We start from the raw sequence: 121896 nt of genomic DNA, 5'->3' as shown, positions 1-121896 counted from the left end.
AGCCCCTCACATCCCTATAATTGTATCCAAGTTATAAAAGCCAAGGGTAATGTTAAGCTTGATCATTAACAACAGACAACATCAGTTATTCCTCACTAAAATATTGTGTTTTTAAAAGAACCATTACATGACTGTTATTTAAGACTATAATAATGCAATATTTATAATTACTATTGATGTAAAGGGCTGTTCTTGATAATACAACACAAACAATATGCTCCTTTCACATTATTTTTAATTTGCTTATTGCTAATGGCTAGGAATTGTGTTTTACATAAATGCCCAAAGGAAGAAAATATTTCCAAACACAAGTCCATAGTGTAGAATGTCTACTCGTAAAATTCCAAACAATGTTCCTTCTGATCCAATCCCAGCACCCGACAGTATATAGGTCAAGGCCGCCAGAATTCCATACAGATTTGAATAACACACTGATAATATAAAAACAGTTAATAAGCCAAGTCCACTGCTTGCCTCACTAAACAGTTTCTTGTTTTCTGCGTTCATAAATTGGGCTGTCAACGTCACCATTCCAGCAAATGAAAGGATAAGATGGCTTGTTGTTGATGCATCATACTTTAAGCAGAACTGATAGGAAATAAGTCCACTTCCTGCTGCTGTTGCGAGCCAGGAGAAAAATTTATGGGCTCTGAAAACTGGCCCCATTTCCGACCTAAGCATTGAAAATCTCACAACGCCTACAGTAGCTGCAAATCCTTGAAGAAATAATCCTACAGCAGCATAATAGGCCTGTATTTGGAAAAGCTGGAACACTACATAGAATACTATGCAGGCAAGGACAAAATCAGAAAGGGATGTTGAAAGCTGTCGAGCCATGGTTTTCAGCAACAGATGTTGATGGCTGAAATGGAGAAATTTTGGTATAAGTTGAAGAAAAAATATAACATTAAAATAATATGTAAATTCTGCTGATTTGAATATTTTATATTTCCACTATATTAAATCTGCATAAAATATTGAACACACAGTAGGATGACTTTTCCCTTCTAACAACACTTTCAGAATAATTCTTACATAAGGTTGTAATGTATTCTCAGAGAATAATTGAATTAATTTTAAATCCCCAAAAATTGAAAGTTCCAGCACTGGTGAAATTCCATCCATAAGAATCTTCTTTAAGTTCTTTATTCTATAACAAATCCTTATTAATGGATTCAAATAATATCATAGAAGGAAAATATAGTTTATTTTATTAAATCTATGTCACCTAACAATGAAACTTGACAAACAATGAAATTCTGGATTAAAAATACAAGTTCATGTAACAACAAATTGTTCAAATTATTCAAGTAAAACTTAGATGATATCTGACGAAAACTTCTGGAGTTACAGCGAGGACAGCAGGCATACATACAGTTTGGGTAAGTTAAGCAATTCAAGAGCCATAACTCTGAAATGACTGAGAAAACATGGCTGGTTATAGAACTTTGCCGAGTTATTCTGCCTATATAAATATTGTCCAAATTTGATGATGATCAGAAAAGCTCATTGAGTAACAGCATCGACAACACACAAGTTGGTGTAATAAATCAGTGCTCCAGCTAGCCCGTTTTTCAATGGCGCAGCGCCCGTGCCCCTTTTCTTACCGCCCTGCCCTTTTTATGAGTAGTGCCCTTTTCACAATACTCTATTAGTGCCCTTTTTACTATTGAAATCATTATGAAAGAGCAGCAGCCCTTAATCCGCTGTCATAATTTAGACAAATTACGTAATACTTATGATAATAGTGATCCCGCTAGGTGTCACCATGCCCCCATTGTCTGCTTAAAATATGCCGTACTGCCCTTTCATCTCCCATGTGCCTTGTCCAAGTCATATGACAGCTAAGTGTGTATTTGTGTACTGAGCAGACAACCTGTGTATTCATAATTGGTCATCTTCTAATCCAATAATTAGGAAGAGCCAAATACGGAAACATCGGCAGGAGGCGTGGCTATTTAATGTCAGCCAATCAGAATATACATTGAGAACTCGTTCATTCAATCATGAAAGTTCATAAAATGCGATAGAAAATGTGAAGGGATGGTGAAAAGAGTTGTCAAGCATAAATCTTTAAAAATAATTATATTGTACTGATGATACTCGCCATTTTAATTAAAAATTGTTGATTTGAAGCAGACGGTCACTGCCGATTTGTAAACATAAAAAAGGTGGCGCTGACACAATCAAATACATCACCTTTTCAGTAAAAGTTTTGAAAGTTAATTTCTAAAATATTCATGATGAAAATTTCTTTGTTACCCACAAAAATATGTTGATGTTTTATGTAGCATTTATTTACCATGTCCACGATCTTGTCAAAATTCGCCGAAACCGCCATTTTGTCAGAACATTTTTCTGAGTTATTTTTATCAATGCTCTGTTTTATAAGTGATTTTTTAAACCAGGGAAGTGATTTTTATTGTCATTTTATTCTAAAACATCTGCATATTAAACATTATTTTACCAAAGACAATTAAATAACAGCCAGGCTGAATGTAACATTCGTACCCAATCGCGATCGTACCAAACTAAGATTCGTCCCCAACATATATCTTTTTTTTATTTATTTATTTGATTGCTTCAAATGTTTAACTGTGTTTGTTTTTTTCTTCATTTAACATGATTTTTTTGAAAAAATATGTGACATTGCACTAAAGAAGATGCCAAACAAGTACAATCATACTACCACAGACAAAACGACAAATTTTAATTTTGATATTAAAACACACCCTTCTAATTTTAGAGAAAAAACAACAACACCATTTTGTATAAGTCTGAAAATCATGAAAAATGATTTAAATTGAGTATGTAAACAAAACAAATTCTAGGGGCATACCCCCCCCCCCAAAAAAAAACAACAACAACAAAAACAACCTTGTGACAGGGATTGACCCCTCCCACCACCACCCCCAATCGCCTCTACACGACTCATGTAGCTTGCCCTTTTCAAAACTCCACCCTGCCCTTTTCAAATCCTGGCTGGAGCACTGTAATAAAAGCAATTGAAGGGCAGTAACTCTGTGGTGAATGGCTTGTTATCAACTGATCAGCTCAGCTTAAATAATATGCCCATACTTATATAATCAGATAAAAATAGCATGTTCAACCTTTAGTCCAAATAATTGTACTTTGACGTAATCCATATTTATTTTTTAATATTCATGTCTTAAAGGCCGGGGTAATAGTATAAAAGGCAGACAGTCAGAAAAATGGCCACTTCACTTGACCTCACAGAGCTGTCTGCTAGTATAGACTGCCAGTACATTTTTTTCAAATAATTAACGAACAAAAAAAGCTAAAATTTGCAAGATGGTTCATTAAATGTATCAAAAAAATATTTTGTGAATTTCAAGTCTCTCAAGCAGTTATAAATACTACTTTCAAGTATTTTTTTTATAACTGTCAAACAAATTCAAATTTCCCAGCAATGTTGATTGACAGATCTTGAAAGTTCATGACCCTCTAACAGCCAACTGAATTTCACTACCAATTCCTGTTTACTACAGGTTTACTATCATAGTATGAGGTTGTAACTGCCATAGGGTGGGAAACATCCATTATCTGGGTTGATCTGGGTTGATATATATACTATCAAATGGCTTATTATAACACAATTCGTAGAAGTATTGGTCATGGTATACGAAACTTTATTTATTTAATCTCAAATGAGAAACCAAAGAAAGAATTCTTATGTACAACTCTGTGTATGTATTTCTTTAGACCTTGCGGTCAAGGATAACCCGTGAAAGTGCAAGCACTTATTTCCAACCGGGTCCTTTGTTTTTGCTGAAGGGACAGCACGCTGAAGAGACAGTGGTGGGATACAAGGAAGTCCGGATGCGATACCCTAGCTCTTTTTCGAAGAGACCCCTTGGTTCTTTTACGTGCTTGGTGTAAAGCACCGATACACGGGGTACAACTTTCCTGGGTTTAACCAGTACTGAGTACACCACTTTTCCAAGCACTACCCTTTAAATGCCGAGTGCCAGCCAAGGGAGCTACTTGTACCAATTTTTAACGTCTTTTAGTATGACGCGGCGTACCTTAAATTGGTGTCTGAACCCACAACCTCCCGCTCCGTAGGCAGACGCTTAACCACTAGGCCACGGAGACGGTGATATAACACCACAAGCCATGTAAATGGTTACAATCAAAACTGCTGACCAGAGCAGACCTCATAAACCTGATTAACCATGCCTCCTCTGCCAAATAGGATTAATTGCTGTCCGGTAGGATATTTGGGGTCAGGCACCCTGGCCTTTAAGACGGGCTTATAAAAGTTTGAACTAAATAGGCTTAAAAACATCATCATTTTAAAGGAGAATGAAGGAGTACAAATCCCTACTTGATTATCACTGCAGTATCCGATATTACATACACGCACAGAAGCTTCTGTAATTCGACGTGATTATAAATTTTTCATACACACATAAATATATATCATAAACCAACTCTCATTACCTGTTTTCAAGGGATGAGAATAATTACAGCAAGTTCCAGTACAATAAGAAATCTATAACAAATACGTAGCAGTTAATTGTTTTGACCGGTAAGACACCCACTTAAGATAATCAAACTTCATGCAGCATTACTTCCCCTTTCCTTGGTCCATCAGATTCTAGCAGGGAGATAAAATATCTTATTCCTCCCAGATACTAGCAAATGCCAATTGTGTATAAATAGTATACAGTACAGTAAGTGTTTTTTTAAACTTAGATACTATACTTTACATTTAAACTATGCTATTATGAGCACTACTGGTTGGCGGTGCAACCCCGAACAGGAGACATCAATCCCAGTCATCTAAGATAACAGCTTACACATCTCAGCAATTAGAAATCACCTCAAAGCAAAAACAGATAGCGGATAATTGTTTGTTTTAGTGAAAATTCAAAAACTTTTTTTTCTTGAAATCAACATTTTACTGGTGGCACTGCCACGAGTGATATATTTATTTTTGGTTTTCACGAGTTGAACTATATTGCGATCTTACACGGAAACAAACATTTTTTTCCTTTTTATTTTATGCTTTAACGGATTTTAAAAGAGAGTTTATTGTAGTTTTTTTCAGAAAAGCGCGACAAATTGTATACGAACGCAACGTGGACATGGAAACGTAACTAAGGGCAATAACACTGTTAATTATTAGTGAAAACAGCGATATGGTTCTCATACAGCGATCTTCCTTTCAGTGTTCTCTACCAATGTATGAAGTCTTGTTTACTTCCATCCTGTTATTTTGAAGTACATGCCCCGGATGAGAAAAACTTACAAAGGGCTTTATTAATATAACTCTGTATTTAGCTATTTAAATAGAGTTGTATTTCTTATACACTGCACTTAACACTGCACAACATGTCAGTATGCATTAACAATTAAATGCAGTTTCAGTAAATTTCATCGAGTAGGTTGCAAGTAATTGTCCGGACAAAAGTTTGACAGCAAAAAGCAGGGCATTAACTCTATAATTTGCTGAAACAAACTCTTATCTTCCTTCTTACAATGGGTACCGCTTACAATGGCATAAGGTTTAATTCAATTCCACCAAATAATTTTCAAGTTATGCTCCGGACAGGGAAAATGGCAACATACCGTTGATACATTATAAATAGTGCCATACCATTATATGTCCTAAAGAACGGTCTACATGTTCAACCATTTTAAAGCTGCACTCTCACAGATTGACAGTTTTGACTTTCTTTTAATTTAAGCCATTTACAACAAGTTTACTAAGAACCATGGCCCACAGAAATCCTAATAACTTGGAAATCTCTGGTAGGCTGGGTTTATTTTGTTTGGATAATTAAACAGAATGCGTTCCGAATGACCACGCAATTTTGAAAAACAAGGGAGAAAACCACTGCTGAGTGAGCGAAGGGACAACCCTCCCCCCCCCCCAGAAAAAACACTTGCCTGTTACTTACAGTAATGCACACATCATTTTAACAAATATTTACTCAAATTAAAAATAACATATATTCAGCATTTAAGCCGTTGATAAAATAAATAGCTTAAAGTGTATTTTGTATTTATGCTATTTTAAATAAACATTTTTAATATAATTTTATGAGCATCACTTAGGTTTGTAAACAGGGTCAAGGTCACAATTACAGCGCATCAGTTTGGAAATTAGAACACACGGACGACAATCTTCAAAGTGAGGACAATGGAAAACTTCAAACCGTATGACCATTTTGCTACAGATGCCCTTCATGCTGGCCAGGAACCAGAGAAATGGAAATCCATGGCTGTCGTTCCTCCAATTTCCATGTCGACCACGTTCAAACAATTTGGACCCGGAGATCATACGGTAAGAACTGATGTAAAATTGCATCATTCTCACCACGCTATCGCCGACTTAAGTTTTAGTTAGCGTGATGTTTTGAATATTTTAATGAAAATTTGAAAGAGATGTTCATAACAGTTTATCGAGATACACAGGAAAATGACCCCATGCTGTGAGGAATTACGGACCATGGACATTACGGACCAGACATTACGGACCAGATTTAGGGACACTACGGACCAGATTTAGGGACATTACGGATCATCTTCGGAATCTTACGGACCATGATTTAAACATATTTTTTTTTTTAAAATATTCACTCATTAGTTTTTAATTTTTTAATAAATACTTGAATATGAGTGCTCAGTATGACGTTATATCTTCCATAAAACTGTGAAAAATCCCGTGAAGTTCGAATAGAGCATTGATTCAATATAAAACCTTGTGAAATTCCAATAGGTGCAAATTTAAGACCAATGAGTGAATGAATTAAAAAAAAACAACAAATGTTTAAAAACATTATAAATGATGGTCCGTAAGTTTCTGAAAATGGTCAGAAGTATTCCTCATTTAGATCGATATATGTAAGACTCTTTCTCATTGGCTATAGGCAATCGGCACAGTTTGAAAACTCACAGCCAATCAATAAATGCATCAAATTATAGCTCTGGTGTACGAAAATGATTTTTTTATTGAATAGTCACTTGCTTTTATTTTATGAAAGTTATGTGGTATACAACCATATAATTATTTTATTTTTTCATTTATATTTTAGGGGTATGAGTATTCAAGGAGTGGAAACCCGACCAGAAATTGCCTTGAAGAATGCTTAGCCAAACTGGAAAATGCCAAACATGGTAAACTCTCCTTTAGCTGAAGGGACTTCCTCACGTTATATATACATATGGTGACATGTCAGACATTGAAAATATCCGACTGATAAATATTGACCAATTTACAAATATTTTGGCTAACTTTACTTATACCAAATCAAAATTAAACAGTTTTATACAATTTGTGCCTGATGGCTACTTGTTTTTTTCACATAACAGAATTGTGAAAGAAGCAGGTAGTCGTCAATTGTTTCATTCAAAAAGCTGACAACGTTTAGAGTTTATGTATATAACTTAGGGAACATATGTCAGAAAAAATGCTTTTGTTTGCTGAAAGGATTCAGTTATGCGATTGAATATTGAATGGTTTTTAAGCTTAAAAAGAGAAGGAAAATATAGCAGCATGAAATCTGTGAGCCTGTCCTTTAGGTGCTACTTGAGGATCTGTATTCTAGAGTCAGCTAAACCTGGCGCTGGCAATAATTTGTAATAATCCAATCTTAAAAACAGTGCTTTACATATGGACTTGGACTTGATGTGTTGGTCAAGATTGATTGTGAGATGAATTGCATCAGAAACACCAGAGTTATGTCCCTTTTACATTAAAAATAGGTTTACCTATATCTTGTGCATAAAGTAACTTAACATTAATTATCCTATTCTGATGCAACTTGGCTATATCTCTGAGCATATTTTTTTGGTCAAGTTTAATTGTGTGGTAAATCACCTTAGTAACACCAGAGTTATGCCCCTTTTACATTGAAAAATAGCAGGTTTATATTTTGTGCAGACATAAACTGAAGTTATATCCGATCATCTTTAATCTTGCTGACAATGTTTTAGGGCATTGTATACAGGCTAAGTTTGAGTGTAAGATGAATAGCTACTTACAAACACCAGAGTTCTGCCATTTTTACATTAAAACACTGTTGTTGTTTTTTTTTTGTTTTTTTTTGTATGCTACCTTTTATTTTCCCCCGTACATTTATGGTATGCGTGGTTCGGGGTACATTAAAACATTGTTTTATTTGCTTTTGCAGACAATTACTTATTGTAATAATAAGTACTTATCATCCAGTAGTATATTGTAATAATAAGTACTTATCATCCAGTAGTATATTGTAATAATAAGTACTTATCATCCAGTAGTATATTGTAATAATAAGTACATATCATCCAGTAGTATATTGTAATAATAAGTACTTATCATCCAGTAGTATATTGTAATAATAAGTACTTATCATCCAATACCACTGAAACTCAAGTGACAGTGCTTGTGGTCACAGTGTCGAGGTCAAGTTTGATTTGCGATGAATTGTCCCAGTAACACAAAAGTTGTGCATCTTTTACACTGAAATATAGTTGGCTTATTTCATGTTTCGGACAAAGTTTTGCTCCTTTTACAATAGATTGATATTATAATTGGTTTGAGAATGATAGCTGTTCTTGACCAGTGACACATCTAGGTCCATGGAATTTAAGTTTTCTCAATTTCAATTTTTGCGTTCTGGTCCGTGGGATCATTGTTATTTTGACCTTATAGGAATGATAATGACACTAACGGTAACCCGTTGACCGGGGACACCCAATTTTATGACAGGATTACCAAAGCCAATTTGCTAGGGGAACCCATTGGGTCACCAGATAAAAACACTGCCACTGTGGTAATATCATATATATTTTAATTTTTTTGTGCAATGAAAAACAAAAATACAAAAAATATGCTTTATTGATAAATAAACAATCTCTTTATGTATGTATGTATCCTGCCTGGTGCGAAGTCATTGAATGTATTCCGCCTTGGCATTCTCATTACAAGTACATACAGAGAAGCCAGTCTCCTTTAAAAAGAACGTCTTTATCTGATATTTAAGATAACTGTCGGCCCTTAATTTTATGAATGATCGATGAATAATGACATTATTTTAAATAAAGTCGGAACAAAATAACAGACTGGTTCCATTTGTCAAATTTTAGTATGACCGAGATTTCTGCAACACACTTTTGCGATGTGAATTATGTCATTGACCATTGTGATGTAGCGATTTGAAAGCGTTGCTCCAAAGCCATTTCCCACATAGAAATAAAAGCTTGATGAGGAAATGCTTGAAAAGACTATAGATTAATTCTTAGTTTATTTTAAAACAATATATTGTTTAAAAAAAAATTTGCGAGGTTTTGCAGGGCACCCTGTTTTTTTTTTTGGAGGAGGTTATCCTGCGGGTCACCTGAAGATAAAATTAGTGTCCTGTCCTGCTTGATGGTATTGATCATTTTATTTAAAAGACTTTAACTTTTCAAACTTATCTTTTTTTTCAAGATATAGAGATATATATCGTAAGGTCATAGAAATGTCATCTGATCCAGCTGCATTCTTTAGAAATATGGGAGTAAAGAGTTGGTATTAAAAAAAGTAAAATCTAGAATGTTTTTAAATGCCAGTTTCTGAGATGGAAGCTTATTTCAATATTGCTTATTTGTGTATGTAATTGGACGCAGTGCTCTTGACAAAGGCCTTGAGGAGAACCTAGAGAAGTAAGTTACAACCTGACCTCCAGCTGACACTTACTTGTATATTTCAAGTGTATCATTATGACCTGCTAGGGTTTCCTATAGAATGTTTGTATGCATACTTTTCAACATTCAATATCAACTATTTGTTTAATTTATGGCAGAATATCACATAGGCCACATTCTTGCCTCTAGTTTCCAATGATTGTAGTTCATTGTAAAATATTATTTTGAAAACAAATTAGATTGATTGAAATAACATAACCTAGTTTGGTTACAGACATGTCTGTAAAGTATATCACATTTTCTTTGGTAAAATAAATGTCACTTTTAACAGGAACATTTGAATCCTTGAACTGATACCTTGGCTGCTGGTTAAATAAAACCTTTTTGTAACCTTCATTATAAAATGTGATAATGTGTCCATAGGTTAACTTAAGGTTAGTTTGTGTTTGAATGATGAGCTAGGTTCAAATAGTAATTATTGGATAAATATTGGCCAATTAATAAACATTTTGGCTAACTTGACAGGGCTTTTTCTATAGTACCCACGGGTCCAACTATCGGACCCATTCCCAAAGCAAATAAGATATTTTTCCCAAAGTTTTTTTTTTTGTTTTTTTTAGAAATTCTTTTAACCTGTACTTGTTCATTTTCAACATCCTAATAAATTATGTTATGTGAAGTTTTTTTGGTAATTGAACTCAGAAATCTTTGATTTTCATCACTTTTAGAGATCTGAAATCTATTATCTGTCATAGTTTATTTTTCCTTCAAAAGACCCACGATGGCTGAAATATCAATCCTTGGGGGGTAAATATATATTGCAGTTTATTTTCTCTTCAAAAGACCCACAATGGCTGAAATATCAATCCTTGGGGGGTAAATATATATTGCAATAAATCAATATTAAATCATTTCCTAATTCGCAGGAGACTAGACAGCTTTTTCTTTTAACTGTAAAATTTCCCAATTTCGGCATTTTCACGACGCAAAATTTCCCAAAATGTCTTGGGTCTTTTTCCCAAAATGGGCAGAAAAAGCCCTGCTTGACCAAACCAAAGATTTCACCAGTTTTATTGACTGCAGAGGATGCAAAAAATTTTGCCGAATCATATTGTTAATTTGAATACCTTTGTTTCTAAAAAATCTCAAATGATAAGCCATGCTCATTAGCTTCATCTTGGGCCTCAGTCTGTAGTGAAAGCTTGTCCTTGGTAAAAACTAGGTCACTAGGTGAAACTCAGACCAGCAATATATGGCCATCTCTACCCTTATCTCACTCGCCTGTGTTAATAACAGCACCAACAACACCATGTTATTGGTCCCAGATACGATTTGTTTATTTAAAAAAAAAAACATTATGATTGATGATGGCACAGTCTTTACTTAAGCTCAACATGAATTCAGATGCCATTCCATAACCCATGATTTGTTCACCATGTTTTTGTTTTGTTGTCAGGTATGGTGTTTGCGTCAGGCCTGGCTGCCACGAATACGATGACATTCCTTCTGAAGCATGGAGACCACATTATCGGCATGGACGACCTGTATGGAGGTGGGTAACTTGATAGAGCAAGTAATACAGTTGTATCTCATTATACTGATACAGGTAGTAACGTCAGTTGTGGGCTGTGTAATGTCCTGTAAGGTATGTGGAAACTGCAGCTGTAGTATATATATTTATACCAGAACTGCTTGTCTATGGACAATGCATTCAGCCTGGCACATGAACAGTTCTGTTAAATACCCATGCATTGTATGTTAAAGGACTTATGACAAAAAAGTCATCAAGCTTAAGGCTTTTTGGATGTACAAGCCTGAATCCTTGTACTAATGATTGCCAACAACAAATTTCAACAAGCCCTGCTATATAAAATTCATAATTTGGAGCAAGACCGTAAAGCAATATACCAGTGTGGGATTTTTTGAGCTTGTGCTTTTCAACCACTGTAAAATCTTTGAAGATATTCATTTAAAAAGTAAAACATATGTCTTTAAATTCGAACTATATGCAGATGTGTTACTGTGGCTGTTTGATAAAGTATCACTTTGAGGAATTAAACTCTTAGAAGAGATATTGAACAGTTGAACTGCAGTGTTGAAACATATTTTGAGAGCTGTCAAAATAAGACTCTAAGGTAAAAATCTATGAATCTCATTATTTGTTATTTTTTACTAGGCTTATGAAAATGTAACAAGCACCCTTATATACAATTAAAATCTTTTCTTCAAGTATTTAGTATTTTACCAGTGCTTGGCTTGCAGGCATGTGCTGTTAACATTTTACTTATTGTAATAGACTAAAATGCATAAAAATGAAAACAGTTCTCAAGCATTGAAATACCATTATTATGAAATGAATATCACTCTTGAAAATACCTGTGGTTTCAGGGACAAACCGTATGTTCCGTCAGTGCACATCTCGGATGGGTATTGACATCTCAATGGTGGATTGTACCAATCTGTCCAATGTTGAGGCTGCCATCAAACCAAACACCAAGGTAAAACATATTGCCATTTAAAATAATGACATAGTTTTCATTTCGTGTATCATTTTGCATTTTATTTTATTGAACTGACTGGCCTGTTTCCATGTGAACAGTCTAACCTGGTTACATGTGAAGAATCTAACTGTCTGACCTAACAACATGTGAACAGTCTGACCTGGCTACATGTGAACAGACTTACTGTATGACCAGAGTTCTTATGAACTGTGTGACTGGAGAACATGTGAACTTTCTGACCTGATTCCATGTGAACTTTCTGACCTGGTTCCATGTGAACTGTCTGACCTGTTTCCATTTGAACTGTCTGACCTGGTTTCATGTGAACTGTCTGACCTTGTTCCATGTGAACTGTCTGACCTGCTGATTCCATGTGAACTGTCTGACCTGGTTCCATGTGAACTGTCGGACCTGGTTCCATGTGAACTGTCTGACCTGGTTCCATGTGAATGTCTGACCTGGTTCCATGTGAACTGTCTGACCTGGTTCCATGTGAACTGTCTGACCTGAGAAAAATGTGAACTGTCTGACCTGGTTCCATGTGAACTGTCTGACCTGGTTCCATTTGAACTGTCTAGCCTGGTTCCATGTGAACTGTCTGACCTGGTTCCATGTGAACTGTCTGACCTGCTGATTCCATGTGAACTGTCTGACCTGGTTCCATGTGAACTGTCTGACCTGGTTTCATGTGAATGTCTGATCTGGTTCCATGTGAACTGTCTGACCTGGTTGCATGTGAACTGTCTGACCTGAGAAGAATGTGAACTGTCGGACCTGGTTCCATGTGAACTGTCTGACCTGAGAAGAATGTGAACTGTCGGATCTGGTTCCATGTGAACTGTCTGACCTGAGAAGAATGTGAACTGTCTGACCTGAGAAGAATGTGAACTGTCAGACCTGGTTCCATGTGAACTGTCTGACCTGAGATAAATGTGAACTGTCTGACCTGAGAAGAATGCGAACTGTCTGACCTGAGAAGAATGTGAACTGTCTGACCTGAGAAGAATGCGAACTGTCTGACCTGAGAAGAATGTGAACTGTCGGACCTGGTTCCATGTGAACTGTCTGACCTGAGAAGAATGTGAACTGTCTGACCTGAGAAGAATGTGAACTGTCTGACCTGAGAAGAATGTGAACTGTCTGAAATGAAAAGAATGTGAACTGTTTGACATGAGTACAATGTGTACTGTTTGACATGAGTACAATGTGTACTGTCTGACCTGAGAAGAATGTGAACTGTCTGACATGAAAAGAATGTGAACTGTCTGACATGAGTACAATGTGTACTGTCTGACATGAGAACTTGTGCACTGTCTGACCTGAGAAATTGTGTACTGTTTGACCTGAGAAATTGTGTACTGTTTGACCAGAGTACTTGTGAAATGTCTGACCTAAATACATGTGTACTGTTTGACCTGAGAACTTGTGAACTGTCTGACTAGACCTGAGAACTTGTTAACTGTCTGTCCTGAGAACTTGTGAACTGTCTGACCTAAGTACTTGTGAACTGTCTGTCCTGAGAACTTGTGAACTGTCTGACCTGAGCACATGTGAACTGTCTAGGTGAACTGTCTGAGCTGAGTACTTGTGAACTGTCTGACATGAGCACATGTGTACTGTCTGAGCTGAGTACTTGTTAACTGTCTTAGCTTGTTGAATGTGAACTGTCTGACCTGAGGACTTGTTAACTGTCTTGGTGAACTGTCTGAGCTGAGTACTTGTGGACTGTCTGACATGAGCACATGTTTACTGTCTGAGCCGAGTACTTGTTAACTGTCTTAGCTTGTTGAATGTGAACTGTCTGACCTGAGGACTTGTTAACTGTTTGACCTGAGTACTTGTGATTTGTCTGAGCTTGAGAACTCTTTTGCAAGTGAAATGTCTGACCAGTTTGATATAATTACTAAAGAAACAAACTCACAACAGTTCTAGTGTTGAAAAACATGCAACACAATATTATCTCTCACTTGCTATTAAGTAAGTGCTACTGAACATGATTTTTTTATGAAAACCCTTTTTTAAGTTCCATTCCATTCCATTTAAATTGTAGTGGTTATATATGATTCTAGTTGACTAAAAGTGAGTGAATGAACCTTTTTTACAGATGGTGTGGATCGAGACGCCCACCAACCCGACCATGAGAATTGTTGACATCGCTGGGGTCGTGGAAATAGTAAGGAAAAAGGCTACCAAAGACTGCTTCGTTGTAGTGGACAACACATTCATGTCTTCATATTTTCAGGTATATAAAAAAAAATGTTGAAAGATGGAAGGACTAAGCTTGCATGTATTTCCATTGAATTTTGTGTTTTCCATAGTGGCATAAATGTGACATTTATTTCGTGGCCATGACTTACCTTCTTGTTCCTATGACTTACTTATCTTGAGGTTACTACTAATTAATGTGGTGGCCATGACTTAATAACTTGATCCCAGGATTTAAAATGTTGTGGCCACCTCATACTTATTTGTAAGAATGAGTTAGAAAGTTGTGGCCAAGAAATGCAAAAAAAACACTCCTGCCACCATAGTTTTTACCATTCCAATAATTTCCTACATAACTGTATTGCTCTTCTTTACACATTTCTTTCTGACTTGTTCTGATTATACACAAGCTGCATATTTCTTTTAACAAGATTTTAACTACTTCCTCGATTATTTATTGTATTTGAGTCAATATTTGTTCTAGTTTAGTTATATCTGGAATCTTTGTGGTTTCAGAGGCCATTAGACTTGGGAGCAGACATTGTGTTCCACTCATTGACAAAGTACATGAATGGTAAGTTAGCCACTGTTTTCATTGGTAGATAGTTCTGTAAGTCAGCAATTTGATGATTTGTATGCATAATTATTGAAACTTGGAGTTATTTCATCTCTTTTTGACTGAAAACACTGTTAACAAGCTCTATTCAGAACAACAACAACATCAATTAGAACTTAAACTTCATTAGTCTTGTGAATTAAATATCATGTGCTTTTCCTTACTTACCTTAAGTTAACCTTACCACAGGTTACACCAAAAATTGAGTTTTGCTTAGAAAGTTGTGATTTTTACCCCTTATGATCTTTATTGTAACAGGGCCCTGACTATACTGTTATAAGTATTCAATGCATGAGAAGATCATATCTATGAAGGTTTTATATTTGTGCCAATATTGAATTACCTCCCTGACATTGTGTCTTTAATAAGAAAAATTCATATCGATCGATATACAATGCATATGAAAGGAAAAATCATTAATACTTTTAATGAATTGTGTCATTTTAATGAATTGTGTCAGCATTCTTGATTGGTATACATGCCATTTTTAGAGATTTTGAAATAACATTTGCCTGTAATAAAATGTAAACATTCTTTCTCTCAATAATCATGCAATATATATTCAAAATAAATTAAGTGTTGACGCTTGAATGCATTTACTGTATGAAATGTATACATCAACTAGTTTTCAACTACTGGTATGTAAACTATTTGTGAGTTTTTCGTTCAGCCTTAATTTCCTTTCAATGTTTTGCATGTTGTTGACATTTGGTTGACATAGTTTCAGTGCAGAAAGGAGGACATTTCTGTGATAAATGATAAACTTCAACATTTTCATTCAACTTTTCTACTTGTATGACTAAACAATATTTCATGAAACATTTTGCATAAATTACAATCATCAACATGAAATAATACTTAAAATATATCATTTAAAAAGTTAAAAACAAAAAAGGATAGTAAAGTTTAGCTTATTTCAACAAGATTTTATAAAGATAACTTTGACCTTGAAAGATGTAAATGTACAAGTATGACGCGATTCTCTCTGATAGCGAGTACAAGGTATCTCCAAAATAATGAGTTCATGAATAAATTGTCCTCTTATCATCTTCAATGCAGCAATGACTAGTTGGTACTGCATTTAATCTTTAAGTACTGCCATAACTTTATTTGTGTCAAGGTAAACATTTTCAGTCTGTAAGTGTTCCAGATTTTTATCTCAGAGGTGCTCTGCAATCTGGCCACTTGCAAAAACAAATGTCGGTCACAAGACAAAACTGTTCACAATATTCACATGAAACCTCTGACAATAGATAGATAGATACGTTTTATTCCTCCAGTAACGGAGAGCATAACATATTTACAAGTATAATATAAAACATAGATATACAATTATTATGTACATAATAAACGTTAATTTTCAAAAGTCATAACGTGCATACATGTAGCATGGTAACAAGTTGCACAAAAACGCCATGGATCACATAAGCCTAAAACATGTAAGCATAGCTCAAGCTTTCCTAGCTACAAGTAAGTTAATCAACGCCTTTGCAATTGGCTGAAACATAAAACAATTATGAGAATTTGTTGTTGCAAATTGAAACACCTTTGCGCACTGGCCTTTATGAGGTTTAAGAATTATACACTTAAAAGCATCCACGCCACAGCAGTGAATTATGCTATCCCACAAGGCCCTAAGCTCTTCTTCTTTTTTGTGGCAAAAGCATATTAAATGTTCAGTATGACCTTCGACCATCAGATTACACGCTTTACACTCAGTCTGGAATGACCTTGACACAAACATACCCGTTAAGTTCATAAGCGTCGTACATGTTTTCTGGAGACGAGGGCTACTTCTAACCACAAACCATAGCGGCGAACATTTGTACTGCGTAATGATGTTTTGCAGGGCCCTTGTCACTAGAAGATTTCGTCATGTTATCATACATTATTGCTTTCACGGGCATCATAACATTTCTCTGAAGGATCCTTTTCCAGGATACCTTATTTGGGAAATCACCAGAACTAATATATACGTTTAGATACTCAACGAGACTGTATTTTTGGAGTAACTTATATATGTCCGGTAGAAATCCAGTCTTCTGTTTATCACCATTCATGAAAAGTAGAAGTCTGTGTACGAATATTTGTTTCGCCAGATAATGGCATGGTAACAAGCACAGTTGGCCTAGAAATTGGAGTTTTCGATACTCAATTATTATTTCAACTGGTGTCATGTCTAGCGTACAAAGCGCTAAGTTCGTAGACATATATTTTTGAAAATGTTGCATATGTTTGACACAAAAGCGATGGGCAAGTTCTAGTTTATGAATATCGTCCTTAGAATAAACACTCCACATTTCACAGCCGTATAAGGCTTTTGGTAGGATAACGGATATATAAATAGTTCTCAGCGTTACCGCACTCATCATGTCCGGATGTATCCCACTGTTAATAATACTAAAATATATCCCACGGAGTTTCACACTTGCACTGTTGGAATGTTGGAAATGCTCTCTTTATATGCCCTTTCATAAAAGCTAAAGGGCAAGTGGCATCCATTATGTTGTCTCATCAATAACTTAAGAAGCCTGTCTCCAATCATCACCAAATTTATTCAGAATGTGTATGGCATTATTTCTTGGACAAGTTTGATAACCAGTCACTCAGGAGTTATTGCCCTTGAATTATACATTTACCTAAAATCAAATCAATAATTTAAGAAGCTTTTATCCAATGATTACCAAATTTGGTTAGAATGTGTGTTGAAAGAACATCTCTGTCAGGTTCAATAACAAGCCATGTAGCCCCAATCTCTTCACAGTTATGACTCATTAATTGGCTACAACTGTATTTACAGGTTACTATACATGTATAACAGGGCTTCTAAAATTTTGGAACCTCAATTAGAGTCCGGACCGGCGACAACCCCCCCCCCCAAAAAAAAAAGAAAGACCTGTTCAAAAGTCCGATTATTTAAAAATGTCACACATTTTCGCGACGTCTTTTCTGACAATATTTTTTCGTGGCCATTCGTAAGAGGGCTCTAGAGTGGCATAGCCAATTCAGATAGTCATTGATACAAGCTTAATTCAAATGAGATTTTCATCGAGTTCTGCGGTGTTTCTAATAAGAAAGACTGCGATCGTAATTAACTGTGGCTGTCAGGAAGCGGTCAGACGACAAAAAGTGAAACAGTATTATGATTTATTTGCTTAATGCATCTACAGTGGGTCATCATTCAACTGAATAATAATATATATCTAGATTTATAATTGGGGCTTCAAGCTATAAGTGTAATATCGACAACGAGTTTTTCATTACTGCAAATTAAAATGACGCAAGCGGCGCACCCAGCTTCCAGACTATGTAGTTAATCAAGGGTGTCGCTGTTGATATCCTATATATATATATATATATATATATATATATATATATATATATATATATATATATATATATATATATATCTAAATATATATATATATATATGACTAGGTTAATTTATTTGGATTTTTAATGCTTTCATGGATTAACAATGACATCTGCATTTATCTTTAAAACCGTTTTTAACCAGCAATGGTTCTTTGTTACTATTTAAATTTAACAGTTTGGTAATCAACAAACGGATATAGCATGTAATGATCGACGACGATATAGCATAATTATTCATATTGCCATGTGAAAATATGGACCAATTCAAACACTTAAGTAGGAAAGCTGCAAGCACACATTTAACATAGTTTGTTTAATTGTGTCTTCTGTAACCTACCAATACACATGATTAGACCGATTGCATGTGTCTGCTAATAATCGGATATGCTATAGAGTGATCAGCGTAGCGGAAAAAGCAGCTGGTCGCATTAGTCTTATGGTAACTAAGACACATTTATGATCTATTGGGGGTAGTTTTGAATGTGCGAATGACCCATGAATATTTGAGTATTACACTATTCAAAGGTGACCTTGAAAGCAAAGTTGACAATTCCTGGACCTATGGTCATCAAACTTGACATGAAGGTTGGGCCTGACCAGTAGATGACCCCTCTTGACTTAGGGGGTCATCGGGCCAAGGTCAAGGTCACAGTAACCTTTATAAAAAAACTTTAACAAATCTTCTCCCAGTGATATCTCAACAATGCTTGAACCTATGATCATCAAACTTGACATGGAAGTTGGGCCTGACCAGTAGATGACCCTTATTGATTTAAGGAGTCATCGGGTCAAAGGTCAAGTTCACAGTGACCTTGAATGCGTAAATGTTTCAAGTGATAACTCGACAATGCCTAGACATATAGACATCAAACTTGATATGGAAGTTGGGCCTGACCAGTAGATAACCCCTATTGTTTTTTGGGGTGATCGGGCCAAAGGTCAAGGTCACTGTGACATTGAATGGTAAAAGGTTGTCGGAGTGATAACTCGACAATTCCTGCACCCATGGCCCTCATACTTGACTTGGAGGTTGGGCCTGACCATTAGATGACTTTTATTGATTTTAGGAGTCATCGGGTCAAAGGTCAAGTTCACAGTGACCTTGAATGCGAAAATGTTTCGAGTGATAACTCGACAATGCCTGCACCCATGGCCCTCAAACTTGATTTGGAGTTGTGTCTGACCTGTAGATGACCCCTTATGATTTTAGGGGTCATCTGGCCAAAGGTCAAGGTCACAGTTACCTTGAACGAAAAAAGCTTGTCTGTGTGATAATTTGTCAATGCCTGCACCCATGGCCCTTAAACTTTTGGTTTTTGGTGAACAGCATGTATTTTTAGGTCATAGTCAAAGGTCATGGTCATAACACATTCAATCCACACACTTTGAATGGTCATAATCTTAAAACTCCCTCAACGGCATCTCATGTCAATTACAAATCAGCTGTCAATTTGGTCCATGCATATTTCATTCAATTGTCCGTCAGGGGGGGCATAATGTTTGACAAACATTTCTTGTTTTTACACTTTTTGAAACTGAAATTGGTCTGGCTTGGTCGAAATTGGTCCAGACTGGCAAATTGCCGGTTTTTAGAAGCCCTGATGTATTACCAGCCCAACTGCATTCATACCCCGATAATGACATCAATCACCGATTCATTTCTTAAATGGCAAACTGTCTGTCAAGGCCTTGTGGGGGCAATTGTCACATACCTTTGACAGTTCTTGTTGAAAAGGTTTTTGTTTTATAACTGAATACCGTTAGTCATGATAACACTCAAAGTAGTGTTTGAAAATCGGACTCCATTGCTATCAATAATCGAATCGGACCAGGCAGTTCGATTTACTATTGGAAAATAATCGAAAGTTCATAACATCAGTAAGAAATACATTCTTTATACATAGTATCATTATTATCATTTAACTTGGAATCAGTACCTGTGATGCTATAGTCATGTTTTTTTGTAATAGTAAGTAAATTTCCATAACCTTTTTCTGTCTTTAATGACTAAACGTAAAAACAACATAACAACACAACACATACTTAATAATTGCACACCAATTGCAAAATAATGCACACCGCATCAAGTGAATTATCTTAGCATTTTATCAATGTAAAAGCATATTCAGTATTTGTGAACCAGCTTAACATTTATTAACCTCTTATATTGAATATTTCATTAGAATATCTTAATTTCATAAAACTTTCACGAAAATGTAAATTAGTAAGATAGAGATGATACCAAAAAAGGTTTCAAAAACAGAATGCATCGAGCCGGGATTCCCGGTATTTGCAGGTAAGACCGGACTCACTACACCATAAAAACATGTTATTGAAGAATGTTTTATGAAAAATATATCAACAATTAAAAACAAAAGCAAAAGTGTTTACATTCACCGCATTTGTGTCGACTTTTACTACTACAAAACAAAATAAAATGTAGTTACCTAAAGTAACATTAACGACATCGATTTTGGACAACCACTATCGATTGTCGCCGACATAGCATTGTCAGCGACGATTAATCGATTGTACTCGATAATCGTTTCATCACTTACTCAAAGTTTGGTAGCTACGGTATCAAAGTCTTGGGTGTTTACAAATCTAGCTGTATGTCCAATATTTTTGTGTGTCGTATTGCAGGTCACTCTGACACGGTGATGGGCTGTGCCTGCACAAACAGTGATGATCTACATGAGAAGCTCCGCTTCCTACAGAATGGTAAACATACACTAGCTTTATAAATGTTTTGTTGCCATTTGTAGCCTGACATGGTGGTGTGACATGGTGGTGTTTCTGTTACTTGTTGTTTTTAACTCATCTTTTTTTCAAAGAAATAAAAGTCAAAGTATTTTCATAGCCTTGGTGTCAATGTCTGCATCGTTATTGTCATAGCCTTGGTGTCATTGTCTGCATCGTTATTGTCATAGCCTTGGTGTCATTGTCTGCATCGTTATTGTCAAAGCCTTGGTGTCATTGTCTGCATTGTTTTTGTCCTAGCCTTGGTGTCATTGTCTGCATCGTTATTGTCATAGCCTTGGTGTCATTGTCTGCTTCGTTATTGTCATAGCCTTGGTGTCATTGTCTGCTTCGTTATTGTCATAGCCTTGGTGTCATTGTCTGCATCGTTTTTGTCCTAGCCTTGGTGTCATTGTCTGCATCATTATTGTGCTAGACATTGTGTCATTGTCTGCTTCGTTATTGTCATAGCCTTGGTGTCATTGTCTGCAACGTTATTGTCATAGCCTTGGTGTCATTGTCTGCATCGTTATTGTTCTAGCCTTGGTGTCATTGTCTGCTTTGTTATTGTCATAGCCTTGGTGTCATTGTCTGCTTTGTTATTGTCATAGCCTTGGTGTTATTGTCTGCATCGTTATTGTCATAGCCTTGGTGTCATTGTCTGCATCGTTATTGTTCTAGCCTTGGTGTCATTGTCTGCTTCGTTATTGTCAAAGCCTTGGTGTCATTGTCTGCTTCGTTATTGTCATAGCCTTGGTGTCATTGTCTGCTTCGTTATTGTCATAGCCTTGGTGTCATTGTCTGCATTGTTATTGTCATAGCCTTGGTGTCATTGTCTGCATCGTTATTGTTCTAGCCTTGGTGTCATTGTCTGCATCGTTATTGTCATAGCCTTGGTGTCATTTTCTGCATCGTTATTGTTCTAGCCTTGGTGTCATTGTCTGCATCATTATTGTTCTAGCCTTGGTGTCATTGTCTGCTTCGTTATTGTCCTAGCCTTGGTGTCATTGTCTGCATCGTTATTGTTCTAGCCTTGGTGTCATTGTCTGCATTGTTATTATCATAGCCTTGGTGTCATTGTCTGCATCGTTATTGTTCTAGCCTTGGTGTCATTGTCTGCAACGTTATTGTCATAGCCTTGGTGTCATTGTCTGCATCGTTATTGTTCTAGCCTTGGTTTCATTGTCTGCTTCGTTATTGTCATAGCCTTGGTGTCATTGTCTGCATTGTTATTGTTCTTGCCTTGGTGTCATTGTGTGCATCGTTTTTGTCCTAGCCTTGGTGTGATTGTCTGCATCGTTTTTGTCCTAGCCTTGGTGTCATTGTCTGCATTGTTTTTGTCCTAGCCTTGGTGTCATTGTCTGCATTGTTATTGTTCTAGCCTTGGTGTCATTGTCTGCATCTTTATTTTCCTAGCTGCCTACCCTTTTTGTGTCGCCTGAAAAGACGACATATAGGGGTTACTTTTGTCGGCGGCGGCGGCGGCGGCGTCCGCGTCCCATTTTCACTTGTCCGGGGTATATCTCCTAAACTATTAGTGGTATCAACTTGAAACTTCATATGTACATAGATCTAATTGAGGGCAAGTGCAGTGCACAAGAACTGTTACTCTTGCTTCCATATTTTTAGAGTTTTGCCCTTTGTTATTTTTCATGCTTAAAATTTTGTCCGGGGCATATCTTGTAGAATATAAGAGTTATCAACTTGAAACTTCATATGTAGATAGATCTCATGGAGGGCAAGTGCAGTGCACAATAACAGTAACTCTTGCTTTCTTAGTTTTAAAATTATTGCCCTTTGTTAATTTTCATGCTTAAAGTTTTGTCCGGGGCATATCTTGAAGAATATAAGAGGTATCAACTTGACACTTCATAGCTAGACAGATCTCATTGAGGGCAAGTGCAGTGCACAATAACAGTAACTCTTGCTTTCTTAGTTTTAAAGTTATTGCCCTTTGTTAATTTTCATGCTTAAAGTTTTGTCCGGGGCATATCTTGAAGAATATAAGTGGTATCAACTTGAAACTTCATAGCTAGATATATCTCATTGAGGGCAAGTGCAGTGCACAATAACAGTAACTCTTGCTTTCTTAGTTTTAAAATTATTGCCCTTTTTTAATTTTCATGCTTAAAGTTTTGTCCGGGGCATATCTTGAAGAATATAAGAGGTATCAACTTGAAACTTCATAGCTAGATAGATCTCATTGAGGGCAAGTGCAGTGCACAAGAACTGTTACTCTTGCTTCCATATTTTTAGAGTTTTGCCCTTTGTTATTTTTCATGCTTAAAGTTTTGTCCGGGGCATATCTTGTAGAATATAAGAGTTATCAATTTGAAACTTCATATGTAGATAGATCTCATGGAGGGCAAGTGCAGTGCACAATAACAGTAACTCTTGCTTTCTTAGTTTTAAAATTATTGCCCTTTGTTAATTTTTATGCTTAAAGTTTTGTCCGGGGCATATCTTGAAGAATATAAGAGGTATCAACTTGAAACTTCATAGCTAGACAGATCTCATTGAGGGCAAGTGCAGTGCTCAATAACAGTAACTCTTGCTTTCTTAGTTTTAAAGTTATTGCCCTTTGTTAATTTTCATGCTTAAAGTTTTGTCCGGGGCATATCTTGAAGAATATAAGAGGTATCAACTTGAAACTTCATAGCTAGATATATCTCATTGAGGGCAAGTGCAGTGCACAATAACAGTAACTCTTGCTTTCTTAGTTTTTAAGTTATTGCCCTTTGTTAATTTTCATGCTTAAAGTTTTGTCTGGGGCATATCTTGAAGAATATAAGAGGTATCAACTTGAAGCTTCATAGCTAGATAGATCTCATTGAGGGCAAGTGCAGTGCACAAGAACCGTTACTCTTGCTGCCATATTTTTTAGAGTTTTGCCGTTTGTTATTTTTCATGCTAAAAGTTTTGTCCGGGGCATATCTTGTAGAATATAAGAGTTATCAACTTGAAACTTCATATGTAGATAGATCTCATGGAGGGCAAGTGCAGTGCACAATAACAGTAACTCTTGTTTTCTTAGTTTTAAAATTATTGCCCTTTGTTAATTTTCATGCTTAAAGTTTTGTCTGGGGCATATCTTGAAGAATATAAGAGGTATCAACTTGACACTTCATAGCTAGACAGATCTCATTGAGGGCAAGTGCAGTGCACAATAACAGTAACTCTTGCTTTCTTAGTTTTAAAGTTATTGCCCTTTTTTAATTTTCATGCTTAAAGTTTTGTCCGGGGCATATCTTGAAGAATATAAGAGGTATCAACTTGAAACTTCATATATAGATATATCTCATTGAGGGCAAGTGCAGTGCACAATAACAGTAACTCTTGCTTTCTTAGTTTTAAAGTTATTGCCCTTTGTTAATTTTCATGCTTAAAGTTTTGTCCGGGGCATATCTTGAAGAATATAAGAGGTATCAACTTGAAACTTCATAGCTAGATAGATCTCATTGAGGGCAAGTGCAGTGCACAAGAACTGTTACTCTTGCTGCCATATTTTTAGAGTTATTGCCCTTTGTTAATTTTCTTGCTTAGGTTTTGTCCGTGGCATATCTCGTAAACTATAGGAGGTTTCAACCTGAAACTTATTCCGTAGGTATATCTGATTGAGGGTTCAAATGCCACCTACACTTGAAAGTTAAATGGCATCATCATTGTCTATAAATGAATAAAATGCCAATCTAACTGCTATAATGTCGACAGTAAATAATTCGTCAGGCGACACATCCGACTTGCGGAGTTCTAGTTTTGACTGAAGATTTACATCAAAGATGAGCTTTGGAGTGCGCTCCAAGGCACTCTTGTCGATTACCATTTTCAAATCAGCTCTCTGTGTGTTTTTGTGTTTAATTAGTTTAAGAAAAGATAATGTAACATTTTGCATTTCTTGTGATTATTATGCCCCCTTTTGAAAAAAGTGGGGTATATTGTTTTGCACATGTCGGTCGGTCGGTCGGTCGGTCGGTCGGTCTGTCTGTCTGTCGGTCGGTCGGTCGGAATACCAAATGGTTTCCGATCAATAACTTGAGAACGCTTTGACCGAGGGACCTCATACTTGGTATGTGTATTGGTCATCACCAGCAGATGAACCCTATTGATTTTGAGGTCAGTGGGTCAAAGGTCAAGGTCAGTGTGACCTTTACATGAAAAACGGTTTCCGATCAATAACTTGAGAACGCTTTGACCCAGGGAACCTCATACTTGGTAGGTGTATTGGTCATGACCAGCAGATGAACCCTATTGATTTTGAGGTCAGTGGGTCAAAGGTCAAGGTCAGTGTGACCTTAACATGAAAAACGGTTTCCGATCAATAACTTGAGAACGCTTTGACCCAGGGACCTCATACTAGGTAGGCTTATTGGTCATGACCAGCAGATGAACCCTATTGATTTTGAGGTCAGTGGGTCAAAGGTCAAGGTCAGTGTGACTGTAAGCTGAAAAAAGGTTTTCTGATTGTCCATATTTTTTTAATGCATGCACAGATGATTGGGATTGATGTATAAATGTTTGTATAGAAATGATTTTCTTTTATGTTACTATTTTAGTTGGGCATTTATTTGCCTTCTTAAGTTATCATAAGTAAAGTGCATCTTATGCAATTTTGGAGAAAATTTGCCTCAAGCTCCTCTATCCACTAAGTGCCATGTTTGTTTCAAACTAAGATAGATGATCATCAAGGATATATTTTCTTCAGTAAAGTTTTAAAGTAAGAGTATTGTTCTGATATTTGTCTTATATAGTAGACAGTAGAAATTTATATGTCACTAAATGCATGAGTTGAAGTATCAGTTTTCAGTGAACATCTAGTTTAATTATGCCCCCCTTCGAAGCAGAGGGGTTATATAATTGCTTTGCACATGTCGGTCGGTCTGTTGGAAGACCAAAGCTTGTCCGAGTGATAACTCAACAATTCCCGGACCTATGGTCATCAAACTTGACATGAAGATTAGGTATGACCAGTAGATGACCTGCCTCATATGCATCCAATGACAAATCAGCTGTCATTTCAGTCCATGCATATTTCATTCAATTGTCCAAATATTTCTGGCAACTTGGCGCTCAGGGGGCATAATGTTTGACAAACATCTCTTGTTTTTATTAATAGTTTCTAATTTTTTTAACAATTTAACACAATTTGCAATTTTTAATGAACAAATATTACTATCCGAAGTGTATCAATAGTCTTGTTTTTTTTCTTCAGCTATTGGCCCCGTTCCATCTCCGTTTGACAGTTTCCTGGTGAACCGAGGCCTCAAGACATTGCACATCCGCATGAAGGAACACATGAAAAACGGCCTTGCGGTCGCCAACTTTCTTGAGGCAGACCCACGTGTTGAGAAAGTCATTCACCCTGGTTTGTACAAGAATCTTAAACGGATTGTTTTAGGCTTAATTTTCATCTTGCTTTTACTTCATCTTGTTGTAGTTGTAAATCCATGAATCACTATAGATTTGATGGTGCAAGAATTTATGTCTCTTATTTTACGCTACTAAAAATACTAAGGAATAAAATAACAATGATATCAGCGTAGTACATTTGCTGGTATACATAGTTTTTCTTCTTTTCTGTCAAAGCAACTAAAAAAACATGATAGGAGAAGTAGAATTAATAATGAAGAAGTTTAACATATTTCACCTTTTTAGCTCGACTATTCGAAGAATAGGTGGGCTATACTACTCACCCCAGCGTCGTCGTCCGGTTAAAGTTTTAGGGCAAGTTGGGATTTTCGCCAATACCCTACATTCAATTGACTTAATACTTCACACAGTTGTTCAGGGCCATCACATGATGAGGTTAGATAACTCCATATTATTCTTTACATAGATTATGGCCCCTGATTGACTATTGAACTTGGGTTACAGTTTTAGGGCAAGTTGGAATATTTATTAATAACTTCTATATCCTTTGTTTAATTGACTTAATACTTCAAACAGTTGTTCAGGACCATCACACAATGAGGTTACATAACTCCATATTATCCTAAATTACAAATTATGGCCCCTGATTGACTTAGGTTAAAGTTTTAGGGCAGGTTAAAGTTTTAGGGCAAGTTGGGATTTTCACTTAAAACTCTAATACCATTCATTCAGTTGACTTAATACTTCACACAGATGTTCAGAGCCATCACATTATGAGGTTAGATAACTCCATATTATCTTTTATACAAATTATGGCCCCTGATTGACTATGGAATTTAGGTTAAAGTTTTAGGGCAGGTTGGGATATTGTTTAATAACTTATATACCCTTCATTCAATTGACTTAATACTTCACACAATTGTTCAGGACCATCACCCAATGAGGTTACATGACTCCATATCCTTAATACAAGTTACGGCCCCTGATTGACTTAGGTTAAAGTTTTAGGCAACTAAAAGTTAAGGGCAAGTTGGGATTTTAAAAAAACCCTTCTATACCATTCATTAAATGCACTTAATAAAATTCAAAATTATTTATGACCATCTTACAACAAGAAACATAACTCCGTTTTAAGCCTAAATACAAAATATGGCCCTTGATTTTTTTTGATTTTTTAATTATTTTTTTTACTTTCCTTTGAAAGGCATATTTGTATATTCTTAACCACATTTTCATAAGGGGAAATCAAGTTATTTGAATGACTTGTGTCATTGTTTGGGCAGGCTGGTGGGAGGGCAGGATCAAAGTCACCTTATGCATCGAATAATTTTAGTTAGGTTTGACATAAAGAGACCAAACTTGGTATTATTACATCGTTATTGTATTCTAAGTCAAAGCAGCGTAGTCGAGCGCGCTGTCTTACGACGGCTCTTGTTTTTAATTAGACTGGTATTTAATGGTATTTAGGTCAGTTGCATTGGTAAAAGAATTCACTTAATCTAAAAGGAGTGAAACAGACTTTCAAACTGTTAAACGTTTTTACTTATATAAGACGAGGTTCAGCAGGGACTGGCAACAAAATACCAATAATCTTTCATATCACTCCTATGTGTATATTAGTTGGACGCATGTTAGATTTACAGTTTTCTTTTTTATACATAAGTTGTAAATAGATTCCATGAAATTAGTAAACATGTACAGATACTTGTACGCATTCTTTCTTGAACAGAAATGAAAACAATGAGAGCCATGCTGATATTTGTAAATAATACTGCTCTGTTCAGGCAATATTGAAGTTTTGAGTGTACATGGCTAATTTCATGACCATAACCTTGTCTCATAAAGAAAATGGTAAAAAAAGCAAGTAACCAGACAGACTTTTATCAAGATTACTTTTAAAAGAATTAAACCCATCCGCCATACCAGTATGCCGGTCTGTTACCCTTGTGCAAGCTTGTTACTGCTTGAACAAGTACCAGTGTGCCGGTCTGTTTTCTGTGTGCAAGCATGTGTATGCTTTAACAAATACCATTGTGACAGTCTGTTTTCCGTGTGCAAGCATGTTTAAGCTTTAACAAATACCAGTGTGACAGCCTGTGTTCCCTGTCCAAGCATGTTTAAGCTTTAACAAATACCATTGTGACGGTCTGTTTTCTGTGTGCAAGCATGTTTAAGCTTTAACAAATACCATTGTGATGGTCTGTTTTCTGTGTGCAAGCATGTTTAAGCTTTAACAAATACCATTGTGACGGTTTGTTTTCCCTGTGCAAGCTTGTTTAAGCTTTAACAAATACCATTGTGACGGTCTGTTTTCCGTGTGCAAGCATGTTTATGCTTTAACAAATACCAGTGTGACGGTCTGTTTTCTGTGTGCAAGCATCTTTATGCTTTTACAAATACCAGTGTGCTGGTCTGTTTTCTGTGTGCAAGCATGTTTATGCTTTAACAAATGCCAGTATGCTGGTCTGTTTTCTGTGTGCAAGCATGTTTATGCTTTAACAAATACCAGTGTGACAGCCTGTTTTCCGTGTGCAAGCATGTATATGCTTTAATAAATACCCTTGTGACAGCCTTTTTTCTGTGCGTCTTTTGCAAATATAACATACACATGTGTGACAGCCTGTTTTCTATGTGCAGGTTTGAAGTCTCACCCCCAGTATGAGCTGGCCAAGAAGCAGATGATCGGCTACAGTGGCATGGTCTCCTTCTATATCAAGGGAGGGCTGGACCAGGCCTCCACATTCCTCAAAAATCTCAAGGTACAGCACATAGGGAGGGATGATTGGTATTGGTAGATCAGTTGTGTTTTATATATGATTTTTCAGAAAGAAATGTATGATACATAAACAACTCTGTTTATTTGGGTCATAGGCATGACAAAGTATACATTTGTTTCTATCTGCTGTTAGTTGGACTTTAGTTTGTCTATCTGCTGTTAGTTGAATTTTAGTTTGAACTGCTGTAATCGTGCACGTTCATATTTCAGATATGACTTAATAAATGTTAAAATCTTGGCTATTGAGAATGATGATATTGAAATTAAATTTTTTTCATTTGTAGGTGTTCACCCTTGCTGAAAGTCTTGGTGGCTTTGAGAGTTTGGCTGAACTTCCGTAAGTGTATTGTTCTTATTAATATGTAAAAGAGTCGGACTTGTTCGGGTAAATAATTGGTCTCCTGAAATTTCAATGTGTTTTAAGGTACATATCTTGTATTTTGTATCAAAGAAATAGTTTGAATACGTTCTATCCTCTTAAAGAAATTTTAAGTTTTATGAACCAGAATTGTTTTTCGGGATGTCAACAAATATATCTTAATCTGTCAGCCAGTGTTAAAGTAGGATATTAATGGGGAAATTTGATGCAGTAGTTATACGCTTCAGAACTTTCGATAAACATGTATTGTTGATTAAATCAATTGTAATGACATCAATTAACACCCCACTGATAAGCTTGCACTTTAAAGTAAACCTCCGACCACCTTTAATTGTTGTGACATGCCTAATTGGGATAATACCAGCATGCTGCATGTCTTGACATTATGTTTGAATGGAAAGAGCATTTGAATATTAGTTCAGCAATTTAAGTGATGTCAGCAACCAAAATGGGTCTGGGGGGAAATACTGGTCTTAAAACTGTACAATATATAACAGTTAGATGGCAAATCTTGCTTAAATCCAAATCACAACATGTCAATATTTTTCTCACAGTTCCATCATGACCCACGCATCAGTGCCACCGGAAGACCGTGTCAAGCTTGGAATCTCTGACAACCTGATTCGACTCTCTGTAGGAATTGAGGATGAACAGGATCTGGTCAAAGACGTCGAACAGGCCCTCAAGGCTGCGGTATGTAGAAACATTCCTGCAGGGATGGGAAGATGGGAATGGGGGGGTGGGGGAGGGGAGGGCCTGGTCAATGACCAAAGGAAGCTTCTAAATTTGCTGAATCTTCTTTGATACTAATTTTACAATTCAAATGTCTTCATTCACAGTCATATGATGTTGTATTGTGATTAAAATTATTAGAGTTGAGGCAATATTAGTAACAAAGCAATAGTAAACACTGTAAGAAAAAATTAGTATAATTGAAATAACTTTTTTAGCTCTTGATCTTTGTTTTCAAATGTATATATAGATGTTGTTGAACTGGTTTAGCCTTTTTTCAAGGTGGGCCTGGTGGTTTATGTTGTTTTGACAGTTACCAACTGTCTAGGAGGTAGAATTACTCATAAAAACGTGTTACTCACGTTAGCCAGGTGTCTTACAGTACGAATAGCATGTGTATATAAAGTGCAAACACTGAAAACTATAGAAACAAAACAACAATATGTTGACCATAAAAGCTATGTTTAGATTTCTATAAATATGTTAAAGTAAACAACAAAATGAAAACCCAGAATACATGACTTGTTTTGTTTGTATATATCTGTCTAATCTACACAAATGTAGATGTAAACAAGATTCCGCATTGTTCAATCATTGTTACGGTAATAAATACATATCTTTACAGGTGCCGTAGTTGCTCCAAACACTCAAGACAACACAACCACTACGGACACCATCATTTCAAATAGAATCCAATCATTCAAGAAACTGCCAGCCTTCCTCATTCCAGGATGCCTATGTTATGTACTTTGTTCCTAAGACAGTAATGCAATTTACATTAATGTCAGTATTCACCTGCTCAATGTTTGTTATTTTCAGTCCTTTCATAGCTTGTCTGTTTTTCAGAATATCTTTTTAGGTATTGTTAAAGCTGTCTTTGTCCAACCTGGCCAAGCTGAAAAAACGTTTTAAGATATTTAAATGAAATTTGGTGCATATTTTGACAGAGACAAAGTGAACAGTACAGCAAGGCCCATAACTTTGGCTTCAATAGTGGTACAGTAATGTCCCTTGATCAAATTAAAAAAAATCAGACAAGCTCTAGAGTTCACTTTTAAAATGTAAAATGTACTTACGGTAATATAATGATTTTTACTGATATGTTTTATGTAACAATTATTCCTTGAACCTTTTACCTGCATTTTTTTTCTTTATCATGTTAATTACCTCCAAAATTTCAGTATTATTTGTAACATCTATATAAATACAAAATTGCAGTGCTACATAAGTGTAAATATTAAATACTTAATTGATTGGGTGAAATATTTAGTAATTGGTGGTTATGAGTGGTTTGCATCAGTTGTTAGCGTTGAAGTTAACGGTGGATTTGCCATTTCTTTCATGTTGAAAGATTTAAAATGCACGTACAGGAAGTGCTATGATGTAGAGGTTATATTATGATTATAAAAAATGTTGGTGTTCATCTTCATATCTACTGTACTCATTAATTTGGGGTGTTTCAAGGTTCTTTTTTGTATGCATATACTTGTTGATAGTTAACCACTCGTGTAATATAAATGAACTGTGCCAAGCAGAAATGCGTCTTTTAGTAAATATGACAATAGAAGCAAATATGAAGTTGAAGATTTCTGTAAGTAAAATCAAGATGGCGGAAACCACAGCATGCCATGTTTTGAAGGTCATGGATACTTTTTATGAAAAGCTCCTATTTCTGTAAAATTTCTTGTACAAGATACTTAAATCTGCTTATTTTGACTCGTACTATTTCTGCTTGTTGCAGTTCAGTTTCAGATACTCTTAATCTCCCATTTTGATTCTCCACATGTTATTAATAGTTTGCCTTCTATGCATGTAAGTGCTGAACACTCATGATTTGTGATCTGTTTGTTTACATATCTTTCATGAGTGGTTTCATATAGCTAATTGTATGTGAATTTAGTTGTTATGGTTATATAATTTAAGCTTGTCTGTTGTTTCAGTCAATGTCAGGAATCTTTAACCTTTAAGCTAAGCAATAACTCAAAAACTCCTCAGGATATTTAAATTAAACTTTATACTCCTGTTGCCAGAGACAATACCCACATATAAACAAGGCCCAGAACTCTGGCTTTTATAATTGTAGTTTTGTCCCTGTTTTGACATATGATAAAGAAGAGCGTTTGCGCTTACTCTGCACAATTCCTGTTGTAGTATCACATGCATGTGTACTTAGCTCCTCACAATTCCTGTTGTAGTATCACATGCATGTGTACTTAGCTCCTCACAATTCCTGTTGTAGTATCACATGCATGTGTACTTAGCTCCTCACAATTCCTGTTGTAGTATCACATGCATGTGTACTGAGCTCCTCACAATTCCTGTTGTAGTATCACATGCATGTGTACTTAGCTCCTCACAATTCCTGTTGTAGTATCACATACATGTGTACTTAGCTCCTCACAATTCCTGTTGTAGTATCACATACATTTGTAATTAAAATTACTGGTGTCAAGCAAAAGGTTAAGGAGATTATTAATCTTTTTTCATAATTTGATTTAACAACAATCTGATGTCTTTGTTTAGTGCATTGCTAAAAAAAATTGAGCATAATATCATTTTGTTAAACTGCATAAAATACTATATATACTTATCAATATATACTTTACTAAATGTTGTCTAGATTTCAATGTATTAGTCCTGTTGTGATAAAATTGCTCATTAAACAGCCAATACAAAAAAGTGTTGTCTTTCTCCCCAGGACATATAATGATCTATATAATTATATGAGTGAAAAAACAACAACATGGTAATGAAGATCGTCAGGAGGCAATTGGCTTTTACCATATAAATTTAAATATTTAAGTTTTAGATAGACAAGAAAAGTTTTATATATACAAGTATTCTTACTTCAGATGTGACAATTTTTCTGAATAAACCTTAATAAAAAAAAAAATCACATTTCTTAAGCTTTAATGGAAACTGTACTAGTTTTGCTTGCACGCTTACGCACACTTACTTTATTCCACTTATATCTTTGGGCATTCCTGACCTATAAGCATGACCTTGATGTTTTATTTGAAATTATGTCTCCTCCATTCATGGGGAGACATATTGTTTTTGCCCTGTCCGTCAGTGCTTATGTCACACTTCGTTTCCGCTCAATAACTATAAAACGCTTAGAAGGAATTTCATACTTGGTATGCTAGTTGGTCATGACTAGTAGATGACCCCCATCGATTTTGAGATCAGTAGGTCAAAGGTCAAGGTCGCCCTGACCTTGAGGTCAAGAAACGGTTTCTGCTCAATAACTAAAGATTCTTTGGGTTCAGGAACTTCATACTTGGTATGATAGTTGTTCATGACTAGTAGAATACCCCTATTGATTTTGAGATCAAAAGGTCAAGGTTAACTTCTGGTAAAAATCGATATGTTGGCGGTGACCTTAAGCTTAAAAATGGTTTCTCCTTAATGGCTAAAAAACGCTTGTACCCAGGAACTTTATACTTGGCATGCTAGTTGTTCATGACTCCTATTGATTTTGAGATCAGTAGGTCAACGGTCAAGGTCACCGTGACCTTGAGGTAAAGAAACGGTTTGCGCTCAATAACTTAAAAACGCTTGCACCCAGGAACTTCATACTTTGAATAGTTGGTCATGACTAGTAGATGAACCCTATTGATTTTAAGATCAAACGGTCAGTCGCCATGAGCTTGAGGTAAAGAAACGGTTACTGCTCAGTAACTAAAGAACGCTTGCACCCAGGAACTTCATACTTGGTATACAAGGTGGTCATGACTAGTTGTTGACCCCTATTGATTTTGTGATCAGTCAGTCCGTCAGTCTGTACGTCACACTTTGTTTCCGCTCAATAAATAGAGAATGCTTGCACCCAGGAACTTCTGTCATGACTAGTAGATGACCCCTATTGATTTTGAGATCAGTAGGTCAAAGGTCAAGGTCGCAGTAGATGTTCACTATTTTATACGGGTGAATAAACCGAACTTCACTGTTGGATTGTCTCCAGTCCAAAATTACAAATTTCATGTCCATTTATTTTTTCTCAGCTACGACCACACAATAGGGGAGACAAGCGCTTTTTCAAAAAAGCAATCTCTAGTTTTGTCTGATGCACGATATGAAAGTGTTTTAAAATTTTGTGAAGTTTGAATATAATTGCTACTAAGTGATATATCACACCAAGTTGTATGTAATCCATATTGCGCGTAGAGAACGCCTTGAATACATAACACACTTTCTCTGGTACACATGTGAATTTCTCATGATTACAAAGTTATGACTGAGGCACTAAATATTGCTATGGAATCTAAAAAAGGTACCACTGACCTACAAGTGTGACCTTGACATTTGTTATGAGATATATATATATATTGATCTGTGAAACATTTTCATGGTACTTGATAATTCTGTGAAGTTCAAAATCTGATTAAGAGCAACAAAGCTGAGGCATGAACTATTACTAAGAAATCTCTGGGCGCCTCCAACAACTAATAATAGTGACGTTGACATTTGAGGTGAGAGCACATACATTATGCGTGACACACCACATTTCATCTACAAGACGCGATGTTAACAGATTGACAGACCAATGGACAGCACACACAGTTTGACTACACTAACTAGGGCCATCACAGGAGTGATAAGGGCCCAAAACGATAGCATATTTGAAAGGGGGTGTACTTTGAAGGCATGTTATTAAATTATTGGTAACTTCTGTAGCAGGCATTTTAATAGTATGGCATGACATCCTTGACAAATATGTATTGCTTTCTATCTATTGACTTAATTTCTAAACTGTTTTTATGTAATGAACAACACCATAAAAATGTCATTATTATGCCTTCTTTCAGCTCAGCTTTAGCCATAGCCTTTGTCTCATTGTTTGGTTATATGTGTATTTATGGCAAGGCCCATAACTCTTGCTAAAATCTTTGCCAAACTATGGTACCGGTATGTTTTCATCAACTGAGGAAGTATTAGTATTATAATTTTTTGGGACCAATTTTCGTGAAAATTCACAGAAATGATCTTTGAATTAATCTCTACGGTAGTTGCTTACACCCCCCCCCCCCCCCACACACACACTGATGACACGAGATCAAAAATGATCTTTTGCAAGATCAATAAAAAAAATCATTGGTTTACAGGTTTGTTTTAGTATTCTTTAAACTTAGCTTAAAAATAAGGTTTGGTTCTACTACCTAAGTTGCTTAATGAATACGGCCCAAGCAGGAGATTGGCCAAGGACACTTGATTCACACACAGATATCAAATGAGTAATACAATATTGAAGGTGACACATTTCCTATCATTTATTTTCTATTATAATACAGACGACATCAAGTAAAGTCTGTGTATCCTGAAGGCTTGTGTTGCCAGTTCTTGAAGATACTTAGCAACTGTTGCCATGATAATTGGTAATCAGTAGCGGCCATCTTGTAGTCATGGTATGTGTGTAGAGTTTTATTTCTGGAATAAAGATATTTCATCATGTTTTCTGGAAAAAAACATAGTAACATTTCTACCTACTATGTGATTGTACAATTTCATTTTTTTAAACAGTGATTTCTCCCCCAATACCTTTTGCTGCAGCTTTTATGGTAACAATTAATGACTCCATGTATACTGATAATTTGGAATCTATTCATAAACTGTTCAAATTTAATGCACTGTTGTGATCCATGAATGCTCAACATCCTTCAACAGTACTCCTTTTATTTGTGTTACCTAATTGAGTCCGGCAGGTTTTCTGGAGGGATATCTGATACAAGACTCAGGAAAAGGTCAAACAGGGATTTGCTACACATTGCACTCCTGCAAACCAAAAATAGCAGTACATAATGAGATGCATAGCTGCAGGTAAGAATATGCATACTAAGGTATTTAAGAAGATAGTATTTAATTTTATAGATATGGTTCACTTTGATCCAACATATTTGTAAGAACATTGAGCACAGAATGGCATACACTCATGATTATATATAGAATGCTGCCAAACAGGAGCTCCAAACTGCATTAAATGTACACTGAACAGCTACCAAATGGGGGCCCCAAATTGCTTTAATGTACACAAACAGCATCCAAACAGGGAATCCAAAGTGCATTAAATGTACGTTAACAGCTACCAAACAGGAGCTCCAAATTGCAGTACAGGTACTTAAAACAGCTGCCAAACCAGATCTCTGAATTGCATTAAATGTACAATAACAGCTACAGAACAGGAGCTCCAAATTGCATTACCTGTACATGGACAGCTACTAGACATGGGCTCCAAACTGCATTACATGTACATGGACAGCTACTAGACATGGGCTCCAAACTGCATTACATGTACATGAACAGCTAGCAAACAGGAGCTTCAAATAGCATTACAAGTACATGGCCAGCTTCCAACCAGGAGCTCCAAACTGCATTACATGTACATGAACAGCTAGCAAACAGGAGCTTCAAATAGCATTACAAGTACATGGCCAGCTTCCAACCAGGAGCTCCAAATTGCATTACAAGTACATGAACAGATACCAGATAGGGGCTCAAAATTGCATTACATGTACACTGAACAGCTGCCAAACAGGGGCCCCAAGTTGCATTAAATGTACACTGAACAGCTACCAAACAGGGACCCCAAATTGCATTAAATGTACATCGAACAGCTACCAAAATGGAGCACCATATTGCATGAAATTTACATTAACAGCTACCAAACAGGAGCTCTAATTTGCATAACAAGTACATGAACAGATACCAGACAGGAGCTCCAAATTGCATTAAATGAACACTGAACAGCAACCAAAAAGGAGCCCCATATTGCATGAAATGTACATTTACAGCTACCAAACAGGAGCTCTAATTTGCATAACAAGTACATGAACAGATACCAGAAAGGAGCTCCAAATTGCATTACAACTCCAAATTGCATTACAAGTACATGAACAGCTACCAAACAGGACTTCCAAATTGCATTAAATGAAAACCAACAGCTACTTATCAGGGGCTCCAAATTGCATTACAAGTACATGAACAGCCTCCAAACAGGGGCTCCAATTTGCATTACACATACATGAACAGCTACCAAACAGGGTCTCCAAATTGCATAACAAGTATATGAACAAGTACCAAACAGGGGCTCCAAATTGCATTAAATGTACATGAACAGCTACCAAACAGGAGCCCCAAATTGCATTACACATACATGAACAGCTACCAAACAGGGGCTCCAAATTGCATTAAGTGTACACTGAACACCTACCAAACAGGGGCTTCCAAATTGCATTAAATGTACACTGAATACCTACCAAACAGGAGCCCCAAATCGCATTGAATGTACACTAAACAGCTACCAAACAGGGACCCCAAATTGCATTAAATGTACACTGAACAGCTACCAAACAGGGGCCTCAAATTGCATTGAATGTACATGAACAGGTACCAAACAGGGCCCCCTTATTGCATTAAATGTACATGAACAGCTATCAAACAGGGGCCCCAAATTGCATTAAATGTACATGAACAGGTATCAAACAGGGCCCCCTTATTGCATTAAATGTACATGAACAGCTATCAAACAGGGGTTCCAAATTGCATTAAATGATAACCTACAGCTACAAACAAGGGCTTCAAAATGCATAGCAAACAGCAGCTTAAACGGATTTAAATGCACACACTACAATAGGCCAAGTTTTGAAAATTAAACACTTGTCCTGAAGTGGCATAAGCAGATTCTTGACATGAATGTCAGGCACATAAATAGTTATGTCTTTCTTTCACACTATATCTTAAAAAACAATCCTCTGCAAACCTGGCTTTTTCTGTGTGCCTGTTTTTGGCAGTGACGCCCTGTTTCTTGCCGAGGACAGTAACGTCGGTCATCCCTCCATCTTCACCAAGGTGCCATCCCAAACCTGAAAGAACAAGCCATGATGTTTTGGCAGGTAAAAGGTGTATTGATAAAAACGTTAACATATTTTATCAGCATTGAGGAGCACTTGTATGATGAATGAAAACCTGCAATGACTTATACAAACTTTAAGGAAAGTTCCCAAATTCTGTTAACACACACAATCACAGAGTGAAGATTTTTACTGTGTATTTTTGTGACATCTTGTGTAAATCTCACAGTTCCATTTACATATCAGGGTCATACATTAAGGACAATTTTCACAAGAGCAATTTTAGAAGGATTTTAAAGAATGCAGTAGTATTGCTGAAATTCTCTTGAAATGGCTCCTTGGATTCTTCCCAAACAGTCCCATGGTGTATGAGTAAGATTCCTTCTATGACAGACATATATTCCTATACTTTAGATGTTAAAGTATATTAAATAAAAATTAACATGTGTTTGGAATTTTCTAGTTTTAACTGAGCCAAAGGTCATAACTATTTTGAGTGTAATTCAAAAATCGAACAATGGGTGCACAAATGAAAATGCAGTTGACACATTATTCTAGTCAAGGTCCATAACTCTGGTCTTGCTTGATATGTGTACAACTTTCAGTGCTGAACAATGATCCTTCTCTCAAGTGTAGATTAAATTGGTATTACAATGCAAAGCATATATACCCCACATAACAGTGCATTGCTATTGTAGTAGTTTATCGAAGTTTCACGTTGTGTACATGTGTCTGTGCGTACCTACAGAGCTGGGTACTAGACTGACCCCTGGGTTCTGCTCCTCCACCACCTGTCTGCTGTATGGGAATGTCAGGGGACTCTGAAGAAACACCGGTTGGTGGTGACAGTAGCCCCTGGGCAGGGCACCCTCCACACCCTCACTGCGGGACACCAGAGCTCGATACATGGAGTGCTTGTCATACGGGCAGCTGTAATGTGAAAAAGAGTGATAGAATACCACCCTGTCTGCACTGCAGAAACCCAGGATGTTCTGTCCCACAATCCTTGCACTTCATGACACAAGTACTTGATGCCCTGTGGTATCGAGAAAGAAAATCACATAGCGATTGCACTATGGGATTGTTTCACAATCCCTCAAGCTTCACCTGACTTTGACATGCAACTGTTGTCTGCACATGGAATTTAAAACTATTACTTTTGTTTGCATGCCCGATCATCATTAAATTTTCATGAAACATTTCAGAGTACAAAATATTATGTTTTTCTAGCATTAGTTACATCCACCTCACAGAATGTTAACTTAATGTATAACAGCAACTGCAATTTGAACTGAAATGTTCAATTTCAGTTCAAAGCATTTTCTGGCTTAATCAATAACTTGTGTCATTATGCTGAACATTTTCAAATAGACTGTGAGAGCCATTTCCATACCAGACCAACCAGGTATTTGTTAACATCTTGCTGTAATCTTCCATAGTAAGAAGAAATAAAAAGTTTCGTAATCATAAACCTAGCGTGCACACTTCTTGAGATATAATAGGACCCAGCTTTTCCAATAAAAGACATAAACACTAGTTGTGTTACCTATTTTTTTGCCAAGTTGTACCAAGTTTCATTTAAACATCTTAAACTTTTTTTAATTATGGCCAAGTTTAAGGTTTTTAAAAAAAATAAATATTCTTTTCCAAAGGGCTTAATTGGACAGTTATTAAAGTCAGTGTTATGGGCTTTGCACATTGTTTCCCACTACATGTGTAGTACCAAGTTTTCTTAAAATATCTTGAATAGTCTTTTAGCTGTTGGCAAAGGTTTTGCACCACGATGCTGCTATCGCCAGGCTATCACAATAGGACAACTTTTTATCTTTGACAAATAGGTAGGCAAACTAATCAAATCTTGTTGGAAATACCTCAGATCACCAGTATTCGCATGAAATTTCAGAGCAGAAAACAAAGAAATCCCTCTCAAACATGGTACAAGATTGACTCATAAAATTAATGTCTTCCTGGGAGTTCCATTAATTTTGTTGTAAATACTAAAGCTAAAAAGATATTTAGTTCTTTTATGCGCAACAACAACAACTCAGGAGCACCTTAACACATGAAAACACTTGCCAAATTGAACTTAATAGCTGCAGCAGGGATCGAATGTCTCAAATTATAGGCTTGGAAGTAATAGGTTTTTGACTGGGGATGCAAGTATTTGTCATTGGTTTCAGAGAGTGAACGGGAACAGGAACTCAGGGGAATGGCTGTGAGATGGTAATTACATGTTGCCTTCGAACGACAGTAAAAACAATTGGCATAAAATCTGATAAGCTTTCTAAATTAGAGAACAAAAATGACTAATCTTTGCTGTTAAATGTTAAATTAATCTATTTGCTTCTTTCAACTTTATTCCTCATAAGGCTAATTTTTTGTTCGTTTCCAATTTCACATTTAACTGTTTTTTGTGTGTGTTTTTAAGGTAAACATGTTTTTGAATATCATTTTCTTCCTTAAAAAAGTAATTGTCCTACTAGTGCAATAAACTATTGAAAAAATATATATTATAGCCAAAAGGAAAAAAAATACTTTATGCCAATAAATGGGTCTATTACAATTTTAAATTAAGGTAAGTCTGGACATCTCTAACAAACAATTTTTTTTTGTTACACTTAAGGCCACACCAAATCGATATTTCGTTCCGCGGATTTACCGCTCCTATTTTTTTGAAAATGTAAAAAAAATATTTATATTTTTTTTGTGCGCCCGCACCTCCATTTTGATCGCCAAGTACATTTTTTTCAGGTAATAATTTATTTAAAGGCTAAAAATAATCAAGTATAATTTTTCTACGCTAGTTTTCGTGTTTTGGAAAAGGGAAGTTACAGATGCGTAGTGTTTTTATACTGTAGATCGATCGGTTTAGCATGGGTTTCAATAAATTCAATCAAAATGGCGGCTTCCGGTATAAACTAAACCCGTCCCTGCATTTTTTATGAAAAACACTTTCGATTAGTCCCAAAAATACACCCAAAGCTAGCTCAATCTGATAGTCTGTGTCAGGTTTTCCAGTTTCACTGCCTATCACCCAAGTGCCTGTGCGTCTGTATTTTCTAAGGCGTTTTGGCCCAAAAAGCCATTCTTTGAGGTTTTTCAACTGAACCTTGACTCAAATGGCATTCTAAGCATCAAATGGGGCAGTTCTACACATCTTTGCACACATTTCAAGTTCTTGCAGTCAAATTTTCACCAAATTTGGACATTTTCAGTGCTCGTAAGATTGCAGACGACTCATTTTTAAAAAAAAAAATAGGCGAAAGTGGTGAAAACCAGACAATAGCATATTTTGATCAACCAGACAAGATAAATGCATTTAATTGTGAAAATTTGCCAGAAATAGTGAAATGCAATACATTTCTTACCAAAAATAACACTTTTTAAACAAAGCAGTTTGGTCCCTTTTAGGTTACACACCACCATTGTTATTCCCTATATAATTCAATGTAAAACTATAATTTTTAGACAACATTTAAAGGCATTTCGAGCGAATGCAGGCTATGATAACCACATATATTCTTAAAGTACAAGCTTTAAATTACCTTTTAAGCCAATAAAAAAAGGGGGGTCAAGTTATTCTTAAGAAAAATCACTCCACTTGAAAAACAAGCTCTAAAAATTGCACCGTCCGCCATGACAGATCTTTCAAAATGACCTTTCAACTATAGGGTAGCGGTTTATGCTTTAATCTCTACTCTAAATGATAAATCAAGCACGAATAGATACTTAAGGTATAAAAGTTTCAGGAATAATGATAGTTTTGATTTACAGTGTATTGAGCATGTGAAAACATGTATATCAATCATAAAAACATTTTTTTTTATTGAGAATTTTCCACACAACGGAAGTACATATGACGTAATGGTGACATCATTCCTATAAACAATGTGGCTCCAAGTTTGGAAATTAAATCTTATTTTTTACAATAAATATGTCTTAAGCATGCTTGAAGTCATTGTTGATCGTCTCATGCACTAAAGGATCATTATTTAAAGCAATCATTATGCAATAAAGCATGTGTATCTAAGACTGGTAGCGATTATATTGCGTAATTAGTGACTCGTTTTGAATGGAAATCGGACAGGTCAACTTAACTGGAACATGAGTCATTGTTTGGTCCAAATTGATGTATCAAGCTCATTTTTGATCAAATTCTGACAAAACAACAGTTATGAACAAACATCTTTTCACAAATAGCGATATAAACACTGGTCTGGATATACCTCAACATAAGTAAGCGGCTAAGTTTATCACCTTATATTTTGTTTTTATTTGCAGCATAATCCGGGATTGTAATATACTTGTCAATTGTAACCACTGCCCCGCCCACCCCTCGCCCTTGTTCCAGGGGTATACCGGGGACAGCAGAGGCAATGGGCTGTGTTTTTACCTTTCAGGTGGCCCTGCAGTGCCTAGTGAAAGTGGTTTTGTCTTCATATTGAAGATAGACAGGAGTGGGCCTCACATAGGTATTCGGGGTTGCGGGGCCATTTGGCAGGGATTTTACCAGCAGTGTGTCCCTGCAGTCGGGTATTTTACCCGGGTTTTGAGAGACCGGAAGTCAAAGTCCCCGCTATTCTGGACTTGGTGGGGGGGGGGGGGGCATATACAATTGGCTGGTGCATAAAAACATCTAAATAACCCAAAAAAGTACTCTGAAAAATACCCTTGTTCTTTTTGTTTTAATAAGCACATGTCATTGCATTTCCTGTGATAATAAAAACAAAATTTAGTCTATGTTATATGGAGTCTGATGTTTGATGATGCCTGTGTAAGTGATCATTTTTTACAAATCCCACATCAATCCTAAGTTATGTCTAAATACAGTTGCATATGATGTTAAACTGATTCAGGTAGATTTATATAAGTCGTTTCAAACTTTTTACTAAAAGCAGGGTTATTTATTATTATGAATGATCGTCATATTAAAGTACGTTTTAATTATATAAGACATAAGATTTATCGATATAATGTTTGTACTAAACACGGATGACTAAATAGTATGCATTCCGACATTTTCCCAATGTCCATTAAAGGTTCAGTTCAAGATGGCATTAAAATGGGTTTAAGGGCAATTATTTTGAACAATCTTTCATATTTATATTGAATATAAGGAAAAATATATTTTTCGCTCTTCGCTCGCTTCGGTTTTTATGAAAACTGACAAACTTTTATTTTTATTTTTTTTTCGCTCGCTCGCTCCAATTTTTTTGGGCAAAAATCCGAGGAACTAAACAATAATTTGGTGTGGCCTAAGTTTAAAGTTGGAAAAGTACTCATTTCACTAAATTCAGCTCAAGTAGTTAAACTTACCATACAGGTATATTCAAACCACTGTGAAATTGAATTTGTGATATAAGGTTTTCTCTTCACTATTAAATAACATCCCCACATACCTGCCGACCACAACTGACACAAGGTAGATAGGTGTGTCTAGGAAGTGTGCTAGCAGTGCCCCCTGTAGGCCTACCACACACCAGCGTGCCAGCTTGTCACTACAGCTCATACACAATGTCCTCTCCCCACGACCTGGCTTTGTCCTGGAAAAAGACAAGAATCAGTCTAGGGTTGGTCATTCTATTTGTTTAATTTGAATATATATGTTAGCCCAAACTTTGTCCAAAAGAAACAAACTTACCATAAGTTGATGAACAATATTTAATTTGATCATTTATGTAACGCAGTAACGATTTAAAAGTTAACAACGATGACGTTAACATGACGTTAACACATTGAAGACCACAACTTTCATTAGCGTTTATAATGTGATTGAAAATTAATTACGGCTGTGGTGTTGCGTGATTGGTTGATTGACATTATTATGTGATGTTATCAATGTATCCTTCACAGGTCAACATATCCACTTCTTTTGTTAAAGTCCCAGTGGCAGTGTGGACCAGCCAGCTGTTTTCTTATGTTTTCTTGACTTTACCGTTGTGAGTTTGAACCTCACTAAAACCAAAAAACCTTTTTTATGCTATACTGTATTTTTAACTGCAATTTTGATATCAAAGAGTAAAATAATGATACAATAAGTGTCAGATGCATTACAGGGAAAACTAATTTTTGTTCCAAAAACATGAGCGAGTCCCTTTAATGAAACCTGTCTGACCAAACGACAATGTCTGGTTTTCTTTAAGAGGGTCTAGTAACTTATTTGTCAAATAACCTATAAATAATGGAAAAAAATGATTTTTGGTCTGGAAAAAGCTGTCTCACTATGTCTGGATCTGATGGATTCAACAAGGAGTCTGATTGGTTCAGCATCAGGAGTATTCTCTTCAGACAACAGGAAGAAATATAATATGTTTCATATTGCAAAATATTAATTAAATATTTTAATGTCCTATTAAGTTGAATCCTTATACAGTATGTATGATTAACAGGCAATGTCTTTTTATTGTCCCTGCCAAGATTTCACAATAATATTATATTTGAAATCTTTATTTGTTATATGTGATATCCTCATTGTTTATTTTACAGTATACCCTGTCATGCTGTTGCAATTTAATATTGCCAATACATTTAAGGTTGTTGTTGTTGTTGTTGGTTGACTGAGTTATAGATTTGATTTGATAGCCAAGCTATTTGCCAGTGGAAGCTACATTTTGAACTGAAATTCCTTTCCAAAGCCCTTTCTGATGGAATTAATAACTTGTGTCCTTATACTTGACATTCAGAAAACGTAAAAGTCAATCAGTTTGCAATTACCACAACATAACAATTTCCTTGAGGACAGCTACAGAAAAATTATCACAGTAAAATGACTGCTTAAAACTAATTGTGGATGCTTTCAGGAATGACAGTGACATGGCATACAGGAAATGTTAAGAACAATCTAGCACACAGCTCATTTCCAGACAGACTGAGAGCCATTTCCACATCAGACCACCAGGTATTTGTACATAGAAGTCAAGCTGTGACTTTCATAAAGATCATGAATATGAAATGAAGTAAATAAGGACAATGAAGGTTCAAACAGAGCATATTTTGCTATGACAATACAGATGTCAAAACAAGAATAAATGTAACGAAAATGGTCAATTAAGTGACAATCAAGTTAATGTTTAAGGTATTCCACCCGTAGCCATGACATTTACTGTTGCTTAACTCTGTTCAATGTTGGATTTCATAGGCTCGCTACAGGGAATATCTGACCTCAAAATAATATGGCTTCATTTTTCTGCAAAATTATATTTTAGAATATACATTTTCAAAAATGTACACCCTTTCTACACAGATGCATTATAGCATGATACCAGAGGTATTACCTGTACAAAGAACGTGTTAAACTAGTCAATTAAACATGTTTTTTGACCATTGTAAACAAAGACCCACGAAATAACGTTGTTGTGGTCAAAGAAAGGAATGACACCATGCAAAACTCTTTCAAAGTGAAAGAAAGGAATGACACCATGCAAAACTCTTTCAAAGTGAAAGAAAGGAATGACACCATGCAAAACTCTTTCAAAGTGAAAGAAAGGAATGACACCATGCAAAACTCTTTCAAAGTGAAAGAAAGGAATGACACCATGCAAAACTCTTTCAAAGTGAAAGAAAGGAATGACACCATGCAAAACTCTTTCAAAGTGAAAGAAAGGAATGACACCATGCAAAACTCTTTCAAAGTGAAAGAAAGGAATGACACCATGCAAAACTCTTTCAAAGTGAAAGAAAGGAATGACGCCATGCAAAACTCTTTCAAAGTGAAAGAAAGGAATGACGCCATGCAAACCTGTTTCAAAGTGAAAGAAAGGAATGACACCATGCAAACCTGTTTCAAAGTGAAAGTAAGGAATGACACCATGCAAACCTGTTTCAAAGTGAAAGAAAGGAATGACGCCATGCAAAACTCTTTCAAAGTGAAAGAAAGGAATGACACCATGCAAACCTGTTTCAAAGTGAAAGAAAGGAATGACGCCATGCAAAACTCTTTCAAAGTGAAAGAAAGGAATGACACCATGCAAACCTGTTTCAAAGTGAAAGAAAGGAATGACGCCATGCAAACCTCTTTCAAAGTGAACGAAAGGAATGACACCATGCAAACCACTTTAAAGTACACCAGGCAGCATAAAATAAACTATTTTCTTTCTTTTAAATCACTTTTAAAATAATTAATACTTAAGTTTCTCAAATTTATCTTCAGGTAATGCGTGTTTAAAAAAAAGTTGCATTGATGATATTTAATTGTTTTTTATATTTGATAATATATTTACGGGGTATATATTCACAGACCAATTAAGCGCCATACAATTTGAAACTATATTATGACACAAAGTGACATGACTGTTTGATTTGAAATTGACAATAATAAAAAAATAATTTTTATAGGAGGTTGCAGGAAACTATCTATTTTTGATTTCAGACTTTAGAAAATGTGTTGTTGCAAAAAGTTATATAGTACTTTATGTGTCTTGAATGATTGTTTTGACAGTACATAAAAAGAACAAATATTTTTTGATTTATATGGAAAATGACACTCTTGAAGTATAAAAGACAGAATTATTTAATACAACAATTAGCCTTTTAGTTCAACTTGCATTTTACCAAAGATATTTCTTGATTATGAAATATGTCTATGAAATGGTCATAATAACCTACTATCGTGGTGTTGAATAAAGTATGTGTGCACTAATGAGTACACATAGCACCAGACAGAGGTTACAAAATTGTGTTCATTTTTAACACGGGTTGCTATATATTAAGTCTTTTTTAAAATCGCATAGGCAATTCTTTGGAATTTGCTTACATGATGTAAAAATAGACATGCTTTCCAAACAAACTTTGTAATTGTAATTCCTCACCTTTAGGGGTAGACTACCTTAAAGCCTTATCTTAGCATTATGTATTTAAATTATTTTGTTCTTTTATGAAACACATACTGTGCGTACATCAACTTCCCTGCCATGAACAGACCTTATAATAACCATGAATTGTGCGGATTTAAAGCAGCCAGTGTCATGACCATCCCTGCATTCCCCGGCATAAAGTATCATAAGCGTACACCATCCCAACATAAAGTTTCATAACCCCTTTACCATTCCAACATAATATTTCGTAATCATACACCATCCTGACATAAAGATTCCTAATCATAAATCTTCCCAACATTCTCGTCAATCCATATATAGTTGAATTGCTTTTTTTAATAAAAATTTCTGAGAAGTGAAAATATCTATACAATATTAGGCAAAAGAAATTTGATTTGCAAGTAAAACTTTCAATTAAATTTGTGACGTTCACTTCATAATTGATATTCATTACCTTACAATATTTTGCTTAACCCTCATTGATAAGACAGCCCCCATAGCCATAGGTCTTAATATCTTGTTCCAGTTTCTGGAAAATTCACGATAGTTAATTCGTCTCACTCACTTTCTATAAGCTTCAGTAATGTTGCGCTACGAAACAACACAAAGTGTACACATACAAACATTTTAGTGTATACATACAAGCATTTTGAGAATATATTTGTACATGTTAGAGAAAATATGATCATTCACAATGTGGCCATCTTATCAACCAAGGGTATGACAAAAATAGTTAGATAAAAAAAATTAGTTAATTGTTTAGTGATTGTTTTACATTAAATTGAAAGTTACATGTTTGCAATATCAAATCAACATTGCCACAATTGACCAATACAGCTATACCGGTAAGTTTCGAGATAAATACCATAACAACCTGTTGTTTTAAATATCCATTCTAAATTTGATTGTACAATTCATGTGCTGCAAGTTTGCCACTGCCACTTTATTTTCATTTTAAAATTTAAGAGACAGCAAGACATAAATCTTGGGCTGAAAATCCATCATGAACAATGTTCTTATCCAATCAGATTTCAATACATGTGTAAACAATGTCAATTGTTTCTGGGGTGTTTACCTGAAAGCGGCAGTTGCATGGTAGTCGGTCCCTGGCTGTAAGGCATCCTGGGCCCCACCAGGCAAACACTTGGCTCCAGTACGATAAATGTCACCTACACACAGACAAAAATGCATGATTACATCCTAATAATGTAATGAATAATGTTATAAATATAAATATGTGCACTGTAGACTTTTCAATTGTGGAAAAGATGTGGTTATTTTAAGTTTTCTTATGTTATTGGTAAATTCTATGTAAATCTAAAATATAAACAAACTTGGCCAATGTTGAAAAAGGTATATAATTCTCCTAACCCCTGATGATATTAATGATGTATAAATAAATCCTATGAATGGATACTATTGTCATCTAAACTAGACTTTTAAGTGACCTTTTTCCAAGTACTGCTAAATAAAATCAAGAATTTGAGCAATCTCGAAAAGCATTTTCCCAGTGCAGGGCGTGTGCTTATGCTAGGTTTGACAAGTGATACCAGAAACTAGGCAAACTAATTATGAGCAGTGTTAGGCTTTCAACCAAGCTGCAACATCATCGACAACGCAAACATGACGGCAACTGTAATTACCATAATTATTCACTACTAAAGTCGAGCTAGAAATTATTATAATAAAAAATCATATCCATTTTCTTTTATAAACAACTTAATTGATAATTACCCTATGTGAAATGTAAGCTTTAAACATACTGTTGATATTTTCATTAATAATTTAAACCTATTTATAAATGAATAATATAACATTTATCATAATGAAGGAGAAATAAAAATTATCCTCCAACAAACTTGACTTTACAGCTTATATAAGCAACATTATTACAGAGATGTAGGGTTATATGTATTCTAATAAAATAATGGAAAAAACTAAAATAAGAACTTGCGGAACGCACCATACAGGAATCACAGGACAAAATCAATTTAGCAAGGATGTTATATCAGTTTTGTGAGCAGCGCTAATAGAAACGTCACAAGTTCTAGAAATATGTAGCAATAAAACCATGGTTTAATTAGCAGCTGAGACAGACCAAGACGTTTATAGACTGGGAAATAGAAGGTTTGTAGCTTACAAAATTAGCCACCATTTTCTCAATTCTTCCATCAATGCCAGTTGACTGACAAACCAGAAAACATACCAATCCTCACAAATTCTCAGGATGTGAAAGGCCTACAGATCTATCCCTGATTTCTGCTTTGAAGTCGGTGAATTATAGGCATTATGGAAGTTGATTTTTTCTGTCATAGAAGCATCTAATTAGAGCTGTGTTTAGGCATCAGAGATGATGTCTAGATGTCTAATGCGATAAGAGAACATCAAGGATAGCATGCTATCACTGAAAATAGCTAAAAATACACTGCTCAAGTGCTGTAAGAGCTGTTAGAATTGATTGTCAAATGAACAGATGGTTTTGACTAATAGCATTGGTATGTGACAGATATGTTTACTAGAACCTTACGTATAACTATGAACTATGAATGAACATGACTTTTAATGGTTTCCACTTTTAGACATACTGGGGTGTTGAAGTACATATTATTCCTTAAGATCATATTTTTTTATTTTGCATGTAATGTAATTGACATGTAAAAATAAACTAGAATTCTGTGAGTAAGTTGCATTCCCTAGTCATGAAGGCTTCCTGAAGAACGTGTTATTACTAAAGTATGTAATTATGCATGTAATGTTCTTACATGCAAAAATAAAGTAGTTTTCCATGAATCAAGTGGCGCCTGTAGAGACAGTCCATTACTTTTCTAGTACGGTAAAGGTCATAATGACCTTACCTTTTCATCTATTGACCCCAATAAATCTTTTTTAGGTCATCAGCTGACCATGACCAATGTGTATGCTAAGTTTGAAGACTCTACACCAAGTCATTCAAAGGTTATTCATTGGAAAAAAATGCATTTTTTTTTTTACTTAATTTCACCACAACCTTGACCTTTGATCAATTGACCCCAAATCAATAGGGGTTAATTGATCGTGATCAATGTGCATGCCAAGTTTGAAGACACTACACCAAGTAGTTCCCAGTTATTGGCGGAAATGAAAGTGTGGTGCCTCCACCATCAACACAGATGCCAGGCAAAGGAATCCCTATTTGTCAGCCATACATCGAAGGCAACACAAAAATGATGTTCTTCTGTTATAAAACTTGGTTAAACATAAAAATACTCAAACCCTATTTTCTGCTAACCTTTGACAGGAGTTTTGTGCAGTTTTTGTCGTTTTATTGCATCTGCATCCACATCCTCCACCAGCCTTTTCCTCTTGTCCTCCTTATTTTCAGTGTCCTGTGATGATTTGACTTCTTCAGCTTTATCAGTTTTCACACCGCTACCACACTGGTCAGACAGACAGTCATTTTTTGTGCCGATATCCTGATGTTCATGCATGATCTCTACACTTGTTCCACATTTATTACTACTGTCTGCACAACCTCTGATGAGTTTATCATCAGGTTTAACTGTTACTTCACTTATCTCATTATCAGCTCCATTTTCACAATTAATGTTTAAGGACTGCCCCTGTGTCGTGCAACCAATCTTTTCTGGCAACTCTTTTTCGAACACAACTGAAACATTTTGAACATGTGACGCATCATTACCACCATGTATACTACACATAGGAACTGCCTTTGTTCTCCCTCCAGATCCAGTTTTACTATCCACCTCTTTAAAACAGCTCCCCCTACTATCAAGTTGAAGGTCTCCATCTTTGACTGTCACCAATTCCCCTGGACTCTCACACTCGGAACCAGACTGTTTAGGAAATATAGAAGCATCTCCACCTACAAAATCACGACATACAGCTGTAAAATTTTCATTTATTTTAAAACTCTAATAGCTATCACAGGGGTGTTTACTACCAATCCCCATTAGGATTAAATGATGTGTGTTACACTGATCGAAAGGAACTTATATTGATAATGTCAACTACAGTCGAAATCTGTTGGCTCAATACCCAAGGGACCAGCCAAAATACTTTGTTTCTCGCGAATATCCGGCCTAGTGGGAATGCTTACAAAGATTAAAACATAATGGGTCCTTTACATTCAGCAGTTTGTGCCAACGAACTGCATCGAGCAAAGCCATATGATATTGAGCAAACAGGTTTAGACTGTATGTACTAATCAAACTCTGTTAAAACCTGTCGTTACACAATCAATTAGCTAGGGACGCATCAATGTCAAAACAGGACTAAGCTTAAAGGTTAAAAAACTTTTAAACTTTATCTTGTCTAAAAAAGTATTCTGTGAAAGTGTATAGTTACATGGAGTGAGTGAAGTGTACATGTGGAAAGTTACTCCTTGTTTGAGCCCACAACGGTTGTGGTCAGCCATTTCAAGCACCTCACTGGCCCCTGTCCTGTACAGCCTCCCGAGCTCCACATACAGGTACCTGTAACAGACCATGTATACCGTGAGAAGGGTGTGGTATTATTGCAAAGAATTTTCATCATTATTTCTCTCTAAACCATCTTTTTCCATGTTTAAAACAGGATAATAATGACCACTGTGATAAGTTTTTGTCATTGACTCTCTGGCCATTATTCTTGATCGCTTTCGCAATTTTGACAACCAAGTATAAGAAAACAAAAAGTGTGATCACACACGATTTTATACTATTAAAAAATCATCATTATGTGTCACATTTCATAACACATCAAGAATCTGGTTGTCAGCAGTTATTTAAATGCATTTACAGTTTGGCATAAATAACATAGCAAAACTATTGAAATTCCACCGATAAATAACGATAAGTATCATTTTTGCTCTGTATGGCAATATATCGATAATATTGCATAACCCTAACATTAAGGTAAGGCATGACTGAGTGACCCCCGTTTAAACCCTACCGATATGTATGTTCAGATAGGGCAAAATGTGAAATATAAACATTCTGGCCTGTCGATTACATACACAAACTGTTACCAAACTGTGACATTAAATCAATGCTGAATACATGTGATTGACAACCAGCAAACCTCATCATATACATCAGTGGCTGCCATTTTCTTAAATTACCCCAATGGAATAGATAAATCTTAACATTAACAAGAACTATCACAAGAATGTAATAAAAATACCACAGAATATGCCTTATTAGTACACAAGAATACAGTTAGATTAGTATAGCAAAACATATGCATGAACATTAGAGAAAGAAGTTCCTTACAGTTTCCAACAGTACTGTTAGAAAATAAATATGAAATGCATGTTTTAAACTAGACGCCAAAAGGTGACATGTCGAGTTCATTGAAAGAGCCTTTGACACAGACATAATGTTCTTCCATGCAATTGCAAGACAGAATAACATGGAGTTAAACAATAAGAGTGCTCTAGAAACTATGACTCAGCATGGTGAACCTCCATGGCAAGTTTTATTAAAATCCTATAATGCATGGTCAAGATACAGACAAGGATCATTTCAACCTGTGACCTCTTACCTTGACCATGACCTCTAAGGTACAGACCTAGGTCTTATGCATAACACGCCACCTCATCATGGAAAACCTTCATGGCCAAAAAAATGTATATGTACTGTGTGTCTTCTTCCTGCATTGACATGCACCTGATAATATTGGACTACCAGTCAAAAATGCACAAAAATGCTGCGTACAAACAAGAGGCATAGCTTGATAATCATTAAAGCCAGAGTTATGGGCCTTGCTATACAATGTACATGTGTGTTTTGTAAATGGTTTTAAGTTAAAGCCACAGCTGTTTTTGTTTGCATTAGGCCGATGCCAGCACAGAACTAGAATAACTCAACTTGCTTTATATCAGTTTTTTTTTTTCAGCTCAATGATTCAACTGATGGTCAAGGAAAAGTAGATATTTATTTATAATTAATAACATTAAATTTTTATATGTGATTTTGAGTGATCTCTGTTTGATCGGCAATAACAACAAAATAATGAACTCAAATTATCAGCAACCGTGTAAAAAAAAGTGCATAATAAAGGCAGTATCAGCATAATTCAAATATGTAAATGTAATCAATTATAGAAGCCGAGGAGAAATCTCAGCAGGAGATTAGCCTGGATTCTCCTTTTGTCGGATTCTCCACAAAACGCATTCATCCATCACAGATAGAAGTTTTCAAATAAACAATTTCCGAGATGTCAAATGAGGTCCAAGGACTCCTACCAGTAATATTCGCAGAATCCATCAAGCGATGATAAACCTGTTTGTATCAATTATTTCCTGTTTTAGACCATAGTCTGTCTTCCAGATTTACCATGATCAAATCAAAACGTTCATCTAAAAGGCAATAATGTTTTTCTGCCCTGGCTGCAATGATCAACCTCGATACATTCATCATCCACAACAAATCAATAGCCATCAATGAATATGTCAGTCTCAATGTATCACTACTGAGATACAATTCCAGTAAAAATGATCTATCAAGTGAAAATTACTTTTTAGTTCCAAATGAATGAAGTTAATTATTTCAGTTCAGTTGCAAAAAAACAATTGTTGAGAAAGGCAATACATATCCTTATACTATATGATTTAAATATTAGATATTACATCAAAATTGTAAAGAAATGAGTAAAAAAGAAAATATTCTTAAACAGAGAAAAAAATGTCACGAGTCTTTGCAAATAATCCTTGTTTGTTTGGATAAATTGCAAATACAAACATTCTGCAAAACAAGAATATCGCTGGAAGTGTATGATGCTCTCCATACGCCCACTCTCATTGAATACAATGTAAAAATTGTTGTAGCATTATTATACACAAGCTGGAAAAAATCATAACATGGAAAGATATAAAAAGGTTTGAGAACTGATTTTTAAAGTAAATTTCAAGAATTGAAATAAAAAAGCAGTATCTAAAGTTCACAAATATCCAAGATATGTCCCGAACAAAGTCTGATTTTCAAAACCTATGAAATAAGAGGAGTTTCAGGGAAATCACTAGAAAAATGCATGGCAGGATTATGGTTTATTGGTAATGCTCTTCCTCTTATTCAAGTTATTGCCATCTATTTATGTTTCAAGTTTCATTCCAATCCATTCAGTATTTTCCAAGACAAGGCCCGGCCAAACACCAATCGTGAAAAAATGTTTAAGGGGAGATAACTTAATTAGTATGCATGACTTGAATGCAATGCACTATCTCTCAATTTTCCTAGCAAGGGTGTGCAAGCACCAATTATGAAAAAAATGGTTAAGGGGGGTAAGTTAATACATATGCATGATATGATTATGGTTTCCATGCACTGCACTTCCTCTCATTGCCATATATCTACATACCTAGTTTTATTTCAATGCCATCAGTAGTTTTTAAGCTATGACCTGGACAAGCACCATTTACGAAAAAATGGTTAAGGGGAGATAAGTAAATAAATATGCATGATAGGATAATGGTGTTTAGTGCGCTGCACTACCTCTCATTGCCATCTATCTATAAACCAAGTTTTATTTCAATCCCATCAGTAGTTTTTCTCCGGTCAAGGCAGTGATGGACGGACAAAGCAGCAACTATATGCTCTCCCTTCAAGGAGCATAAAAAACATATTTTCATGGCTTGAATGCAAAAAGTGCTAATCATAAATAGTAATAAAACTGTGTTACTGAAAGCTTGCAACTCGCGATTTTATTTTCATAAAAGTTGAAAAATTGTCGCGGAAGTCATTGACTTTCAACTGCATTGATAATGTGATTGGGATAAAACAGACGGCAATACTGCAAGTGCTTGTGTTCAATTTGAAACAGGTTGAATACTGGTACATCATTATGGCTAAAATCTTCAAACAAGAGCTTTGTTGTTTATAATTAATTCAACATTTTACAGAAAAAAAGCTCTATTTAGACCAAAGTGTTTGTTATGCTATTGAAAAATGAACTATTTTAAGCTTGAATTTGCAAAAAAAAATTCAAATAAGTATAATATATGCCAGTTGCAGTTTGGTCTTAACAGTTAGTAAAACACCTCAATTTCAAAAAAGGTTAAAAAATAATGTAGCCAACATAAAATCTGAGTGAATCCTTAATAAGCACATGCTGCTAGGAAAGAGAAAATAAAAAACCCCCATAACAATCAAGTTGAAATAATACTGTCTAGACATGCCATACCTGAGAAAGGCCCTCCTAGCCAGAACCTCAGCATGGCTGTCATTGATGATGTCTCCTGGAAAATAGAATATAAGTTTCATTTTCACCCTTAATAAATGTTCAAGTATGAAAGTCATAACTGTTTCTTATTTTCCATTGCAAAACACAACGACAACTTAAATGTAGACAGTTTCAAATAATGATAAAGTACGTTTTTGTTTGTTAAACAAGAACTACATTACTGCAGTACAAGCATCTTCATCATCATCATCATCATCATCATCATCAGCAGCAGCAGCAGCAGCAGCAGCAGCACCAGCAATAACAACTTTTACAGCTATATTAATAATCCACATTAAATATAACGAAGCATACAGGTTTCATGTACCTCCTGTAAAAAAAGCAAGGGGCAAGCTAGCTAATCAATGACGAGTATTTGGCTTGCTTGGGAATAGGGAGCTTGCCTGTCTGTCTTCAAATTTCATTTATTAACAAATATAATCAACTCTTATTTTTACAGTTTCATCATGAGATCAAAATGATTCAAATTTTTAGTGACATCATCTTTAAAACATTATTTCAAGTGTGAATGAATTGTAGGCATATAAAATGTGTCCATAGAGATGAAATCATGAATATTGTGAAATCAACAAAGGACACTTTTTCCATCAAAAGGAGAGTACATGTATGTTTTGGGGAAAACAAAAATGTTAACAAAATATATACAACATTAATAGGATAAATGTACATTTAAAAAAAAGAAGAGATTACCAGACTTGCTCATTTTTGATGCAGGGAGACACTTGGACCCTGTCCCCAAGGACACAACCTTCAGGTTGGCTGGAGGTTCACCTGTGTGAATGTACAAAAAAAAATACTGTTCCTCCAAACACAGCATTTTCTGAGATTTTATTTTTCTTATGTTATATTCAAAGTACAGAAAAGTAGGATTAATTTAAGAATAGTTTTCCTGTGCAAGGAAAGTGACAAGGGTCACTCTTGCTGTACCAGAAATTTCATATGGCTAACATTAGCCATTTGGGAGGTATTACTAAAAAGTTGTTCTGAATTTCACCATTTTTACGCGTTATGCTGTATTACTTCAAAAAAGTACAATTTGAAAGCGGAATTAAACATATTTCCTTGAAAGTCTCAATACCTAAGTTGGTATGTGCTACTAGAAAATAAATATACTGTCACAAGTTGGTAAGGGTTAATTAAGGTTTTTATCCCAAAATAACCAACAGTAGTTGTGACAAGCATCATAGCTATTTCATATGCCTGAAAAATATAGAAAACATCAATCCCAGAAATCCCATTGAAAATGCTTCACCAAACTCAGTTAAAATTACTGTTGTCAGAAATGCCTTACTCATTGTGGTAATGTATGTGGTATTCTAACTGTTTGGCATGTGGTAACTAATTTCTTTTTACAAAAAATGTGAAAGTGAAGAATCTGTAGTGTCCGTAACCAAAGGGGCCACTAGACCTCTATTCATGTGGATTCATTATTGTGCTATTGTGGTCTGGGGGCATGCCCTTCCGGAACATTTTAAAAACCATGGTGCAATCTGGTGAATTCTGGGTGTTCTGAGGTGTTTTATTTAGTAATGGAAAATGAACAGTTTTAGGACCATGTAGTCAACTATGCATATTGCAACTTTGGCTGATTGTTTTTTGTCAGAATCATGTGGATTCAGCTGCGTTGTCGCGTTTAGGCAGCTACGCACATGAACCATGTTATAATAACTTGAAATATATGAATAATACTCTTGTTTCCTTTTTAAACCAGCTAAAATGCATGTATATACTAAATAGGCAGAATTCCAATGCGATAGGATATTTGGATGTTACAATTTTGAAGTTATATATGATAACTTCATGTGTGGTGGAATTTGGATGGTGGAATTTATGATTAAATTTTTCCTTGCATTTCTGAAACAAAATCTTCATAGAAGAGTATCATAATTGAAATGGTTTCATCTGGACAAATGTGCAACATTAAGAAAGTAGAAAATGAATAGAAGAAAGCTCCAGTTATACTTAGATATGTTGACAGTTTCTGATATGTTGCCGGACTTGCCCAGTAACAGAGTTGTATCCATAACCAATATTATGTCTTTTTTATTTGCTACCCTTTTCTTTTATTGAATATGAAATGAAACAGCTTGGAGACTGTGAGTCTTACTGAAAGATTCAAAGAAAAGGAAAAATGAGAGGCTACCAGAAATCAGTTTTTCAAGCAACAATGTACAGACAGTTTAAACCCCACAAACCCTTAATAGAAAAGTTGCTGTCATTAAAACTCTCTTACAGAATCTCCATCAACATCCAAAGTACTATCAAAGAAATAAGTTATTGTATCACCAGCCTGTAAGAAAACACTTAAAGTTCCAGATCAAATTTACAATCAGTGCAAAAAAGCGTCTCTAAAGATGAAAGAAGATAAAAGATACATTCATACAGCATTGTCTATGAATCAATACTGAAGAAATAATAAAATATACACTGTACAATCACTTCAATGTATCTAACAAAACAAGCAATGTCAGAGTTGAGTGGTAAAAAAGAGGACAGAGAAGGCAAGATCTACTACAATAAGCCAGGGTTTAAAGGATGCAATCGTTTCTCTTGAGAAGTGCCATGTTAACAGTGAAAATCAAAAAACCATACTGGTGTAAAAGAAACTCTTCAGAAACATGAGATGACTATGACATTGTAAGAAGCCTACAAATTGTATAAAATCAGAACCCCATGTCACAAAATAGGATTGACATTCCTTACCGAGCTGTAACCTGTAAATGTCAGAAAAGTGTCAGAGACAAGTCATGCAAGTGCTTGAAGTGCTGTTATTTAGCTTTGAAAGTAGAAGCAACAACAAACATGAAAAATGTATTAAAGAAAAACTTAAGTGATGTTTGTTATGTTTTTAAGTTATGGTAGCTATACAAACCTAACTGATCATCATCCATTGATACAAAAGTTAGGACCTGTGATATAACTTTTAAACTTATATAAATACATATGACCACATATGAATGTTTACCGTTTTCTGTTGCCATGACAATGCCGGCCAGCAGTGTCCATTCCTTTCCAACCATTGGTTTCCCTCGTCTTGGCAGTTTGGCATACTTCTCCAGACAGAGCCCTGCAACGGCTTCTGCAAACTTATGATCAGGAGTTGACACTGTGTCTGCACTCATCCCAATGCTGCAAGTTGAATCTCGTTACAGAATTTACAATTGTGTACTTAATGTGATCAAGATTGTTTCAACAGATGTTTGGACCAAGTTCAAAGAAGATTGGCTAAAAAAATATTTTATTTTGTGATTTTTAAAATGTATTTAGGTCAATTAATGGTTATTCATTCACTCTATAAAGCCCTAATTAAGCAATTCATTTTAGGATATTTTTCATACAAATGATAACTTGTCTTCAAATGGATCTTTTAAATTGAAAAACTTATGTTTTACTCTGAATTTTTTTCGAATTGCACAAGGTTGCACCATATTTCTTCAAGCAGGTTTTTAGTAATCTTTTTCAGTCACTCACACATATTCATCAATCCATCTGAGGTCTAATAAATTTTGATAGTTTGATGACATTGGTTCTGGGTACAGTAAAAAATGCAAACTATAGGACCTTTATTTTGTGATGGATGCATGCATTAAACAAATGAAGCTGCAGTCAATGCGTGATAATGATGTTAAATATCATATATAACATAGAATTAGCATTTTTTTTGTTATTTTGAGAGTAAGCCAGTTAGCACTAAATCCTCTCGCAAAAGTAGTGCATAATAAAGCTAAAGTTGAACGCGTCAGTCAGGAACATTTTTTGAGATTATTTTTTTTAACGATTACAATTTTCTACAGGTGTTTATTGGTAAAGTTCACTGCCATTTCAGTGGATTTTAGTGAGTATGTCTGGCACATATAAAATCATTATCAAATTAAGCATACTGGTACATGATGAATTTAATCTAGTCTAAAATAATAGACGTGTTATACGGATTCTTCCAATCCCTAATGTCTACAGTAAACGGGTTTGTGCAAAACCCGGGGGTGTTTGAAAAAAATTGAAATTGTATTAAGTGAAGTATTTTATGGATGAAATAGATAATAAAGGTTTATATTCATATTTTACCATGGCAGTGCAAAGCTATTTTGCACAAAACAAGCATTTAATGCAGTTTTTACCTTGACGGGTTTTTCTTCATTTCATTCGGTCAAAACATAACGATATGTAACGTGCCGGGGCTTACTTTCAAATGGTTATATATAAGATTTTCCTCTTTGGCTACTTTGCCAAAATAATTTGCACTAATGATTATTTAAAATGATTGGATCGTGAAAATAATTATCGTTCAATCAATGATAAATCAACAAAGATTGGAATATTTACAGTTTTCATAGACGCACATATTAAATTATCTAACTTTTCCTATATCCCTAGCTTTTCACTTAAAAACTGTACTTAATAGTATTATGTCAATGTATGGTAAGGACTTTTGAGTTTACTTTCATTACTTCTATTGTTAAGGAGGCGCTTTTCTATTTAATACTCTCTGGTTCACAGTTTATACCATACTTATATCTATATTAATATAGATAGTTCGGTATAAACCCCTAGGGAATTAACATGTATATTTGCCGCTAGGACAAATAGTGTTTAACCCCTATTAGAGAAATAAATATAGTACACCTTGTCTTAGCAAGTTGTTGCTCTCGCAGAAGCCAGCACAAGAATGAATAAAATCCGCTGGTTTGCTGTATTTATACCCATGATATCACGTGACCACATTGGACGGTCCTAACCAGTTGGAATAGTCCATTTTCAACGTTAAGTCTTTTTCATAGGGGGTTTCGCCTTATATTTTCATATTTTCAGAAAACAACATTATTATAATAAATCGCTGTTCGCATCATGATGATTATTATTCAACAATCTTATTTTAATTTACAATCATGTTGTATCATTAACTGTTGTTTTTATTGAGAAATTCACTCTCTACACTAATTTCATACCCCATATTAAAAGTTAAGCATTAAGTGCAGACAACAGTTTAACAACGTATCGCTCGGCCCAAATTTGCTACATTACCCACGCCTCCGATTACCACGCGTCTCGCGGGTATAAACCTATTATTTATTTTTCTTGAACCGAAAAATCCAAACAAATTTAAGCTTAACACAGTTTAATGAGAATTACAAAAACGACATTTACAACACGACGATAAATGAGTTTGATCCTATAAACAAATAAAGTTTCTCCTCAGCTTCCTGCTGTAGCATTGATACACATACAAAAACAAAACTTTACTTCAAAATTTAACAGTTCGCAAAGGTTTCAATAGTGTTTATAATACACTCAGTTTTCAGTTTCAAAGCTCTAATGATGTATCCCGTCCTCAAATCAACCTAATTTTCAACATTTTTTTTATTTTACACACTTTTCTCCTTCTTTACAATCCCATCCTTCATCACCAGCTTCCAATTTTTCAATGTCAATCTTACTACACCCAGGTTTAACTTTGTCCTTAGCCCTATCACATTTCTCAGTGGTCTTATTATCATGCACCATCTGCTTATGTTTCATCATAAATGAAAACCTTTTAAAGATCTTCCCACATTCATCACAACTTGCTTGTTGAGCTAACATGAGCTTTTTCTTCTCTTCGGTACATTGAATAAGATGCTGCTCAAACTTCTCGTTGAATGGTACACTCTTTGTGCATTGCGGGCATATAGGCTGCATCGACTTTCGTACTGTTACCTTTTTCTTGGCCATCTTATACCTTTTTGTTCCAAAATAATTTACTCTTCCGGTATCAATCAAATTTAATCTCGCGGGAATATCACCCTTCTTCATCAACCCTACGCGGTAACAACCTAATTTCCCAACGCTTTCAAAAGCAATTTTCTGCCCATTGATTGTCAATGTGTCCTGTATGACATTGATATGAACAGTATGCAATTTCAAAAAATCAAGTCCTAGTACGACATCAACATCCATGTCTACTACTACAACTTTAATCGGACAACTTGTTTTACCAAGCTGTATTACAAGCTCCGTGCTACCGATTATAACCATGTTACTTCCAAAAGCCGTAATAATTGGAGATTCAAAAGTCGAAAGGATGTGGTAACCTTTAATCATTTCCCATATTTTACTGGAAATTAATGTTAGCGTAGCTCCTGTGTCTATAAGGCAGGCGACGTCTATACTCCCTATTTTAGCTGACACAAATAAACCAGCCGAAGTTTGAATATGAGCTTGTTTTAAGCTTTGCTGTTGTTGTTGCTTATTATTTTCCTTCTTTCCGTCATAAGGTTTACTTTTAATATTTGGACAATCCCACCTTAAATGTTGTTCTGATCCACACTCAAAACATGCTTTCTTTTTGTCAAATTGTCTTTCATTCGACTGTTTACCAAATGATCTGTTTTCAGTATAAAACTGTTTCTTGTACGGTGTTTGCTGATAACTTCTACTACCACTCTCATTTTTACTGAACGATTTCGATTGTGTTTGAGCGTTCAGCTTTGCTCGAAGATGTCGAATTTCTTCCCTCATTTGAGACATGGACTCCCGTGAGTGTTTGTCTTCATCATGGGTTGTAGCCCGTACCATTCCTTTTTGCCGTTTTTCTGCACGGTAAAATGACTCTAGTTCAACAGCATGTCGAACAGCATCATTTAAATCAACAGGCCTAGCCTGTTTTACTTTTAGTCGCATATCTCCATTTATCAATGAATCGATAAATTGCTCTTTTGCGAGCGTTTCTCGCACGTCATTTGGTGCGCTTGGATATGCCAAATTTGTGAGACGGCGAATATCCTGGCCTAGCTCTGACATTGTCTCAGTAGCTCTTTGTTGCCGGTCCCTTAACTGTACCCGGTACAGTTCAGTTTGATTTGGAGGCGCAAATCGATCCTCCAAAGCACTCACCAACTTCTTGTAGTCGGTAGTGTTATTTGCAAGGTTTCCGAATACACCTTGCGCCTGTCCCCTCAATGAAACAGACAGATACAGGCCTTTTTGATGGTAATCCCAACCATTCAAAGAAGCACATGCTTCGAAATGGGCTTTATTGTCCGCCCAGGCACTGGTCCCATCATACGTCGCGGGCTTCATTGTTAGACCCCGACCAGCTGTGCCCCCACTATTGCATATCTGCTGCGTATCTTCTAATGGCACAGTTTCTGAACAACGTACCTTCTTCCTTCGTTCAGTAACGAATTTATCTGGCCTGTCATTATCCATGCACTCCGTCTGGCATGCTATGTTCGTAAAGGAAACACTTGATTTATTTGGCGTTTCAGGCAACAACCGTCTTGGTCTTGTCAATTTTGAATGAAAAGCTGGGGTGGTTTCTATCAGTTCTCGTTTAACAATTGAACTAGGCATTTCCATTCTACCACGCGGTATATTTTCTCTGACTGGTGTAGAAGCATTAATTTTATATGAAGTTATGTCAATCTCTCGTTGCATTGCGTCAATTTCTTGTTGTAACTTCATTATATGGAGCTGTCGCCTTAAATCATCTATCTCTTGCTCCATATGACGTTCACGATCACTTCTTCCGGCCATTGTCGTAGGTTTGTGAATATATATGAAAATTCAAATAGTCCCTCGTTGGGCGCCAAATTTTGTAACGTGCCGGGGCTAACTTTCAAATGGTTATATATAAGATTTTCCTCTTTGGCTACTTTGCCAAAATAATTTGCACTAATGATTATTTAAAATGATTGGATCGTGAAAATAATTATCGTTCAATCAATGATAAATCAACAAAGATTGGAATATTTACAGTTTTCATAGACGCACATATTAAATTATCTAACTTTTCCTATATCCCTAGCTTTTCACTTAAAAACTGTACTTAATAGTATTATGTCAATGTATGGTAAGGACTTTTGAGTTTACTTTCATTACTTCTATTGTTAAGGAGGCGCTTTTCTATTTAATACTCTCTGGTTCACAGTTTATACCATACTTATATCTATATTAATATAGATAGTTCGGTATAAACCCCTAGGGAATTAACATGTATATTTGCCGCTAGGACAAATAGTGTTTAACCCCTATTAGAGAAATAAATATAGTACACCTTGTCTTAGCAAGTTGTTGCTCTCGCAGAAGCCAGCACAAGAATGAATAAAATCCGCTGGTTTGCTGTATTTATACCCATGATATCACGTGACCACATTGGACGGTCCTAACCAGTTGGAATAGTCCATTTTCAACGTTAAGTCTTTTTCATAGGGGGTTTCGCCTTATATTTTCATATTTTCAGAAAACAACATTATTATAATAAATCGCTGTTCGCATCATGATGATTATTATTCAACAATCTTATTTTAATTTACAATCATGTTGTATCATTAACTGTTGTTTTTATTGAGAAATTCACTCTCTACACTAATTTCATACCCCATATTAAAAGTTAAGCATTAAGTGCAGACAACAGTTTAACAACGTATCGCTCGGCCCAAATTTGCTACAGATATATACATGAAGGGCACCTGCAAGGCTTCAGTTCACAATTTTACCACAAACGGAACATTTCTGCCATGTCCGAGTTGTTACGATTGTATAACGAGGTCTATCTCGAAGCTTTGTCGGAGGAGGCCGAGTTATTACGATTGTATCGAGTTGTTCCCCTTCGCATAATTGTTGTCTGTGTCAGTCAACTTTCGTTTTATTGGAAAGGTAAACAACTTGTTTTAATGCATTAAATGCTTGTTTAGTGCAAAATAACATTTCACTTACATGGTAAAATATGAATATAGCTATTTATGATCCATTTCAACCATAAAATACTTCACTTAAAACAATTTCAATATTTTTAAAACACCCCCGTTTTTTGCACATTCCCGTTTAGACGCTAGGGATTGGAAGAATCCCGTATAACACGTCTATTATTTTAGACTACCACACCCTCGTGCTAAGAATAAGATACCAATCCCTCCAAAATAGACACACGAAACTTTAACCCTTTGAGACGACGCAAATTGTCAACAATTTTCGAGCTTTGTATTCAACATGTTTACTTTCATTTAGGTTAGTTGTAAATGGTAAAATTAAAACTAAGGGCGATAACACGTTTTCAATAAATTTTCAAAGGGGAATAAGGCATCTAAAAGTTAAAGCCCGTCTTTAAAAAGTTGTTTTTAACAATATTTATTTCTAAATAATATTTTAAGGATACACCAGGTTAGGGCATAATCAATAAGAAAGGATTTTCTGAGGTAATAACACATGAAAGGTATATCGAGGGCTGAGCGCGAAACTGTTCCATCTGCATTTTTGTAAATTGTTCAGGAGAAGCTAAAAACTGTTTATTTTTCTTATTAAGGCTTTTCTTGTTACTTTATTCAGAAACTTAGTTCAAAATGATGTCAGAAATATAGGTATGACTCAGACTTTAACCAATGCCTTTTTAAAATATGTATTTATTACAATATGTTACTTTGAACAGTTTCGCGGTCAAAGTTGCCTAAAAACTAAACTCTTGTTTCACTGCGAAACTATTCTATATGACATTTTATTTTTAAAAGTATGGTTTATATTGCAATTTTACTATTTAAATGATGGTTCATAACTTTATACACAAAATAGTTGTGAAAATTTGTCACGTTTAGGAAAAAAGCAGCAAATAAATACTTTTTGAAATTAAAATTACTGCGAAACTGTCCTATTTGCCATTTTCGAATTGCACTTCATATATCAGTTACCGAATGTTTTTACCAGATTAAATGACTAAAATTTAACAACTATGAACTGAAACCTTTTTTTTTTAATTGAAAACTGAAGGTAGTAGTTGAAACATAAGATCAATAACATTAATTAAGCATGATTTGCAGGAAAAAAAAATATGCATTTCAAGAAACATTTTTCCTCAGTTGAATGAACAAATAATATAATATTATTGAAATGTTCCCAAGCAAGAAACATGTTTGATCATGAAAAGATGATTGCATGATATCAATATCTATGATGTAAGTTTTTAAAGTAAACTCTGAACTATAAACCTTCTTTTTATTGTGAAAAAAGCCTCTTTATGGGTATTTTTTTACGATTGAGCTAAACATCTTTACAGTTGTACAAAACAGAACAAACCAAAAGTGTGACAACAATCAGTTAAAAAAGTGTGACAACATCAGTTAAAAAGACTACAAATATTTGTGTACTCGTTATATCTGCGATAATGACCAAATCACTGCAATGTAACATCAGTCAGAGTCTAGTGAATCGTGTGAAATTTTGTATGGATATCCTGGACTCAATTAATATTTATTCACATAGTCTTCAGCGGATCATGAACAATCATATTGCTTTTGGTGGCCAGTAATAACTACCCTGTGTATCATCCAAATACTACAGTAAAATATCTCTACTAAACAATTTTAATAATAGTTAATGAAGTTAAAAACACGTATTTATTAGTGTTTGACAAGGATATCTCTTTACTAGCCAGCGCGAATGCAAAACGTCTAGATATTAAAAAACTGTATATATATGACCAATAAATGAACTACGGTAATTAAAATTTGGCGATTATTTTCATCAGATCTGTCAGTCAATCCATTTAATGGAGACATGAGCGTTAACAATAAGGCATACCACGCATGATTGTGGTCACATATCTTTGTGCATTTGAAATGAATCTGCCTGGCAGAATCAGGACCTTTACCTCCCAATTCAACATATTTTATCATTTTTATAATTTATTATGAAATATGGGATCTTAATGGTTGTGACTCAGAGAGCTAGGCTAAAGTGTGATTAAAAATTCAGAGTTAACAAGTTGGTTTGTTATTAGTTATTTTAAATGCCTTGGAAGTATGGATGAAGAGAGAGAGAGAGAGAGAGAGAGACGTAAAGAAACAGAAAAACGAGGCAGGGCATGGATAGATCAGGTCAGTTGCAGAATCTAGTTTGTTCTAATTCATTCAATGGGGATCAAAAGCCTTTAGTTTGGCGAAGGTAGTGCTGAAAGTGATTGAATATCGTTGAGTGGATCCTAACAGTAGTACTTGAACAGACATAGGTCCAACAGCAGACGAAAAGTCGAAAGGGTTTCTAAAGTTTGATGTCCATCGAGGATATAGGCCATCAAATGAAATTTCTAGTGTTTCCACTGATTTCTAGTGTTCACGCCCACCAACAATTATTAATGGCATGTAATGTAATGAGTTCTAACCAGTGCGTACTAAAAATTATAACAACATTACAAAAAATACAACTAAAATAAAAGTAAAATCATCAGACTTAAACTTGATAGTTAAACAAAATATCTGAAAAAATATACAAATATACAACCCATTGCCTGATTTAAAAAAAATCATTGGCAAGGTCTTATCTATCCGTGCAAATCAAGTTTTCATTCTGACTTAAATATTATGTAATATTTTGATGCTCAAGTAAAATATATAGGGAATATTATTTAAGTCGTTGGTTGATCTTTTGGGTTGTATCACTTCGAATTGCTTGCATAAAGTCCATTTCGCAAGAGGCTACTGCGTGATACGGAATCAGTAAACACAGTGTGTTTTTCGAATTTTTTCCCCGTGAAGGATGAGATGAGATGAAATTTTACGCACTATTATGTCAGGGGATGAAACATGCATTCATCAATCTGAGTCTGAATCCCAAAACAGTGAATACGAGTTTGTTCCTGACTCCAACTATGTTCAAACCTTCAGCTGGAAAAGTCATGGTCATTACATTTTGGGATTATAAAGGTATTATATTGACTCTTGATTGAATATAAAGGTCGCGCCGTTACTGAATATTTCTATATACTGGTATAGTTTTACCAAAGTAAAATGTAAATGTGCGTAAAATGAGGCCATGGCTTCGAAATGAATAGTGTAGTTCTGCACGACAATGAGAGGACTTGTTGAAGTCTTAAAAGTTGACAACTCGTTAACATCTTACCTTCTGTCCCGACTTTGCTCCATCTGACCTTTATTTGTTTCCAGAAAAAAAGGATTTCTTTTTGGATTTTTATTTTATCCCAATAGAGCGCCACTGATTGGGGCTGTAAAACTGTATCGTCGACATAGGCACATGTACACTGAGGTTCTCATGAAACATCCACACAACGTGTATGTCAACTTGAGTTGGTATTGATTTACTTATAATACCTTACACGCCACGTATTAAAACTCACCATATTCCTGTGTACTATCGCACCTACTCATTTTAGACACACGTATAGAAACAATTAAAATGGTGCAGGTCATATAATATGTAAGTGTATGTAATGCTATCTATATGTGACACGCAAACAGAATTTTCAACTTGTGTTTAAATAATCAATGTACATACTGATTATTATTAAAAAATACGTTTCATGCAATATTTTAATTGAAATGTCTAAAGCCATTGTGATGATAATGAATTGTTTATGATAAAATGTTTCATTGTAATGTAAAGAGACATTTAAAGTAAGACATTAGACTAAGAAATTGACGATATTAAAATTTGGTTCATACTTGGTAAATAGTAGTCTTTGGTATTTGTTGAGCATTACAGTGTCAACATGAATTGGTCCATGGACAAGGCTCTGTAGATTCCATGAACTGGAGTGCGTGATGAAGGAAATATCTGTTTTTGTGTGCGAATATAATAACTCTATGGTATCGTGTGACATTTTACATGAGTAGTACTTACATGATTGGTGTTGGTCCCCTGGTGGCTTCTTACGCTCTGGATTAAGCAACATTGGTATTTGCCAGGCAGGTTATTGCCCGGCTTGTTCTTCTTTAATTCTTCCCGGCAATGTTTACCAATGAGCTTTTCAGTATATATCCCCAACGCCGATCGCCAGGCAGGGAGTGAGGACTGGTCGATCGCCAGGGAGGGAGAAAGGACTGGTAACATTTGTATCGCCGTCCTTTGTAATGGATCCCGCGTAATTATTTCACAGATTAAAGGGATTTAAGTTATTGACTGTCTGATAAGTACGAATGCAGTAAGCTATGGGGTTGTTTGTAAACTAAAATTAAGTTTGCATGTTTCTTCTATCCGTCAGTAAACAACAACCGATCTCAGACATTGAACAAGATCATACTACGCCGCTAATATTTTGCGACCGTCAAGAACAGCAGTCACGTGGAGTCATGGCGGCGCAATTATTTACTGATAGATATTATGCAAGTCTTTAAATATGATTATATATCACATGTATATATCATACTACAAACCAACTCTTGAATGAGCTTCTATAGGCTGGTCCTATTCTACAAATTATGAAAAGAAGCTCTGGAAAAACTCAAATATGAAGCAACAAGAAATAAAAACGGACTCTCTGAAACGATAATTTAAGGTTTTGAAATTGGTTTACTTGGTTATTTCGGTGCAAATCTATGAGAGAGTCCCGTTCCACTTATAGATATATAAACCTTATTCTGGGACTCCACTTGTAAATATATTTACCTTAACCTGGGACTCCACTTGTAAATATATAGACCTTAACCTGGGACTCGACTGGTTAATATATAGACCTTAACCTGGGACTCCACTTGTAAATATATATACCTGTAACTTTCACCCGAGGACTTCTCATTAATTCTATGTTGATCTATTTCTGACGAATGCACCAATGCATAGTTTTATTAAGTCTATTATTCCATCAAAGCTTACATGTTTAACTAGTGTCAGTAGAATAAGGTAGCATATAGTTGGTGTTTGCATTTTTTGTGTTTACCAAAGACAATACAGGAATGTTCAGTTCATTAATCTAACGATGATCGATTTTGATGAACGTACCAAAAATAACTAATAGAACTAATAAAAAATAGATACCGATGTTGACCATCTACAGAAAATGAATTTCGACCGAGGTGCATTGTACGCCCGATCTATTTTCTATAGATCGCCCAAATTGAACTGTAAAATATAAATATTATATTTAATATATTTGAATGAACACTGAAAACTAATAAAAAAAGACTGATGCCACTATTAGTAATTTTATCAAACGGAAATAAAGAGTACATGTAGATAAATAAATTGATACATGTTATGCCCTGGAATGTCAGAAAAAAACTAAATTGAAAGCCATTTGCACCATTGTGTGAAGAAATACGTTCCAAAATGTTTTTTTGTTTTTGGAATACTTTTTACAGCACACTAAATCACCCAAGTTAATTGACTAGGTGATTGACCTAATAGATTCCTAAATTTGATCTCCAGACAAAAAACCATTTCGGCTAATAAATAGCTTAAGCTGCACTCTCACAGTTTGAACGTTTTGACAACTTCTTTATTTTTTGTCTTGGAACCAGCTAATTTTTGCGAACATCCATGGAAACCAGTTATATAAGAGTGCTGACAAAAAATTAGATCGAGATTTTTATATTTAAGTTCAAAAACTGATGATTTATGCTTTTTTCTTAAACCGTTAGTAACGGTTTAAGCCATAAACATTAATTTTTGAACGGAAATATGAAAATCTAAGATTTGATTTTTTATCTTATATCATTGGTTTGCAGATATTTACGCAAAAAATTGCTCTTTCCCAGACAAAAAAATAAAAAAGTTGTAAAAATGGTATATTTGTAAGAGTGCAGCATTAAAGTGACACTCTTATTCAAATTCGATACATACACAAGTATAACAAACATGAATTTTGAGTGATAAACCTTTAACTGCTTGCTAAATAATGCATTAATGGAAAATATTAATAACTGATAACAATATAGTAACCGTGTATTTAATAGCTGAAAACGCAAAATACTAAATGATTGGTGAGTGCTAAAAAGATTTACTGTGATCTACTATAGTCTCATAACGTAGAAATATGCACCTTCGTTCGAATTAAACTCGGTATCCTTCTTAGAACTATTGTTTTCAGCATTTATTTGTCCTTTTTGGAAAATTAAAACAAAAGTTTTAAATATGGGAATAAGAGTGCATCTTTAAGGCCAACTCGATTTAACGTTTAAGGACAGATGGGTTTGAAGACCCATTAAAAAGCATTTTGAGTTAAACAGAAAAGAGCAGAGGGGTTTACTCTCACGGAAATATACTAGGGGACATTTTGTCTATAGAAATGGCTGCAAACATGAACATGAGAACATCACAATTGTTAGGTTGTTTCAAATAGAAAAAAATGCTCTTCTACACTGAACGTAGCTCATTAAATGTTTAGTTTAAATTGATTTTTTTTTCTCGTGGGATATGCTTTTAGGATTATAACTAGATAAAACTTAGATATTAGGTTTACGCTTATCGAAAACCTCATCTAGCCTAATAATAATAATAATAATAATAATAATAATAATAATAATAATAATAACAATAATAATACTATTTATACTACTACTACTACTACTACTACTACTACTACTACTACTACTACTACTACTACTACTACTACTACTACTACTAATAATAATAATAATAATAATAATAATAGATGATTACCACCACGATAATAGGAATAACACCAATATATACGTACTGCGCATTTACTAAAATATATTTTTCAATTCTCAATTTCGTAACAACTCGTCTGAACTCAAAAAGTTATATCCATTTGTACTGCAAAGTCATAAATGAAAGTCACGATCGATCTCAATCATATACGGTTAGGCCTGGAAAACACAACCGCTGCCCGTCACACTATGCATGATCGAATTATGATTGCACTAAGATTGTAATACGGTTTCAACAGAATAACCCAAGGGTTACATGGTGAGGAATCACGTGACTTTAAAGAGGTTCTCACATGGGTCACCACGGGTCACAACCGATGTAAACAAACAAGTAAGTGACCTTAATTTCTAAATGTCCTTTTTGACAGAATAGGTATGAAAACATTTCTTAGCCCATAAAAGACTATGCTTTTTTCTGATCCTACACGTGTAAAATATCTAAGTTTTGCAGGTATTTAAATGATGCAATCCTTGGCCAAAATTTCAGCGTTGCGTTATTCTACAAATTTCCGTCAAGTTGAAATTTTGGCCAAGGTTTACCACGATTCACAAATATATCAAGATTTGAATTTCCACGAGTTTCTAAATCCTGGTCAATCATAGTTTAAATAACAATGAGTTCCAGGCCTTTGCATTAAAAGTGATAATTATACTTTTATGATAGTGAAATCCCTAAGTATTCCATAGAACACTTGTTTTCCTTTTTTGCATTACATTGAAATAATGGGTAAACCCCATTGGGCAGATTTTCTATTAACTATATGGAATAAGGTTGCAATTTCCATCAGATTAATCTGTTTCTGTTGATGGGTTTTGGTATCACATTGTCCACAAGAAAGCCTTTTGGCACCTCCTGGTTCCATGGACGTCATATGTGGACCAATGTGATCAGTTATTGAATACCAGCGACATGTCAAGTGACAGTGGCTTCAAAGGCAAATGCTTGCTTGCAATACTTTTGCTGTGATGTTTGTTTACCTCATTATTTTTAACATCATCACATATATAACCATTTTAGTAAGGGATTGAACTATTATAGCCTTTGAAAAGCAATCTTTGGCACACACGTACACACGCACACATACGCTCTCATGGACACGTATCACACGTACTAACATACAACCTTTACCATCATATTTTTCGTTTAGAAGAGCATGTTTTGGTCTTCTTATTTGTAATAAGTTCAATGTAAAAAAAATATGTTAAAGGGAAATGGCCATGTGATTTTAATATACTTAAAACTAAGACACACCCCTGACTAAACTTTAAACCTCATTTCGATTATAAACAGCAATCACTTCAGAATTCCGTATAATCACTTGCAACACTCGCAATTAGTTGGTCGTCTTAAAAGGGATGACTATTCTAAACCATATTTTGTCAATTGACTATTGACACAGCATGCACTATGTTTTATACCACAAAACTCAATAAACAAACGCACAACACAAGTTGTCTTAATATTTATGTGAAAAACTACAGAAACAAACTCAGTAGCAAAAAGTTTAAACATAAACCCGGTTTAATGGCACTGGGTAAACGCCAAAGTCATAGAACACACACAAAAGCTCACAAACAAGAAACATGGACGAAAACTTACAAACATTTCGAAATCATTCGGAATCGAGGAGATTCATTTGTCTCAAAGAAAACCTTTACCATTGTAGGATCCCGTTGCGCTATATGCTGTACAGTGACAAGGTGCGCTACATGCAGGGAAAAGGCAGGCTTATTCCGCATATAGCTCTTGTATGTCTAAATGGTGAGTTGGTTATATTCCAGTTCTACTGTATTACTTAGTAAGGACTAAAGAAACCATAACTTTGTGACCAGTTGTTACAAAATTGCATCAAGACAATTAACAGTGCCCCGATTATAGCTCGCTATAAGCTAAATGCGTTACAGTGCCAGAAGCTTTATGCGGTCTAACATACTATTTCAATTTGTACTTATCGTATAAATTTATTAAACAAAAAAGATTGGTCTCATAGTGACATGCATGGTGTCATATGAAACATGTAGCTTTCGATTTTGTATTTATCATATACATTTATTGAACAAATAAAGCAAATACTTCGAATGATTTCGTAGTAAGTTGCATCATGTCCGTTCTTAAAATGTACCCGTATCTCCCATGGTTAAGTCCTTGTCTAGGTACGTGCTCCATTCATGTACTACATTAAAGACTTAACATTTAGGGCATCACTTTTTGCGTGCAGTCACCCATGCGAGTGTCAGCTCTATTGTCCGTAATTAGTTAACTTAAGTCTTGTCTGGAAGTTTTTCGTATGACTTAAATTACCTTTTATTGCAATGTGGGTGAACCTGGAAAAAAATGTTACGCTTTCTTGTTACGGGAGATCTGCTGTAATTTAAGACATTTGAGGATTGCTCATACAACCATGTTTGTAGCGGCTTCCTTTTTTTCTGATGCGTTGAAAACGCCTTACTATTTGAAAAAAATGGCCGAACTCTTATGTTTTTTGGCAGAGACGTTTACATGTACATGTATTTCTAAACGTATTTATACTATCTAATTTTCTTGCAGTCGCGGCCATGTTTTGCGAAACATTATTCCATTCTAGAAACTAACCCGTAATATTCCCTTGGTCGTACCAGAAATCCTAAATGCATACCATTAGTTACCTAAAATACCTGATTTACCGCATTTAGTCAGGATGTCTGGGCACATTCCCCATTCAGGCAAAACAATGAAATCTTTTTGACAGATTTAATCATCCAGAAAGGCTTCATTACTAAATGTAATGACCCAGATATGATGCCGGTTCTTGTTAAATGTGCCATATAACGTTTTGTCTACGAATGATTGCATCTGGATTTACATTAAGACGCAATGCAAGGCCTTATTGCCTATTTGTGTTCTATGATAGAACGATGCCAAGCAGATTATGCGTTTTGCAAAGGTAAGCAAGAATCCAAAAACCACTTTGAAACTGTTTACTTTCTAATTTAACAGACTGTGAACTTATTAAAATAACAATTAGTACAAGAACGAATATGCAGATTGATATGAAATTGGATTAAGATCGCCTTCGATTTGACCTACTTTATATAACTTTTTTTAATGATCTATTCTAATTCCACCAGCTGTTTTTATTCACGGTTAGCATATTACTAGTACACGTTTGCATTGGTTTCACAGTTATGTTACATATGTTTAATCACCATCCCGTTTTCAATCGCTACTGGATATATATTTATATTTAATATGCACTATGCCCGTTTTGGAAACAGATTACATCATTGCTTACCGGATTGTTCTTGAATGAAAGCGATAAAGCAAATACACAAACATGTGTACTATAAACTAACTAATATAGTACTCGAACATTTTCAACGGTCTGTCAGTGAGGAGTGGTTTGTAAAATGACAAATGCACTACTATAATAATGTCTAAAGTTACTAACGGATCAAAATGCACACACACGCGTATAATTATCTTATTAGTACTGGTTAACGCTGCTTCTATCTCTAGTTTTTCTATGTATACGTTTGCGTATGTAAACGGCAGCGGCTTGCGAGTCACACACTAGCTGTCAGTAACAGGCATGTCATTCACCGAACCTATATGCATTTGACAAGTGTAATCCACATTACTCCAGAATGAAGGCATTTCCTTTCTCATGCTTCTCATACGTTTACAATGAATTAAATATAATCTCATCTGATCTATAATAATATATGTCTGTAGCACGTGTGAGTTTTAGCGCTAATAAACCGGTTTAAACGTGGTCAAGCTATTTTATGTCGTTTATGTAAGTGCCCTATTTGAATATTTGCATTTACAGGCATTTATCCATGGCATATTCAAAACAACATACAATTCAATGGTATCGCACGATTATAACTACAACTACTACTACTACTACTACTGCTGCTGCTGCTGCTGCTGTTGCTACTGCTACTGCTTCTACTACATTCAATGGTATCGCACGATTATAACTACAACTACTACTACAACTGCTACTACTGCTGCTGCTGCTGCTGCTACTGCTACTGCTTCTACTACTACTGCTTCTACTACTACTACTACTACTACTACTACTACTACTACTACTACTACTGCTACTGCTACTGCTACTGCTACTGCAACTGCCACTGCCTCTGCCGCTGCCGCTGCTACTGCTTCTGCTTCTGCTCCTGCCACTACTACTACTACTACTACTACTACTACTACTACTACTACTACTACTACTACTACTACTTCATTTTTTACTACTACTTCTACTACGTCAACAACTACAACTACCACTACTACTCTACTTCTTCTACTGCTACTGCTGCTGTTGCTGCTGCTTATGTAGCATATGCTACTGCTGCTGCTGCTGCTGCTGCTGCTGCTACTGCTGCTGCTGCTGCTGCTACTGCTACAACTACTACTACTACTACTACAACCGCCACAATGATAACGTCTTTATTTTAGGAAGGTAGAACCATATCAATACTTATTAAAAATATTTTGCCCAATAATAAACCGTTTATATAAGCGAGAATTACAAACTGTATCTTTAATAATAACATGACAATTCATTTAATTTAACATCATTCATTCACCGAAAGACACCCGATCAATTACATCATATACAGTACATTGTTGTAATGGACAAACTGATATGTCATAAATATAAACATATAAACGGAATTACTGCGGTGCGGTATTTAAAAGATGAGTTTTATATTAATAGTTGAAGTCAGGTATTCTCGACTCATTTCTTATCTATTCTGCGATGTCTTTCCATACCTTCATATTGTAGTAAGAAAAGGAAAAGTAATTTGTTCGTGGTATTTTCGTGAAAATTAAGGCATGTTTTGAAGCCGGTCTCAGTGAATAATATTCTTTGATTGCCAAAACAATCATCTCTGTCATGTTTTTATATACAAGAATGACACAGTGATATTTGCATCTGTCAGTTTAAGTTCTCGCAACAATCCATCGGATAGAGATCGCTCAGGAATCTTAAACAAATAATTTTGCAATCCTTCTTTGCAGGGTCTTTACTTTATATATGTACCAATTCTAATCTTCACCCAAATATGGCAAAAATGGTCAAGTATTGGAAGAATATACGAATTGTTAAACGTACCTTTCATTTCTGTTAGGTAAACATGATATTTTTCAGAGGTTATTTTTTAAATTCTCGAGTTAATTTCTTTTCAAACAAAGTTAATTTGTGAATGCCAATTTAGGTCATTATCTATGTAGATTCCAAACAGGTTTTTGTACATTTACATTTTCTAAGATTATTTCATTGATAGTTAAATTTAGATTAGCAGTTTGATTTATCTCATAGTGTTACTGTACCAGGTATAACCATGCATTTTGATTCCAGTTGGATGTAAGGACATATTATTTATTTTTCGCCAATCGACGATGAATCACAGATTACTTTGAACTTCAATGCTTGATAAATTTCTACCAAATTCGGGCAAGATTGAATAAAACTCAGCACCAGATATAACAAAACACATTTATCAGAAACAATCGTGTGTTGGGAACCATTATACAAAAACACATCAATATTTATAGGCAAATCATATTTTTATATCTCCTGTTAGGAACAAAACAATATAGTTCATTCCGTTTATCTTTAGCATTAAAATCCTATAAGGTTTCCTTATTGTTCCATTTTGTTGTGTTATTGCGTGATAATTTGGGAAAATCGAATATGAAAGAAATATGATATAAGTTTGTATCAAATAGGATATTCTGCTTTTTGTGCTGAGGTAAACATATTGTGATGCTCGTATTTATGTACGACTTAACCTGTTTCTATACATGTGTGGAAAAGATAAGAAACCGCAAATATCACTAGGTCACATGTTCTTCAATATATGTAAACGCTCTATAAGGAATGCCAATGAAACGTATTCATACAGTAGCAGTAGTTCTACGTCATGTTTGAATGGTCATGTTGGGTACGTAGTTTTTAGTTAAATGATAAAAACACATTATCACTCTTAGAACCGATGGGGATGTGTCATAAAATAAAAAAAAAAACACATAAAGACCCAATCTTTATGACACTTGGTCAGAACAAAACATTAATTTAAGGTCAAGTATCAAGTATCGGTATGAGTTATGATCGGTCAAAAATTAGAATCCAAGGTCAAATGTGGACGACACTTGGTAAAAAGTTTGTATTTTAAGATTGTGCTCAAATACGATGCTAATGCCAAACATAAACTACAAGAGGGACACACGACGTACAACACAGCAACGACCAATCGCACGTGAAGCTTAATATATACATTATTAAATTTCAGTGTGTGTATACCACGTGATAAATTACGTCATATATGCTTCGTCGGAAGGCAACATTTTGCTTAAAATGAATACTTAAATGAAAGATAACTTTTCCTGTACAACACCTTTTTAAATGAAACAAATGGCAGTGTATGTCTCTTAAAGAGCCTCGCATTTGTTTTATCGCCGAAATTTGATAAGGTCATTATCGACAAACCTGTTTCCAAAATCATGTTTTGACAGTGCTCCATCAGACGGCCGTATTGTGAAAAGGTTTGTCGAAGTGTTTAAAGAAACTAAACTCTCAATCAAACCCTGGTAAAAGACCAAAGGCAGGGCTCAATAAGCGGCATAGACTACGCTGTATTTCATTTAAAATAAATCAAAATATTGCCTTCCGACGTAGCAATTATGACGCAATTTATCACGTGGTATACACACACTGAATCTTGAGGTTATCGCATTGGAACGGTCAATGGGGATTTAAACTAGTTTATGGAGTAATCGTGTACAACACGGTTATTACCAGTAATAACCACAAAAACCTATTTTCTCAGCTATGGCATAAACTACATCACCCGAATAACCCATGATTAAAAAACAGTGTTTTCTGAGAGCTATATTCTTGATGCTCATTTCTGAGCATGTACACAACAGGTGTCACAATGCTGTTGTTTAAATACCAGTTCATTCATCTGGTGGCGAGTTGCACGAGTAACTCTTCCTAGAATACGTCTCTTACAGCTCTTTGACGTCCAACGTTTGTGTGGGGAGAAGAAAAAACCCCCAGACAAAAACCCGGTATTTATCTCAAATCATCGTGATATCAACAGCAATCCAACGTGGGTGTTCACATAAATATTATTCTCAACTGAAACTATATTAAAAAGTTTTACAAATAACATCAAATCAGACTGTCTGGAAACAATTAATTGTATTGCAAATAACAGTGCTGTTCTGTAGCAACTGGTTTAACAAGTGCGATTTTAACAACGTATTAATTCCACTACAACTTTAAGCGTTATCCCCAAAATGTATTCAGTCGGTACATGCTATTTTCCAAAGTTCAATATTTTCACAGTGCAATAAATTCCTTTGCGACTTTCATGTCAACTCAATATGCTCAACTAGGCCTGAAAATACCACGATTGAACAGGCAGTCTGGGAGGAGTAATCCGGATAAAGTATTTTCAACGGAATGCCATTCGGTAAATGCTTGCAATGCTCTAGTGTAACAAAGTAGTTATCAGACAAAAACTACCTTAATATTTGTCCGATCTTTATGCAAACATGCATAACTAGACAATATTTTGAATTGACACCAGAAGCTTTATTGTAATTGACGCAGTAGGTTTAGATTTATCCGGACATCTATTTACCCAGACAATGTTTAAATGAAGTATTGATCAAAGCCTATATTTTGCGGATTTCTGAAATAATTGTCTGGTATTTATTTCTGAGTAATTAAAAGTGATTATTTTTATTTTGTCCGACATGTTTATAGAAACGTCAACGCGTGTTCAATCCACGACTAATAAGTATGACTATTATGTAGGTTCTTCGTACACTATATTCCTGTATCTTTATGGATTATTAGTCACAAAAGCCTGAAGCTTTAAGACTATTTATATACATTTAATCATGCATTGTCATACAAATTGAACCCTACTTAGTTTCATAATTATCACAATGCCATACAATGATGGCTTACCACTTAACAAAACTCTTTAGGTAACAATGACAGGTAATATGACAGGGAATCTCTATATTGTATTCACATTGTTGCTTAGATGACAAATGATGGTAAAATATCATCTTTGTGTAAGCCGAATGTATCAGACCTCGAACTGACACGTGATCTGTCTGAACTGTCTATCTATCTGAAAAAAGCGTATTGCAAGAAAACAAAGGTGTTTAAACTGACCGTAATTATTTGATTATGATTTTAATTAGGATCGGTTATGATGGCAAATGAAGTATAGAGGATCAATTGTCATACCCTTTGTGGTGTCCTCATCGAATGAGCCGAGTTATTACCCCTTCTGGACTAATTTGAGTTTTGTCTCTTTGTAATGTTTTTCCTAAACAGTAAATGTTTCCGCCATTCAAACTTTATCTTAAAAACAGCAAAAACAAGCAAATTAAGCGATCTTCTCAAACAATAGAGCACATTGAATAAGCCAAAGTGTCAACCTACCTCCCTTTTAAATGAAAATTTAATGGAAACTGAACACTGAAAATCACTATATATTCGGCGAAAGTCAGGTCAAAACTATTTTGATAGCAAGTATTTAACTATCAAACGTATGCTAAGTCTATACCAACATCAATAACAACATGATATTAAGGGTAAAAATATCATAAAACGGGAGGTTGTCATAACAAACCACAAGTATGCCAGCTGAGAAGATGAATATTAAGAAGGGGCGTGCTCGACACATTGGCGATACAAAACGTGACGCTGACAATAAAATACATAGATACATAAATGAGGCGTGCTTTTAAAATCTTAGTTTATGAAAAAAATATAAAGCAAACAAATATAAATACAAACATTACCTTTTATTAAAAAAAAAAAAAAATGTAACCAATATTTCCATCCGTCTAAAATATTGCATAATTTAACCTAAACTATGAACTACGGATATAATTTCCCTGTTACATACTGTGTTTACTGATCAACTCTGCAATACAACCAAAATTAAAAATGGTCTTTTCATGTAGAATTTACTTGATTTTGAAAATGGATAACAATGTTATTTACAATAGCATTGACACAATTTTGAAACATTCGCCGCTCAATGATTAAGGTCATGCCGTAATACCACTATATAGTTATTGAATAAAACGTCAAAAGAGTGCTTGATTTTGTTTTGTTTCACTTAATTTAATTTACGCTTCTATTGTCATGTCGTTCCTAATCAGCTAAAAACTACGTTAAGGTACATGACCACGTTACTCCGAAAAATATGAATGTCGGCCGATTTCAATGAAACTTGGAACAAATAATCGTCAATGACTCTACTTTAACGAGGTGTAATTATTTTTTTTCGAATCCCGTCTTTTGTTGATTTACAGCGCCACCTAGCGGACACGTGCTATTTGGCGCTAACATTGATAAAACCGTAAAAAAATATAACTTTACGGCTTTTTTTTACAAAAAAAAATCGGAATATAATTTATTGTACGATGAATAAATAATCCTATAATTTTAGTATAAGTATTTAAGAAAAAAATAATTAATTTTAAGTTTTATGACCAAAAGGCTTTAATAAGAAATCGCCAAAAACAGATACCCATCGGTGAATTTGACGTATTTATCTCGAAAACGAACTCGGGAAGGGTATGTTTTTATTTAGTCATAGGAAACGGAACGGAATAATGAATAAAATTATGTAAAAAAATAAAAAATTGACGGTGAGGTTAATTGCTAAAAGATATAAGTAACCTAAGAAAATTGATAGATTAAGCGTGATTTCTACGCCACCGTCAACGTCAATAAAAACACGTCAAGTTAGTGACGCCATTGGTTTGTTTGATGCATGAGAATAGTTGTGCAGTGTCATTTTGTTTATGCAAATGATTTTAATTTCACTGTTTGCAAATGTTGTGAATTGCAATCAGAATTACGAACAAAGTCAGAATACTGATAATATTGTTTGCCATTTGTTATATATGTTCTGAATTGATATTTAGTAGTTATGTATACGGGAGCGAACTAATTAACATTAGTAAGCTTTCTAAACATATAATTAGATAACGAACTTAAGTTTAGTAGAAATGCCGCGAAATTGTCAGTTATACGTTACTGACGTCATTTTAAACGGATTGTCCTTCCGGGCACGTTCCGTTAACAACATCCGGTAAAGATGAGGAGGAAAAAAGGTCAGTTTATTTCTAAGAGTAACGCAAATCGAGCCTCAATAATAAACAACGTGAATGTGGAGAAGAAAACATGCATTTCTGTTCCCGAAACCGTCCCGCCTTGGCTAGAAGGTCGCAGAGTCGTAGAAATCGGTGTAATTTTGGAAAGATTAAGCTCCTGTAGTTCTTGTGGAAACAGTTTTTGCATCAATGGCATTGTAGGGGGAAACTATATATGGCCTTGGATCTATCCTTCATATCAGCTGCAACACGTGTAGGATGGTTAATCTGGTGCCTACGGGAAAACGGCATTCCACGAGTGACGGCTCCGCAGCTAGAAGATGTTTTGATGTCAACACTTAATTAGCTGCTGGTAAATTTTGTCACCATATCAATAGCCAGCGTTGTGCCAACAAATGTAGCGAATGATGTTAGACTTGGCACATAATGTATAAGTGAATTAACGTCAATACATATAAAAAACGCCCTGACATATTGTAACGAAATTTGATTCCATTGATTTCATTTCATAGATTCGTCATTTCCTAGAAAAAAAAGCATTATTTCTAAAACAACATTTAAAGCAGTAAAATGAACAAAAGTATAAAATGAGTGCACCATGATTATCGATTATTATGTGAAGGCGTCAATAGCGCTTAGTTTACTTGGTCGAAAACATGCTTGTTGTATATCTCTTTTAGCGATGATCAACGCAGGTGTAGGAGTCTCAGATCAGTGCGATATTTGCTGAACTCAATCTGCCTGGAATCAGTAAGACCGCACTGAAGGCCCGCGAGCGAGAGATCGGACCATCTATTGAAAGAGTGGCCGAAATCTCGTGCACCACCGCTATTCAACAGGAGATGAAGTTGCTTCAAGCAGTTAACAACATGTAAAATATTATTTCAACACGCTTTTACCTGTGCATAATTAAATATCTAAGGATGAGTTACTACTGTTGATAAAATATAGATGATGTTCAATGAACATTCCTCATGCAGCCCAACCTGGTGTACGTCTCTAAGGGACGAGAATTACCGACAGGCGCACATACTGCAGGGTACCGAATTGAGAAAAGATTTCCAGAACGTGATACACGGGTACGCACTATATATGTCTTACACATTTTACGTGTTCTTCATTTTTGTAGCAGGGGTCATGCAAATGATAGTTATAATAATAATGATAATCAATTTCGTAAAATGAAGTTTATTCAAACCTGAAATGTTTGATGTTAATTTTAGCCATCAAGACTCGTGAAAAAAAGGCTTTTATTTTTAATCGAACAGTATTAAATCTAATCATTAAAGTGACTCGCTCAAATATCGTCTTTGAAGACCACAGTTTTCATTTGTGTTAATAATGCGATTGAAAATTTATCACGGCTATGGTGTTGCGTGATTCGTTGATTGACATTATCACGTGATGTTATCAATGTATCCTTAATAGGTCAACATATCCAGCATTTGTTAAAGTTCCCGTGGCCGTGTGGACTAGCCGGATGTTTTCTATTTTTCTTTTTGACTATAATGGCGGGAGTACGAACCCCACTAAACCAAAATACTTTTTTATGCTCTAAAACTTTTTCTGCTATTTAGATATCATAGAGTAATATAATTATAACATTAGTGTTTTCAGATGCTATACCGGGAAAACATTTTGTCTAAAAACACGGTCGAGTCACTTAAAAGTCGCATTGATTACTAAACGTTAAATTACAATATGCAATGATTCAATTTTCAGGTACACAAATGAGAGTATGTTGGAAATTCTAGCCCATGTGCAAAGTACTAACGCCAACGAGAACATGAATCACATGGTTGCAAGGAAGGCGCCAAAGACTGTCACGTATTCAGAGTCAGAGAGCCTCGACTTCCGGGTGTCCGCTGCGGTATTATACCAGCACTGTAAAGAAGTGACGAGCGTGGCAGCCAGCGAAGCACTTCTTGCCTTCAAACGCTGGCTTGAGGCATTTGGAAGTCATATTTTGCTTGTGGCACACAATGTCATGTTTGACGCAAGACTGTTAGTAGCAAAATATCAAGAAGAAGGAATAACTGTCCCAAAAACTATAGGCTTCGCAGACAGTCTGCGTTTATTTAGAACAGTTTACCCCGGGAGACAGAATTACCGCCTGGCAAGTTTAGTTCACGATATTGCAGGTGTAGACTTCGGAGCTCATGATGTCTCTGAAGACGTGTACGCGCTTTCTTCAATTCTCCAGTTGCAAACAAACCTAGATAAACTGTCGAATTGTGCTACTACTGTGTCATCCGTGAAATTCAAACTTCAGGAATTAAACAACGAAAAAATATACAAGGGATCATATACAACTTTTGTTGAGTCAAAAATAATATCAAAAGCACAGGCCACGCGCCTATCTAGGAGTGGAATTTCAATAGAACACTTGAAAAAAGTATATTCAAGATCGGGCCTAGATGGTATGCAGGCTGTATTGAAAGATCGGGGCGCAGGGAAATTTTACACAAAAGTGGCATCAGCGCTTGATGCAGTTTTTAGCGAGAATAAAATTAATTTAAATTAGAATCGATCATGGCTTCTGAGTTTATCCCAGTTTTAATAGGTTCATAATAACCGTAAATTCTTGTTTCAATTCTGTAGATATATTTCAGGCAGTAAGAATTTGATTTTCCCACTATTTTCTGATATTCTACTTAGTTCTGATACAGGAAAATATTTAATTAAAAATAAAAAAAATACAGATACCATCGTTTATGGACGAATACAACGTTCCATCCACAACTATTCTCATGCATCAAACAAACCAATGGCGTCACTAACTTGACGTGTTTTATATTGACGTTGACGGTGGCGTTGAAATCACGCTAACTCTATCAATTTTCTTAGGTTACTTATATCTTTTAGCAATTAACCTCACCGTCATTTTTTTATGTTTTTACATAATTGTATTCATTATTCCGTTCCGTTTCCTATGATTAAATAAAAACATACCCTACCCGAGTTCGTTTTCGAGATAAATACGTCAAATTCACCGATGGGTATCTGTTTTTGGCGATTTCTTATTAAAGCCTTTTGGTCATAAAACTTAAAATTAATTATTTTTTTCTTAAATACTTATACTAAAATTATAGGATTATTTATTCATCGTACAATAAATTATATTTCCGATTTTTTTTTTGTAAAAAAAAGCCGTAAAGTTATATTTTTTTACGGTTTTATCAAAGTTAGCGCCAAATAGCACGTGTCCGCTAGGTGGCGCTGTAAATCAACAAAAGACGGGATTAAAAAAAAAAAAATTACACCTCGTTAAAGTAGAGTCATTGACGATTGTTTGTTCCAAGTTTCATTGAAATCGGCCGACATTCATATTTTTCGGAGTAACGTGGTCATGTACCTTAAACCCGCTGTATCGGATAATTCGTACTTTCTGAAGTCAAGTAGTCCCGGAAAGGTAAATGGTGCTGGCATTAACTTTGATACCGTTTTGTACAGACGCAGGGCAAAACAAGTGGACACGATGGGGATGTGTCATTTACATTTGATTTTCTCAGACTGTTATTTCGCAAAATTTAGCAAAATGTGTTTGCCAGTATGCTACATTTGGGCAATGCGAAATGAAAACAACAACAATTTATTTACGCTGCACAAGGGGAGACGAAAATAAATAATGACCCGAATACATATCTCAATTATCACTTTTTCGGTCATTTTTCACCGTTATGAAATACTGCTTCTCGATCGATGTTAAGATCTCATAATCGAAGCTAAATGAGTTACCAGCAAGGAGGGTTTCAGAAAAAAGGGCTGCACTATGAGATCACTTTGATTTGTGATAGACATTGCATTATGCACTAAGAAACTTTGGTCGAGCGATTACAGACAAAAACACATTAATTGCAATCAGTTAGAGACGCTAAATGTAAAGCTTAATTGAACGGTCTTCGATCAGGAGAGCTTCCGGTGATGGTGACGGAACCATACGAGAAGGTGAAAGTGATGTTTGTAATAAAAGAACTTGAAGCAAGCGGATGTTTGATATACGTTATAGGTATTCCTGTTAGTTGTGATACTTGAATAACGCAGAGAAAGGCGCCGTATTTGTATTAAATGAGAAGGTAAAATCAATTAACAGCAGAGTATATAGACTAGGTCAGGAGTCGGGAAAAGGACGGACAAGTTTATCTCAAAGTAAATAATGAAATCAATCAATCCACAAAGACCTGGTGTTAAGTTACGAAGCACGTATAATACACTTGTAAATGATGGGAGAGAGTCTATTGACAACTTACAATATGATAATCCTGTGTGTTGATGGGTGTGCCATTGAAACTATTATGCGAAACAGACTTTAATTTATTTGAAAGGGCAAAACGGCAATTGTGTAGAAATGGCTACGTTCTTGCTCCCGAACTCCGAATATGCTTATTTGATGTCTGTTGCCTGCCTGCATGCCTGGTCTTGAACGCCTACACTGAACTAAAATCCAGCGCAAGCGAACTTTTATAACTTTTAAAAGTAACTTTAACAGTTAAAATTTAGACAGCCTCACCCGTAAATATTGTATGCGGCCGATAATGCCATATTTACTACCGATCCTACCGATCCTCATAGCCTACAATTACAACTAAGTTGTATAGAAAATATTCACATAAATAGGGATTAAATATTGTTTATAAAACAAAGATATGCATTTTCTTAAGACAAGAGCTAATTTTGCCTGGTTATTGAAAAGTCAGAACATAGAAATTGTGAATTCACAGAGCAAATAAGAATAGTATGTAAAGTTTAAACAATAATTTAAATTTGAAAAATATATCGATATCATCGACAAGTAACATCGAATTGCCTTAATAAGATTCAGACTGAATACCCATTCATTTGAAATTGAAACCGAAAGACACAATAACATTATTAGAGAAGATAGAAAATATAAGCTATGCACACTCAATGTGGTTGAATCAGAATTTTACTCTTTATGTATTTGTCCTTAATATTATATGATCATAAGGAATAAATATAACATAAGCAGATCGTTTATACCTACTGCCAAATTTGCATCTAGCATTTCCAGTAATAATATTAGGACTATCAGGAACCTAGCGAAGCTATGTCCAAACGAAACGATGTACTTCTTGCCGCTGTCTCTTGATTTGTTTAAATGTTACAACCAGTAGCATTTTTATTGTATTAATATGTTTTTATGTGTATTTAATGATGTATAGATTAAAATTAGAGTTATCCTATGTATGTATGTTGATGTTTTTCTCGTTTTTTTTTTTTTTCACTTCGCTTTTTTTGTGGCCATCTTTATGAAATTTGATGTAAAATTTGGCTAGCAGCATGTATTTGCTGATATTGCCTATAAACTGAAACTCAACAACACCAATATAAATATAATTGCTTTAACTTGTTGAGTCTAAGAAATAAGAATACTCAGTCAAACTAGTCTTGCTCTGAAATGAGGCTAGAGCAGCTTTGCTGCGTTAAGTATAGGTGCTTGCGGCTAATGTTTGCAATGTAAGTCCCCGCTTGCAGTGTATGCGCTACGATACAATAGGCTTACAAGACAGAACAGTTTTAAAAGTAAGCTAACGTAAGCGACAGTAAACCTAAACTGAACTCAAGGCATCGTAAATACTGATACATTTAACACCTTCTTAATGGACTATAAGATGCTAATAAGTAATAACACTAACTGAACTTAATGACACAAGCATTAATGGATTCAATGATAAGTTTTATCGAAGCATTGAGTATATAAGTTATACCGATATACTAGTATTTAAATTTGCCTAGTCATTTGTTAAGATAAAACTTGACATTCATATTGTATAACACGTAAGGAATTATAACTCATTTATGTTAATATTGCGCTCTGGTTCGATTAGCGAAACGCCATTATACCAATGATATACGACATTTCTAATATTAGCTATAAACGTATGTTGTCGGGTACATTTCATGACAAACAAATACTTAATTTCAGAAGGTACTCCTTATTTGAATCGTACTGAATTCTTGTTTAAAATGTAAAAACATGTATTGATCTTTTTTCGCTAGCGCGCTTCATGGAATTTGCTCGCGTGCGCTGATGCGTCATACAGCAAAAAAAAAACAAGAAAACATGCGATCAATCCTTAAATAAAGAATACGTCAAGATTAATCCTATTTTTGATGACGACATTCACAAGTTCAATTTTCATAACTGTCTAGTCAGAGATAATATTGCACATAAAGGTGAACAATAGAGTTTGATTACGCTTTCCTGTGTGATACTTCCAGTTGTGTTCCCTGGTAATATAATACTAAAGTGCATGATGATTATTGTTTTCACAACATGTAATTGTAATAATACACCTTCAAATTAATCACGGTTCATGTTGACAAGGTGGATAAAAACAGTGTTGATGAATAAAAGTTTCAACAAAGACACAATAAGAAGACCTTTTGTTACCAATAAGTACTTTGTACTTGTATTTCCCTGGTGGGGGGGGGGGGGGGGGGGTTGTACCTTGAGCATAAATGTAACGTTTTTAATTAACCATCAAGTGATCTATATAAGGAAGAAACGAGGCATAAATAGAAGGGATTTGAGACAACAGAACTGATCAAATCATTCGAGAAATAATTAAAATAGAACTGAGAAGTGTAACCAGTGCGATATTAGTTTTTCTCTGACATATCGTCGCATGGCAAACACTTGATTTTGCTTCTAATTTCACTGCGGGAAAGAGAACGTGTGTAAGAGAAAGTTCCATTTTTATGTATGCATTAGAGGAGTACAATACAGGTTGAAGCCATTTTTTCTTAAATTTTAATGCATTATTATGTTTAACTCATTTGATTTTAATGTTAAAAATGTAACACCAAAAAACACGATTTGTGTACGGGTAAAAAATATAACCGATCTTTAAAGGCGTTTTAACTGTGGAATTTGTGTCCACGTAGCTATTAATTAAAAAAAAATCATCAAGACTAAAATTCTTTATCTGTACAAAAATCTTTTTTGCATTTTTTGTTTTGATCAATAACGTCAAATAAGCTTTAAACATAATAAAAGGCTTCTTTTGGTATTTTTAAATCAAACTAAATTGTGCCCTTATACAATTTTGAAAACGAATGCTGTAAAAAGAGTGTGATCCTTTGATGCATTTGGTGTGATTTATAGTAACACATTTCAACGTGCGCTTTTTACTATTGACTGTCTTCCGTAACCAAATATTGATATAAGGGCAACGCATGATAGGATATGGCACACTGACTTCATTAATAAACGAATCATTTAAACAGGTAAATACTCTTATTTCGCTAAGTGAACCTCGCTGTTTTAACCCGTTTCGTGTTCTGTAAATTGAATGTGGTAATTATAGAAGCCATAGAATGACGACAGCTGGGGATATATCAAACAACTTGTCCGGCAAATGTCGCGGCAATATCCTGACAAATATTTGCCCACCGGTCACCCGCGAAGAAAATCCTGGTTTACGCGGTTAATAAACAAATTTTAAAAGTCGTAAATGTGCCGACATATTTTATGGTAAACTCCGCATGTAGGTATTATTGGCTAACCCTATCAGGAAAAGAAAGTCCATTAATGTCTGGACAGAAACCTTAGAAGGAAAATAACTGCCAAAATTAAGTAGAAAATTAGGCTCAGAATGCCTACGCGTCCACTGAGTGTACGCTTTAGGGTAATTGATTTAGAAACAATAGCTGACTAATGTGTGAGTAAACATCTACGTTAATCATAACTAGTCACAGGCATGATCCGACGTTCACTTAAATCACCGCATGCCATATACGGCAGTAAAGAGACCTCCTCTGAGCTCCAATATTTAAAGGAGATAATCGATTATCTTTTGATATTCTTTTGCGACGCAGGACCCGCTATGGCAGTTCCTACTATACCAACAGGTGGCGACACTGCTGTAGTGCTGCCTAATATAGCAGCCTTTGTGCTGTAGTCTACAATCGATGGCGCACTATATAAAAGGCATGAGCCTGAGATTGAATCAGTGTTTGATCCGCTGTATACGCATTAAACTTCTCAGCAAAGAGCGTGTTTGGTAATATAATTACAACAACTTAATTGAATTTCTTAGAAAGGGCAATACGTGGCATGGAATTGGCAGAACTGTGTCGTTTATCAGACAAATACGCGATGGAAGATAAATCAGTAAGGCCAAAGGTAGTTTTAGAACGGAAAGGACTAACATACACACGGTCTATACGAAAGAAAGGTGAAAAACGACCTCAAAGAAGTAGAAGTAAAAGTTTGCCCTCTATCGCCATAACCTTACCCACCAAAGCCTTTCCCCATGCAGACTACGACACATCACTAGCAGACATTATTCAGAATTCAGACTGTATCCCCGAGGAGTTGGAGCAAGATAGTGGCCGGATCAGGCAGTTCAGCACGACAATGAAGGGCCTAGTAAACAAAGGAGACTTGTGTAAGGACAGCCGGCGTGATAGCGGATGCTCAACTACTAGTTACCGCCGTCTTAGTTCTATTTCAATTTCTAGTGTTTGCGGAAGCTACGGTCGTCGGGATAGTGTCTATACGGAGGACCAGAAGCGTCGGAACAGTTCATTTGCATCCACCTATTGCACGCCTGTACGACGGACAAGCTGCATCACTGCGCGGGAGTGCCGCCGACTCGGGTTGGCGGCGGGGTTCGGTCTAGACAGTTCACAAGAGTCAGTTCTGGACGAGTGTCCGTCCGAGTACAAGGTGCTCGTAATAGGGGGGTCTGGAGTCGGAAAGAGCGCCATTGTGAGTCAATTTACCACCTCAGAGTTTTTGGGAGCCAGCGACGTTCAAACAGGTGCGTGCATTTGTTTTAAATTGTTTTCTGGTATGCCTTCGGTATGTTCATGCATTTCAGAACAACAAAAAGGATTCATTTGTGTATGTGAAATAATAATCTGATACATTTCACTGTTTTGAAGTTTAAGCCCGCTCCCACTTCCAAATTAAATGTCATCAGGTACAGGGCACAGCACAACACACTACAGTACGGCACAATTTCTGAAATAGCGTTACGATTTTTTACATTTTAAAATCATTAAACACCCTAATCAATACAGTACAATCGTTTTACGAACAAGTAAATAAAACGTAATAATATTGAAACTTAATTTGAAATAATAGATGTCAGTTACGTGTAAAGATTTAACTCAACAAGTTATACCAAATGTTAGAAATGAGCTTCTTTAGACCTCAATTAGCATTGGCCACTCTGTGTGTGCTACCTTATACTACTGACACTTGTTGAACATGTAAGCCTTGATGGGTTAATAGATTGATTGAAAAATAATCTATGAATATTTATGCGAACAACTACAGAAACAACTCAGTAGCAAAACGTTTAAACATAAACCCGCTTTAATGGCACTGGGTAAACGCCAAAGACATCGAACACAAAAACAAAAAATCACAAACAAGAAACATGGAAAAACAGCACGAAACTCCACAAACAGCACATTGCATACATACTATATATATGAAAAATAGGTATGTTTATCAAGGATTGTTAGGTACCGTCTTGGAACGGTCAGTAAAATGTACTGGGGGTTTAAACCATCTAAAGTGCACAAACCTCTTTCTCATCCCAACAATCCTAAATAAAGAAAAAACGCAAAAGGTTAATCTTTTCAAAGCATGCATTAACTTGAGGAAACTTAACAATATAACAAATAATAATAAATTTATAGGTAAACCCCAAGTACTTCTATGATAAGAGATCCCAACTCTATTAGCAGAAGGAGGAATACAATTTTTTGAAACTATTTTTGTGCATTCGTCAGAATCGATCTAGAGAAAATAAATAAACAGAAATATTGAAAATTCCTTGATTGTCATTGGCTTACACAAAAATGCAACAACAAATACATTTGTGTATACCGTATGCTATTGAAATTCATTTTCTTTCTTTATTTTTGTCATCCCAAACTATTTTTATCTATTACTTAAGCAATACAACCCGATGACAATGAAACATATTTTATCTATTTCTATGGTGATTGTAAACAATAATTATATAGCAGGAAAAAACCCCGCTAGTTAGACAAAATCAAGTTTCCACAACTTGTTTTTCATTCAAGATGAACACGTTGAAAATCATTAATGTCATTACTTGTAATATTTATCTAGACTTTTATTCAATGAACGACATACTTTCCCACGTTTCACCTCTGCACAATGCGTCTAAATAAGGACTTGACGCTATGAGGACACACTATGAGACCGTTGCTAAAATACAATTAATTGAGTAGTTATAAACCACTATCTCAAGTTTACTTCTGTTTATAAAAAGAAGATTTATACTCTTTGTTAGATTTTAAATGTTTTACATGTGACATGTTGTTTCCAAATACTACGGAATAGTACTTTGCATTAATAGTATTTGTGGCTGCGGTAAAAATCACAGATGATTAGATTTCAATGTGAAATTAGATTACGTACTCGAAAGCAACTTCGACCTTGCCAATATTGTGATAAGTTCTTACAATCCTTTCCCTCAACCGTCATATTTCTGTTTACAGACGCTGTTGAGCAGAGGACAAGCGTCTCGGTGATCCTGAATCAGGAAGAATCTGTGCTCGAGCTTATCGAGGAAAACAGCCTGGTATGTACATGAAGCGATGTATTTTTTTTTTTTGCATGTTATGTGTATGCAATCTTTACAGTATGTTTCTCAACTTCTGATGGAATGGTTGCCGATCCCTTTTATAGTGGAAATGAACATTACGTTGGCAAAAAGGGTAAATTACTAACATGGTTCATTTAATGTTCAACGTGTTTTTAAACCTGTATTCAACACAAATTATTATCGAAATTTTCATGAATGGCACTTATTTAATATTTTTGCTTAATGGCTATAGGGGTGTACGGTCCTCAGAAAAATCTATTAAAAGGTGTGTTTTTTTTACCTTAGTAGGGGAAAACTATTCGTTTAGGAGGGGAATATGGCCGAATAAGGGCCCGACCCCCCCCCACACACACACTGTTTTAGTAGTATAAGTATGTTATAATTCAATTAATCATGATTTTCAGATTTCCAGCTGAATCGCGCACTGCTTTTTATTTGATGTACCATTCTTCGTTCAAATTGAGCCTTTAGGGAAAGTGACGCCATTAAAACTTGCTATATCGGTAAAAGAATTTGCTAGATTCATTATGATAGTGTCATTGACTGTCAATGTAAAGGTGTCGAATTAAAACATGTAGTGAGGATACATGTCTCCACAATGTAGTTCCATATTGTCTGATGCTTCAGAATAAATAACATTGACTTACTGAATTTTGAATTTCGAATACCGAATACCGCTCAAGCGCGCAAGTAAAAAGAATACTAGTTTGTCTTGTTGATATACGATACGTCTTACATATCGAAATAATCAAATCCCGGTGTTGAACAATCAAGAACAAATGATCATTTGGCAGGCTAAACATGGCAACAAACAACCTCAGTGTCGTTTCTTGACACATTCTTCATTAGTCAGTATCAATTTCCAATACGTCAAGTGATTCATTCATCTGTAAGTCAGCTCGTCAGATATGTTGAAACTATGGTAACGGCTTTTCTGAGTAACATTTACAGTGCTACAGGTGGCATAAACAGATATCCGCTTGAAACAAGGATTGGAAGTAAATAAAAAAAAATCAAATAAGAAGCAACGCCTACAACTAATTTCCAGATAGTTAATCTGACAGAAGCATTTAGTTTTGTGTGCATGATGTAATATTGCTATTGCCAGCTTTCTTTTTATCCATTTTCATATAGCCAACGTCATTGCCTTTCACCGATTTACCTTATAATCCAATATTAAGTGAGATTGATAAAACTTTTCTGATTTTACTACATAAATTTGAAATGTCTATTAAGGTTTGTATCGCAATACTTCTTCCCTTGCAAAAGCTTGCATTTTTTAAAGGAAACATATAATGCTGAGTCATTGAATTATTTCGTGTAACAAATAAGAAGATAATAGCGCATCTTTGCCAGGGAGAAATAGCTTCATCGTGGAAGATAAATGGCTCTCACTCTTTGACGATTAATGGCGTCCAAATACCAAAGCTCAAAGTAGATCAAACTGCTCTAAAAATCATGAAAGCGGGGGCAGGCATTGAAACTCTGACCAACGAGCCCCCAGTGTGCTGTTCGAGGGACATTTAGTCTTCATGTTGTTAAGTCTTGACTGCGTCACGCCATTGAAAGTCTCTAACGGGATATCATTGTTTTGAGCATCCGAAAAGACTTACACTAAATTCACTACTACACAAATGACACTCTTAAGGCCTAATTCTTTTGTCAAAAAATATTTTAGTGAAGCTTTGATTACATGGTTTTAAATGCTTTTAACGATCTAAATGACACGATTTCTGATGAATGAATTTGGCTTATTTCGTGTAAACACTGAACGCTTGAAAATATAATGAAAGTCAAACCTTGCATCTACATCGGCTTCCATTAAGAAAACAGAATTAAAAAAAGTTTATTCTTCATAATATTTTCAGAACAATCTATAAATATTGGCACATCTAGATATTTCAATAGAGCACCATGTATATTCATTTCAGTTGTATATTCAATTAATTAATTTCAATGTAAACCAAGTTTAATTTAAAAGAATTTTGAAATGTCAAAGGAAAATCGAATGTACTGGCATTTGCAACCTTTAATTCAGCCTGCGTAATATTCAGTTGTATTTCTGAGCGCGGTTTTCTCCGAAGCAATAAAGTATTGAGTATCAACGTTGCCTTAACGGGCGATCATAACAGCCACCACCACGCGTCACTGATATAAAACTCGATACTTTACCATGGAAACAGTTTGTTTAAAAAAAATAAACTTTCTTGGAACCAACGAGGAAGTATATGTAGAATAATGTAAACGCTATGGTAAACTGATTGACTTGAAGTTGTCGTTGGCAAATTTCCGCGTCATGTGCCATGTTTGCTTTGCTTAGACGAGGCTTTGCTAATGCATTCAACGCTTGCATAAGTTATAAAAAACATATGAAGGCATTATTACACATTAGTTACGGATCAAAGATAATAATCACGCTGGATATATTGGAACAAAATACATAGAGGATAAGTAATATTAGAAATATATTTTATCGAATGAACACCAAAAGCTGTATTCCACTAGTAGCGTACTTTTGTGTGTAGAAGGCGAAAAATTTTGCAATCTATTACTGAAACAAACGAATTTTCTTTTTATTATATCTTAAATAATGGTTTAGAACGACAGTTGATGGTATTTGTTTTGAAAAAAAGGCGCACCATATTGTATGCGAACGTGAATCATTTAAGGAATGAATTGCGGTGTTGATGTCATTATCGGGGTATGAACGCAATTGGGTTGGTCAATGTGTGTGGAGTCCGAAGTTCATTATTTCATTCAAGAATTGTTAAAAAAACACTTCATTTCATTTAAGAAAACCTTTCAGTTATCCGTTCTTACCCTTTCTGTAAATAGAACGACCCGACTGTAACCGGTAACATTTTTTCAAATGACGTCACAATAACGCGGGAAAAGATCAACCACTTGAAATCACTTTAAAACGTAAAATTGAAACACTTATAGCAACAGTACACTTAAAATATAATAAATTAACACTTTTAAAAATGTTGATTTATGTTTTACGGGACCTGCTGACACAATACAAACAATATCAAGATCAATAGTTTTCATGTATATTGTTATGCGATGAATTGCGATCCGAAAATATCCGAAGATGCTGCGTTCATCGATTGATGAACGCAATTGCCGAAAGGCAGTTCATTTAAGGAATGGAAATCGAGGTGTAAATATTTCGGAAATGATGTCGCTAAATTGTGTCCTAGCCTTGTGCGCGCTGATTTGATTTGGATATTAGGGCGAATCATTTGTATTTCAAAGTTATTCTCTTAACAACATCGTCAAACATTTCTATAGTTTATCATAATAATTGATTATTGTATTAATGATAAGTATCGATTGTTAAATAATAGTATCTACCGTAATTCAATTTTGTTATTAATTTACCTTAGACGCTATGTTGGGACAGGTTTCTGACCAAATTGTTATTGTTCAGCTCTAAAACTAGTCAAACGAAAGAAGAAAATATTCAACTTACGTCAATGGATACAAACCAACTAAAACCAAAGTAATCAATCAAATAAAGTCTAAAATATTATCAAATAGGGTTCGCTGTGGAATAACGACGTTGAAAGTTAATTCAATATAACGTTCTTTTTCTTGAGATATTGGTCAAGATTGAGATAGGCATTTTGCTTAAAGAATTTTATCTCTCATGCAGCGTAATCATTGTTCTTAACAAGAGGTTACAAGGCAAATATAAAACCCAAATGATTTACTTATTCAAATTACATTCGGCAGAGAAAATAACCGTAACTTAGTCTTGTCTGATTGAAATAAGGTGCATAGACATGCAAGCGTGAATCACGCAAGTCATTAACTCAACCAAAATCATTTCATCTGATATGCATAGTTTAAAAAAACAAAACGAGAAGGGATTCTTGATTTGAATAAACACATAGAACTCGATAAGAATATAGTTACGAATTACAACAGAAATGTTAAGGAAAAGTCACATTGACTTCCCCTTCCATTCAGTTTATTATCGAGATCTGTCACAACTCGTCTAATACACAGATTTATGCAGAGAGTTCAAATACTGATTACCTATTTTCTGTAAGAGTTATTTAAAATGTGTATCAATTGTCGTATTATTTATCTTAAATGTTAAATCATGTCAAAATTTACGAAATACCGAACTTGTTGCACCGCCAGTGCAGAAAAGTCGAAACCAAGAAAGTAATAATACGTCCCCTGTCATATACCTGATAGTGAATTATTTTAAGTAAAACTGTATCCGATGTTTTTCAATTTTTATAAAAACTGAAGAAATATTGAGATGAAATTAATAACAATTACAACAAAAAAGAACGACCATTTCGCTTTCTTTTGGATCTTGATATCGCGTGTGTTTCTATGACGGTATAATTCATAAGCATTTTATGCCGTATTCAGTGAATATATCAAATGATTTGAATTTATATTTCGAGGGGTGCGCTCAAAAATGTAGTTACTAACTGAATTTATAGAAGAAATTGCCACAGTTGATGCTCTGACGAATCTCGCAATTCACCGAAGATGCTCTAGAGTCCATGTTTCGATAAATAAACATAATAATTTTGCCTCGTCTCATTACTATCGATTTTAATATATATAACTATATTTATCGTATTCATTTATTTTGATAAGTTCGTTAGACAATACACTAGACAAATATCGCTTACAGTATTTATTTACATTTACTTAAGAGTTAATCAATTTTCGATCTGTACTTGGTTTAAATTTGTTAGCTACATACTTACAGACTGATTAAAAATTCTGTATCTGATGTGTATTACATATGTTATTTAAATTAAGTGAATTAAACTCTTTTCAAAACAAAAATTGTATTTGATAGTTGTAATCTAAAAATGAATCTATATATATGTACACACATGTACGACCAAATCGTTTTTTAATATTGTAGTAAAGTAAAACATATATCTAATTTGCTATCAATTCAAAAGTAACATTTTGTGCAATAAAGGTGGCTTTAAAGAGAGCGGCATAATAATAGCAATAATATTTTTTATAATAAGTAATTCTTATTATGGTTGTCTTTATTCGTGATAAATGAAAAACAGTTCCGAGTTTGATTACGTATATAAGCATTGCAGTGCCATTGGTTACTTCTGAACATTTTTCAGTATCAGCATAATTCAAGTTTTATGGCATAATTGTTAGGATTTTTTACAGGCGCAATTGTTTGATATATGAATACATTTACCTCATCAATGAAATGAAAGCCATTCGATGAATGAAGTTGTATGACACAGATTTTGAGCTTTACACCAGATCAGATGTGTTACTCCAATTTTGAGAGGTACATAGTATTATTGAAACTATGAACTTGGTACATAAAATAACACATTTCATCCACCAAACAAGTTTTTTGCTTAGTTATGTTTTCAAGATACCCCCTTTTGTTACCTCTCCGTTTAAAATATAAACCAATCAAACCATTTAGAGTGGGTGGGGGGGTATAAAGGCGAGAAAAGTAGATCATTGGTCGCTCTTGTTGTAAACTTTTAACTTGCAATGTCACATATTGGACACAATATACGATATAATATTTAATCAGATTATTTCAATCCTGCTCACTTGTCAGCCCTAGGTAAAAAAACGTTAGGTAATGCTTCGATTTCCCGTAAAGAAATTATTACGTTAATAGTATTTCGATTTTTCGAATTTGTACTTAGTAGGCGTTTTGTGTTTGAAACAAAGTATGTGACTCATTTTATTTGTAGGTTATCGAACTTATATCCCGTTCTGGCGCAGAATGAGTAAGAGCTCCTGAAGTTTGGCAATATTACTCCGTTTCAGAAATCGTTCTTTTATGTTCATATAAATATTTTTTAAGCTACCTTTTTGAGTTGATATACTTCATGTTACGAATCATAGACGGGCATTGGAAGACCCTGCGACACACTAAAGCAAATAATGCACGAATCACATAACCAAAATAACGTTCCCTTTTTCAGGCTAACCTGAATGACGCGGGCAGCGAAAAGGAAGTTGACGCCTTCATGCTCGTGTACTCATGCGCGGACCGAGGCTCCTTCCGGTCTGCCCAGGTTGCACTAAGACGACTACGCGAAGAGACGGGACGTGGCAAGCCGGTCATGATTGTCGCCAACAAGGTGGACCTCGCTAGGAAACGCCAGGTTTCCCAGGACGGTACGCTGAATATATTGTATGTTCACGAACTTTAAGCGGCCATTTCTTTTTTAAAAGTGGACAATCAAAAGAGGACCTTCAGTTAAATGTTTCTGTGATAAAACAACAGAAACTAGCTCAATTGCCAACAGTTTAAACATAAACCCCGTTTAATAGCATAGGGTAAACGTCAAAGACATAGAAGTCAAAAACAAAAAATCACAAACTAGAAATATGGAACAACAGCACGAAATTCCACAAACAACATAGTGCATATATATTTAATAAAAAACTAGGTATGTTTATAAAAAATAAATTAAATTTTAACTCTATTTACAAAAGTCAAACGGGATCAAATTACATTAACAAATGGTCCTATATCAACCCCCTCCCCCCACATCGAAAGGAAAACAAACACTCGAGTACCTTTTTACTTTTATATCAGCTACTATAAAAAGATCGCGATCACCTAGTCAACTGACCTAAATCAAATAGTTTTGATAACATTTATTCATCCATTCACGTAAAGTGTATGAATTACGTGTTTGTTTGTCCCTCTGACATTTTTTTGTAATGTCCCGTTCATTGAATAGAAAGATAAGTACAACAGTTGACAGCCTTGTCCGTTCGCCACACACACACACACACACACACACACACACACACACACACACACACACACTCTCACACGCACGCACGCACGCACGCACGCAGGCGCACGCACACACACACACACACACACACACACACACACGCACACACGCAGGCGCGCGCACACACACACACACTCACACACACACACATTCCCCCAATACATACTACGTAGTATCGGGTTTGATCTTACAAAATAGTTTATATTTATCAAGATGGTCTCAAAGTGAATGCAGAAAATCTAACAATCAACTGGTGTATGATATGATCTGGACTTCTGCCTAATAAAGATTTGTACGATTTCTCTAAAAAATTGAATTAAATTATATTTGTTTAACTGTTACAATAGCATTCACGTTCGGCCTCCGTATACGTTTAACTGATAGTTTCATCGACAGGGCAAAATAACAGCAAAGTGTTTTCAACATTTAATTAAATTAATTAAAAGAAAAGTCACAAACATAATTAACAAACAACGATAAGAGCAGATGAATCCAATGTTTAAACGTGGTTGCAATGGTTTTCGTGTATGTGTTGCTGTCTTGTTATGCACAAGCTTTTAATAACAATTGTGTAGGTCTTTTTCTTTTGCTTTGTTGTCAATGTTAGCCGACTAAACGTGATGGATATTGGAATAAAGTAGGTTGACATGTACTGAATTTTGATCCAGAAGGTTACATTATCGTTTCTTTTTTCTACAGAGGGTAAGAACTTGGCGAACTCCTACAACTGCAAGTACATCGAGACATCGGCGGCCCTGAATCACAACGTGGACGAGCTGTTGGCAGGCGTTCTATCCCAGATCCGGCTCCTGCAGTGCGGACAGTTTGCCGCACAGTTGGCCACGCAGCCGGTCAAGAAGCTCAAGCAGAAGGGCCTCACAGGAACCCTAAAGACTGCACTCCGGGGCGTGTTCGGTATGAAACAGAAAGTCTCAAGCTGCGAGAACCTCTACGAAATTTAGTGAGAACTGTTATTAGGCGCTGATTTAGGAAATTCTTAAAAGAGATGGATGGCGAAGGTATTGGTGTCGTCAAAAATAAGTCCAAAACATGACTATTACGAATGGACACCGATCAATTATTGCGCAATGCAATGTGAGGGAAACTTGATGGTGGTGTAAAAAAGTATGCGTTCTTAACAAAGCGATGGAACTGTGTTTATGTACTTTATCAAACTTTTTTCATGTTACAATTTAATTCCCGCCTTTTCCCTGTCGTATATATTAAATATAGGAATGCAGTAACTTAATTAACAACCTAATATGTTACATATTGTCTATAATCGTGAGTGAATATCGATTACAGTTGGTACATGTCTGCTTTGTATATAAACATTATCATTATGGAACGTGTGAATTGCGCTCATATCATCCTACCCGGTTAAACTATTGTTCATATTTTTGTTATGTTTCATAAAAATATTGTTTACCAAAATATGTTTTCTTTTTGTACTGAAGCCATAGTTCATGTGAACCAAAAAGAACACATTAAATTGTATATTCTAAACAAAAAGGTGACAAGCCAACGAGCCACGGTGTACAGTTTGACAGATATCGATACGATAACCACTACAAATTATAAAAAAAAATCGTTTTCGACATTTCAAATTACACAAAAATACCCTTGTGCAAGTTTTAAACAATGATCTTATTAGTTTATGAAACATTTAAAATGTTCTGTAGGATTTTACAATTGACCAATGCAACATTCAATGGCATTTACATCAAAGTTCCTCTGAAGTGACGGCTTAAAGGAACCGCACACATATGTTAAAAACTATTATATCGTATAAAGGGAATTGACTAAACTTACTTTCCGCATATGCCAGGTAGTCGTCAGTCTTTGACCCGCAACCGCTTTATCCTTATCGTTAGAACTTTTTAATTTGAAATGTAGGATAGCGGGAAAGCAACTAGCATTTTGTTTTCCGGTAATAGACTTTTCAATATTGATTGCAATCCCGGGTCCCTGGAGCCTTGGAACTGTGTAGTAATCAGCCAACAAATGTTCAAAATTTTAACACGACTTTACGACTCCCTCAGGATATCTTATGTTAATGTAATATCTCTTCAATGCAGTTTGCATTAAAATACAGATGGTTTGCGTAATATTGTCTCCGCCTACCTACCTGGATTGTCAACAAAAAGCCTCGACCACATCGACACAACTGTTGTCATAGTTTGATGAATGTTGTTTTTTCTCCGAATGATCTCTCTTAATGCGTGTATTAAATAGATTATTCAAATTACACAGATACTCACAGCTTCATAATCGAATTATACAATCCTTTTGGATTTTTTAAAAATGGAATTGATTCCCTTATAAAGACTTAAGCAAAAAACTTTCGAAAATGAAGTTTTATGCCATTCAAATAAGCATGCTTAAATCTGCAAGATTGCAGATATGATAATCTGAATATCTGAAGTGTATTTCCGCAAATGTATATCGCCTTTTGCTAATGAATATAATTAACTATGGTTTGTCAAATGATGGCATTCCGATCAGTGTAATCGTTTGGTATCTAAGAAGCACATATAATAAGTTATGTGATCGGTTATTGATTATAAGTTGAAGTCTCGTTATTCTGTGTTATTATTAACACAAAATAACGAGACTTCAACTCATAAGCAATAACCAGTTATCATCTATATTTAAGGGTCTAACTTCATGCTTACATACACATTTTATATTTTAATTTAGTGCACAACACATCTATATTATGTTCTACATTTATTTTTGAGAATAGTTAAATTGCAGACAGTTAAATCGCCGTGTAAGCTTCTGCCTGTGCGGATATTGACCATATAATTCCAACTGTATCTGATGGTTAAAAATAAAATGTGTACTTATTCGAACGTTTCTAGACGATTGCAGAATAGTTTGCATCAAGTGGAAATATGTCGTTTATAAATCCGAGCATATTTCTTATATGAAACAAGAAAATCACCACCGATGAGATTGATCTGCTATGAACAGGCGTTTTTACCTGGAAACAGCTTTAAAAAACACATTTTCCATGAAGATGAAGAGGCATGGATTAAATAAAAAAAATATGATTACAAAGAATATCTATGGATTTAACGTTTGCACCTTCCCGCTTCCCTATCAGTAGATTATGAAAACGCGGCAGAATATGTCATGCATAACAAGCGATTAACAACGAACACACGTAACAAGAGATAAAAACAGTTACAGCACTCAGTGACAGCAACCTAAAACTTTCTCAACGTAATCAACATGTGTTTGTAACAAAAACAATGACAGTAGGAGACAAAAGCGTCTTCTAGTGAGAAGGGAATCTATAACCACCATGGAAGATAAATGGTCCACAGTCTTAGATGATTAATGGCAACGAAATACCAAAGCTCAAATATTATCGAGCTGCTCTAAATAATGAAAGCGGGGGAGTCACTAAAACTCTGACCAACGATACACCAGTGTGCTGTAAGTTATTTGGTGGACTTTTGGTCTTTCACATATCCGCAAATACGTGCCTTACATTCTATATACATGTGAATGACTCTTTTACGGCCTCATTCATTTGCCATCATTCATTTCTTTTTAAGCTTTGATTACAGCGTGTATTAAGAAAACGCCTTAACGATTTAAATACATTAAATTTGAATTAAAGGTATAATGAATTACTCCGGAATGTTAAGTGAGGTTGCTGCAATAAAATTAATTTGTTCTACAAATGACGTTTCAGGATAACTTGGACACATCGTTTCAAATGCGCATCAGTTTAACATATTTCTCGCCTGTTACATTTTAAATTAAATTCAATTCAACCGCAAATGATATGTATGGCCAAGGGAAATCGGCATTGGAATGAAAATATTTCAGCAAGCGAAATAAGAATTTTTATATTTGAGCGGTATTCCGGAAACAATAAAGAAAAGAGTCTCAATATGGCCGTATCGGGCGATCATTACAGACACCAACACATGCTATTGATATCAGACCAAATATTTTACCATGGAAACAGTTTGTTTATAATGTATCTTCTCTTGGAAACTGATGAGTCAAACAAAAAAGAAAGCCGATCGAGCTTGATAAAATGAATTATGGAGTGGACAATTGTTTGTTTCAGTTTAAACTTACAATATATTTCACGGGGTGAACACCAAAGGCTATATTTCACAGAGTGATCACCAACGACAATATTGCACAGAGTGAGCCCCACAGGCTATAATTCACAGAGTGAGCACCAAAGACTATATTTCACAGAGTGAGCACCAAATAATTTATTTCACAAAGTGAGCACCAAAGGCTCTATTTTACAGAATAAGCACCAACAGCTATATTTCACAGAGTGGGCACCAAAGGCTATATTCCACAGAGTGAGCACCAAAAGCTATAATTCATAGAGTAGGCACCAAAGGCTATATTTCACAAAGTGAGCACCAAAGGCTCTATTTTACAGAGTAAGCACAAACAGCTATATTTCACAGAGTGGGTACCAAAGGCTGTATTTCACAGAGTGAGCACCAAAAGCTATATTTCAAAGAGTTAGTACCAAAGACTATATTTCACAGAGTTAGTACCAAAGACTATATTTCACAGATTGAGCACCAAAGACTATATTTCACAAAGTGAGCACCAACGGCTCTAATTCACAGAGTAAACACCAAGGCTCTATTTCACAGAGTAAGCACCAAAGACTATATTTCATAGAGTGATCACCAAAGACTATATTTCACAGAGTGAGCACCAAAGGCTATGTTTTACAGAACAGAGTGAGTACCAAAGACTCTAATTCAAAGAGTGAGCACCAAAGGCTATATTTCACAGAGTAAGCACCAAAGGCTATATTGCACAGAGTGAGCACCAAAGACTATATTTCACAGAATGAAAACCAAAGGCTATATTTCACAGAGTGAGCAGCAAAGGCTATATTTCACAGAATGAGCACCAAAAGCTATATTTCACAGAATGAGAACCAAAGGCTATATTTCACAGAGTGAGCACCAAAGACTATATTTCACAGAGTGAACCCCAAAGGCTATGTTTTACAGAACAGAGTGAGCACCGAAGACTCTATTTCACAGGGTGAGCACCAAAGGCTATATTTCACAGAGTAAGCACCAAAGGCTATATTGCACATAGTGAGCACCAAATGCTATATTTCACAGAATGAGCACCAAAGGCTATATTTCACAGAGAGAGCACCAAAGGCTATATTTCATAGAGTTAGCACCAAAGGCTATATTTCTCATAGTGAGCTCCAAAGACTCTATTTCACAGAGTGAGCACCCAAGGCTATGTTTTACAGAGTGAGCACAAAGGCTATGTTTCACAGAGTGAGCACCAAAGGATATATTTCACAGAGTGAGCACCAAAGGCTCTATTTCTCAGAATGACCACTAAAGGCTATATTTCACAGAGTGAGCACCAAAGGCTATATTTCTCAGAGTGAGCTCAAAAGACTATATTATACAGAGTAAGCACAAAAGGCTATATTGCACAGAGTGACCTACAAAGGCTATATTTCACAGAGTGAGCTCCAAAGACTATATTTCACAGAGTGAGCACCAAAGGCTATGTTTTACAGAGCAGAGTGAGCACCAAAGACTCTATTTCACAGAGTGAGCACCAAAGACTATATTTCACAGAGTGAGCACCAACAGCTTTATTGCAAAGAGTAAGCACCAAAGGCTATATTTCACCGAATGAGCACCAAAGGCTATATTTCACAGAATGAGCACCAAAGGCTATATTTCACAGAATGAGCACCAAAGGCTATATTTTATAAAGTGAGCACCAAAGGCTATTTTTATCAGAGTGAGCTCCAAAGACTCTATTTCATTGAGTGAGCACCAAAGGCTATATTTCACAGAGTGAGCACCAACAGCTATATTGCAAAGAGTGAGCACCAAAGGCTATATTTCACAAAGTAAGCACCAAAGGCTATATTTCACAGAATGAGCACCAAAGACTATATTTGACAGAGTGAGCACCAACAGCTTTATTGCAAAGAGTAAGCACCAAAGGCTATATTTCACAGAATGAGCACCAAAGGCTATATTTCACAAAGTGAGCACCAAAGGCTATATTTCACAGAATGAGCACCAAAGGCTATATTTCATAAAGTGAGCACCAAAGGCTGTATTTCACAGAGTAAACACCAAAGGCTATATTTCAAAGAGTAAGCACCAAATACTATATTTCACAGAGTGAGCACCAAAGACTATATTTCATAGAGTGAGCACCAAAGGCTATGTTTTACAAAACAGAGTGAGCACCAAAGACTCTATTTCACAGAGTTAGCACCAAAGGCTATATATCACAGAGTGAGCACCAAAGGCTATATTTTACAGAGTGAGCACCAAAGGCTATATTTCACAGAGTGAACACCAAAGGCTATATTTCACAGAGTGAGCATCAAAGGCTATGTTTCACGAGTGAGCACCAAATACTATGTTTCACGGAGTAAGCACCAAAAGCTATGTTTCACGAGTTTTGTTTTTACTTTTGGTGTTTAGTAAAAAATACTATATGCCTATAAAGGATATTAGGTAACAGCTAATAATTAACGTTTAGTAATTTCGGAAATTATATCGTATAGATTTATCTCTGCTGTCTTCGTGCTGACGTTTGATGTGAACTTCATTTCAAAACTTGAAAGCTATCAAATTGTCTAATAAAATATTAATAAATATAAACATGATAGTACAAACGTTGATTTTCAGCCGTAAGTCTAGTCAAATGAAAGAAAACAATATTAAATTTAACTGAAATAAATAAATTATAAATTTTAAATAATGTTTTATTTCTTTGGATATTTGTCATGATTCAGGGATTTTGCGTAAGGAATTTTATTCTGGAAAATGCCCCGCCCATTCCGCCCCCTAAATAATTTAATTTAAAAATAAATTTTACATTGCGTTCGATGAGAAAATAGCCGGCATTTATTTTTTAATCAAAATTATTGACACACGAATGATGGATTAAAAAGACGAAAAAAGTGAAGAGATAAGAAAGTTTAATAAACAAATAGCACAAGTACAGAATAAAGCAGGAGTCGCACATTGGTCATCCCACTATTCAACATATGTCGAGATCCTTCGCGAGTCGTCTTTTTAATCCAGCGATTCGAATATTATTAACCCATTTCTTTGAACAGTTTAATAGAAACGTGTCTTTTATTTGACAACGAGTGTCACGTTAATTTTATTGAATGCATTTATCATGTAAAAATTACCGAAATACCAAAACTGTTGCCTTGCCTCTGCTGAAGAGCCGAAAGCAAGACAGTAAAAATACGTCTCTGTATGTATAAATTGAGATGAAATTAATCAAAATTACAAAAAAAGAAAGAACTCAAACGGATATCAATCTTTTCTTATAGTTTAATCGTGACGTCAAGTTCCTACGGCACCATAATTTACAGGATGTTCATCACCTAATCAGTAAATACATTGAAGGGTTGCAGCATTCATGCGAAGTAGTCTGGAGTTACTTCCCCTAACACTATCGTTATCGGGTCAGGCAAAGACCAATAATGGCGGCGCCCACGGGACACTATAAGGTTACCATTTATTGAACTTTTGTTGATCAAGTTAATAAATCAACGGCATTTGAACACTCTTAATATATAAAAAAAAAAGGCACATTCGAGTTTTGGTGATCACATGTCTGGAAAGAAATATTTTGACGTTGTGTATTTTTGGATGTTTGTCAATGGGAAATGAATGCCGTATTTAACTTCACCTTCTCTTATTAAGACTGATGGTTAAAATGGGAAGTTTAAATGAATAATGGAACAAGTAAATAGAAGTATAACACTGTATTTATTGCATGATTTTGTTTGGTCACTTAAAAAATAAATGATGATGTTGTATGTTTCAGATTTCACAAGTTTCCTGTTCTGATGTTGGAAGGCGTTTCCTGCTCACTGACATACATTAGGACAAAAATGGCGGTGCCCAATTGCCACTTTAAGGTTACCGTTTATTTTATTTTTGTTTTTACATGCACCAGTCAATTGTAACTGGGAATAGCCGGGGAACTGGGCCGTGTTTTTACCTTCCAGGTGGTTCTGCAGTGCCGGGGGTTGAATGCGCTTGTTTTGTCTTCGCGCCAAATATAGTGCATGGGTGAAAGTTTTCAGTATTGATACTGAATTCAGTATTTTGGAAAATATTTATTCTTTATAATGTATTGTAAAAATGGCATTTCCCGATGTAAACGCCCTCTTTTCAGTATTTTGAAAAATTTAAACTTTCACCCATGATAGTGGGGAATGGGCCTTACCTAGGGTCCCTTGGGTGCAGAGGCATTCTGCGGGGATTTTACCATCAGTTTGCCTCCGCAGGGCGGGTATTTTACCAGGGCCTGGCTGAACGTCAAAGTCCCCGCTATTCCCCGGACCTGGGGAGGCCATGGTTACAATTGACTGGTGCATCATAATTAAACAACGGTATTTAAACACTTTTTATATTAGGAAAAAATGGCATAATTAATTTTTAGTAATTTCTTGATTAGACAGAAACAAGAGGCATGTGATTGTGATTTAGGATTAGTAACAATTTCCCCATCTTTATATATCAGCCTGGGAATAATTTTGCCCTTTTGGAAATGATAAGGACCATAGGGCTGTGGCAAACAACACACCTTGCCCCTGTGATCAGTTATAACTACTATTTCATTGACATGGTTTGGTTAAAATCCCCTCTGGATTAATGTCAATATAAAACATTCAATGTTTATTTGTTAAGTGTATTAGTGGCAATGGAGAGGTTAGCTAATCATACTCTGAATCAGAGGGTCCCGAGTTCGACCCCCACCTGGAGTTTTGTTGATAATAGTTCTGGTTATAACCAATAAATGGTTCTTTATTATATACCCAAAGCAGATTTTAAATCTACACATAGGTTCATTGCTAAAAACCACAGTTACCTAGTACCACAGTTACCTAGTAGTTGGACAGGTTTAGCTAACCTAACTATCTCATTTGATCAATTGCAATTATAAGGATTGTATGAAATATTAAAAAATGCAACATTTAGGAACAAAGTATTGCTCATTTCGTGCATCATAGCATACTTAAACACATTTCTTATAGTATTCACAGACCAAGAGGGATAGTTTTGATAGCTCGTCTGGCCAAAACTGTAGTCCAAATACCAGGTAACTGAGCTAAAAGGTTCTACAGAGCTTAATGCTGCTTATGTTACACATTCTTGACCATCATTGATAATTGTGATCTACATAAACTTGTGTCAATATTTTAAATGCAGTTAAATAAATCTAGATACAGAAGGAATCATATAGAACTGTCTGGTGTCGTAATGCACCTTTTACTGATTTCTGGGCACAAATGGAGACTAAAAGGTAGTTATATTTTCAGTCCTCCTGAAGATATATTTGGCCATAGTATTCTGTAGTTGGCCAAGCTTATTGTGTTTATGGTTACCTTTCTCTTCCTTATAACCTCAAGATCTCAAATAAGGAGTCATCTAGTATCCATGACCAATCTCATTACCAAGTGCGAGTACCAAGTTAGGCTTGATCATTTATAATTTCATCCTCACAAGCGTTGGTCTACTTACAGAATGACCAGCATGTGCAAAGTAATGCACACCAACTTGGTCAAACTTGGGCAAAAATAACAAGATGAGGTCACCGACTGTAACAACATATGCCCGTCCTTATTCTATTTAACCAGGTTTGGTGATTAGCGATGTGAAGGAAAATTTAAAGAGTAGACACTTTGAGGATTTTTTTTTGCCAATTCAAGGGTCATTTCTCTTAGAGTTGGGAATCAGACAAAAAAAATACTATCGATAATTGGTTATTGAAAACGATCAATGATCGGTTATAAATCGATTTTAATTATCTTTGCTCATCACATTTAAGGCAAACAGATACAGTACATGCATCAGTTTTAATTACCAATGTTCCCTTACAATATTGTTTGTAGATTCTTTATATAAATAACATTATTCATTTAGAAAGCAACTATCTTTTAGAGTTTAAAAGTAACTATTACAATACAGGACATGAAACCACAGGCTCTAATTATTGTCTTACATTTAGTATTGTATACATGATGATGTGTAAAATAAACACAAAGAAAGATAACAATTTCTTTTTAATAATCAGTCAGTATCAAGTACAACAAGCAGTTGAATATTCTATATGTTTTACAAGAACAGTTTCTGTTTTACTGGATCAGTTTCTTTCAGAAAAAAAACAACTAAATTCGTACATGGTTAGAAGTAAACGGTAACATGTTTTAAAAAGAAAGAAAATTTGTAATAAGGTACTCTAGCGACTTATTGACTTGATATGAGTATGAGTACATAACATAGCAAGACCTTAACATTTCAACATAAACTAGCATTAACCAGAAATAAGAAAATATGTTGGTAGCGGTTACGTCCCATGTTTCTATATTCCTCCGAAACCCATGTTGGGTATCATATTCTAAATTTAAACATTTATCTGCCGCCATGTCATTTATGTTCTTTTTATATACCTCATTTGCCATATATTATGGTATGAGAGAATAAACATTGTTTGACTTGACTTGATTTGACTAAATCGATTGTCGCCGACGTAGGCCTTTCCGATCACTTGTCGATTATAATCGATCAGTAGCACAACACTTATTTCTCTGGAGTGACAGGGGTGACATGGTTTGTTATCAATGATGAAAGCTTACACACCCAGATAGGAAACTCTTATGACAAATGGAAATAAACGGACACACTTGTCAATAAGAATGTTTAAATCAGGTGATGCAAGTCATAAAACAGCAAACTTCTTCCAACATCAGAACTGGGAAATCTGAAACATAAAACATTATTTTTGTTATGCAACCAAACAAATCATGCAATAAATACAGTGGTATATTTAAATTTCATGGTTCCATTATTCATTTGAATTTCCCATATTAACCATCACAGAGAAGTTGAAGTCAAATAAGCCTATAAGGCATTCATTTCCAATTGACAAACATCCGAAAATAAACAACGTCCGAATTACGTTAACTTCACTTTTGTCAAAATATTTCTTTCCAGACATGTGATCACAAAAACTCGAGTGTACCATTATATTCTACATATAAAGAGTGTTCAAATGCCGTTGTTATATTAACTTGATCAACAAACGTAAAATAAATGGTAACCTTATAGTGTCCATTGAGCGCCGCCATCATTGACCTTTGCCCGACGTACTGTATGGAATACCAGTAAGCAGGGAACCAGACTATCATGCGAAGGTGAATGCCCTGGCTAAACAAGCAATTAAATTTTAAAAAAGCGCTAGAAATAATTTTGCGTTGAAAAAAAGAGTTTAGTTTGCATTGTTTTAATATTATCAGTGTCGAAATATTTTTTTCTATCGTAATGTCTGACTGTATGGATTTCCATTTACTTAATTGCAAATCAATTTCCGTTCTGCACTTTGTTTTCATTTGTCAGCTTTACTTACTGGCTAGTTGAATTTCCTATATCTCATCTGTTTACCAAAATTGGTATTACATATATTTTCCTCTCTTCACATATTAGATGTGTTGAGTGTCGACTAAACCTGGAGCAAATAATCAATTCAGACCGGCTTAAGTAATTGCATCGTTGTCGCCTCTGACGCGGAAAAGGCCGTGCAGGGATTTGGTGGAAATTGAAGCGGATAAATTGGAAGTGAGGATTTAACAAACAGTGGTAAAGACATAATTGGAAAACGTGTTACCATTTGTAAGATGTGGCACGGATGGGCTTGATTATATATTTCGCATACGTATCAGACATATTTCCTTAATAAAAAAATAAAATAAAAAATAATCATTATCAGCTGCAAAATAACATTAAAATAATAATCAAGTACATTATATTTTTAATAAAAAATATAACGAAGAGAATTGAATTTAATGCAGAATTATTCCTATAAAGAAGAGGACGCCATTATCTGTAGTTCAAGCATCTGTTTTGCCGGACTCACCAAGAGAATGGTGTACTAAATTAAATAATTGAATACAAGAAAGTATGTTTATGTCATACGCAAAATTAATTCATATATATTTCTTTTGTTCACTAGCCTCCGATATGATTTGATAATATTAGGTATGGCAAATCAAAGGAACTACTTCTTTCAGATAGTTGGATAAACAAGAAACATTCAAAACAGATGTACGTCGTACATAGAGTGATGCTTGCGGTATATGAAAAAAGAGCTATGCAATTATTTTCACCTTATCCTCTTGTGGACACTGATTTCAGCTTATGACTTCTTTCAAATGTAATCAATAATATGATAGGCATAAGATAAGACATATCACTAACTTTACTTTCCAATCGTTGATTCAGTAATCAAAAACATTATGACAAAGAATTTTCTTAATATTAAACTATAGTTAAAAGATACCCCATTTGCTATACAGTATATGCAAACATAACACAATTGCTCAATAATAGTGGCTAAAACGAGGACAACGTATACATATTTCGAAAACCTCATTTTAACATTAAACCATAATTATTACAGTCGGTTGTATTTTAACTGATTTTAACTGATTTTCACATTGCAGTGGCAGAGTTTATTTATTACACAACATTTTTGGCTATTAAGAATTGCTTCGTTATTGAAACTCTGAATTAGAAAAAAACCCAAAAACATTACAAATTTTACATCATTACGTCACGTCCGAAAAGCGTAAACAAAAACTTTTGAAAACGGAACGTTTAAAATACAGAAATATTTTTATAAACGTCAGAGTTAATGTCCTAATCCAGTTAAAGCGGTATATTTAGATTCAGTAAAAAAATACGGAGATACTAATTTAATTTATTTCATTGCCATAAAAATATCGTGAACGCTGCTTCACGATGACGGGCGTCAGCGCAAAAAGAAGAGAATATACACTTCAAGTTTCAAAAGCCTTAAGGAAAAAATGGAAATTCACAGACAGAAAATCAATAACGGTGGAAGAAACCGGAAGCGGTACAAAAATTTACTTTAATACCGGAACATATGAAGTATTTCGAAATGCTGCAGACAAGTTTTATTCCGCGGAAGACAGAAAAAAAACAATTGCACAAGGATTCCGGTGCTGGACAAGAAAGACAGGCTTATCGAGGTAAAATTCAAATATTTGCACGGAAACCACCTGTTAACTCTGAACATGTATCATACAACATGTACATGTTTGGTGAATGGCAAACAGTCCGAGTTTTTTTATGAATTATCATGATTGCGGAATTTCGACACATATTAATACCCTCCTGATCGACGAAGAAATTTCTCTTGGTGCCGTCAACTCAACAATTCCGGGAATATTAAAAAGCGCGCAAAACGACACATGTGAACACTCGCCCGTACAGGAGCCTGACGTCATAGCTAGCAAAAGCGCAACACAACCGGATCAGGAAGTGACCTTAGCAAGTGAAGATGAGTGCCGATCCACTAGTTCCATGCTTAAGGAAATTCTGTCTTCCTTACATGAAAGAAGGTCATCGCTGAGCAACCATATTACTCCAACTGCAAGTAGTTTGACACATGTTCGTGATGAGATGACAGGAATAAAAAACCTCCATATAAATGTATGTATATTTGGATAATTAATTATAATATATAATATTAATATTGATATATTTGGATATTTAAACAATGAAAGGCTTGTTATCCCTTTCCATTTATTTATACAATGGTATTTTTATCAGAACCAAGCACAATTTATACGTGCATGTTTTGGCATTGGCTGCATAAAAATCACCGTAAATCTAAATACATGAACATGTCTACTTTGTGATTAGATTTCGTTTTAAATATCGCCTTTAAGCTAGTGACAGCGTGGTTAGTATTATTTTACGGTAAGGGACTTTTTTTTTTTCTACCATATTATGATGTAAAGGAAAGTAAAATTACCAATTTTAAGGTCTGTCCAAACCAGTTTCCTTCCTAAAATAATCGCTATTTGAGACCAGAAATTTGTAAAAAATGTTGTTTTTATCAGTATTTGGTTAAACAAATGACATTCAAGCATCGTTTTAGACCTAATAATGAAAAAAAATTCTTCTTCATCATCGAGGTCATCCAGTTCAATTCACTTTGAGAATTATAACATATGTTAAGCGAAATATAGGATCAAGGCAGGATTTTAAGGTTTAGGTTACTGGCCTAGTTAAATGGCATGCAACTCAATCACCGTGTGAACTTCTGCCTGTGCGGATACTGACCCTATAATTCCTACTGAATCTGATGGTTAAAAATAAAATATGTACACATTAGGATGTTTTTGGACGATTGCAGAATACTTTGCATGAAGTGTAAATATGTCGTATATATCTGAGCATATTTCTTATATTAAATAAGAAAATAACCACCGATGTGATTGATCTGCTATGAACAGGCGTTTTTACCTAGATTCAGCTTTAAAACACATTTTCCTGGAATATGCGAAGAGGAATGGCTTAAAGAATATGAAAATATAATTACAAAGAATATCTATGGTTTTAACGTTTGCACCTTCCCGCTTCCCTATAAGTATATTATGAAAACGCAGCCCAGTGTGTCATGCATAACAATGACAATAGGAGACAATAGCGTCTTCTAATGAGAAGGGAATATAATCACCATGAAGGATCAATGGTCCACAGTCTTGGATGATTAATGGCAAAGAAATACGAAAGCTCAAAGAGTATCAAGCTGCTCTAAATAATGAAAGCGGGTGAGGCACTCAAACTCTGACCAACGATACACCAGTGTGCTGTAAGTTATTTGGTGGACATTTGGTCTTTCACATATCCGCAAATACGTGCCTTACATTCTATATCCGTGTAAATGACTCTTTTACGGCCTAATTCATTTGCCATCATTCATTTTTTAAAGCTTTGACTACGGCGTGTATGAAGAAAACGCCTTAACGATTTAAATACAATCAATTTGAATAAAATGTAAAATGAATTACTCCGGAATGTTAAGTAAGGTTGCTGCAATAAAATTAATTTGTTCTTCAAATGACGTTTCAGAATAACTTGGACACATCTAGAAGTTTAAAATGCGCAACACTTGAACATATTTCTCGCCAGTTACATTTTTAATTAAATTTAATTCAACCGGAAATGATATGTATGGCCAAGGGAAATCGGCATTGGAATGAAAATATTTCAGCAAGCGAAATTAGAATTTTTATATTTGAGCGATATTCTCGAAGCAATAAAGAAAAGAGTCTCAAGGGCGATCATTACAGGCACCAACACACATTATTGATACCAGTATATATGCAATAAGCTACAGAAACATGCTCAGTAGCAAAAAGTTTAAACATAAACACAAACCTAATATTTTGCCATGGAGTTTAGAATATATCTTTCCTTTGAAACAGATGAGTCAAAGAAGAAAAAAATCCAATCAAACTTGATAAAATGGAGTACGGAGTGGACAATTGTTTGTTTCAGTTTAGAATCGCAGTGTTTACACAGAGTGATCACCAAAGGCTATATTTCACGGAGTGAGCACCAAATGCTATTTTTCACAGAGTGGGCACCAAAGGTATAATTTCACAGAGTGGACACCAAAGGCTATTTTTCACAGAACACCAAAGGCTATATTTCACGAGTTTTGTATTTACTTTTGGTGTTCACGTGGTGGGTTGTCATGCGATCACACATTGAATCAAACAAAAAAAAGTTATGCCAATAAAGGATATAGAATCACAGCTTATAATTAACGTTTCGTAATTTGGGAAATTATATCGTATAGATATATCACAGCTGTGTTCGCGCTGACGTTTGATGTAAACGTGAGAGGGTGGGCTCAAATTTCAAAATAGTGAATGCTGTCAAATTGTCTAATAAACTACTTATAAATATAAACGTGATAGTACAAACGTTAATTTGCAGCAGTAAGTCTAGTCAAATGAAAGAAAACAATATTAAATTAAACTGAAATAAAGAGATAATAAATTTTAAATAATGTTTTATTTCTTTTGATATTTTTCATGATTCAGGCATTTTGCTTAAGGAATTGCATCTGAAAAAATGCCCCGTCCATTCCGCCCCCTAAATAATTTACTTTAAAACTAAATTTTACATTGCATTCGATAAGAAAAATAGCCGCTATTCATTTTTTATCAAAATTATTGACACTCGAATGATTGATTAAAAAGAAGAAAAAGTGAAGAGATAAGAAAGTTAAATAAACAAATAGCAAAAGTACAGAATTAAGCAGGAGTCGCACATTGTTCATCCCACTATTCAACATATGTTGATTCCTCGCGAGTCATCTTTTTATCCAGCGATTTGAATATTAATAACCTATTTATTTGAACAGTTTAATAAAAACGGAATTTTTATTTAATGACGAGTGTCACGTTTGTTTTACTGAATGCATTTATCATGTAAAAATACCGAAATACCAAAACTGTTGCCTTGCCACTGCTGAAGAGCCGAAACCAAGACAGTAAAAATACGTCTCTGTATGTATAAATAATCATTTAAAGCAAATAAACTTATTTTAATCAGGTTTCAAAAATTCAAATTGAGATGAAATTAATCAAAATTACAAAAAAAGAACTCAGACGGATATCAATCTTTTTTTTTTAGTTTAATCGTGACGTCAAGTTTCTACAACATCATAATTTACAGGATGTTCTTCACCAAATCAGTGAATACATTGAAGGATTGCAGCATTCATGCGAACTTGACTGCCCTGGCAAAACGAGGAATTAAACTAAAACAAGCAGAGTTAAGTTTGCAGTGTTTTAATATTATCAGTGTCGAAATACTTCTAACTATCCAAATGTCTGACTGTATGTATTTCCATTTACTTAAGTGCAAATCAATTTCCGTTCTACTTGTTTTAATTCGTTAGCTGTACTTGCTGGCTGGTTAAATTTTCTATATCTCATCTGTACTGCAAATGATATTTGTATTACATGTTTTTACCTCACTTCACATATTGGATGTGTTGAGTGTCGACTAAACCTGGAGCAAATAATCAATTCAGATCGGCTTCAGTAATTGCATCGTTGTCGCCTCTGAGGCGGAAAAGACCGCGGAGGGATTTGGTGGAAATTGAAGCGGGTCAATTGGAAGTGAGGATTTAACAAACAGTGGTAAAGACATAATTGGAAAACATGTTGCCATTTGTAAGATGGGACACGGATGGGCTTGTTTTCATATTTCGCATACGTATCAGACATATTTTCTAAATAAAAAAATAAAATAAAATATAATCATTATCAGCTACGAAATAACATTAAAATAATAATCAAGTGCATTATATTTTTAATAAAAAAGTACAACGAAGAGAATTGAACTTAATGCAGAATTATTCCTAAAAAAGAAGAGGACGCCATTATCTGCAGTTCAAGCATCTGTTTTGCCGGACTCACCAAGAGAATGGTGTACTAAATTAAACAATTGAATCACAAGAAAGTATGTTTATGCCATACGCAAAATTAATTCATATATATTTCTATTGTTCACTGGCCTTCGATATGATTTGATATTAGGTATGCCAAACTAAGGAACTACTTCTTTCAGATAGTTGGATAAACAAGAAACATTCAAAACAGATGTACGTCGTAAAAAGAGTGATGCTTGCGGTATATGAAAAAAGAGCTATGCAATTATTTTCACTAATCCTCTTGAAGACACTGATTTCAACTGCTTATGACTTCTTTTAAATATAATCAATAATATAATAGGCATAAAATAAGACATGTCACTTACATTAATTTACAATTGTTAATTTAGTAATCAAAAAGATTATCACAAAGATTCAATTCTTAATATCATAGTATTGTTAAAAGATACCCCATTTGCTATACATTATATTCAAACATAACACAATTGCTAAATAATAGTGGCTATAACGAGGACAGCGTATAAATATTTCAAGAACATCATTTTAACATTAAACCATAACTATTACAGTCGTTTGTATTTTAACTGATTTTAACTATTTTCCTCATTGCAGTGCCAGAGTTTATTAATTACGCAATATATTTAAGTATTTATATAATTCGAAGTATGCTTTGTTATCGAAACCCTGAATTTGGAAAAACAACCAACATTGCAAATCTTACATCATGGCGTCACGTCCGGAAAGCGTAAACAACAACTTTTGAAAATGGAACGTTTATAATACAGAAATATTTTTATAAACGTCAGAGTATATGTCCTATTCCTTACGGAAATACTGATTTAATTTATTCATTGACATACCAATATCGTGAAAGCTGCTCACGATGACAGATGTCAGCGCAAAAAGAAGAGAATATGCACTTCATGTTTCAAAAGCCTTAATGAAAAAATGGAAATTCACAGACATGCTGCAGACAAGGTTTATTCCGCAGGACAGAAAAAAACAATTGCACAAGGAATCCGGTGCTGGTCAAGAAAGACAGGCTTATCGAGGTAAAATTCAAATTTTTGCACGGAAAATCACCTGTAAATACAACATGTACATGTTTGGTGAATGGCAAATAGTCTGAGTTGTTTTATGAAGGATCATGATAACGGAACTTTGACACTGATTGATACTGTAGTGCGAGTGCACTATTTGACCTGTTTACACATATAGTGCTGGCGTCACTTGTCTTTGCAGTTGGCCAAGCAAGACGTGCTAGTTAACTGCTTAATAAAAGAACTCACGTGTTCATCCCTAAGACTAAATGGCAAGCTGGGTTTTGTCTGTATGAATAATAGGGAATACTTTAATATTCTACTGATCGACGAAGAAACTTCTCTTGATGCCGTAAACTCAACAATTGCGGGAATATTAAAAAGCTCGCAAAACGATACATGTGAATATTCATGCGAAATATTAAAGAAACAAACCTCACTCTTATCCTAACAATCCTAAATAAAGAAACAGCGTGAAAAGGCAAATCTTATCAAAGTATGCATTAACTTGAGAAAACTTAATATTAAAGAAACAAATAATAATAAACTTATAGGTAAACCCCAAGTCATTCAATGATTAGAGGTCCTAACTCTATATGCAGACGGAGGAATACAATTAAGAGCACCTAATGCAAAAAACTCCCATCCATACAGGCACCTGACGTCATAGCTAGCAAAAGCGCAACACAACCGGATCCGGAAGTGACCTTAGCAAGTGAAGATGAATGCTGATCCACTAGTTCCATGCTTAAGGAAATTCGGTCATTCTTACATGGAATAAGGTCATCGCTGAGCAACCTTATTACTTCAACTGTAAGTAGTTTGACACATATTCGTGATGAGATGACAGGAATAAAACAAACCGTATAAATGTATGTTGAAATAAAATGCAGTCGAAATCTGAAGATATTGAATTGAAGGCTGCGAAGTTTGATGAGAACAGTGAAAAATCATCAGACACATTAGTGCGTAGATTGCAGTCAATATCGGACAGCATTAAACACTTTCAATTCCCTCAGAAAAAGTTGGGTACTACATCAATAACACAACTATATAAACCAGCAGTAGCAGCCGGAAGTGGTAAGCTGGAAGTTGTGTCCACTGCTGTGGAACCAAAAAAACCCAACATCCCGTCAACTGAGATGACCATTCAAAGCTACTAACGAGCAAGCAGATATCATCAGACGTCGGGATCCATGTATGGAGACGGTAGGACAGTGAGAAATTTCTTCCTTCGTGACGGCATTCATTTATCCCGGTATGGAGCTGTTGCGCTACTCAAATGCATTGACAGTTGTATTACAGTGCTACATGGCATGTTTGAAGAGCAGACCCACTACGATCGCACCGATGATGCACATCGGCTACCACGTGTTTCATATATGAACAATATGTTTTGTACAATGTGTCGAAGAAACAATCATCTGACAAGAGAATGAAGATGGAAATATTCACGGTAGGAATTCAGGGACAAACATTTATCAGTTAATTACGGTATATAACATTACACAAATAAATTTAAAAATAATAAAAAAATCAATCTCAGGATTTCGGCAAAATTAAATTGGTACCGTTATGCCATTTTTGAGTCTAGGACCTCTTCTCTTTTTGATTTACATTAATGGTATTTACCTTTCATTCAATAATTCCTGTATTGACTTCGGGTGATTCCACTTTGCACACATCGGGTTATAGAGTGACAGATATTCAAAAAACATTGCAGAATGATTTTGATTCAGTAGCTTCTTGGTGCTGTAACAATAACATGTTAATTCATGTAGAAAACTCAAAGTGCATGTTGATAAACAAAGGTTCCAAATGAAAACCCATCTCCCTGACATAGCTGGTAAATAATACGACTATTGAACAAGTTACAAGCCATACAGTTCTTGGAGTAATTATTGATAACCAATTGAACTGGAAAGAACATGTTTTCAATGTTTGTAAAAAAACTGAATACTAAAAAAGCACTTCTTTAACGTATTCATTACCTCTTAAGCTATGATATGCAAAAACTATTTGACAATGCGTATATGTTATCAACAATGGACTATTGTTTGTCTGTATGGAGCAGATGTATACATTCACACATACGTAAAATATCTATTATTCAGAAAGAAGCTGCAAAAATAATTATAAGAAATCCTGTTAAAACGTCATCTAGTCCTTTGTTCAAGGAAGTAGGCTGGTTATCGTTTAACAATAGGTTAAATTAAATGTTGGACTTATTATCTATAATTTTTTGCATGGTCTCATGCCTGAATACTTAAGTGAAGTAATTTCATTTACCTATAACACAAACTACTCATTGCGGTCTACCACCCATACTAATTTAAGTTCCCTCTGCTACTAGACTAACTAAGGTGAAAAGTCATTTACTTATTTTGCTAAATCTGTATGGAATTCAATACCGATTTTAATTCACGAATCATCATCTTTATTTGCATTTAAAACATAATTAAAAAAACACCTTATGACAAAACAACAACTTAAGTGAATGACTGTCTGTTAAAATTGTTTGTTTAAATGCGATTTATTGTTGTCTTTTATAATTTTGAACATTGAGCACTGAGTATATGTTATGTTTTTATGTCGTCGTGTTTGTTATTGTTTGAATGAGACATGTACACTAATAGCTATACAATGGTAAACGTTTAAAAACCAGAGAAGGTCTGACCAGGGTCACACACTGTCAGTGCACTATGGCCTATAAGTCAACAAGATTAATACTTTGGTTGATTCGACGCTTATTGATTGAATTCTCAGTGGCGTCGTAAAATAAACTTACAGCCTCCTCCTACTCCCACAATTGGCACTCTTATTGCTTTACAGAGGTTTAACATAATAAACAATATAATTTCTGGACATTTGACATAAATTTTCTTCAGCATATAGGAAATAAATTCTAAAATATAAACACCCATCTTAGTCAATGCATCTGATTGTTAAAAATGATTCTGCCATTTGCTTCAAGATTTTAATTACCTTCGAATAATTGGATTGGCTAAAAACAATTGAAGTCTTACTAGAATAGTTAGTATAAACCAAAAATGTGTTATTATAATCGGATGTTAAACCCATATCCACACCCTTCCTACAAAATACCCTTTATTGCTTGCCAGTCGGTATTTCACTAAACCAGTCGCGGTCTTTTAACACCGAATTTTATTACAACAAGTAATTTGTCAAAAAACTAGGTCAAAAGACATAAAACACGTATACGGTAAAAACGAGAACATAATATATTTTTGCGTAAAAATACGATCTTTGGTACGGGTGAAAAGGGTTTCCGGTGCAAATGTGCGAACCATTCTTTAAATTTCTTCCAAATGGCATTCTCTATTCAATGGAACCGTTTCTTTGAATGAGATTTTGTTTTTTATATATATAAGAATCATTGTTTAGCCACATCACGTTTATTCTATTAGTCAATGTTTCATAAGACTGGGCCTATATATGTTCAAACACACGGTTTGATAAAAGGTGATTTACGGGAAGCCTTAATAAGAGATAGCTTCTATAATTCACAGCCTGATCACGTACCAGCGATGGGAATGACCTTAGCAACTCTTTTTATTTCGCCTAAAGAAAGATGTACTTTCCTAATCTGCGTGTCGACTTTTCAGAAGTGTTTCACCATATGATGTTATGTGATTGGATTGACAATTATAACTCATTTTGTCTGCACGTAGTCGAATGTATATTTCGTTCTGAAATAGAATTATTTGGTGCTCCTGACGTTGCGCAACATGACCCCGCTTAACTCATACATTTGTTTCGCATATAATAGCCATGCATACAAAGCTACTTTAATATAACTTACTTTTCGATGCAAAGACGAAAATAAGAATAATTATTCATGCCTTAGTTATGTATATACCCCGCAACACACTAGAACAAATCTTGTTAGGAATTTCGTATCCAAAAGGTACATTCTCCATTTCAAACTGCTTTTAATGATAGCGAGTAGGAACTAGACGACTTTATGCCTGTATTATCGTGCGCGGACCACGGCTCGGTGCAGTCTGCTCAGCTAGCACTGAGAAGGCTGCTAAAGGAGACGGGACGCGGCAGGCCGTTAATGAATGCCGTCAACAAGGTGGAACTTACCAGGTTTCTCCAAACCGTACACTGAAAGAGTTTTATGCTTACGACGTCGAAAGAGAAGTTGATTTTAGTCTTTTTAAGGCAATTAAAGCACAATACTACCTGAAATAAATTTAAAACTTAGTGACAGGAGCGATGTTGTTTTTACAGTACAGTGTTATAAAGTCCTTTTGATGTTCCCCATTACCTATAGAGCTACTTCAATGAGACGAAAGTATAATGGCGGCCGTATTTTATTAACCAAAATTCGTTAACTTAATTCTACAAAACAAAAGTCATTTAACAAAAACAATGCAAAGAATACAAAGAAAACACTATATACACCAAGACCCGAGTACGTATGTAGCTTTTATCATCAATGACAACAAGTCCAAATCAAACAAATGACCACTGGCCATTTTCAAACAATTTCGATAAGACATATGCCTAACATTGCTAAATGTACAGTTTTAGTGTTTGTTTGTTCTTCTCATTTTTGTTATGTCTCGTTCAGTGTGTAGCAATGTAACTACAAAACGTTTGTTCTCCATACAAGTTTAAAGATTAATGATGGTTGGAAATGCAGTTGGCCACTCAGCCCGCCAAGTAGCATTAGCAGAAGGACCTCAGGGGAACCCTTAAAATTGCACTCCGGGAAGGGATGGCATGAAGCAGAAGCTTTCAAGCTAGAAGCAAATACGAGATTTAATAAGAAAGATTTGAGGCGCTGCTGTGATGAACAGGAAACGTTTGTGAGTCGTTAAAAGAAAATGTTTTAAATATGGATATTGAGAAGGGACCTTTGTAATTATTGCATCATATAACCCATGTGACCCATGTGAATAAAACAAAATGGTGGTTTAACAACTATAAAAAGCATGTGTTTTTATCAAAGCGATTGAACTTCTTCCGATATATACATTTGAATGGGTCGAATTACTTATATTTATAAAGACTTGGAACACACTTTTCCTATAATACAGTTAAAATACAGGAACAAGCCTAGAAGTCGAAAAAAAAAAAAAAACCCTGTTAAGGGGCACAAGGCAACTGTAGACAGAAACACATCAACATGAAGTCATTCTGCAAAACTTCTAACTCGACTCATTTATTAAAGTTTGGACGATGTTAAATGTTTTAATAATATTCACGCCTTTTTCTGCCACTTGTTAAAACAATCCTTTTGTAGTAACAAAACAAATGTCCTTGTTGTATATAATTGTGACTGAAAATAGATGACAGCTGGTCCATTTCTGCTGAAAGTGATCATTATGTTAAGTTTAAATTATGCTCATGTCATCTAACACGGTTAAACTACTGTTAATATTTTTG

The 121896-nt window shown here is 35.1% G+C and overlaps 5 protein-coding genes across 12 annotated transcripts; 3 read left to right on the top strand and 2 right to left on the bottom strand.

The window, feature by feature from the left end:
* Positions 1 to 217: 217 nt before the first annotated feature.
* Positions 218 to 5159, bottom strand: LOC128244844 (uncharacterized). 3 transcript variants are annotated; one of them, XM_052962944.1, is made up of 2 exons: positions 4465 to 5159; positions 218 to 862 (listed from the first exon to the last, which is right to left on the bottom strand). In XM_052962944.1, exon 2 carries the CDS (start codon positions 835 to 837, stop codon positions 271 to 273), a length of 567 nt encoding a protein of 188 aa, XP_052818904.1. In that variant the 5' UTR covers positions 838 to 862; positions 4465 to 5159; the 3' UTR covers positions 218 to 270. The 3 variants fall into 3 exon arrangements, with proteins under 3 accessions (XP_052818904.1, XP_052818905.1, XP_052818906.1); XM_052962945.1 differs by having other exon boundaries at positions 4492 to 5159; XM_052962946.1 differs by lacking the exon at positions 4465 to 5159 and adding an exon at positions 1737 to 1758.
* A 795-nt stretch (positions 5160 to 5954) lies between these two features.
* On the top strand, positions 5955 to 31462 carry LOC128244843 (cystathionine gamma-lyase-like). Its single transcript, XM_052962943.1, has 12 exons — positions 5955 to 6313; positions 7065 to 7146; positions 11096 to 11191; positions 12028 to 12137; positions 14245 to 14382; positions 14862 to 14919; positions 20980 to 21057; positions 26285 to 26437; positions 29080 to 29201; positions 29503 to 29555; positions 30152 to 30290; positions 30955 to 31462. Exons 1-12 carry the CDS (start codon positions 6170 to 6172, stop codon positions 30961 to 30963), a joined length of 1182 nt encoding a protein of 393 aa, XP_052818903.1. The 5' UTR covers positions 5955 to 6169; the 3' UTR covers positions 30964 to 31462.
* Positions 31463 to 32347: 885 nt separating this feature from the next.
* LOC128244841 (tRNA-specific adenosine deaminase 1-like) lies at positions 32348 to 64199 on the bottom strand. 6 transcript variants are annotated; one of them, XM_052962935.1, is made up of 12 exons: positions 64069 to 64199; positions 58172 to 58335; positions 55897 to 55977; positions 55147 to 55201; positions 51334 to 51461; positions 50258 to 50851; positions 48065 to 48158; positions 43576 to 43719; positions 38919 to 39106; positions 38086 to 38188; positions 36015 to 36101; positions 32348 to 35756 (listed from the first exon to the last, which is right to left on the bottom strand). In XM_052962935.1, exons 2-12 carry the CDS (start codon positions 58326 to 58328, stop codon positions 35627 to 35629), a joined length of 1761 nt encoding a protein of 586 aa, XP_052818895.1. In that variant the 5' UTR covers positions 58329 to 58335; positions 64069 to 64199; the 3' UTR covers positions 32348 to 35626. The 6 variants fall into 6 exon arrangements, with proteins under 6 accessions (XP_052818895.1, XP_052818896.1, XP_052818894.1 ...); XM_052962936.1 differs by having other exon boundaries at positions 64091 to 64191; XM_052962934.1 differs by having other exon boundaries at positions 64064 to 64186.
* Positions 64200 to 65975: 1776 nt separating this feature from the next.
* LOC128244478 (uncharacterized) lies at positions 65976 to 83251 on the top strand. Its single transcript, XM_052962479.1, has 4 exons — positions 65976 to 66050; positions 81429 to 81598; positions 81708 to 81806; positions 82450 to 83251. Exons 1-4 carry the CDS (start codon positions 65976 to 65978, stop codon positions 83249 to 83251), a joined length of 1146 nt encoding a protein of 381 aa, XP_052818439.1.
* A 5494-nt stretch (positions 83252 to 88745) lies between these two features.
* Positions 88746 to 99254, top strand: LOC128244842 (GTP-binding protein RAD-like). Its single transcript, XM_052962942.1, has 4 exons — positions 88746 to 89516; positions 91237 to 91319; positions 97301 to 97496; positions 98828 to 99254. The coding sequence occupies exons 1-4, from the start codon at positions 88808 to 88810 to the stop codon at positions 99088 to 99090; spliced, it is 1251 nt and encodes a 416-aa protein (XP_052818902.1). The 5' UTR covers positions 88746 to 88807; the 3' UTR covers positions 99091 to 99254.
* The last annotated feature ends 22642 nt before the right edge of the window (positions 99255 to 121896 follow it).

This window comes from Mya arenaria, chromosome 8 (genome assembly GCF_026914265.1).
Source record: "Mya arenaria isolate MELC-2E11 chromosome 8, ASM2691426v1".
Lineage (NCBI taxonomy): Eukaryota > Metazoa > Mollusca > Bivalvia > Myida > Myidae > Mya > Mya arenaria.
This window is presented reverse-complemented; position numbering and strand designations above follow the sequence as displayed.

Excerpts from the sequence above, each read along its gene's own strand:
- LOC128244844 (XM_052962944.1), bottom strand. The coding sequence starts at position 837 with ATGGCTCGACAGCTTTCAACATCCCTTTCTGATTTTGTCCTTGCCTGC.
- LOC128244843 (XM_052962943.1), top strand. The coding sequence starts at position 6,170 with ATGGAAAACTTCAAACCGTATGACCATTTTGCTACAGATGCCCTTCAT. Across the intron at positions 14,383-14,861 it reads TCATGTCTTCATATTTTCAG|AGGCCATTAGACTTGGGAGC; the intron begins GTATATAAAAAA and ends TTGTGGTTTCAG. Across the intron at positions 14,920-20,979 it reads ATTGACAAAGTACATGAATG|GTCACTCTGACACGGTGATG; the intron begins GTAAGTTAGCCA and ends GTCGTATTGCAG.
- LOC128244841 (XM_052962935.1), bottom strand. The coding sequence starts at position 58,328 with ATGAGTGCAGACACAGTGTCAACTCCTGATCATAAGTTTGCAGAAGCC. Across the intron at positions 39,107-43,575 it reads GTGTCAGTTGTGGTCGGCAG|CTGCCCGTATGACAAGCACT; the intron begins GTATGTGGGGAT and ends TTCACATTACAG. Across the intron at positions 38,189-38,918 it reads TCTAGTACCCAGCTCTGTAG|GTTTGGGATGGCACCTTGGT; the intron begins GTACGCACAGAC and ends TTGTTCTTTCAG.
- LOC128244478 (XM_052962479.1), top strand. The coding sequence starts at position 65,976 with ATGGATGAAGAGAGAGAGAGAGAGAGAGAGAGACGTAAAGAAACAGAA. Across the intron at positions 81,599-81,707 it reads CTTCAAGCAGTTAACAACAT|CCCAACCTGGTGTACGTCTC; the intron begins GTAAAATATTAT and ends TTCCTCATGCAG. Across the intron at positions 81,807-82,449 it reads TTCCAGAACGTGATACACGG|GTACACAAATGAGAGTATGT; the intron begins GTACGCACTATA and ends TTCAATTTTCAG.
- LOC128244842 (XM_052962942.1), top strand. The coding sequence starts at position 88,808 with ATGGAATTGGCAGAACTGTGTCGTTTATCAGACAAATACGCGATGGAA. Across the intron at positions 91,320-97,300 it reads TTATCGAGGAAAACAGCCTG|GCTAACCTGAATGACGCGGG; the intron begins GTATGTACATGA and ends TCCCTTTTTCAG. Across the intron at positions 97,497-98,827 it reads ACGCCAGGTTTCCCAGGACG|AGGGTAAGAACTTGGCGAAC; the intron begins GTACGCTGAATA and ends TTTTTTCTACAG.